Raw genomic sequence first — 144,179 nt, 5'->3', positions numbered from 1 at the left:
CAGAGCACAAACTTTCCCTGTTTGCTGACGATCTACTGGCCACAATAACACACCCGGTTTCCTCTCACCCCCACTTTATGCAGGAGCTTTCCCATTTTGGAACACTCTCCAACTTTAAGATCAACATGTCCAAATCATGCGCCCTGAACATTTCCACCCCCCCTGACACAATAGCTAAACTTAAGCGATCCTTCCCCTTTACCTGGAAAGCCTCCCACTTGTCCTACTTGGGAATACAGCTGCCAAACGACCTGTCTTGTCTATACACTTTAAACTTCGCCCCCCTCCTTCGAACACTCAGGGCGGACTATAGCAGATGGTATCTCAAACCACTCTCTTGGCTGGGGAGGGTGAATGTTGTAAAGATGAATACTCTCCCCAAACTACTCTACAAACTACAGGCCCTCCCCATACGAATCCCAGACTCCTGGTTCAGGTCCATCCAACTCTTGATACAACAATTTATTTGGTCCCGGAGACGACCAAGAATCAGCCGATCCATTATGATTCGCTCCACCCGAAGTGGTGGTTTCCAGTTACCTGATATCAGAGGCTACTATTGGGCAATAATGCTCAATAGGGTTTTGGATTGGACGAGGAGTCGAGACACAAAACAATGGGTGGCTATAGAGGGGCTATACATGCAACAATTCCCAGAGATCTTTCCCTGGCTCCCCACCCTACCCAAGCCCCCATCCCCTCACCCAACAATCACCTCGACCCTTTCCTTCTGGAAAAAAGCACGCCGCTGGCCCTCCCTCTCTTTTTGGCCCACTGACCTCTTTTCTAGCTAACCCCGACTTCCAACCCGGCCTAATACCCTCCCATTTTCGTGCCTGGGCCCTCGAGGGTCTCTTTAGGGTGGGTCAGCTGGCAGTCTCCTCAGGAGTTAAACAATTCTCGGAAATACGATCAAAATGGGAAATCCCACAACACGACTTCTGGAAATACCTACAGCTTAGACACTTCTTATACTCAGAACGTAGATATCTTCAAGCCTCACGAGAATTGACACAGTTCGAGAGGCTATGCGTTGCTACATGCCCCCCCCCAACATACAATCTCCTCACTTTACAGACTACTGCAGACTCCAGGAGCCCAGAAAACCACACCCTTCCAGCTGGCCTGGGAAAGGGATCTCGGGATTTCCCTAACAGACAAAGAGTGGCGGAAGATATTCCTTAAATCCCATAAAAGCTCAGTATGTATACAAGTTAGGGAAACTCAATATAAACTCTTAACGAGATGGTACAGACACCCCTCTCTCCTCCACTTCATGTATCCTGGAGTGTCGGACAGATGTTGGAGATGTCTTAACGCTACAGGCTCCCTAATGCACATCTGGTGGAACTGTCCCCTACTAAAAACATTCTGGGCTGACGTTGTATCCATCTCACAAGACATACTCCATACCCCCGTCCCAACAGACCCAGCCTTTTGGTTACTTTCCCACTCCTCAATCTCTTTGGCTCAGCACAAAACATCACTACTCCGCCACCTGTCTAATGCTGCGCGGGCAGTCATCCCCACACTATGGAGATCTCAACTCCCACCCACAAGGAAACTATGGTTTACCAGAATTAGTTATTATATGAATATGGAAAACATCCTCCTGGTCTCCAGAGACAAACTCTCAGAGTTCATGACCACATGGATGCCCTGGATAGATTACATGTCCTCCAAAGAGTACAAAGACTACACCTATGCTACCAAATGACTTAACAAAGCAGCTGATCGAATAGAGAGATCTCACCGCATCACCTCCCCAATTCGAAAGCCCCCCCCAGCTTGGTCACACTATGTTCATTCCCTCCCCTTTCTCTCATTTCATTCTTCTCTCTTTTCTATAACTTCTTTACAATGTTACTTAAGATACCACGATTACATTGTTGTATGGATAGTCAGCGAATGGACACCGGATGGATATTATAGAAACACCTACTAATGCCAGTACCTGTACCAACCCCCAGCGCTGGGGGCGATACGCTACCCTACTCTTTAAGGCTATGACGTAATAGTCCTTCATTGTATGTCCTGATGACTTCCTTATTTTTCTGTTAAAATGTGATGTAATCCTTACATTGTTCTAAATAAAAACAGATTATACAAAAAAAAAAAAAAAAAAAATTGGATACCTGGATTTCCAAAGTTACGGCTGGAAAATCCACGTTTCTCCCCTCTGGGGCACCGCCGGCGAGACGCTTCTATCTGGGGCTGTCTCTCTAGTCCTTTTGGTCTCACAGGTTTCGATCTAAGGCCAGAGGTGCCTCCAATGCGGCTAGAGGCACCAGAGGTAAGTCAAGAAAACCAGCAAGCACCAGTTCTCAGGAACAGTCCACTGGTTCTTCCTCCACTAAGGCCTCAGCATGATGGTGCCCACCCACCCCGAGGGAATCTCGGGGTGGGGGCTCTACTGCATCACTTCAGCCGCATCTGGGAGGCTTCCTGCCAGGATGCCTGGGTCAGAGATCTTGTTTCTCAGGGCTACAGTCTGGAGTTCGACAGTACTCCCTCTCAATGATTTTTCAAATCAGGCTTACCAGCTTTGGAGGATATGCAAGTTACGTTGCAAAAGGCTATCCGAAAGTTGGTCCAGTCCCACGTCATTGTTTCAGTACCACTACCGCAACACGGCAAGGGGTTTTACTCAAACCTATTTGGGGTGCCGAAGCCGGACGGTTCGGTCAGACCCATTCTGAATCTGAAATCCTTGAATCCTTATTTGAGGTTGTTCAAGTTCAAAATGGAATCCCTGCGATCAGTGATTGCGGTCCTGGAAGTACAGGAATTTAGGGTCTCCTTGGATATCAAGGACGCCTATCTCCATATTCCGATTTGGCCGCCTTATCAGGCGTACCTACGGTTTGCCCTGCTGGACGATCACTTCCAATTCCAAGCACTGCCCTTCGGCCTGTCTATAGCCCCAAAGGTATTCATGAAGGTGATGACGGAGATGAGGCTTCAACTCCGGGTCCAGGGGGTCAATGTGGTCCCTTATCTGGATGATCTTTTGATAAAGGCATGATCCAGGGAGCTTTTGTTGCTCCATATCGACCGCACCATCCATCTTCTGTCAGACCATGGGTGGATCCTCAACTTACAGAAGTCCCACCTGGAGCCAACTCAGAGGCTCCTGTTCCTGGGGATGTTGCTGGATACTGTGGCCCAGAAGGTGTTTCTGCAAGAGGACAGGGCGAAAACACTTCAGGAGTTGGTCCGCATGGTGCTCCGACACATTCGAGTGTCCCTACATCTTTGCATAAGATTGTTAGGCAAGATGGTTGCCTCATATGAGATGAGCCAGTATGGAAGGTTCCATGCCAGAACATTTTAGTTGGATCTACTGAGCAAGTGGTCTGACTCACATCTACAGATGCCCTGGATGATTCAGCTGTCACCTCAGGCCAGGATTTCCCTCCTGTGGTGGCTACAGTCCTCCAATCTCCTGGAAGGCCGAAGTTTTGGTATTCAGGATTGGACCCTCCTCACGACGGATGCGAGTCTGAGGGGATGGAGAGCTGTCACCCAAGGGGCACAGTTCCAGGGCAGGTGGTCAGCCCATGAAAGTCTCCTTCCGATCAACATTCTGGAACTTCGGGCGATCTACAATGCTCTGCTTCAGGCCTCTCCTTTGCTCAAGGATCATGCAATCCAGGTGCAGTCGGACAACGCCATGGCGGTGGCATATATCAATCGACAAGGAGGGACAAAAAGCAGAGCCTGCATGCGAGAGGTGTCACAGATACTCCTGTGGGCGGAAAGAAATGCAAGAGCCATGTCAGCAATCTTCATTCCGTGTGTGGACAACTGGGAGGCGGACTTCCTGAGTCATCACGATCTCCACGCAGGGGAGTGGGGATTCCACCATGTGGTGTTCCAGCAGATCATCCACCGGTGGGGCTGCCCACAAATAGACATAATGGCTTCTAGTCTCAACAAGAAACTTCCCTGGTATTGCTCACGGACCAGGGACCCTCATGCGAGGGCAGTAGATGTACTGACGATGCCTTGGCCTTACTGGCTGGTCTACCTGTTTCCTCCGATTCCGTTGCTCCCAAGGGTGCTCAAGCAAATCAGAAATCAGGGAGTCCAGGCAATTCTGATTGCCCCGGATTGGCATTGGAAGGCGTGGTACATGGATCTTCTGGACACGTCCGTCGAAGACCCTTGGCCTCTACCACTCAGAAGAGATCTTCTTCAACAAGGACCGTTCGTCTACCTGGACTTACGGCGACTTCGTTTGACGACCTGGAGGTTGAGCAGAACATCCTAGCTCACAAGGGTCTTTCCAAAAAGGTTATTGCTACCATGGATCAGGCCAGGAAACCTGTGACGTCAAAACACTATCATCATATCTGGAGCAAATATGTCTCTTGGTGCGAGGAACGCACATATCCGCCTGCTGAGTTTCACTTGGGATGTTGCTTATGTCTGGGTTCCATTAAGGTCCAGATTTCAGCCCTCTCCATTTTCTTCCAGAAGAAATTGGCAGTGTTGCCGAAAGTTCAGACCTTCTTGCAAGGGGTACTCCACATCCAACCACCTTTTGTGCCGCCTACGGCACCCTGGGATTTGTATGTTGTGTTAGAATTTCTACAGTCCTTCTGTTTTGAACCTCTGATGACGGTAGAAGACAAGTACCTCACGTGGAAGACGGTGATGTTACTGGCCCTGGCTTCTGCTAGACGTGTCTCAGAATTGGGGGCCTTATTGTGGTACCAGACACTTCTGCTTTTGAGCTACAGAATACACCTGGGAAGGCAGAAGTGTACTTTACCTCCATCAATACCAGAATAATTGGCGCATATACACTCTCTCATTGCTCATTTGATGGTAACAGATGGGCAAAAGCAGAAGTGTCTGGTACCTTTTCTCTCTCTTTTTTTTCTCTCTCTTTTTTCTGTCCTGATTAATATTTTTATATACTTCATTTCAGGCATACTCTATGTTTAAATTGTTGCTAGATGGTATTACGACCCATATATGAACTAATTACTACAGCACTCACGGATTGCTAGTTTGGGAGAAATAAATCCTTTTTTTTGCTCTCTTTAGGCACAACGAAATACAGTTTACACTTCCAATAAAAGAGAACAATACAATAGAAATTTTTGCTCTGAACATAGGGGGTAATTCCAAGTTGATCGCAGCAGGATTTTTGTTAGCAATTGGGCAAAACCATGTGCACTGCAGGGGAGGCAGATATAACATGTGCAGAGAGAGTTAGATTTGGGTGGGGTGTGTTCAATCTGCAATCTAATTTGCAGTGTAAAAATAAAGCAGCCAGTATTTACCCTGCACAAAAACAAAATAACCCACCCAAATCTAACTCTTTCTGCACATGTTATATCTATCCCCACCTGCAGTGCACATGGTTTTGCCCAATTGCTATCAAAAATCCTGCTGCGATCAACTTGGAATTACCCTTATAGTCATTTTTGACCATTATTCACTCCTAAGTAGTTTCTCTGTGAAAAACTAATTTTGATTGTTCTGAAATCTTAATTGATAATAATAAACATTAAGTTTTACCCTCTATATACATTCCTCAATTATATTTTTCATTCATATTATAGTAAAAGTGTGCCCCAGTTGGGCAAAACTGTCTTTTTGCCTCTCCGCAAAACCACAAGAAATACAGTTTTTTTCTGAACTATTTCTGGGAGCACCTTCAACCAAATATTAGCCTACAAGACCCAAAGCTCTATGTTAGCTGAAGTCATTATCATTTCATTTGCATTTAACTCCTTGATTTTATCTCTTCAATCCGATCCAAAACTCCCTATCCTACATTATAGTAAATAGTCCCAAAGTATCAGTACACATGCAGGGGTTAAGCGAAAAGACCGGGTAGGCTGCAAGGCACAGTTGCATCCCCCGGCTTGCTCAGTCCCACAGGCCCCTTTACTCACAGGGGTATATTTACTAAGGTCCCGATTTTGACCGAGATGCCGTTTTTTCTTCAAAGTGTCATCTCGGTCATTTACTAAACTCAAATCACGGCAGTGATGAGGCCATTCGTATTTTTTTGCAAGTCCAAGAATAAAAATACGAATGAATACACCATCGGTCAAAACGCGGCTGTTTAGATATGAATCTCGGTCATTTACTAACAATTCGTATTTGTAATGTCTACCGTGAAAATGCATTTGCGGCCGTGAAAAAATACAAATCGTAAAAAAGTCCTAAAAAAAACAGACCTGCTTTTGAGAAGCGTGTTTACATGTGTAGTCAATTATCCATTACTCACACCTGAATGTTTGGCCCTATAAAAGGGTCCCAGGCACAATTGGAAATTCTCTCACTCTGAAATGGCGGCTGTGGTGTGTGCTACTGATTTACTTGTTGCTGGGGGATACCTGAGACTGGTCCATGAGTCTGGAAGAAATCTGGGCCACGTAAGTGAACATGGTCAGCAGGTTGTACAGGTGCCGCGGAGGCTGCGCCAGCCACGTTTTTTTAGGGGTCGTTTAAACTTAAACGCATTGTCTGATGATAGGGTCATACAGATGTTTCGCCTAAATAGAAACAACATTTTCCGACTGTATGACCTTGTCAAACTGGGACTAGACCCTGAGACAGCACGCTCTCGCTCTGTCTCAGGCCTGCACAAACTCCTGGCTGTGTTACACTTTATGGCTACTGGGAGCTTCCAGGCTGTGACAGGCGAGGTTATTGGTATCTCCCAGCCCACCTTTTCTAAATATTTGAATCAGGTGAGTTGAAAAATACATACACGTCTGTCTAAGTGTTGCTTCTGTAAGGTCTTATAACACAGTATTGTATTGAATACAGATCATGACACTCACCTTAGATTTATTAATGTCCACTCAGGTTTTGGATGTCTTGGAACCACATATAAATGCCTCTATCTGCTTCCCTACCCAGGAGTCGCAGTGGCATGCTGTCAGGGTAGCTTTCTATGAGCTTGCTCACATGCCCAATGTGCTGGGGGCCATAGATTGCACACACGTTGAGCTGAGACCACCTAGGGGCCGACAATATATATATACTAATCGGCATTCTAGCCAATCAACTAATGTCCAGGTGGTTTGTGATGCAAATCTCAAAATTATGAGTGTGGTTGCAGGTTACCCTGGCGGCTGCCATGACTCCTTCATCCTCAGTCAGTCATCTCTCTTTGATAAATTTGAGGACGGACAAATGCCTGATGGCTGGCTGCTGGGTATGTTCAAAGTGTGTTGTGTGTATGTGTGTTAACTACAAACACCATTTTTGTTTGGGGTAATTATTCATCAGACACATGTACTAATGTTGCCTATATCTGTATTTCAGGTGATGGGGGTTATGGCTGCTACTCTTGGCTACTGACTCCATTGTCCCAACCTGATTCTCCTGCTGAACACAGTTACAATCATGCACATAAGGCTACGCGGAATGTGATAGAAAGATGTTTTGGGGTGCTGAAATCTAGGTTTCGGTGTCTGGATAAATCTGCAGGCCTTTTGTTGTATAGTCCCTCCAAGGTGACTAGGATTGTGTTCTGCTGCTGTTTTCTACATAATCTGTGTTTGAATCAACATCTGGCACATGATGATGAAGAAAACAGTCAGCAATCAGAGGAGTAAGAAACATCTGGTGACAGTGTGAGTACAGATGTAGGGAGGCAGGTAAGGCAAGAAGTGATTCAGCGGTATTTTACCGGTAAGTTTTTTTTGGATGTAATTAACCTTGACTAAACACTTTGCAATACATTTTTGTAAGTGTGAATGTGTGTTTTCTTACTTAGTGTTTGTTCTTTATAGTGGTATGTACATTTTAGTTAGTGATTGTTCAAAATACATTGTCATTCATTACCCCAGTAAATAATACACACATAGCGTGTTCTACAATGTTTGACACGGACACCGGAAGTTGTGTGATTTCAATAATCAAAGTTTTATTGTGTTACTAAAATTATATTTTGGTGTTATTTTTTTTTCTTGTGTGTGCTGGGTGCCGTGCTTTGTGCTGGCTCGCTGGCACGTGCTCGGGAGGATCGACGAACAGGGGAGGTTACTGGGGTTTGGCTAGGGGTCGTGGTTCCTGTGTTGTGCTGCCATCAAAGTGATGCTTTGGCTTAAATTGTGGATGCTGGCATTCAGTTGGTTGTTACTTGCAGTGTGGCTGGCCACAATCCTCGACAATGACTCATTCACCACCTGATTGTGTTGGACCAGTTGGATGAGTGCTTGCTGCTGGCGCTGTTGCTCATCAATGATGCGCATCAAATTTGCCAGCATTTGAGTGTTGTCGGTCCGGATTTGCTCCATAGAAGTGGCAATTCTGCCTACCTGGACAATCAGTCTGCCCGAGTTCCTACTAATGCGCGGCAGATGATGGGGCAGACTGGCAAGGTGTTGGGTGTGGGCGTTCAGGCAGGCAGTGTTTTGGCTCTGTTGGGTTGCCAAACTGGACCAAAAGTCAGCGGACATTTGTTGCTGGGGTGGAGCTTGGAGCAGTTGTGGACTAATGGAGGGTTGGGGGATATCCTGCGGCTGGGTTGCCTGGGTCGGAACAACGGGTGTTAGGTGCAGTGTATAGGTGGCCTGTTGGTCTGGTTCCTGCTGGTCAACGTCGGCCATGAAGGTTGGTTCTGTATGGGGTGGCCAACATGCACTGTTTAGTTTACATTTAATATATTTGGTAGTCCTAAACATTTCAAACTTAATAATACTCCGGACTTTTTTATATTTGAGTTGTGTATTTCTAAACGAGTAATCTTTTGTTTTGAAAAACATATGTCCCATCACAGGCGTGCACATAGACTGACTGGCGGGTTCCACACCTAACTACCTCCCCTCCACAGCATTATAGTGTTCTCTCACCTCCCCTGTCCAGGATATAGACTGCTCACCTGGATGGTCCAGAGGAGCGGATCAAGTAAGCAGTCTACATCCAGGACAGGGGAGGTGTGTGAACACTATAATGGTGTGGAGGGGGTGGTGGTGGATTTAGTTCGGTGAGTAAGTTGCTCTTCTTTTTCTGTGCACGTGTGTGGACTAAATTTAGTAAGATGGGTGGTCATTTTTAAATGTGATGTTGGCCATAGCAAACAATAAGACTTTGTTAATTTTTGCATTTGCACCTTCAAGATGTTAATACGTGAAATCAGATTGGTTGTTATGGCAAACATGTCATCTCAACTACAACTCACATCATAGTAAATGTACTGTGTCAAAATTTTTGAATGTGTTTATTGTATGTTTTTACTCACCAGATAACTGAGGTGATCGGGGGTCATCACTTTGGGGACTACCCAATAGTGCCTGTGGTGGCTGGGACAAGACTGCGGAGATGCGCCGCCTGGGTGGGGAAGATGGATCCGCTGATTCCAAATCCACACGGCGCGTCTTACTTGGCCTCCTGGGTAAGTTTACATAGCCCTGTGATGGGCGCCTTAGAGGGCGGCTTGCAGAAGAAGAACCTATGTGAATAGATAAACATTAATATTTTGTACTTCTATGTGTTTGCAGAATATGTGACTACAGTGAATTCTTACCTGCAATCCCAGCACCCACATCAGTTGGCAGTGGCCTGTCTGGAGCGCTGGTCTGGCGTACTGTTGAAAAAGTGTAAAAAACATTATGACCATACTTGGAAAACACATTGTTAACTGCAAAACCTTAGTGTACTGTAACCATTTTGTACGTAATGTAAAGTAAACTAATTTCTGCTTAAACTAATCTGGATTACTTAATTTGGTGTGTATTTAAAAATGAACATGGTGTTGCACTAAATAATCCAGAAACATTGATGAATTGTGTGCAATATATTGCAGAGATTGATTAATTGCTAATTGACCCAAACATCATAAAAAAATTTAGATATGCAAAAGAATTCAAAACACACGAACAAATCCAAAAAAACTGCAATTATATACAACAGCTATGGACAAGCAATATCTCAGATTAAGTATTGGAACTACACATACCAGCATGCACTGCACCTTATTTAACATTCACTAATCTAAAAACTCAGCCAAGGCATGATGGGAAATGTAGTTTAAAAACACAATTACAGCTTAAGGGTGCACAGTTCTGCACGACATGACCAACACAATGTATGCATACTTAAAAAAACATTTACATTTTGCAGCATGATCAGTTTGGAATGTTTAAAAAAAAAACAAAAAAAAAAACTCACCATCCTGCCTTGGACGGTCAGAATCCCGGACATGAGTTGCAGACACCACTTCTGCAGGAATCAGTGCCCGCACAGGCTCCTCCCAATCACGATATGTGGCCCGGAAAGGGGGGCCACCCCCGGTTTGGCGGGCTGATTTTGCCTCCTTGGCCATCTTGGCCTTGACACGGCGCTTGATGTCGTAAAACCTTTTGCGACACGTGTCCTCAGTCCGCCTCACCACACCCTCACTATTAACTGCCTGGATAACTTTCCCCCACAGGACAGACTTCCTGCGGGAGGACACCTTGGCAGCATCCTGCCCAAACAATTGGCGATGATGCCTCATCAGCTCCCGCACCAACGCCATGTTTTCAGCATAGCTGAACTTTACATTGCGCCCAGTCTTGGTAGTGGTGCGTGGCTGCGGAGCCACAGCACCATCGCTATCACTGGAGGACGCAGCAACAGGCACCCCCTCCTCCTCCTCACTAACCTCCTCCCTCTCACTAACCCCCTCCACCTCACTCACCTCCTCCACCTCACTCACCTCCTCCCTCTCACTAACCTCCTCCACCACACTGACCTCCTCCACCTCACTCACCTCCTCCCTCTCACTAACCTCCGCCACCACACTGACCTCTGAGTCAGACATAACCAGGACAAACTACACAAAACACAGAAAAATCAAAACAGAAAACACACTCCTCCACTACCGCTACACACCACACAGCCAACACACACACACACACACACACACACACACACACACACACACACACACACACACACACACACACACTCACTCACTCACTCACTCACTCACAAACAATGACAATAGACTTGGAAAAAAAAACAAGGACAAAAAAATTAACAAACTTAGAAAAAACACCACAACAAGTATGACAAGACTACTTACACACACAGTACAGCACTCAACAATCGCTAAACTCCTCACAAAAACCACCAAAAACTCCACCAAACTCACCAACTCCAAATACACCTTCCTCTCTCCTCTCCACTAGCTAAACCCACGAGGTGCGGTGTGTTTGGGGCGTTTTTAAAGTAATGTGCACAGACACTCCTCCATCACGAATACAACCAATCACGGACGAGTGACAAAAACGAAACTTAGGAAAAAAACGCGTCCGTGCACGGACAAACACTGCCGTAACAAACATGTGACGCAGTCGTAAAAAAACACGAAAACACGGCCGCAAAACTACCAAATCGGCCGCATTACACACCAGAAAATCACGAATGACATCGACATCGGAAAACACGAAAATGCAGAATACGACAGCTTAGTAAATTAGTCGTAATAAATTCAAAAAGTTGCAGTTTTACACTTTCGATGTCATTCGTGATTATTCTCCCACCAAATCGGGAGAATTACGAATGTTAGTAAATATACCCCACAGTTTATAATGGAGACAGCAGCAAAATAAGTAAGGGAGAGATAGGGCCCGTCCACTGTAGACAAGAAGCAAGGATTCCTTGCTTCTTGAGAAAGCCGCCCTTCAGTGTGGAGAAACCGGTTGAAGAGACAGGATTCCTTGATTGTTTGCCACTTGGTTACCATCATTTTGCCACAAGCACTGCACCAGCTGTTTATTACTTCTAGCTATTTATAACCAGCATCAAGTCCGGGATCACATTGCCCACGCTCACTAGCATCTGACGTGGAAAACCACAAGGAGTGCATCAGCGCCTGCGAGCAGATCAATGTATCAGCATTTACCATCTTGCTGTCAGTGAGGAGATTCTGGGTCAGCCGGGCCGCCTCATATCTACAGTGGACGGGCCCGATCTCTCCCTTACTTGTTTGTCTCTGTCTCCATTGTAAACTGTGAGTAAAGGGGCATGTGGGAGTGAGCAAGCTGGGGGATCCAACAGTGCATTGCAGCCTACCCAGTCTCTTCGCTGGGTGGTCTTCAGTTTGCCGGCTGTCGGGAACCCACTGCACAGTATACCGGCGCCGGAATCCCGACAGCCGGCATACTGACACCTTTTCTCCCTCTTTGGGGCCCACGACCCCCCTGGAGGGAGAATAGATAGCGTGGCTGCAGCGTGGCGAGCGCAGCGTGGCCGCAGCGAGCCCGCAAGGGGCTCATTAGCGCTTGCCCAGCTGTCGGTATGCCGGTGGTCGGGATTCCTGCGCCAGTATGCTGGCTGCCGGGAGCCCGGCCGCCAGCATACCCTACTACACCCTCTTCGCTTAACCCTCACATGTGTACTGATCCTTTGGGACTATTTACTGTGCAAGTATAATAGCATCATTATGTGGACATTAAATATCTAATATTTCTTACAAAGATACATGAAGATAATGATGGCAACATTGTGTGTTTTGCATTGACACATATTTTATCTGTTACAATTCTATTAAGTAACATTTAAACGGTTACAAGAGAAGCATAACATTTTTTTATACAGTCTATACTCTATAATATGTCTAAGTATCTCCAGAGATAAAATAGTTTCTATTGTGTTATCTTAATAAATTGCTTTGTATTATACATTTGTGTTAAAAAATTCCCGGTACCTAAAAGGCTCAGCTCCTTTTACCCTTACCCACAGAGGATTGTGAAAAGTGGGAGAACCCACCGACTGTGGATACTCATGTGACACACTCAAAAGTTCCATCCTGCCTATCCCAACTGCATCCTCACTTAAGGAACTGTCAGACAACTGGATGCGTGTCTGAAGTCAGTGTACTCGCTTACAGGAGCTACTGCCAGGTCAGCTACGGCCACAGCGTGGCTCGTCGCTAAGGCCATTGAAACATTGGGCCTAATTCAGACCTGATCGCTAGGCTGCGATTTCGTACAGCCTGCGATCAGGTCTAAACTGTGCATGTGTATGCATCGCAATGCGCAGGTGTGTCGCACAGGTACAAAGCGGATTGCCGCTCAGCGATGGGTTTGTGCGATGGATCCGTTCGCACGGCCGTTCGCAAGGAGATTGACAGGAAGAAGGTGCATGTGGGTGGCAACTGACCGTTTTCATGGAGTGGTTAGAAAAACGCAGGCGTTCCCAAGCGTTTGTAGGGAGGGCTCCTGACGTCAATTACGGCCCTGGACATGCTGAAGTGATCGCAGCGGCTGAATAAGTCCTGGACTGCGCAGAGACTGTACAAGATCTGTTTGTACAGCTCTGCTACACATGCAATTGCACTCATGCAAAGCTAAAATACACCCCCCCTGTAGGCAGTGACTATCTGATCGCAGCAGTGCAACAATCGCCTGCTAGCAATCAGCTCTGAATTAGGCCCATAGTCCGATGAACTGGAACGCAGTTTCACATCTGATCTGTCCATGGCGCAATTATTGCCAACATCAGAGATGCGTTCTATTACATAGGCGAAGCTGCTCTTGACGTTGCACTGTTATCCTCTAAGGCATCGGCTGTTTCCATTGCAGTGCACTGCATTGTGTGACTCCGCTCTTGGAAGGCGTATACGGATGCCAAGAAAGCCCTGGAAGCCCTCCCATACACGGGCGAGTTCCTCTTTGGTCCAGCACTGGACAAGAGTGTCGAGAAACTAGCGACATCTAAGATGGCTCATTTGCCTTAAGCTTTTTCAGGAAGTCCTCTGACTTTGTCCTTTCTCACTTTTCGTTCACAAGGAAAGCCCAAGCGTCAGTCGTTTCCTTGCTCCGATCACACAGGCAAAGCTTCGAAACACGGGGCCAAACAGGCTTGGGCCGCCAAATGTCCTCCTACCAAACCTGAGGAAAAACCCTCCATATGATGGGACGGGCCTCCCCTTGGGGAACCCAGTTTGCCCAGGCATGGAGTCTTATCACAACCGACACCTGGGTTCAAGAAGTGATCTGTCACGGGTACACTCTCTCCTCCTGGGGCATCCTCCCAGACAGTACTTCCCTACCACTCTCATCAATCCCGGCAAAGCACAAGCAGTGCAGGGAGTCATTCACTCCTTACTGCAGTCTGGAGTTATCATCCCTGTTCCACGCCATTAACAGGGTCAGGGTTTCCATTCTACACTCTTTTTGGTTCAGAAACCAAATGGGTCATACCGCCCAATTCTGAACCTCAAACTGTTGAACAAGTACCTCAAAGTACCCAAGTTCTGTATAGAAACTCTCCACTCCATAATCGACCTGGAGATTATATGGTTTTCCTGGACATCCAAGAAGCGTACCTGCATGTGCCTATAGTGCCCTGTCGCCAACTGATTCTCAGGTTTACTGTTCTCCAACAGCATTGCCAGTTTCAGGCCCTACCCTTTGGACTATTCACAGCTCCCAAGGTGTTCACCAAAATCATGGCAGTGATGGCGGCCCATCTCCGAGGTCAAGGGATTCGCATCCTCCCTTATTTTACGATCTCCTTCTCCTGGCACAATCTCCAGAGATATTGAACCATCATCTCCATTTGACGTCCTTTCTTCAGGCCCACGTTTAGATAATCAACTGGGCCAAATCCTTGCTCACCCCTTCTCAAAGGATGCTTCACCTCGGGGCTTTACTGGATGCCAGCCTCAGGAAAAGATTGCAACATTGTAGTTGCGCATCCAAAATCTGCTTTGCAGCCCCCGGGTCTCTGTACATGCTGCCATGCATACCCTGTGCTCCATGGTATTGGTATTCAACATGGTGGAATATGCTCAATTTCATTCCAGGCCCCTACAGCACCTGATACTGGCCAGATAGAATGGCCTACCAACACACCTCAAGTCTCAAGACTCTAATTCTGACGCAGGAGGTTCATAAGTCTCTTGCATCTTGGCTTCACATGCCCAACCTGGACAAGGGCCAACCACGGATGTCAGTCTCCAAGGGTGGGGAGCAGTCACTGGCACTCACTCCTTTCAGGGTCATTGGTCCCCAGCGGAAAGGACTCTCCTGATCAATGTGATAGAGCTCAGAGTGGTTTACAGGGCTCTTCAAATGGCTCAAGACCTCCTTCACAGTTCACCAGTGTAAGTCTAGTCAGACATCGCCACGGCAGTGGCCTACATAAAGTGGCAAGGCAGCACTCGAAGTGCGGCAGCCGTGCAGGAAGTGTCTCAAATTATATAGTCCATGCACACTATGCAATCTTACAAAAGATATCATCTGTTTTCCCCATCAGAAGTATGCTGCTGTTAATGATATTTACAAATTTTCCTACATGATCAAAAGATCAGAAGAAGCGACCAATGACCAGCGGGAACACGTATCGGCATCGTGTTAGAGTGTACACACTGGTCGATTTAAATGATTTGTCATTACCAATCCGTCTGAATTATCCAAATCGTTTAAAATGGTAGTCAATTTGCCACCTGTCGGAATCCCAGCGGTCAGGATAACGATGCTGGAAACGTGCCAGCCGGCAATGCCGCCAGCCAAAATACTGGCTCACAGGGGCTATTCCCACTAATGGGTGTCCATGACACCCATAGAGTGGGAATAGATCCTGTGGTGAGCGCAGCAAGCCACCGTGCCCGCAGTATGGCGGGTGCAGTGAGCCCTCAAGGGGACTCGTACCGCTCCCCCCACTGCCGGCATTCTGGCAGGCAGGATGCCACTGTCGGGATACTGACAGCCGGCATCCCGTCCGCCAGGAATACATATATATTCCTTTAAAATGTAGTCTAATGTGTACCCAGCTTTACTTTATGGCTTTTTTGGAAGAATGAAAGTAGATAATTTAAACATATTTTCTTAATGGGTCATCATGAGATTGTGTATGCCATACAGTAGCCAGTTATTGAGGCTGAGTCAGTAGTAATAGTGTTTTTTCTGTACACATTTTAGTTTAAGAGCATTTCCTAAAACTAGAATAGTGTGTTTTGTTCCGCTGTTGGCATTGCAAAAGAAATGCTGAAGATAGTTAAGCTGTATTTGTGCGATATTAAAAAAATATATCTTTGTTTTCACAGATGCCAAACTTTCAGTCATTGTAATCTTTCTCCCTATTTCTTGAATATATAAGTATCTTAAGTTGGTATATATCATTGTTTAGCTCATTTTCACAAAGGCATATTTTCTAATTACATGCTGTTAGAACATATCCGAAAACAGTTAAAGTTTTGGTCAAAAGTTAGAAGCAGCTAATGGGTTAGACAAACTTGTTTTCTGTATACAGTATACTGCCTATGTATGCCTTTTGCCTGCTTTTTTGTCCACATTTTAACCAACATACACGTTTTTTTGCATATGGCATGTTTAATTTGCTTTGTGTTAGAGATGCAGCTTATGTGTCCTTTGGGCAGTGTACATCGTTTGTGAGTAGTCTGTTTCTCCTTTTTTTCATACAAGAGAATAGAGTAAGTTTATACGTTACTTTTCAAATTGGTGGCTTTCCGAGATATACTGGAGTCAATGAGGAGCTTTCACTAATGATCACTGGGGCTGGGTTTGTAATAGAACACACAGAAAATATATGACGTGTTTCATAGAACTACTGGTACTTTACTAGTGCACACTAGAGATGTATACAACTTAGGGGTCTATTTACAATGTTTTAGATGGACATAAAGTAGACGGAGATAAAGTACCAGCCAACCAGCTCCTGTCATTTTTCAAACACAGCCTATGAAATGGGAGTTAGGAGCTGATTGGCCAGGACTTTATGTCCATCCACTTTATCTCCATCTAAGGCTTAGAAAATAGGCCCCTTAGAGAACAAGCAGGACAACAATGAATAATGTGAGAAGAACTCAGTAATGGTGTCTAGTGCTTGGAGTATCACAGGAACTCACTTATGATCACTGGTGCTGGGTATGTATTAGAACACACAGAAACTATAGGAAGTGTCTTATAGAACTACTGGTACTTGGAGTGTCACAAATTCACACTGGAGATGTATATGACCTAAGGCCTAATTCAGACCTGATCGCAGCAGCAAATTTGTTCTGTAATGGGCAAAGCCATGTGCACTGTAGGGAGGGGGCAGATATAACATGTGCAGAGAGAGTTAGATTTGGGTGGGTTATATTGTTTCTGTGCAGGGTAAATACTGGCTGCTTTATTTATACACTGCAATTTACATTTCAGTTTGCACACACCCCACCCAAATCTAACTCTCTCTGAAGATGTTATATCTGCCCTACCTGCAGTGCACATGGTTTTGCCCATTAAAGAACAAATTTGCTGCTACGATCAGGTCTGAATTAGGCCCTTAGAGCACAAGCAGGACCACACTGGAGAATGTCAGAAGCACCCAGTAAAGGTGACTAGTGCTTGGAGTATTACAGGAACACGCAGGAGACTGTGGATGAGTGTCCGGTAATTATGTGCAGGGACGTGCAGTCAGGGGAGGCAGGGGAGGCAGTGCCTCCCCTGTCATAATGATTATAATAATACACAGAAGATATTTATAATACATAATAAGAATTTACTTACCGATAATTCTATTTCTCGTAGTCCGTAGTGGATGCTGGGGACTCCGTCAGGACCATGGGGATTAGCGGGCTCCGCAGGAGACAGGGCACATCTAAAAAGCTTTTTAGGTCACATGGTGTGTACTGGCTCCTCCCCCTATGACCCTCCTCCAAGCCTCAGTTAGGTACTGTGCCCGGACGAGCGTACACAATAAGGAAGGATCTTGAATCCCGGGTAAGACTCATACCAGCCACACCAATCACACCGTACAACTTGTGATCTGAACCCAGTTAACAGTATGATAACAAAACGAAGTAGCCTCTGAAAAAATGGCTCACAACAATAGTAATAACCCGATTTTTGTAACAATAACTATGTACAAGCATTGCAGACAATCCGCACTTGGGATGGGCGCCCAGCATCCACTACGGACTACGAGAAATAGAATTATCGGTAAGTAAATTCTTATTTTCTCTAACGTCCTAGTGGATGCTGGGGACTCCGTCAGGACCATGGGGATTATACCAAAGCTCCCAAACGGGCGGGAGAGTGCGGATGACTCTGCAGCACCGAATGAGAGAACTCCAGGTCCTCTTTAGCCAGAGTATCAAATTTGTAAAATTTTACAAACGTGTTCTCCCCTGACCACGTAGCTGCTCGGCAAAGTTATAATGCCGAGACTCCTCGGGCAGCCGCCCAGGATGAGGCCACCTTCCTTGTGGAATGGGCATCTACATATTTCGGCTGTGGCAGGCCTGCCACAGAATGTGCAAGCTGAATTGTACTACAAATCTAGCGTGCAATAGACTGCTTAGAAGCAGGAGCACCCAGCTTGTTGGGTGCATACAATATAAACAGCAAGTCAGACTTTCTGACTCCAGCCGTCCTAACTATATATATATATATATATATATATATTTTTAGGGCCCTGACAACGTCTAGTAACTTGGAGTCCTCCAAGTCCCCAGTAGCCGCAGGCACCACAATAGGTTGTTTCAGGTGACAACGCTGACACCCCTTTAGGAAGAAACTGGAGACGAGTCCCAGTTCTGCCCTGTTCAAATGGAAAATTCTAATATGGGCTTTTGTAAAACAAAACCGCCCATTCTTTTTGACAATCGCCTGGCCGAGGCCAGGACTAACAACATGGTCACTTTCCATGTGAGATATTGGTCAACAGCATGGTCACTTTCCATTAGAGATGAGCGCCGGAAATTTTTCGGGTTTTGTGTTTTGGTTTTGGGTTCGGTTCCGCGGCCGTGTTTTGGGTTCGACCGCGTTTTGGCAAAACCTCACCGAATTTTTTTTGTCGGATTCGGGTGTGTTTTGGATTCGGGTGTTTTTTTCAAAAAACCCTAAAAAACAGCTTAAATCATAGAATTTGGGGGTAATTTTGATCCCAAAGTATTATTAACCTCAAAAAACATAATTTACACTCATTTTCAGCCTATTCTGAACACATCACACCTCACAATATTATTTTTAGTCCTAAAATTTGCACCGAGGTCGCTGTGTGAGTAAGATAAGCGACCCTAGTGGCCGACACAAACACCGGGCCCATCTAGGAGTGGCACTGCAGTGTCACGCAGGATGGCCCTTCCAAAAAACCCTCCCCAAACAGCACATGACGCAAAGAAAAAAAGAGGCGCAATGAGGTAGCTGACTGTGTGAGTAAGATTAGCGACCCTAGTGGCCGACACAAACACCGGGCACATCTAGGAGTGGCACTGCAGTGTCACGCAGGATGTCCCTTCCAAAAAACCCTCCCCAAACAGCACATGACGCAAAGAAAAAAAGAGGCGCAATGAGGTAGCTGACTGTGTGAGTAAGATTAGCGACCCTAGTGGCCGACACAAACACCGGGCCCATCTAGGAGTGGCACTGCAGTGTCACGCAGGATGTCCCTTCCAAAAAACCCTCCCCAAACAGCACATGACGCAAAGAAAAAAAGAGGCGCAATGAGGTAGCTGACTGTGTGAGTAAGATTAGCGACCCTAGTGGCCGACACAAACACCGGGCCCATCTAGGAGTGGCACTGCAGTGTCACGCAGGATGTCCCTTCCAAAAAACCCTCCCCAATCAGCACATGATGCAAAGAAAAAGAAAAGAAAAAAGAGGTGCAAGATGGAATTATCCTTGGGCCCTCCCACCCACCCTTATGTTGTATAAACAAAACAGGACATGCACACTTTAACCAACCCATCATTTCAGTGACAGGGTCTGCCACACGACTGTGACTGATATGACGGGTTGGTTTGGACCCCCCCCAAAAAAGAAGCAATTAATCTCTCCTTGCACAAACTGGCTCTACAGAGGCAAGATGTCCACCTCATCTTCACCCTCCGATATATCACCGTGTACATCCCCCTCCTCACAGATTATCAATTCGTCCCCACTGGAATCCACCATCTCAGCTCCCTGTGTACTTTGTGGAGGCAATTGCTGCTGGTCAATGTCTCCGCGGAGGAATTGATTATAATTCATTTTAATGAACATCATCTTCTCCACATTTTCTGGATGTAACCTCGTACGCCGATTGCTGACAAGGTGAGCGGCGGCACTAAACACTCTTTCGGAGTACACACTTGTGGGAGGGCAACTTAGGTAGAATAAAGCCAGTTTGTGCAAGGGCCTCCAAATTGCCTCTTTTTCCTGCCAGTATAAGTACGGACTGTGTGACGTGCCTACTTGGATGCGGTCACTCATATAATCCTCCACCATTCTATCAATGTTGAGAGAATCATATGCAGTGACAGTAGACGACATGTCCGTAATCGTTGTCAGGTCCTTCAGTCCGGACCAGATGTCAGCATCAGCAGTCGCTCCAGACTGCCCTGCATCACCGCCAGCGGGTGGGCTCGGAATTCTGAGCCTTTTCCTCGCACCCCCAGTTGCGGGAGAATGTGAAGGAGGAGATGTTGACAGGTCGCGTTCCGCTTGACTTGACAATTTTGTCACCAGCAGGTCTTTCAACCCCAGCAGACCTGTGTCTGCCGGAAAGAGAGATCCAAGGTAGGCTTTAAATCTAGGATCGAGCACGGTGGCCAAAATGTAGTGCTCTGATTTCAACAGATTGACCACCCGTGAATCCTTGTTAAGCGAATTAAGGGCTGCATCCACAAGTCCCACATGCCTAGCGGAATCGCTCCGTGTTAGCTCCTTCTTCAATGCCTCCAGCTTCTTCTGCAAAAGCCTGATGAGGGGAATGACCTGACTCAGGCTGGCAGTGTCTGAACTGACTTCACGTGTGGCAAGTTCAAAGGGCATCAGAACCTTGCACAACGTTGAAATCATTCTCCACTGCACTTGAGACAGGTGCATTCCATCTCCTATATCGTGCTCAATTGTATAGGCTTGAATGGCCTTTTGCTGCTCCTCCAACCTCTGAAGCATATAGAGGGTTGAATTCCACCTCGTTACCACTTCTTGCTTCAGATGATGGCAGGGCAGGTTCAGTAGTTTTTGGTGGTGCTCCAGTCTTCTGTACGTGGTGCCTGTACGCCGAAAGTGTCCCGCAATTTTTCTGGCCACCGACAGCATCTCTTGCACGCCCCTGTCGTTTTTTAAAAAATTCTGCACCACCAAATTCAAGGTATGTGCAAAACATGGGACGTGCTGGAATTTGCCCATATTTAATGCACACACAATATTGCTGGCGTTGTCCGATGCCACAAATCCACAGGAGAGTCCAATTGGGGTAAGCCATTCCGCGATGATCTTCCTCAGTTGCCGTAAGAGGTTTTCAGCTGTGTGCGTATTCTGGAAAGCGGTGATACAAAGCGTAGCCTGCCTAGGAAAGAGTTGGCGTTTGCGAGATGCTGCTACTGGTGCCGCTGCTGCTGTTCTTGCGGCGGGAGTCCATACATCTACCCAGTGGGCTGTCACAGTCATATAGTCCTGACCCTGCCCTGCTCCACTTGTCCACATGTCCGTGGTTAAGTGGACATTGGGTACAACTGCATTTTTTAGGACACTGGTGAGTCTTTTTCTGACGTCCGTGTACATTCTCGGTATCGCCTGCCTAGAGAAGTGGAACCTAGATGGTATTTGGTAACGGGGGCACACTGCCTCAATAAATTGTCTAGTTCCCTGTGAACTAACGGCGGATACCGGACGCACGTCTAACACCAACATAGTTGTCAAGGACTCAGTTATCCGCTTTGCAGTAGGATGACTGCTGTGATATTTCATCTTCCTCGCAAAGGACTGTTGAACAGTCAATTGCTTACTGGAAGTAGTACAAGTGGGCTTACGACTTCCCCTCTGGGATGACCATCGACTCCCAGCGGCAACAACAGCAGCGCCAGCAGCAGTAGGCGTTACACGCAAGGATGCATCGGAGGAATCCCAGGCAGGAAAGGACTCGTCAGACTTGCCAGTGACATGGCCTGCAGGACTATTGGCATTCCTGGGGAAGGAGGAAATTGACACTGAGGGAGTTGGTGGGGTGGTTTGCGTGAGCTTGGTTACAAGAGGAAGGGATTTACTGGTCAGTGGACTGCTTCCGCTGTCACCCAAAGTTTTTGAACTTGTCACTGACTTATTATGAATGCGCTGCAGGTGACGTATAAGGGAGGATGTTCCGAGGTGGTTAACGTCCTTACCCCTACTTATTACAGCTTGACAAAGGGAACACACGGCTTGACACCTGTTGTCCGCATTTCTGGTGAAATACCTCCACACCGAAGAGCTGATTTTTTTGGTATTTTCACCTGGCATGTCAACGGCCATATTCCTCCCACGGACAACAGGTGTCTCCCCGGGTGCCTGACTTAAACAAACCACCTCACCATCAGAATCCTCCTGGTCAATTTCCTCCCCAGCGCCAGCAACACCCATATCCTCCTCATCCTGGTGTACTTCAACACTGACATCTTCAATCTGACTATCAGGAACTGGACTGCGGGTGCTCCTTCCAGCACTTGCAGGGGGCATGCAAATAGTGGAAGGCGCATGCTCTTCACGTCCAGTGTTGGGAAGGTCAGGCATCGCAAACGACACAATTGGACTCTCCTTGTGGATTTGGGATTTCAAAGAACGCACAGTTCTTTGCGGTGCTTTTGCCAGCTTGAGTCTTTTCAGTTTTCTAGCGAAAGGCTGAGTGCTTCCATCCTCATGTGAAGCTGAACCACTAGCCATGAACATAGGCCAGGGCCTCAGCCGTTCCTTGCCACTCCGTGTGGTAAATGGCATATTGGCAAGTTTACGCTTCTCCTCCGACAATTTTATTTTAGGTTTTGGAGTCCTTTTTTTTCTGATATTTGGTGTTTTGGATTTGACATGCTCTGTACTATGACATTGGGCATCGGCCTTGGCAGACGACGTTGCTGGCATTTCATCGTCTCGGCCATGACTAGTGGCAGCAGCTTCAGCACGAGGTGGAAGTGGATCTTGATCTTTCCCTAATTTTGGAACCTCAACTTTTTTGTTCTCCATATTTTATAGGCAGAACTAAAAGGCACCTCAGGTAAACAATGGAGATGGATGGATTGGATACTAGTATACAATTATGGACGGACTGCCACGGTTAGGTGGTATAAAAAAACCACGGTTAGGTGGTATATATTATAATAATAATACAATTATGGATGGACGGACTGCCTGCCGACTGCCGACACAGAGGTAGCCACAGCCGTGAACTACCGCACTGTACACTGGTTGATAAAGAGATAGTAGTATACTCGTAACAACTAGTATGACACTATGACGACGGTATAAAGAATGGAAAAAAAACCACGGTTAGGTGGTATATATTATAATAATAATACAATTATGGATGGACGGACTGCCTGCCGACTGCCGACACAGAGGTAGCCACAGCCGTGAACTACCGCACTGTACACTGGTTGATAAAGAGATAGTAGTATACTCGTAACAACTAGTATGACACTATGACGACGGTATAAAGAATGAAAAAAAAACCACGGTTAGGTGGTATATATTATAATAATAATACAATTATGGATGGACGGACTGCCTGCCGACTGCCGACACAGAGGTAGCCACAGCCGTGAACTACCGCACTGTACACTGGTTGATAAAGAGATAGTAGTATACTCGTAACAATTAGGATGACACTATGACGGTATAAAGAATGAAAAAAAAAACCACGGTTAGGTGGTAGGTATATAATAATAAATAATACAATTCTGGTCGGACGGACTGCCTGCCGTGTGCCGACACAGAGGTAGCCACAGCCGTGAACTACCGCACTGTACACTGGTTGATAAAGAGATAGTAGTATACTCGTAACAATTAGGATGACACTATGACGGTATAAAGAATGAAAAAAAAAACCACGGTTAGGTGGTAGGTATATAATAATAAATAATACAATTCTGGTCGGACGGACTGCCTGCCGTGTGCCGACACAGAGGTAGCCACAGCCGTGAACTACCGCACTGTACACTGGTTGATAAAGAGATAGTAGTATACTCGTAACAATTAGGATGACACTATGACGGTATAAAGAATGAAAAAAAAAACCACGGTTAGGTGGTAGGTATATAATAATAAATAATACAATTCTGGTCGGACGGACTGCCTGCCGTGTGCCGACACAGAGGTAGCCACAGCCGTGAACTACCGCACTGTACACTGGTTGATAAAGAGATAGTAGTATACTCGTAACAATTAGGATGACACTATGACGGTATAAAGAATGAAAAAAAAAACCACGGTTAGGTGGTAGGTATATAATAATAAATAATACAATTCTGGTCGGACGGACTGCCTGCCGTGTGCCGACACAGAGGTAGCCACAGCCGTGAACTACCGCACTGTACACTGGTTGATAAAGAGATAGTAGTATACTCGTAACAATTAGGATGACACTATGACGGTATAAAGAATGAAAAAAAAACCACGGTTAGGTGGTAGGTATATAATAATAAATAATACAATTCTGGTCGGACGGACTGCCTGCCGTGTGCCGACACAGAGGTAGCCACAGCCGTGAACTACCGCACTGTACACTGGTTGATAAAGAGATAGTAGTATACTCGTAACAATTAGGATGACACTATGACGGTATAAAGAATGAAAAAAAAACCACGGTTAGGTGGTAGGTATATAATAATAAATAATACAATTCTGGTCGGACGGACTGCCTGCCGTGTGCCGACACAGAGGTAGCCACAGCCGTGAACTACCGCACTGTACACTGGTTGATAAAGAGATAGTAGTATACTCGTAACAATTAGGATGACACTATGACGGTATAAAGAATGAAAAAAAAAACCACGGTTAGGTGGTAGGTATATAATAATAAATAATACAATTCTGGTCGGACGGACTGCCTGCCGTGTGCCGACACAGAGGTAGCCACAGCCGTGAACTACCGCACTGTACACTGGTTGATAAAGAGATAGTAGTATACTCGTAACAATTAGGATGACACTATGACGGTATAAAGAATGAAAAAAAAAACCACGGTTAGGTGGTAGGTATATAATAATAAATAATACAATTCTGGTCGGACGGACTGCCTGCCGTGTGCCGACACAGAGGTAGCCACAGCCGTGAACTACCGCACTGTACACTGGTTGATAAAGAGATAGTAGTATACTCGTAACAATTAGGATGACACTATGACGGTATAAAGAATGAAAAAAAAACCACGGTTAGGTGGTAGGTATATAATAATAAATAATACAATTCTGGTCGGACGGACTGCCTGCCGTGTGCCGACACAGAGGTAGCCACAGCCGTGAACTACCGCACTGTACTGTGTCTGCTGCTAATATAGACTGGTTGATATTTAAAGAGATATTAGTAGTATACAACAATACTATACTGGTGGTCAGGCACTGGTCACCACTCCTGCAGCAAAAGTGTGCACTGTTAATTAATATAATTGTACTCCTGGCTCCTGCTAACAACCTGCAGTGCTCCCCAGTCTCCCCCACAATTAATTATAAGCTTTTAATTTATACATTGATGACTGTGCAGCACACTGGGCTGAGCTGAGTGCACACAGACTGAGTCACACTGTGTGACTGACTGTGCTGTGTATCGTTTTTTTTTTTCAGGCAGAGAACGGATATAGCAGAGAGAAGTGAACGGATATATTATATTAAATAAAAGTTAACTAGCAACTGCACTGGTCACTGACTGTGGTAAACTAACTCTGTCTGCGACTCTGCACAATCTCTCTCTCTCTATCTAATCTATCTCTATTCTAATGGAGAGGACGCCAGACACGTCCTCTCCCTATCAATCTCAATGCACGAGTGAAAATGGCGGCGACGCGCGGCTCCTTATATAGAATCCGAGTCTCGCGATAGAATCCGAGCCTCGCGAGAATCCGACAGCGTCATGATGACGTTCGGGCGCGCTCGGGTTAACCGAGCAAGGCGGGAAGATCCGAGTCGCTCGGACCCGTGAAAAAAAACATGAAGTTCGGGCGGGTTCGGATTCCGAGGAACCGAACCCGCTCATCTCTACTTTCCATGTGAGATATTTCAAATCCACAGATTTGAGCGGTTCAAACCAATATGATTTTAAGGAATCCCAACACTATGTTGAGATCTCACGGTGCCCCTAGAGGCACAAAAGAACTGTATATGGAATACACCCTTTACAATCTGGACTTCAGGAACTGAAGTCAATTTTTTCTGGAAGAAAATCTACAGGGCCGAAATTTAAATCTTAATGAACCCCAATTTGAGGCTCAAAACACTCCTGTTTTCAGGAAGTGCAGAATCGACCTAGTTGAATTTCCTTCGTGGAGCCTTCCTGGCCTTACCCACGCAACATATTTTCACCACATGTGGTGATGACGTTGTGCGGTCACCTCCTTCCTGGCTTTGACCAAGGTAGGTATGACCTCTTATGGAATGCCTTTTTCCCTTCAGAATCCGGTATTCAACCGCCATGCCGTCAAACGCAGCCGCGGTAATTCTTGGAAAAGACATGGTACTTGCTGAAGCAAGTCCCTTCTTAGCTCCCCAGGCCCTTAGTCCTCTGTGAGCATCTCTTGAAGCTCCGGGTACCAAGTCCCTCTTGGCCCATCCGGAGCCACTAGTATAGTTCATACTCCTCTATGTCTTATAATTCTCAATACCTTGGTTATGAGAAACAGAGGAGGGAACCCATACACTGACTGGTACACCCACGGTGTTACCAGAACATCCACAGCTATCGCCTGAAGGTCTCATGACCTGGCGGAATACCTGTCCCGTTTTTCGGGCGGGACGCTATCATGTCCACCTTTGGTCTTTGCCAACGGTCCACAATCATGCTGAAAAACTTCCCTATGAAGTTTCCACTCTCCCGGGTGGAGGTCATGCCTGCTGAGGAAGTCTGCTTCCCAGTCGTCCACTCCCGGAAAGAACACTGCTGACAGTGCTATCACATGATTTTCCGCCTAGCGAAAAATCCTTGCAGTTTTGTCACTGCCCTCCTGCTTCTTGTGCCGCCCTTTCTGTTTACGTGGGCGACTGCCGTGATGTTATCCCACTGGATCAATACCGGCTGACCTTGAAGCAGAGGTCTTGCTAAGTCTAGAGCCTTATAAATTTGCTCTAAGCTTATTTATGCAGAGAGAATTCTCCAGACTTAATCACACTTCCCTGGAAATTTTTTCCCTGTGTGACTGTTCTCCAGCCTCTCAGGCTGGCCTCCGTGGTCACCGGCATCCAATCCTGAATGCCAAATCTGCGGCCCTCTAGAAGATGAGCACTCTGTAATCACCACAGGAGAGACACCCTTGTCCTTGGATATAGGGTTATCCGCTGATGCATCTGAGGATGCGATCCGGACCATTTGTCCAGCAGATCCCACCGAAGAGTTCTTGCGGGAAATCTGCCGAATGGAATTGCTTCGTAATAAGCCACCATTTTTACCAGGACTCTTGTGCAATGATGCACTGACACTTTTCCTGGTTTTAGGAGGATCCCGATTAGCTCGGATAACTCCCTGGCTTTCTCCACTGGGAGAAACACGTTTTTCTGGACTGTGTCCAGAATCATCCCTATGAACAGTAGACGTGTCATCGGAAAAAGCTGCGATTTTGGAATATTTAGAATCCACTCGTGCTGACGTAGAACTACTTAAGATAGTGCTACTCCGACCTCCAACTGTTCTCTGGACCTTGCCCTTATCAGGAAAGCGTCCATGTTTCCTTTTAAGAAAAATCATCATTCCGGCCATTACCTTGGTAAAGACCCGGGGCGCCGTGGACAACCCAAACGGCAGCGTCTGAACTGATAGTGACAGTTCTGTACCAGGAACCTGAAGTACCCTTGGTGAGAAGGGCAAATTTGGACCTGTAGGTAAGCGTCCCTGATATCCAGTGACACCATATCGTCCCCTTCTTCCTGGTTCGCTATCACTGCTCTGAGTGACTCCATCTTGATTTGAACGCTTGTATGTAAATGTTCAAATATTTCAGATCTCACCGAGCCGGTTGGCTTCAGTACCACAATATAGTGTGGAATACTACCCCCTTCCATGTTGTAAGAGGGGTACTTTGATTATCACCTGCTGGGAATACAGCCTGTGAATTGTGTGAGGGGGAGATGTCTCGAATTTCCAATGTACACCTGGGATACTACATGTAGGATCCCGGAGTTCCCTTGCGAGTGAGCCCCCTGCGTACTGAAACTCTTGAGATGACCCCCTACCGCACCTGAGTCCGCTTGTACGGCCCCAGCGTTATGCTGCGGACTTGGCAGAAGCTGTGAGGGGCTTCTGTTCCTGGGAATGGGCTGCTTGCTGCAGTCTTCTTCCCTTTCCTCTACCCCTGGGCAGATATGACTGGCCTTTGCCCGCCTGCCCCTATGGGGACGAAAGGACTGAGACTGAAAAGACTGTGTCCTTTTTTGCCGATATGTGATTCGGGGTAACAAAAAGTGGATTTTTCAGCTGTTGCCATGGCCACCAGGTCCGATGGACCGCCCCTTTATACGGCAATACTTCCACATGCCGTCTGGAATCTGCCTCACCTGACCACTGTCGTGTCTTCGTCTGGCAGATATGTAAATCACATTTACTCTTGATGCCAGAATGCAAATATCCCTCTGCGCATCACGCATATATAGAAATGCATCCTTAAAATGCTCTATAGTCAATAAAATCTTGTCCCTGTCAAGGGTATCAAAATTTTCAGTCAGGAAATCCGACCAAGCCCCCTCAGCGCTGCACATCCAGGCTGAGGCGATTGCTGGTCGTAGTATAACACCAGTATGTGTGTATATACTGTCATGATATTTTTCAGCTTCCTATCAGCTGGCTTCTTGAGGGCGGCCGTATCTAGAGACGGTAACGCCATGTTTTTATAAGCGTGTGAGCGCCTTATCCACCCTAAGGTGTGTTTCCCAACTCGCCCTTACTTCGGGCGGGAAAGGGTATACCGCCCATAACTTTCTATCGGAGGAACCCCACGTATCATCACACACTTCATTTAATTTATCTGATTCAGGCAAAACTACAAGTAGTTTATTCACACCCTACAAAATACCCTTATTTGTGGTACTTGTAGTATCAGAAATATGTAACAGCTCCTTCATTGCCCTTAACATGTAACTCGTGGCCCTAAAGGAAAATTACGTATGTTTCTTCACCGTCGACACTGGGGTCAGTGTCCATGTCTGTGTCTGTCGACCGACTGAGGTAAATGGGCGTTTTTACAAGCCCCTGACGGTGTCTGAGACGCCTGGACCGGTACTAATTTGTCCGCCGGCCATCTCATGTCGTCAACCGTCTTGCAGCGTGTTGACATTATCACGTAATTCCATAAGTAGACCATCCATTCCGGTGTCGACTCCCTAGAGAGTGACATCAACATTACAGGCAATTTGCTCCGCCTCCTCACCAACATTTTCCTCATACATGTCGACACACACGTACCGACATACAGCACACACACAGGGAATGCTCTGATAGAGGACAGGACCCACTAGCCCTTTGGGGAGACAGAGGGAGAGTTTGCCAGCACACACCAAAAGCGCTATAATGTATATAACAACCCTAGAAGGTGTTGTTTCTATATATGCGCTCTTAATATATCATTATATCGCCAATTTATGCCCCCCTTCTCTTTTAACCCTGTTTCTGTAGTGCAGTGCAGGGGAGAGTGGGAGCCTTCCTCACCAGCGGAGCTGATCAGGAAAATGGCGCTGAGTGCTGAGGAGAATAAGCTCCGCCCCCTTTTCGGCGGGCTTTTCCTCCCGGTTTTTTAATAACTGGCCTGGGTTAAAATACATACATATAGCCTTAATGGCTATATGTGATGTATTTATTTGCCAAATAGGTATTTATATTGCTGCCCAGGGCGCCCCCAGCAGCGCCCTGCACCCTCCGTGACCGTGTCAGTGAGCCGTGTGACAACAATGGCGCACAGCTGCAGTGCTGTGCGCTACCTCTCTGAAGACTGTGAAGTCTTCTGCCGCCTGTTTCCGGACCTCCGTTCCGCCGTCTTTCTTCAGCGTCTGTAAGGGGGATCGGCGGCGCGGCTCCGGGACGAACCCCAGGCTGACCTGTGTTCCGACTCCCTCTGGAGCTCAGTGTCCAGTAGCCTAAGACTTCAATCCTCCTGCACGCAGGTGAGTTGCCAGTCTCTCCCCTAAGTCCCTCGTTGCAGTGATCCTGTCGCCAGCAGGAATCACTGATTAGAAACCTAAAAAAAAACTTTACTAAATAGCTCCTTAAGAGAGCCATCCAGTTTGCACCCTTCTCGGACGGGCACAAAAACCTAACTGAGGCTTGGAGGAGGGTCATAGGGGGAGGAGCCAGTACACACCATGTGACCTAAAAAGCTTTTTAGATGTGCCCTGTCTCCTGCGGAGCCCGCTAATCCCCATGGTCCTGACGGAGTCCCCAGCATCCACTAGGACGTTAGAGAAATAAAGTATCATAAATATCTGCTTTGTAGTATTCTAATCATTATTGCTTGAAAAATGCAGCCACATCTACATGGGAGGCAGCGAGAGCGCTGCCTCCCACTGACTATAATAAAGTGTATGAAGCGGGGGGCGGGCAGGGGGCGAGGCCAAGACTTGGGCACTAAAATACCATTGAAAATATGAGAAGCGGCACCTGTATATCTGCCTCACTGATGGGGCTGTGCCTTCAACCCACATCAAGGCACACCCCTGTCAGTGCGGCAGATGTTATTGGACAGCGCTGACAGGGGCGGACTGCCAGATGATCCCCGGGCCAGCCATGTTTTCTATGCTCTCCTTCCCTGGACCTTCACCCCGGAGCCTGTGACAGAGAGGTTCCAGGTGCCGCGTGACCTGTCTGATAACAAAGCTCAACCGCGTAGCTTCTGCAGCTCCGCAGCTCAGGACCAGCCGGACCTGCAGGTTCACCAGCCGCTGACCGCTCCAGCCAGATGTGGGTCGCCCGTTACTTGTTCTGCCCGTCTGAGGCACATCACTGCAGGTGAGAGCTGCTGCAGGGAGAGATAGGGGGGTTGCTAACTGCTGCGGGGGGGGGGGGGGGGGGGTAGTCAGCTGCTGCGGGGGGGGGGATAGAAAGGGGTTGTCAGCTGCTGCGGGGGGGGGGGGGAGACAGAGGGGTTGGCAGCTGCTGCGGGAGGGGGGAGAGAAAGGGGTTGTCAGCTGCTGCGGGGGGGGGGGAGAGAGTGAATGGGGTTGTCAGCTGCTGCGGGGGGGGGGGGGGAGGTTGTCACCTGCTGCAGAGGGGGGGGGTGAAGGTGTTATGTGTAGGGTGTGTTATGTGTGCTGTGCAATGTGGCAGGGGGTGGCTGTGCAGGTGGGCGCCGTGTGGCAGTGGGTGGCTGTGCAGGTGGGCGCAGTGTGGCAGAGGGTGGTCAGACCCACCTCCATGTATGCCTCCCCACACGCTGACCTCACTGCACGTCACTGATTATATGTACAGTCAAGAAATCTTTGTATAGCTTTTAAGGTAATTGGAAGGGACCAATTCAAGATGTACATTTTCTGGGTCCAGCTGTAACCCAGTGCTGGAGATTATGTGTCCAAGGAAGCATATGAATGGCACCTCAGAAATGCACTTTTCGAGTTTACAGTAAAGTCTGAATGCCAGGAGCCGTAGAAGTACCTTTTTAACATGTGTGCGATGGGACTTCAAGTCTGGTGAGAAAATAAAGATGTTGTCTAAGTAGACTACTACATGCACATACAATATATCTCAGAAAAATTAATTTACATAGTTTTGGACGACAGCAGGAGCATTACAGAGTACAAGTGGCATAACAAGGTATTTGTAATGGCAATTGCAGGTATAGAAAGTGGTCTTCCATTCATCTCTAGCCCATATACGAATGAGTTTAAAAGCTCCAGTGAGATCAAGCTTAGAGAAATTGATTGCTCCTTAACATGGTCAAACAACTTAAATATGAGAGGTAAGGGATATCAGTTTCGATGGCGATTTTATTTAGTCCCTATCAATACAAGTCTCAAACCTCCATCTTCTCTTTTTACGAAAAAGAAACCAGCCACTGCAGGTGAGGAAGATGGTTGGATGAACCCTCTCTGAAGTTTTCCTTGATATAATCTGACATCGCGTTGTTTTTTTTAAAGGACAAATGTTTGTCTCCTAGGAGGGGTCTTGCTGGGAATAAGGTCAATAGGACAGTCCTATTCTCAATGTCTCAGCAGCCTGTTTACTAAAAACATCAACAAAGTTTCTGCATGGAGCATGTAAAGCAGCTGCTTCAGGGGTACCACAAGACTAGAATTAAAGATTTGGGGATGGTGTCTTATAGCCATGAAAGGCTTAAGTCCTGGACATTAGAAGCTTTAGGAATGACAAAAATAATTCTAAGTTTCTGAATGTAATACTCCAACAAATTATTCCAGAAAAGAAATTTTGTGGGTGATGATACCTCCTGGTATCCATACCCATATGTATTATAAATGTTTTGTTACTATTCAATACAGTGCATCATATATTACCTCATATTAGGGATATACTGTATCAAACGAAGTATAAACAGATATTTTACTATGTTAAAATAAATACTTTTTAAATCCAATAATTTTTATTGAGTTTTTCAGTTATACATACATAAAAAACAGACAATTATACAGAAAAAAAAAAACAATAAACAGAAACTAAAAGAACATTTTGTGTAGATTCAGTCTGTCATCCATTGGATGCAGTGACGTGCGGTGAGGTCAGGGGCTGGGGGCTGGGGAGGCACTGCAGCTAAACCCCCCCCCCCCCCCCGGAAAAAAAAAGTGCAGTCCCCCCACACCACTGAAACCACCACCAGGCAGAACCAGCCAGGGGGGATAATGCCATAGCAGGGGAGACACTCAGTGTGGGGTCCCCCTGCCATGCCATTAAACACCCCCCAAACCAGTCAGCCCAGGGCTGGAATTTCTCGGAAAGTGGGGCCCCCAAAAAATCAAAATGGGGTCCCCCCTCCCGAGCAACAACCAGCACTGGGCTGATAGCCCAGTGCTATGCCCCGCACCCCTGGTGGCGGTGGGTGCGGGGTTCATTGTATGCTAATACTGTTCTTTACAGGTGGCCTACAGATCCCAGCAAGCCTGCCCCAGCACGCTGGCACTTGGAGAACCACAAGTGCCAGCATGCCCGGACATAAATGACCCACTGGCACCTGTAGTCCACCTGCAAAGAATAGTAATATTGTTCTTTACAGGTGGCCTACAGGTCCCAGCAAGCCTGCCCCAGCATGCTGGCACTTGGAGAACCACAAGTGCCAACATAAAGGGCCCGCTGGCACCTGTAATCCACCTGTAAAGAAAATATTTAAAAAAAAAACACTACACATTCTTTAAAAAAACCTTTATTAAACTGGGTCTTCACCTGGGGGCGGCGGCCTTTAAGCTCTTTTGCGTGGCCGCTGCCTTCCCAGGGCTTCCGGCATCTTCACCTGGGGGGGCGCCACCTCCCCAGGGCTTCTGGCGTTTTCCTCCGGCGTCTTCACCTGGTGGGCGGCGGCTGCTAAGCTCTTTTGCATAGCCGCCGCCCATCCAGGATTTCCAGCATCTTCACCTGGTGGGCGGCGGCTGCTAAGCTCTTTTGCATAGCCGCCGCCCATCCAGGACTTCCACGACGTCTTTGATCTTCAGGAGCTCCTCTCTGCTCCTCCTCCGCCGTTGGACTGACAGCCGCTGCCTCGCGCTGACTTATATAAGTCAGCGGGAGGGGGCGGGGCGATGACGCGGCGAGCCATCTTGAATTTCAAAAATGACGCTGAGGCGCCATTTTTGAAATGGGTACCGCTTCCGCTGCCAAACTCTGCTCAGTGCACAATGGGCCTGAATGCCGCGTCCCGCCGCCGCCCGCATCTCCGCCGCCAGCACCTCCGCCGCCAGCACCTCCGCCGCCCGGCCCGCCGCATCCCGCACCTCCGCCGCCCGCACCTCCGCCGCCTACACAGTGATTGACAGCGGATCCAGTGACGGATCCGCTGGCCAATCACTGTGGCCTCACTCACAGGGACGTGCTTTCAAAGGTTGAAAGCACGTCCCTGTAGGAAAGCGGCACCTCTAATGGTGCCGCTTTCCCATGTTATTTCAATGGGTTTTTCCTGCCCATTGCTAGGCCCCGCCCGCGCCCGCCCCCCGCTCCCATATCTTTTCCCAATCACTACGGATCGGTGCCTCCCAAACTGATTAGGAACACTTTAATGATGAGCAAAATAATAAAGAAGATACTTATGTGTCATAAGTATCTTCTTTGTATTATTTTACTCATTAATGACAGGGGAGGCACTGCCTCCCCTGACTGCACGTCCCTGATTGGATGAAAGAACAAACTGTTAGGTCAGATCCGGTAGAGTAGCACATAAAAATGTATCACATTATTTCCCAACATTTAGTAAATGTCATACTGAAAGACAAAGTCTGCAGGTTAGCAAGCATCGGAAAGAAGGACATAGATATACAGGGTAATCGAGTAATCACGTGAGTGGTCGGCCGATAGCCGTCAGCTATTCCCGGATAAAAACAGAAAATCTATCATAACAAACAATATACACACCATTCCCCTATCAAGAGTCAGTAGAAGACGTGTGAATACAAAGATCAGTCCCGGCGACTTGTCGAGTAAGGAGACTCAAGCCACCTACCCCAAATATCATAATATTTATTTTGCGCTTTCCTAGCCAGGTATACATACTTCTCATGTGTTGCCATTGCATTAACAAGTGTCATCCAAGACTGCAACACTGGGGCTTCACTGGCAAGGCACAGTCTAGCAATACACACCTTGGCCAACCTACACATATTAATAATATAACGTCTGCTAGAGGCGTCCAGAGTCTCCCCCTCCACAGCCGATAGGACACATACCGCAGGGATAAAGACAGATAATGGAAGGCCCGTTAATACCAGGGTATTAATAACACCAGTCCAGAATGCTGCTACAAGAGGACATAACCAGATTAAGTGCCACAAATCGGCATCTAAAGAGCCACATTTAGGGCATTTCATGTAGTGGGTAGGTACCCCCAAAATGAAACATTCTCACTGGTGTAATATATACTTGGTGAATTACAAACAATTGAATTTGTTGGTATCTGATGCTAGTATTAGAGGAGCGGGGGGAACCTAAGGCACACTCCCAGATCTCATCCATAAGAGCACCTAAATCTGATTCCCATTTAGTTCTAAGAGTGGATAGCGGGTCCGAGTGATGGGACTGGAGTATAGTCAAATAAATACCAGATATCAAATGCCCATTTCCTCGGTTCTGCAACAAAGACTTGACTGGGGAGTCAATAATCAGCGGTGGGGAGTCAGAAAACTGAACATTAACTGCATGTCTTAGTTGCAAAAACCGATAAAAATAGGAGGAGGGCATACAGTAGTCCTGCTGGAGTTGTTGAAAAGTTTTAAGTACACCTCCAGTATAAAGCTGCCCCAGAGAAGTTATACCCCACCTCCCCCACACCGCCCTGGTTAGTAAAGAGGTAATTTCTGTAAAACCAAAGGTATTATCCAAAGGAGTATCCGAGTCCACACTCCAACCCCGTAAAACATAGTGCACCGATTTCCAAATAAGAATAGCCTGTTTTATCAAGGGGACCTTAGACATTTTGGTCTGTCCGCACAGAAGCATTTGAAGGGGCGTGCCGCACGGGTATTCCTGCATTATCAGTTGAGAATGTAGAGCAAGAGGGTCAGAATCATTAACCCAGTCCCAGATATGCGCTAGCTGAGCTGCATAATAATAGAATTTAAAAACAGGAAGGGCCAAACCACCTGACAATATGGGCCTAGATAAAGTATCAAGTTTCAATCGTGCCCTCTTGTTAGCCCATATCAATGATGACAACAGACCGTCAATTTGTTTAAATATTTTTAGATTAATGTATACAGGAGAGTGCTGGAGAACATAGAGGAGCTTGGGCTGATATATCATTTTAACCAGGTTGACTCTGTCGGTGACAGTCAGGGGCAATTTCCCCCAGGCCTTAGCTTTAGAGCGAAGATAGGCTATCTGCGGTTCAATATTAAGGGGTATATGCAATTGCGGTCGAATTCCGGCTTTTTGGATTCGACACAATTCGACAGTCGAGACCCGAATTCGACATATTCAATAAAAAACGGATTCGACAGTCTCGCTGTCGAAAAAATGGACCAGTTGACGATAGTGTGCGTCCTGGATTCGACTTCATGGACGGCACAAAAGTGTTAAAAAAAAACCTGAAAAAAATTGTGTGGGGTCCCCCCTCCTAAGCATAACCAGCCTCGGGCTCTTTGAGCCGGTCCTGGTTGTAAAAATATGGGGGGAAAAAAGACATGGGATCCCCCGTATTTTAACAACCAGCACCGGGAGTGCCACGTCACATAACCTCGCGGTCAACCGCTGACCGCAAAGTTCCCACCATTGGATACAATGGAGCAACTATGTGCTACATTGTATCTCGAGTGCGCCGCCTGACAGCTCAGACGTGCACAGCCAATCAGGAGAGTGCCACGACGTGGCGCTCCCTGATTGGCTGAAGGGACCCTCTTTGACAGCAGTCACGGGGGGTCCCGGCAGTCGGGGAAAGGGGTCCAATGTGTAAACATGGGACCCCTTTCAGTGCGTGGTCCGTGGTTTCCGTTTTTTTATTTTTCCAAGTACGTGGATTACAAACTAAGAAGAGGACCGTTCTACCCCGGATTGTTGTGAGTATAATTTTATTTACAGGTTTACGTGGAGAAGGGGACCGACACTGCGTGTCAACATAGGTAAGTATGTGTGTATGTTGGTGTGCATGTATGTAATAAAGTTATACTGTCAAGGTGTGTGTGTACTGTTTTTATTTGGATATTTTTTTGTAGTAGAACTACAGGTATCAGCGGGCCCATTTCCCCCCGCATGCTGGTACTTGTGGTTCTCCAAGTACCAGCTTGCGGGGGAGGCTTTCTGGGACTTGTAGTACTGCTACAAAAAACAATATTCTTTTTTCTGACACATGGCTATCAGCCCCCCATCCGCCGCCCTTGAATAGGGGGGACAGCCTCTGGCTTCACCCCTGGCCCTTGGGTGAAGGTGGAGGGGACTAGTCACCCGGCCAGGGGTGACTAGTTAGTGATTTAATGCCAGGGCCGCAGGGACCTATATAAAAGTGTCCCCCGGCTGTGGCATTATCTCTCTGACTAGTGGAGCCCGGTGCTGGTGTTAAAAATACGGGGGACCCCTACGTGTTTTGTCCCCCATATTTTTGTCAGCAGGACCGGACGCAGAGCCTGGTGCTGGTTGTTAAAATACGGGGGATCCCATGTCATTTCCCCCCCGTATTTTTACAACCAGGACCGGCTCAAAGAGCCCGAGGCTGGTTATGCTTAGGAGGGGGGACCCCACGCATTTTCCCCCCAGAAATTTTAACCCATTCCCACCCCTTCCCACTGAAAAACATGCTCAGATCTCTCCATATTATTTTAGTTAGTAAAAAAATATATATATTCTTTTAAAAAATATATTAAATAATACTTGTGGCTCCTAAATAGACAAACCAAGTAGACAATCCCTTCTAATATAAATAGATATGCTATTAGCAATCAAAAAACACACACAAAAAACATGTTTTTAACATTTTTTATTAGTTCACGACAGCAAAATGAGGCGGACTGAAATTGACGAAATGACTGTTGTCGAATCGACATTCTTCAATTGAATATACTTTTGTCGAAAAGTCGCATTTTTACCATTGCAGACATGTCGAATTTGACAAATGTTGAATTGCAAAAAGTCGAATCTAAAACGGTAGTTTTTTTGTCGAAAAGTACTGTATTGCGTAAGTAAGAGAGTTATTCGACACCCACACCCCCAAATACTTAAAAGTATCCACCCACTTAAGTGGAAGAGAGAGTAAAGGAAACTCCGGGAGTCCACCCTTGAGCGGAGTGATGCAGGATTTATCCCAATTTATTTTAAGCAGAGTAGCTTCCAAATGTATTTATCAAATCCAGGATCCCGGGCATAGATGTGGCATAGTCATCCACAAATAACAGTAAATCGTCAGCATATAGTGCTATTCTATCCTCCCTATCTCCATCCTGATTCCTAAGATGTCATTGCTGGCTCGTATCAGGCAGGCCAATGGCTCAATAGCAATGGCAAATAAAGTGGGAGACAAGGGGCATCCCTGTCTCGTTCCCCTAAACAACAGAAAGGGCCGCGAAACATAACCATTCACGAAACTCTAGCCATATGCAAAGAATACAACAACTTCACATATTTTACTAAGTTAGGGCCGATGCCAAATCTGCTCATAGTTTCCCAGAGAAAAGCCCACTCCACTAAATTAAAGGCCTTAGCAGCATCTAATGAGACTATAACAGAGGAGTCGGTCTCCTCCCTGGGAACCTGAAAAGTGGGTGAACAGACGTCTTAGGTTAATAGAAGTGGATTTGCTAGGCATAAAGCCCATTTGATCGGGGTGAATGATCTGGATTATAACCCGATTGAGTATATTCACTAGAATCTTGGCCAATAATTTGATATCGGTGGGTAAAAGAGAGATTGGACGGCAGGACTCAACGTGTCTAGGGTCCTTGTCTGGTTTAGGGATAACAATAATTAACGCCTCCGCCATCAAGACAGGGAGCATATTTTGTTCAAAAATAGAATTGAATAAGTGGAGTAGCTGGGGTACAAAGAAAGCCAGGTGTTTCTTATATAATTCCGATGGGATACCGTCCATACCCGAAGCTTTACCACCAAGAGATGCTTTAATCGCAACCTCAGTCTCATCTGATGCTAAAGGAGCTTCGAGAAGATCACGGGCATCAGCAGACAAACATGGCAGTTGTATATCATGTACATAATGAGTCAGTTCTAACAAGGGACAATCCAGTTTCGAACTATAGAGTTGCTGGCAATAACAAATTCTGCTACAATTTGAGGCGTCCGATCTATACTGGCACCATCAGACCCAACAAGTGAAACAACTGTACAGGAGGAGCGATCACCCCGTGCAAGGTTAGTTAAATATGAACCCGGTCTATTCCCTGTGGCGTATATGAAGTGAAGAAAAAAAAGCTTATGCTGAGTTTTTTCCATCAGATAATCTTTCCATTCTTTTTGAGCAGACAGCCAAATCGTTTTGGAACCGTACAGCCTATCTTGCAGGTAGACCAGTTCAGAAGTGACAACCCGGGCTTCTAAGTCAGTTTCTTTCTTTTTGAAGAACGATTTCAGACCAGCCACCCGTTTGAAGTGGGAAGGCCTTAAACGCATACCATAACAAAGAGATAGTAACTGTCCCCTTATTTAGTTAAAAAAATTCCAACCAGGCAGCCTCCAATTCGGAACCCGCCCCCATATGCGTCAACCAAAAGGGATTAAATTTCCAAACCGCTTGACCCCGTTGGCAATTTAAATCTATATTAAGTGAGAGAGGAGAGTGATCCGAGATGCCCCTCGTCTCATATCTAATACCGTAGACCCTGGGAAGCAACTCTTTAGAAAAGAGGGCTATGTCTATTCGAGAAAAGGAGGAGTGTGAATGGTGAAAACACGAATACTGTCTCAGAGAGGGGTGCCTCAACCTCCAAGGATCGCTCAGGCCCAGCTCAGAGACAATATCCACAAACCGTGTATTCTCGTATTGAGAAAGAGGGCACACCGCAGACAGCCTATCCAATGCAGGATCAAGGACATTGTTAAAATCCCCTAGGCAGATAGTGGGCACACCCGGTGACAATGCCATAAAGCTTACTACCCTTTTAAGTATATCATGTGAATAGGGAGGTGGCACATAAACAGCTAGGAGAAGCAAAGGGATAGAATTAATTGTACAGTTTAAGAAAACGTATCTGCCCCAGGGATCTGTTTGAACACTGGCGAGGGAGAAAGGGACAGTCTTCTTTATAAGAACCGATACCCCACATGATGCTGAGGTATGCATGGAATGGAATGCCCAACCCACCCAAGGCTTTTTAAGGGACAGTATCTTACTACCCATTAAGTGGGTCTCCATGAGACAGGTAATGTCAGATGCATATTGCTTGACCCGTCTGAGCACAAGGGACCGCTTGATTTTATCATTAAGCCCACGCACATTCCAAGCCAGAACATTAACCGTAGCCATGAGAAACGGTCACAATAATAAAGCAGGCAGCCCACGGACAGCCGCGGCCAGGCCACACCCAAAAAAGCATAACCACTCTTGCTCGGATTACAAATATAGCAAAGTCCGACACACAATGCAACCAGTAGTACAATAACCATAAACAATTCGTAAACACCCCCCCCCCCCCACCCTGTACACCACCCCAAAACTGTAGCATACCTATCACCCGAACTAAACCAAATCTACCCTAACATAAGGTATACCAACTATGGTATAAGCTAAAACATACACACTATACTAACCCCAGTAGCTATGAAAAAAAGGGGGGGGAGCCAAGAATTTAATGACACCAAGATGGAAGAGACTCCCAGCTAAAGTCTAAACCCCCCTACAGCTACCGTGGGCCACAATATGAGTAAATAGAAAAATAGAAAAACATGGTGCATACAACAGCGTATAACAAACAGAGAGAAATGCAGTATAAATTTGAGCAAACAGCAACTCGTATGGCCCGTTAAACTAGTCACATATAGTTAAGCAGAAACAAGCAGAGCCGAGCGCCCCTGCAACGGCATTGCAGCAGTGGACACCATACGCCAACAAATGATACTTGCAGCGGGAGGCACACATTTCCAGTGTTCAGTCATCAGCAAGAGCTCTTCGTGCCGGAAAGTGTCTATCCAACCAGGCTGTTGCCTCTCTGGGAGTGGAGAAAAAGTGCGTTTCTCCATTGGCGACTACCTGTAATTTGGAAGGAAAAAGTATGGCGTAGGCCAAATTTAACTCACGAAGCCTCCGTTTGATCAGCATAAATTGTGCCCTGTCCTTCTGTATCCCAATGGCAAAGTCCGGGAAGACCGATATTTGGGTCCCATTCCACTTGAGGGGGCCGTTGGTGCGTGCTAATTTCAGTATAGCGTCCCGATCACGGTAATGAAGAAGCTTAGCAATGAATGTGCGGGGAGGCGCTCCAGGAGGTAATGGACGCATAGGGACCTTGTGGGGTCTCTCCACCGCAAAGTGTGACGTAAATTCCTCCGCACCAAACATATCCAACAACCATTTCTCAAGGAACTGTTCGGGGTGAGCTCCCTCTTCCTTTTCAGGCAAACTAATAAAGCGGACATTGTTTCAGCGTAAGCGTCCTTCTATATCCAATAATTTTTTTTGCACCTCAGTCATCTGGGATTCTAGGGTGGTAGTGCGCCTCCCAAGCAATGACACTGTATCCTCGAGCGTGGAGATGTGCGTCTCAACCTGACCAGTAACACGGAGAGAGGCAGTAGAGAGTACAGGATGTCCAAATAGGAGTCTAGAGATAATCCCAATAGAACTGTACATCCAAATGTACATGTATGTATATTCCAGACAACAGCATAGATGAAGTAGTAGAGGCTGCCAAAGACAGGGGAGACTTAGGTGCACTTTCCCACAGGCATAACAGAACAATGAGGCAGGAAACGTCAGGATCCCACTGGCTGCCAGTCACTCTCAGGCAGCCAAATATAATAGAAAATAGCAAAGCCCACTACAGTAAGCACCACTGCAGCATGAGGGCACTCAATTCAGGAGGTAATGTGGCCCCAGGAACACTGTGACACCAGCTAGCATTATCAGGGCTCTCAGCAGGAGGGAGAGAGAGAGGGAGCCGGAGAAGCGTGCCCAGCAGCAGCAGGAGCAGCACGTGACACGCCCGTAACTAGATCTCCCAAACAGCGGCAGTGGAAGGAACCAGCAAGCGGGTAGAAACCAGATCACTACCCGGCAGCGGGGTCAGTGGCTCGGGTCTCGTTCAGACAGAGGAAGCGGAAAGGGCCGAGGAAAGGGGTCTGGCAGGGCTCCCAGCACAGCAGTAAGCAGGGAACAGAGCGGCGTCCCATGTGGTGCAGCTTCCTCCCGGGCCGCACAGAAGAATCTTCCCAGAGCAGGGGCCGGATCGGCTCAGTAACGGGTACTAGGATGCAGCACCCAAATAGCCGGGGGTGGACCAACTTTGTAGCCCCAGGGGGGGCCTCAGGATGTAGTTAACGGATGATGAAGCTGGAGATCTACAAATCCTGTGCGCTACTCCATGCCCGTCATAGCCACGCCCCCTATTTTAAAATAGATTTAATAAAGTTTTATTTTAAAATATTATTTTGTGGAAGGGAATGAGTTCACCCATGTTTCAATTGATTCTCCTTTTCTCTTTATTGTCTTGATATATGTACTTAATCAGTGGGTAGCACCAATATTATGTTCCAGATATGGAAATACTATCCACATGAACAGGTAATATAAATTCCCTGGAGACCAATAGTATAATAAATATTCTTTGTGCGGGACTTTTGCTCTAGTTGAAAAATCCTCCTGGTATCTGACTGCCATCAACTGCACTAAAGTTAATAGGAGTGGGTAATGAATTAAGTGGAAGAGTCAATTCTTTAACTAGAGCTCAGGTGACAATGTTTCCAACTAGAGCTGACTCAGATTCTCGGACATATCTAAGAGTCACAAATATAGTAAAATCTTGTTCAGACTGAGAACTTTTTGCTACCCCCAACTTGGCTTCTCTGGTACTGGTTAGGCTTGGGATTTTCCTGAATGCATGGAGTTTCCCGGATGTTTGAAGCATGCTCCTACGAGATGAACGGGTTCAGCACAGTACAAACAAAGTCTTTCTTGGAGGCGTCTTGGAGCTCTTCTGGTTTTAGACAGGAGAGATTCATTTTCATTGGCTCCTCTTAAATTGGTGAGACTGGTCTTGTATGAGAAGTCTCTCATGACTGAAACCAATCAGTCCTCTCCTTTTCAAGAATATGAGGTATGCGGTTAACATACCGCCGCACTGGATCCTGACGATCTCAATGCCGACGCCTGGATCACGCACAGTGGTATAATGCTGGCGCCACATGCTTTTCTCCATCTACGGGTGTCCACGACACACATAGAGGAAGAATATAACCTGTGGCCGGCATCTCACACATCAGTAAGTCACACAGATCCTGTGCATGATAACGGATATTAGCGCACAAAGAAATCAAAGTAGTGAAGAAATACCATTCGAATCCATGGGCGCTCAAAGAAAACAAATGAAATAAACGGTCATAGTGTATAAAGCATAAACATATATCATCAAATCTGTGACAATCTCTTGGTGAGTCTTGTACCTAATCTGCTGGTCTACTTTTTCAGGAGTAGACAATCACGCTTTTTATAGGGGCTGGATTTCCACCAGTATCCGATATCAGGACCTTAAACTTCTCCTCCAAAAGTGGTGCCCGAAAAGAGAGAAATATAGCCTCCGATAGTGTAACACCTTTTAATCACAGCATGAACATATAACAAATACCATCAAAAAGCAGGGAATGGATGGTCTCTCACCCTTTGAAGTGGTCTACAGGTAACAGTAGACAAAACAGCAAGTTACAAGTTGTTATACTAGGGCGTCCCCAAACCAGCTGTACCACTCTCCGGATGATGTCCACACCGTCTCCCCACTGCAGATAAATCCTCCTGCCGACGCGTTTCGACACTCACAGTGTCTTTATCAAGGCATAAGGAGGATGTGAACTCATAACCTATTTATACCCTACCCACTTAAACCCCTAAACCAACCTATTTCCAGACATGGAATAACTATCATCTAATATTCCTATTCCTAACATTGTCCAGTATTCCAATCCAAATCCAGTCCTTGTGTTTACATAAATGACGTTTCCCGCCTTTACAGAGAGCCTATCATCTCTGTGCGTCGTTTAACGCTGACCGGAAGTAGTCACGGCCGCGACCGGAAGTGCGTCCTCAGTGGCGTCGCGGCCGGAAAGAATGTCACTTGCATCTCCGTTCGCTGGTTACACCCGGAAGCGGCAGATCCACAGCTTCATATATACTCCCGGAAGTGAGGCGTCCTTGCCCCTGACTTCTTCCTCTATTAAATCATTCATTATCGGTGGCGGCCATCTTGGAATTTTTTTATATACATCCATTTTTATATAGAAGTGAAAATGCCTCAGAGGAAGGGGAGAAAAGATGGAACCACATTACATTTCATAAAATTATGTATCAAACATCATAAAACATACTAAGACATATCATGGTGAATTAAATAATACAAGATAAATGAATAAAATGCTAATTATTAGAAAATTAAAAAATTAAAAATCAGTGATAACTAACCCCAAGGGTTCACAAAAACCACTTCAATTCGAAGTCTTTGTTAAGACCCTTCGGCGCAAGAGTACCACAATAAAAATCATCCTCATTTCAGTTTCAGCTAATATGGACCCCAGATATTTTCCCCTGTTATTACCCTTAATGTGTTTTAAACCATAAAAATTCTTAATCTGGGTTGTATCACAATTATGAACATTTTTAAAATGTAAGGAAAGGGCATGAGTCTCCATGCCTTTTGCAATGTTCCTCATGTGTTCCCCTAATCTTGTTTTTAGGGGTCTGCTCGTCCTTCCTATATAAAATTTGCAACAAGAACATTCGATACAATAAACCACATTTGAAGTGTGACACGTGATCAATTCCTTTATCTTAATTGTTTTATTATTTATCTTAACCTCTGTTACTTTCATACCAAAAGTGTTTTTCACTTTCTTGCAACTTGTGCATATTCCACACCTGAAAAAACCCGTGGAGGTAATTCTTGGGCCTTTAGGGGATGTGGGGCATAGACTCCTTACCAATTTAGATTTAAGGTTCGGGGCCCTCCTAAATATACACATCGGGTTTGTCGGTAACTCTTCCCCTATTATTGGGTCCTTCTTTAATACTGACCAATGTTTTCTAAAAATTCGTTGAACCTTGGTGTGTTGTGAGGAGAAGTTAGTAATAAAGGCCCACTTGAATCTTTCATCTTATTTCTCTTTCCTTTTGTCCTCTGACTTTTCTATAATTTTGTCCCTATCTAATTCTAAAACATCTTTATAAGCCTGTTCAGTTTTCTCCTTATCATATCCACATTGATTGAAATTATGAGCCATTTCTAAGGCTTGTTCTTGGAACACTTCTCTTTCGGAACAATTCTTCCTTAGTCTCCTAAATTGTCCCGATGGTATGGACTCCAACCATCTATCATGGTGACAACTGTCCCTAGCAATAAAAGATCTGGAATCAGTGGGTTTGATAACATTTTTTGTCTTTAAAATGCCATTCTCCACGTATATCGTTAAATCCTGAAAGTTCACACTTGTTTGACTTATATCAAAAGTCAAAACTATATTCCGATCATTGGTGTTCAGAAATCAACAAAAAAGATCAAGCTCTTCCTTCCCTCCCTTCCAAATAAAAAATATATCATCGATATATCTTCACCAATGATCGGAATATAGTTTTGACTTTTGATATAAGTCAAACAAGTGTGAACTTTCTTGATTTAACGATATATGTGGAGAATGGCATTTTAAAGACAAAATTTGTTATCAAACCCACTGATTCCAGATCTTTTATTGCTAGGGACAGTTGTCACCATGATAGATGGTTGGAGTCCATACCATCGGGACAATTTAGGAGACTAAGGAAGAATTGTTCCGAAAGAGAAGTGTTCCAAGAACAAGCCTTAGAAATGGCTCATAATTTCAATCAATGTGGATATGATAAGGAGAAAACTGAACAGGCTTATAAAGATGTTTTAGAATTAGATAGGGACAAAATTATAGAAAAGTCAGAGAACAAAAGGAAAGAGAAACAAGATGAAAGATTCAAGTGGGCCTTTATTACTAACTTCTCACAACACACCAAGGTTCAACGAATTTTTAGAAAACATTGGTCAGTATTAAAGAAGGACCCAATAATAGGGGAAGAGTTACCGACAAACCCGATGTGTATATTTAGGAGGGCCCCGAACCTTAAATCTAAATTGGTAAGGAGTCTATGCCCCACATCCCCTAAAGGCCCAAGAATTACCTCCACGGGTTTTTTCAGGTGTGGAATATGCACAAGTTGCAAGAAAGTGAAAAACACTTTTTGGTATGAAAGTAACAGAGGTTAAGATAAATAATAAAACAATTAAGATAAAGGAATTGATCACGTGCCACACTTCAAATGTGGTTTATTGTATCGAATGTTCTTGTTGCAAATTTTATATAGGAAGGACGAGCAGACCCCTAAAAACAAGATTAGGGGAACACATGAGGAACATTGCAAAAGGCATGGAGACTCATGCCCTTTCCTTACATTTTAAAAATGTTCATAATTGTGATACAACCCAGATTAAGAATTTTTATGGTTTAAAACACATTAAGGGTAATAACAGGGGAAAAGATCTGGGGTCCATATTAGCTGAAACTGAAATGAGGATGATTTTTAATTGTGGTACTCTTGCGCCGAAGGGTCTTAACAAAGACTTCGAATTGAAGTGGTTTTTGTGAACCCTTGGGGTTAGTTATCACTGATTTTTCATTTTTTAATTTTCTAATAATTAGCATTTTATTCATTTATCTTGTATTATTTAATTCACCATGATATGTCTTAGTATGTTTTATGATGTTTGATACATAATTTTATGAAATGTAATGTGGTTCCATCTTTTCTCCCCTTCCTCTGAGGCATTTTCACTTCTATATAAAAATGGATGTATATAAAAAAATTCCAAGATGGCCGCCGCCGATAATGAATGATTTAATAGAGGAAGAAGTCAGGGGCAAGGACGCCTCACTTCCGGGAGTATATATGAAGCTATGGATCTGCCGCTTCCGGGTGTAACCAGCGAACGGAGATGCAAGTGACATTCTTTCCGGCCGCGACGCCACTGAGGACGCACTTCCGGTCGCGGCCGTGACTACTTCCGGTCAGCGGTAAACGACGCACAGAGATGATAGGCTCTCTGTAAAGGCGGGAAACGTCATTTATGTAAACACAAGGACTGGATTTGGATTGGAATACTGGACAATGTTAGGAATAGGAATATTAGATGATAGTTATTCCATGTCTGAAATAGGTTGGTTTAGGGGTTTAAGTGGGTAGGGTATAAATAGGTTATGAGTTCACATCCTCCTTATGCCTTGATAAAGACACTGTGAGTGTCGAAACGCGTCGGCAGGAGGATTTATCTGCAGTGGGGAGACGGTGTGGACATCATCCGGAGAGTGGTACAGCTGGTTTGGGGACGCCCTAGTATAACAACTTGTAACTTGCTGTTTTGTCTAATGTTACCTGTAGACCACTTCAAAGGGTGAGAGACCATCCATTCCCTACTTTTTGATGGTATTTGTTATATGTTCATGCTGTGATTAAAAGGTGTTACACTATCGGAGGCTATATTTCTCTCTTTTCGGGCACCACTTTTGGAGGAGAAGTTTAAGGTCCTGATATCGGATACTGGTGGAAATCCAGCCCCTATAAAAAGCGTGATTGTCTACTCCTGAAAAAGTAGACCAGCAGATTAGGTACAAGACTCACCAAGAGATTGTCACAGATTTGATGATATATGTTTATGCTTTATACACTATGAGCGTTTATTTCATTTGTTTTCTTTGAGCGCCCATGGATTCGAATGGTATTTCTTCACTATCTCGTTAACTGAAGTGTTGGGTGACACTTTTCCATCCATTCTAAGTTCAAGGGCAGCTAGTATTGGCGCACAGTATTTTATCAAATTTTACCTTTCTGAAAGAAATCAAAGTGTTGAGTTTGGTAGGTAACACTCAAGTGGACAACTCGTCCTTGATTTGGTCAGATAGGCTTCTCCACAAAGCAGCGTATAAAGCTTTATTATTCAATTTAAGTTCAGATGCAAGTGTATGAAGCTGAACAACATATTGCCCTATAGTACGAGAACATTGTCTGAGATGCATAATCTTTGTTGCTACGAAGGCTGTCTTTCCCGGCTCATCAAAAAATTCTGAATGTTCAAATGAAACTAGAGTAGTTACTTGATATGGGATCAGATCCCTCCCATAAGGGTGAAGCATTGGCTAAGGCTTGTCTGAATAGCAATGAAATAAAATAAACTACTTTAGTTCTGGCAGAAGGGAAATTTCCAGGTAATAACTCAAAATTAATCTCGCATTGATTAATAAACCCTCTGTGCTTCTTTATATCCCCATCAGATTTTTCTGGAGTAGCTAGGTGAGGATGAGAACCTGAAGATGGCTGTATAGGGTTTATCTGAGACTGAGTAGTAACTGGACCCAGCTGCATTTTGTCACAATCTAAAAGACTAGAAAGTGCACGGAGAAACTGTAATAATTGCCTCTGAGTATTTTCCTTGTTCTCCAACCAACTCACCAAATGTTGAAGGGAGCTGGATCCTTGGGTTTGTATGCCTGTTGAATACATATGGACAGAACAAACTAGGGCTTGACAAATTTTTCTAAAATCTAGGAGCCAAGCCACCATCCACATACAAAAACAACCCCACCCCCCTCCAATACATCCCCCCACCACCCAGGCAAACCAACCCCCATGGCCGCACAACAAAAGGAGTACCCCCAGGCAAACCAGACATCCACAGCCACATTGCTGTGCAGCTACCCCCCGGCCAAATAACTCCCCATGGCCACATTAATGAGCAGTTAAACACCCTGGACAACCAAGCCCTATTGGCCATACAATTAAGGGGGTGCTTCCAGGCAAACCACCCTTCTGCAGTCACCCCCTGGGCAAACAATTTCCCCCGTGATCACATCACTACCCCCTCCGAAGCTGGCATTCCCGGCCACACGCATAGACCCTCTTACTGGAGAACTCTATGCAGCCGGAATTTTACAACAGCAGGCAGCGCATGCCGGGATGGACACTCAGCACATGCAATCCTGTACATGAAATGGCCGTCGCAATACAGACACGCCCACAAATCTATGCTGGGGCTGACAAGGTTCTACTTCCTCCCTCTCTGCATAACCTGGTCGCCAGGCAGAACAATCTAGCATGGCAACCTGGCACCCGGGATTATTCGAGCCCTGGACCAAACTGCCAGTGTCTGTGAATTATTTGGACTTGGATGACTGGAGGCCAAATGATGACAACTAGGAGGTCTAATACGCATTCTCTTCATAGATGAGAATGGAACTTGTTTATTGAACTGGCATGGCAGACAGATATCTAATAGGGGACAAAGAACAGTCACTGGTTACCAGAAAAGGCTGACGAATATGATCTTCATTTCATATGTCCTATAAACTAATGTGATTGCATTAGGTCTTTACAATTTTCCTTCTTCTGTTTCTCCTATGTGTACAATTGTGCAAAATTGTGGAATACTTTTTTTTTGTTATTGCTAACATTTATTCAAAGATTAGATTAACAGTTATTGACGAAATTAATATTTAAACATTGGTAAACATATCATCTTTCACATATAGGCAAACATGAGTAAGAGTAATAATTTCTAATGAGAAGTGCATGCCATCTTCATGTTATCTTTTGATCGTAATGGACTCTTCAGCTGAAATATTGTAATGTGTCACAAATACATCTAGTCCACAGCAAAATATCAGTAAACACCGAGAGCCTGGGCTCTACTTACTGACATTTATAATGCGCTTTAAAATATTCTGCTTCCTAAAAGTTAAAACCATTCATTTCACGCTACAGAACACCTTAATATAATAAAGCTTCTTAATATGAAACCTGCAGCAGTTTCATCTTAATGTTAGGACAATATGTAAATGTGAAGTATTATTTGTTCCTCATTATGTACAGCTTGTGAATACTGATGTAATTATAATTTTTACTTTAAGTATTACAAAAATACAATGTGTAACTAGAAAAAAAATCTCAGTGTGTTTATTATTATTTATAGAATGCTCTTAAGCATTCCTAAATATTTAAAATATTGTTTTAAGCTACAGTAATATATGAAAGTTTTGTATATATAAAAAGAAAATTGTGTCTGCACTCACATAATCAATTTCAACAACTATTAACAGATCAGGATGTACCGTGGTATCAAATATGCAAAGCAAAGTGATACTTACCAACTATATTTTTTTTACAGGCAAAATAGGATACAAGATTGTTGAACCAAGCTTCGTGTCTTCAGGAAATCATTTTTAGACCCTTTCCCCAGGTACTTTGCTCAATCCAAATGCACGTTGCACAGTATCATCTATCTGAAACAGGACTAAAATATTTGACCTATATGCTTATAGGCTTATGGTTACCTTCTTCTGTTTTATATTAATCTAAGGCAGTGGTTCCCAAACTCGGTGCTGTGGCACCCTGGGGTGCCTCGGGGCACTTGCAGGAGTGCCCTGGTTTGGTGGTCCAGGACCAATTAAAATTATTAATGTAAAGTAATAAGCAAAACCAGTGCTTTTGGCTTCCCATCATAAAATATGTGGACAAACAGAAGCAAATTGTGTTCCTCACCACTTAATGGAACCTAAGGATGACACATAAACACAATTTATTTAATGTAATATTTTTTTCTGAATTTCTCAGAAGGAAACTTTTAGCCTAGGGCTGTGAAAAAAGTTCTGATACTATAGAGCACCATGATTCAAAATAAAATAAAATTGGGAAGCATTGGGCTAAGGTCTCGAAACTGACATCACAGTTTCACGTTGTATGGTTCATGCGGTTTTGCCTTTAACACATTGCATGGTTGGCAAGCCAGACATCAAATTACATGTAAAATGTCAGTATCACAAAAACACATTTTGCTAGAAGTCAGACTTAATGTGATGAAAGTATATAATAGGCACTGCATTGAGAGGTGTGGACAGCGTCATGCCAAAAGCACTTTAGAGGGAACACTTACTCCCAATTTTTACTTAACCCCTTTTCCCCTCCCTCATCATTATTTCTATTCATTACTTATCTCAGTAAATTATTTAATTAATTATTATTTTTAACTATATAGTTATTTTTAACTAGCAGTTTGTCGCAGCACAGTGATCGGGTCAGAACTGCGCATACGCCTGCGCCGCAGTGCGCTGGCGCATGGCAGTCATCGTTACCTAGCGATCGCCTCTGAGGCAGAGGCGGTCGCTGGGTGGGAGGGGGCTGGACGGTGGTGTTAATCCGCCGTTTAGGGGGGAGCGGTCCAGACAATGCAGGCGTGGCCAGACCATTGGGGGAGGGGTGGGCCGTGGCGGCTGCGTGACGACACATGCAGCCGCTGCGGGCAGCGGCAGCGACGAACAACAGCGACGAACAACTCCCGGCCAGCCGCAGGAGCTGCTCTGGCCGGGAGTAACTTCAGAAATACAAAAGCATCGCCGCTGTGCGATGCTTTTGTATGTGTCCAGGGGGAAGGGGGGGGTCCGGACTGACATGCGGGGCGGACTAACACAGCTGCGGTCAACTCGGACTGACCCCAACCTAATAAGAAACAGGAAGCTATTGCTGCTGCTGATCATCATCATCATCATTAATGCACAATCCCTACAGGACCTACATGAAATATGTCTTCTTACAGTTATTGTATGTATGTGTATTTCTGCAGCGGGGTACACTGGTATTCCACAGGGAATAACATTGGGGTGTAGAGTTGAATCTTGATCCGAGGCACCAACAGGCTAAAGCTTTGACTGTTCCCGGTATGCACTGCACCGCCTCCTCTATAGCCACGCCTCCAGGTACTGGAGCTCAGTTTGTAAGTTGGTACCTGCAGTGCAGGCAGCTAACAGGATGCAGCCCTAAAAAGAACTTTTCTGAAAAGAAAGAAGACTTCAAGTGCTGCAGCACAGGCACTAGTTGCTATATGTCATACTGACATATTGTGCTGCGGCTCCCTCACCTCCCCCAGCGGCGCTGTATACTCCCGCGCCCTGGTTGCCGGGTACTTACAGGGGAGGCGCTCCGGTTTCATCAGGCACACACATACCGCCGCTGCTCTCCTAGATCGCGTGGCCGCAAATCTAGGGAGGAGGTAAGAGGGTCCCCCGGGCGGGACCCGCCGAAATCGCGATCCAGACGCGGTCTCCGGAGACGGACCGCGCAGCTGGCATGGACACTGTGGCCGTGCATGGACTTCACTATATCACTATATCCACCAGGGCAAGGAGCACAGGTCGGATTTACGAAAATCCATTTCACATAGGCTCCATAGTACCCGGTGGTGAAGCCCAGCAGTGGGGATAAGGCGCTGACTTATAGCCCTTCCCCCAGCTCCAGGCGCCATCTACTGCAGGTGTTCCCGCCCTGGAGCTGCATCTCTCTCTCTCTCCCTCACTCCCTGTCAGCGTTTGGGTGCCATTACACAGAGCTACGCTGATACTGGGACTGTTGGGCACTGTCTCCTCTGTAAAGCCACCTGTCTCATCAGCGCTGTGCTTTTGCAGGACACTTAAGTATTCTACGTAACAAAGGGAAAGGAAAGGATCTGTCTTAGGTGCACAAAATTTAAAATATAACTTTTAATTGTTGTCGTTAAAATTTTGATTCAGTACTATATTGTAGCGTATTCTACTGAGTAGCTAATATGCGAAATATTAAAACCACAAATAACAAATGTGTGAGAGTATAACAACACTGTGAATTACAAAAAGAAGAAAATAAACATAGATTTAAAAAACTGAGCGTCTGTTTAGTGTCTGTTCTGTTAGATCCCTGTTTTTATTTATTTGTATTAATGATATTACATGTTTGTGTTTCACATAGATATGTTAGTGTTCAAATAGTAGTCTCAATGTTTAGAAGAATGTTTGTAACACTTCAATAGTTGGATGAGTATTTCTGGTACAGAGCCCGGGTTCTATGACTAGAGCATATGTTGCAATCTTGAAGGGTGTAATGAATTATGCCTATATTTGTTGATCTGTTGCTAGTCACTTGCACTTCCAGGGTCAGTTACACATGTATTTGTATGCCGTCACTCTCATTAATCTAAGGGAACGTTATGAACACACAGTGCATCCTATAATTCTAATCATAGATCCCCATATAGATTTCACTAATATTTGAATCTCAGTATAATAGTGTGACATCCCCTTTCAAAAATTGTCGGATTCCTAATCATTTTATTTAAGATGACGAAGCTATTGTGAAACGTACGTAGGACCTGAGCGTCCTACGCGTCTGCTTCTCCTGTTTACAAATACAAATTAATAGAAATGTAATTAGATAATGCATTGTGTTTAGCATAGATGAATGTATTCTTAGGTCTCAGAATCCAGAGTGAACGAGATACGGAACATATTTAGTATAGATACGGGGTTCAATAGGCAATCCATGTGCGGGATGTGAAATACCATACCAGTCCTAGCATAATAGAGATCGTTTAGAACAATTATCAGCTAGGTCTCCTAACACTGTGACTACAAATGCCTATCAGAATAACAGTTAGCTCTTAGAACACCACCACTAATATTGGCAACGACTAAGTGATATAAGAGCCGAATAGCACATCCATTCCCGCACGAGCGAGACCGTACAGCATGTGTAACCTATCACAGGCATTCACATGCGGGATGTGAAATAACACAATAGTTGGAGTATAATAGATACCGCCTACAGATGTCAGTATCAGTTATCACTGAAATACAGATTCACTTTATAAGAAGTATCAGATACTTGCATATATATTGACAATAAATGATACTTTACCTAAGGGATTTGTACAGGCAATAGGTGATTATACGGGTATCTTACCAGACCCTAAGTAAAGGATTACTGACAATTACGACTAATTAATAGATCATAGCAACTAACCTAGCCACAGAGTGCCGGCTGTATATCTGATCTAGAGTCACACATATGGATGAAAAGTTAATGAACTAATCAATTATGATAAATTACAGTGGACGACTGAATTTAGTCTAACCGTAGAATGCCTATTGTATATCTGATTGCAATCTAATATCTATCTATACACACTCATTATGCTGTGAATCTCTCTTATATAAGACCACTATACAACTGTTGTAAACAACGAAGTGTCATCCATAAATTATATCCCCTCCCCCTCCCCCTCTTTTTGATTAATATATTAGTGTATCATCATCAGAATAAATCTCTAGAGATATACAGTATATAGTTTGACATCCATGAACAACTAATTCTAGATAGTACTTAACACCTGACACTACGAGTGAGAGGTGTATCAATATACAATTTCCTATACGAAATATACAACAGGATCACTCCCTCAATACACAATACGCCTGACACTATAAGTGAGAGGCGAACCAGTATATATTCTCGCATATGAAAAATATTACAGGGTTACTTCCCGACATTTAACGCACCTGACACTATACGTGAGAGGTGATGTGATACTATATAATATCAATAATACAAGGGAGATGTGAATGTGAGATCCTATGGTATAAGATAAACACCTGACACTATAAGTGAGAGGTGAACCAACAGTGGAATGTTACATCTTAAATAAAATGATTAGGAATCCGACAATTTTTGAAAGGGGATGTCACACTATTATACTGAGATTCAAATATTAGTGAAATCTATATGGGGATCTATGATTAGAATTATAGGATGCACTGTGTGTTCATAACGTTCCCTTAGATTAATGAGAGTGACGGCATACAAATACATGTGTAACTGACCCTGGAAGTGCAAGTGACTAGCAACAGATCAACAAATATAGGCATAATTCATTACACCCTTCAAGATTGCAACATATGCTCTAGTCATAGAACCCGGGCTCTGTACCAGAAATACTCATCCAACTATTGAAGTGTTACAAACATTCTTCTAAACATTGAGACTACTATTTGAACACTAACATATCTATGTGAAACACAAACATGTAATATCATTAATACAAATAAATAAAAACAGGGATCTAACAGAACAGACACTAAACAGACGCTCAGTTTTTTAAATCTATGTTTATTTTCTTCTTTTTGTAATTCACAGTGTTGTTATACTCTCACACATTTGTTATTTGTGGTTTTAATATTTCGCATATTAGCTACTCAGTAGAATACGCTACAATATAGTACTGAATCAAAATTTTAACGACAACAATTAAAAGTTATATTTTAAATTTTGTGCACCTAAGACAGATCCTTTCCTTTCCCTTTGTTACGTATCTATGATATGATCTGTGGTAGCACCCCCTTGTAAATATGAACAAATGATGAGATATACAAATTAGGGGTCTTCTTTACAATTCCTTATCCTGTGCAACTGACTTTACCTCTCCCCTTCCCTTCCCATCCCTCATTCCAGTTTCTTTCCCTTTTTTGATGACACTTAAGTATTCTACATGTCGTTTAGACAGTGTTACTTATGAACAAGTGCATACTGTATGAATATTTAGTACAAGTATTCTGTGACATACATCCAGTGTTTACTGTGCATTGTTATATCTGTATACATACATAGCTTTATGTAGTATTACTAGTCCAGTGTAGTTTTATTGTTGTATGTAATAATTTCTGCATTGTACATGTGACTGTGTGTGCCAATAGCTGCTGTGCGGTTTCCTTTCAGTGTATCTCACACGTATTGCTATCCCTATATTCTGTACCCTGAGGGGGGCTAAGTGCGTCAGGGTCATATATACTGTATAGTGTTTCACAGGATGTAGTATTTTGTATATTTCTCTGTGTATTTTCAGTCACCCTATACCGCTTAAATCCTCTGTTTTGTGCTCTGCATTTGCAGTCACATTACACAGGGTTTTTTTTGTCCGGTACTGTGTTTGTCTGGCTACATTGTACTACTACTAAGGTTACATTTCCAAATAATGTCTGCTACACAGGGCGGGAATTCCATGGACGCTCCTGCCTCATGCAGTGCTGACAGCACGGTTTTACCTGTGGAAAATATTTCAACTGAGGGTCCAGGTACTGGGTGTTCTGCACCCCCTAGTCAGCCTGCAGCACCGGTGGCACATCACGACCCACCTTGGGCTGCTTTCTCCAATATGCTGCTTTGTCCCTGTAGTTAATCCGCCATGGGCGGATACTCTGTCAATTTAGTTACAGCAATTAAATCAGTCCTTGGTTACACAAACACCTAAACCTCACCCTCCTAGGACCAAACAGTCATCTAAGCGGGCCATTTCTTCCTCACAGTCCACTCATGTTTTGGATACTTCATCCGATGAAGATGGGGAATATACTGATCCATCAGACACTGATACAGCTGCTTCTGATGGGGAATCTACAACACGTGTTGGTGCACCTGACCTAGTGGAGGCTATCACACTGATTCTTCAGATTGATGATGAGACTGACCCTCCAGATACGTCTCAGAAACCTTATAAGTTTAAACATCAGAAGGTTACTAAATTAGTCTTATCACATTCTGACCATTTAATTGACATACGTCAGGAATCCTGGGAGTCTCCAGGAAATAAATTTTCCCTGTCCAAAAATATGCTAGCTCATTATCCTATAGCTGCAGAGGTAAGTACCAAGTGGGAAACCCCACCACCAGTGGACTCACATGTAGCCCGTCTTGTGGTGTCATCTACTCTGCCTGTCACCACCGACACCTCTCTGAAGGTACTGACGGATATGCGTGTAGAGGACTGCTTGAAGTCCATTTACACTCTCGCAGGTGCTGTACATAGACCCTCTTAGGCTGCAAAAGGTATTGTTGCCTGGGTTCAAGCTGTTGAGGCAGAGCTACCTCTGAATTTTCCTGATAATGCCAGACAGTGTTTATCATATATTAGCACAGCCTCCCATTACATTCAAGAGGCGGCCTCTGATGCCGGTGTTATGGCGGCCAAAGCGTTTACTACGTCCATTCTGGCTTGCTGGATTCTGTGGTTGCAGTCCTGGTTGGTGGACCTGGACTCTAAAAGACCTTGGAGGTGCTCCCTTTTAAGGGAGATATACTATTTGGGGAAGATCGGAACAAGATTGTGACTGACTTTGCATCTGCCAAGACTGCATGTCTCCCAAGTACTAATCCTTTGGCTCCGAAGGCTAAGAGTACCACCTTTTGTTCCTTTCGACCTCCAGGTAAAGCAAAGGGTCAGGCGTACCTGAGACAAGCTCGTGCTTCCAAAACCTCTAAGCCCAAACCTAAACTTTCTTGGGCCGCCCGTCAGCCTGCTTCCAAATCAGACAAGCCTACTGCATGATGGGGCGGGCCTGCCCCGGGGGACCCCAGGGCAGTAGGCCGACTTCTGCAGTTCACCCAGGTATGGTTACAGACCACTTCAGACGCCTGGGTGCGGGAAGTCGTCTCTCAAGGATACGCCATCTCTTTCAACACATGTCCCACTCGCCAGTTGTGCTGGACGGTTATTCCTTTGGATCCTTTAACAGCAAAAACTCTACATTTGGTTGTACAATCCCTCCTGGACACAGGAGTGATAGTGCCGGTGCCTCAGTCTCAGAGAGGCAGGGGGTACTATTCAACGCTATTCCTAGTTCCAAAAAGCTGAATGGATCCTCCCAGCCCATTCTCAACCTCAAATGTTTGAACAAATTTGTGAAGGTATCCAAATTCCGCATGGAGACTCTTCGCTCTATTGTTCTAGCTTTGGAGCCCAAGGACTATATGGTATCCCTGGACATACAGGGTGCTTACCTACACATACCTATTGCCATGTCGCATCAGCAATATCTGCGGTTTGCTATTGGCAACCTACAATATCAATTCCAAGCCTTGCCTTTTGGACTGACTACAGCTCCTTGGATCTTCACCAAGTCATGGCGGTCATGACAGCCATTCTCCGTCATCAAGACATCAGGATCCTGCCGTATCGGGACGACTTGCTGATCCTGGTGAATTCCCCTGAAGGTTCTCATCCGTCATCTGGAACTGATGTCCAATTCCTACAAGCCCAAGGGTGGCTCACCAATTGGAAGAAATCCTCGCTGGTCCCTGCTCAGAGCATGGTGCACCTGGGGGCACTACTGGACACACAACCAATGTTTGTTCTTGTCTCCAGAGAAGGTCCTGAAGATTCAGGACAGGATAAGATGCTTCCTTTCTCACCCACGAGTGTCGATACACTCGGCGATGCATGTACTAGGCCTCATGGTAGAACATGGTTCAACATGGTAGAGTACGCTCAATTTCACTCTCGCCCTCTGCAGAAGCTAATCCTTGCCAAGTGGGATGGTCTGCCTCATCGGATCAGATCTCACATGATCTCCTTGACTCCGGAGGTTCATCTGTCACTGAGCTGGTGGCTACAGGACCACCAATTGAGCAGAGGTCGTCCCTTCTGGATCTCCAATTAGGTCCTCTTAATGATGGATACCAGTCTGCAGGCTTGGGGCGCGGTATTGGAGCAACACTCTCTTCAGGGTCGGTGGACCAGAGAGGAATCTCTCCTCCCGATAAATATTCTGGAGTTGCTCTGAAACTTGCTCTGCCTCTGGTACAGAACAGGCCTGTTCTAGTACAGTCAGACAATGCCACCATGGTAGCGTCCATAAATCATCAAGGTGGCATGCGAAGCCGCATGGCAATGTTGTTAGTGTCGAGGATTCTTCAATGGGCGGACCGCCATCTGCCAGCCATATTGGCAGTGTTCATTCCGGGGGTCCACAACTGGGAAGCGGACTTCCTTAGTCATCAGGTAGTACACGCCGGAGAGTGGAGCCTTCATCCAGAAGTCTTTCAACTCCTAGTGGACAAGTGGGGCCTACCAGATGTAGACCTGATGGCATCTCGACACAATCACAAGGTTCCAGTCTTAGGAGCAAGGACGAGGGATCCTCAAGCAACGTTCGTGGACGCACTGGCAATTCCGTGGAACTTTCGGCTGCCATACGTGTTCCTTCCGGTGTCACTTCTGCCCAGGGAAATAAGGAAGTTCAAGCAAGAAGGAGGAATACTACTTCTAATCGCTCCAGCGTGTCCCAGACGGCATTGGTTCTCAGACCTGCAGTGTCTCTCGATAGAGCGTCCTCTTCTGCTTCCACAACGCCCAGACCTCCTCGTTCAGGGCCCTCGTGTCCACCAGGATCTGGCCCGACTGGCTTTGATGGCGTGGCTCTTGAAGCTTCACTCCTGGTGGCCAACGGATTTTCTGAGGCGGTCATTCAAACTATGTTGAAAGCCCGTAAACCAGTTTCGGCTCGGATTTATTATAGGGTCTGGAATTCTTACTTCACCTGGTGTGCGGCTAGGAATTACGATGCATACAAGTTCAGTACTGCCAAACTTTTGGCTTTTCTGCAACAGGGCCTGGATTTAGGCCTTCGTCATTCCTCCCTCAAGGTTCATATATCTGCTTTGTCGGTGTGGTTTCAGAGAAAGATTGAATCTCTTCCTGACGTTCACACTTTCACTCAGGGTGTTTTACAGATTAAACCTCCCTATGTCCCTGCTGTGGCTCCATGGGATTTGTCTGTTGTTCTGAATGCCCTACAAGAGTCTCCATTTGAGCCTCTTGAGTCTGTGGACCTTAAATGGCTTACGCTTAAGGTCTTATTTTTGCTGGCTATTGCCTCTGCTCGACGGGTTTCAGACTTGGGTACCTTATCATGTCGGTCACCCTTTCTGATTTTTCACCGTGATCGTGCGGTTCTTAGAACTCGCCCTGGTTATCTACCTAAAGTGGTGTCGTCTTTCCACTTTAACCAAGAGATTGTGGTTCCGGCCTTTATCTCTCCTGGTTTGTCCTCCAAATAGCAGTCTTTGGATGTGGTATGGGCTCTCTGTATCTATGTGAAGAGAACCGCCTCCCTTAGGAGATCTGATTCTCTCTTTGTCCTTTTTGGTTTTCACAAACGTGGCTGGCCTGCAAATAAGCAAACTTTGGCCAGATGGATTAGAATGGTGATTGCACAAGCTTATGCGCAGACTGGAATTCCAGCTCCTGCTGCTATCAAGGCCCATTCTACTCGGTCTGTTGGACCTTCTTGGGCGGCCCGATGTGGCGCATCCCTAGTACAATTGTGCAAGGCGGCTACGTGGTCCTCAGTGAACACGTTCATCAGGTTCTATGCCTTTGATACCTCCGCCTCCCAGGATGCCTCCTTTGGATGCCGGGTTCTTGTGCCCACTACAGTGCCTCTCCTCCCACGAGGAACTGCTTTAGGACATCCCCGATGTTATTCCCTGTGGAATACCAGTGTACCCCACTGCAGAAAAGGAGATTTATGGTAAGACTTACCACTGTTAAATCTCTTTCTGCGGGGTACACTGGATTCCACAGGGCGCCCACCCTGACGCACTTAGCTTCTTTGGGTTTGTATGGCATTAGCCGCTGGTACCCTCTCCTGTCGTGAGAATGTGGATCTCTGTGGCTACTAACTACTATCGTCTCTTTTACCTGCTACTGCATTGGACTGGTTAACGAAACTGAGCTTCCTGGGAACAGTCAAAGCTTTAGCCTTTTGGTGCCTCAGATCAAGATATAACTCTACACCCCGATGTTATTCCCTGTGGAATCCAGTGTACCTCGCAAAAAGAGATTTAACAATGGTAAGTCCTATCATAAATCTCCTTTTATCCAGGTCTGTCTCAGTCGCAGTTATGTGAACATACCATTACTGCACTTGGGGCACGCCTTCCCAACTCCTGTTTTTTTCAGAAAATAACAGACTTTAATTTGATATACCACATGACTAGGTTTAAAGGAGTCAACATTTCAAGGTAATATGGTTGTATTCTATTAGCCCTGATGCCACTTTGGCCGATCAAAACAGCCGGATATCGTGATGTATGACCGATGGTCATTATCACGGTATCTAATTAGAGGCCATTTTGATTGCCCAAAATTGGACCAGCGATTGCACAAAAACACATAAGATTGGGGATAAGTCCCTGATCGCATGTGTTATCGTGGCTCTGGTGGTAGCTTATTGCGGATTGCTGGCTCAGACACCCGAAGCATAATCGCCAGTAAGTGCTGGCATTGGTATAAAACTATGCTGGCACTGGGGCTAATAGGATTGCCCCTAGAGCTCCTATTAGATGCAGTAAAGTACCACTGCTAAAAGGATACCGCCCATAGACTCAAACATTTTAAAAAAGGTTTCCCTTGCTAACAGGCTGAACCCCTGATCCCATATCTCATTAATCAAGATCAGGTTGACTTTGTTCAGTATGCTCTCTTTTACCCTTCAGATCACTAATGGTACCCACCAGGGATGCCCCTTAACCCCCTAGTATTTGTATTGGCCATAGAACCCCTGGCTGAATCCATTAGGACTAACTTCAAGGTGCAGGGCCCGACTCTATTTGGCCGTACTTATAAGGTATGTCTCTTTGCAGATGACGTCCTCCTTTAGGGTTTGCAGGAAATTTTACAAAATTATTCTTGCGTATCATTTTATAAATTGAATAGCTCCAAAACGGAGGCCCTCCCAAGTAAATTTATCTTCTCAACTACTTGACGCTCTAAAAGCTATATATGATTATGCCTGGCTAACGAGTAGCCTGAAGTATTTGGGTGTCCAAATCCCCACAAAAGTGTCTGCTCTTGTTTCATGTAATTATCCTTCTCTGCTCTATAGATTTTCTCTCCTAACAAATGACTGGATGCTACAGAATGTTTCATGGTTAGGCCGTATAGCGGCCATGAAGATAGCTCTTCTCCCCAAATTGATTTATTTATTTAGTACTATCCCTATCCTTTTGCCAAATTCTTTTACTAGCCAAATTTAACTCAGTCCTAATAAAATATATTTGGAAAGGTAGGAAACCTAAGCTGGCTCAGCGAATAATATCCCTGCCGCGATCCTTGGGTGGCTTGGCATTTCCAGACCTATTCCTTTACCAGGTGGCATGTATACTTGCCCCACTGGGTGCGTGGTTTGTAGATGACAACCCCAAACCCTGGGTCTTACTGGAGAGGGGCCTCCTTTCCCCCTTTCCTCTATCGAATTTATTGTGGTTGCCTGTAGCAGAAGGATTCCACATAGCCTCAAGATCCTTGGTAGTGTAATCCACACAGAAGGCCTAGTTAGTTTTGGTATCTCAGATGTCTCTCCCTTCCTTAGAACTCTTGCTGCATGGAGTTGCGTGTCTAATCCCTGATCTATCATTTACACTGTTGTCCTCCCAGGGCGCTGGGACCTTAAAAGAGGTTACTGAAGCAGGTGTCCTAATGCCTTACACCAGGCTTTTTCAACCAGTGTGCCATGGCACACTAGTGTGCCGCGACCAGTTGCAAGGTGTGCCACGGAGCCAGAGCAGCTTCTTGCACCTTCAAAGTGCACTGTTGGCCCGGGCTCTTCTTAGAGGATCAGTCATGCTCTGGCCGTGACCTATGCCTTGATGACACGGCGGTGTGATATCATAGGTCACAGCCGCCGCATCTCACCACCCTGCCAGCCCATCCACCTGCATACACATCTTTCAGTTCCCGCCTGCATCCACAGCTTTCCTTGCCCACCCACATCCACACCTGCCCGACCTCCTGCTGCTCAGTATTCGCAGCACTACACTATGAACAACCCCCGCCACTGAGGGACAGGGAGGATGACAGCTGACCGGTAGGGGCTAATATTTGTTATGTTATCTCTCCTGTGGGGAGCAATAGGATTTATGGATTTATGGGGGGAACAATCTGAATAATTCATGTGGGGAGCAATAGGATTTATGTGAGGAGAAATGTGATTGATTTATGTGTGAGCAACATGATTTATGTGGGGAGCAATGTGATTGATTTATGTGGGGAGCAATAGGATTTATGTGGGGAGCAATGTGAATGTTTTTTCTGTGTAGGCCAATGTACAGTATGGGGTAAATTTACTAAGGTGGGAGATTTTTAGAACTGGTGATGTTGCCCATAGCAACCAATCAGATTGTATCTATTATCTTCTAGAAGCAGCTAGACAAATGTTAAGTAGAATCTGATTGGTTGCTATGGGCAACATCATCAGTTCTAAAAAACTCCCACCTTAGTAAATTTACCCCTATGTGTAGATTTTTTTTTTCACTGTGAGGGCCAATGTGTGTTTTTTGTTTTTTTGTCTGTCGGGAACTGATAGTGTGCCTTGGCAATTTTGAAATATTGTTCGGTGTGCCGCGAGTAAAAAAAATAAGAATTTACTCACCGGTAATTCTATTTCTCGTAGTCCGTAGTGGATGCTGGGTACTCCGTAAGGACCATGGGGTATAGACGGGCTCCGCAGGAGACTGGGCACTCTTAAAAGAAAGATTAGGTTCTATATCTGGTGTGCACTGGCTCCTCCCTCTATGCCCCTCCTCCAGACCTCAGTTAGGGAAACTGTGCCCGGAAGAGCTGACATTACTAGGAAAGGATTTGGAATCCAGGGTAAGACTCATACCAGCCACACCAATCACACTGTACAACTCGTGATAACTATACCCAGTTAACAGTATGAACAATAACTGAGCCTCTCTCAACAGATGGCTCATACAATAACCCTTTAGTTAAGCAATAACTATATACATGTATTGCAGAGAGTCCGCACTTGGGATGGGCTCCCAGCATCCACTACGGACTACGAGAAATAGAATTACCGGTGATTAAATTCTTATTTTCTCTGACGTCCTAGTGGATGCTGGGTACTCCGTAAGGACCATGGGGATTATACCAAAGCTCCCAAACGAGCGGGAGAGTGCGGATGACTCTGCAGCACCGAATGAGCAAACTCAAGGTCCTCCTCAGCCAGGGTATCAAACTTGTAGAATTTTGCAAAAGTGTTTGAACCCGACCAAGTAGCAGCTCGGCAAAGTTGTAAAGCCGAGACCCCTCGGGCAGCCGCCCAAGAAGAGCCCACCTTCCTCGTGGAATGGGCTTTTACTGATTTAGGATGCGGCAGTCCAGCCGCAGAATGTGCAAGCTGAATGGTGCTACAGATCCAGCGAGCAATAGTCTGCTTTGAAGCAGGAGCACCCAGCTTGTTGGGTGCATGCAGGATAAATAGCGAGTCAGTTTTTCTGACTCTAGCCGTCCTGGAAACATAAAGTTTCAGGGCCCGGACTACGTCCAGCAACTTGGAATCCTCCAAGTCCCTAGTAGCCGCAGGCACCACAATAGGTTGGTTCAAATGAAACGATGATACCACCTTAGGGAGAAATTGGGGACGAGTCCTCCATTCTGCCCTTTCCATATGGAAGATCAGATATGGGCTTTTACATGACAAAGCCGCCAATTCTGACACACGCCTAGTCCAAGCTAAGGCCAAAAGCATGACCACTTTCCACGAGAGATATTTTAGCTCCACGGTATTAAGTGGCTCAAACCAGTGGGATTTTAGGAATCCAACACACGTTAAGATCCCAAGGTGCCACTGGAGGCACAAAAGGGGCTGAATATGCAGCACCCCTGTAACAATGTCCGAACTTCAGGCAGTGAAGCCAGTTATTTTTGAGAGAAAAAGGGATAGGGCCGAAATCTTGGCCTTTATGGATCCTAATTTTAGGCCCATAGTCACTCCTGACTGTAGGAAGTGCAGGAATCGACCCCCCTGGAATTCCTCTGTAGGGCCTTCCCGGCCACACACCAAGCAACCTATTTTCGCCATATACAGTGAAAAAGTCTTGCTGTCACGTCTTTCCTAGCCTTTATCAGCGTAGGAATAACTGCATCCGGAATGCCCTTTTCCGCTAGGATCCGGCGTTCAACCGCCATGCCGTCCAACGCAGCCGCGGTAAGTCTTGGATCAGACAGGGTCCCTGTTGCAACATGTTCTGACTGAGAGGCAGAGGCCATGGGTCCTCTGAGAGCATTTCTTGCAGTTCCGGGTACCGAGTCCTTCTTGGCCAATCCGGAGCAAAGAATATTGTTCACACTCCTCCGTTTATTACAATTCTCAGCCCTTGGGTCTGAGAGGAAGAGGAGGGAATTTATAGACCGACTGGAACACCCACGGTGTTACTAGTGCGACCACAGTTATCGCCTGAGAGTCCCTTGACCCAGCGTAAAACCTTTTTTATCTTTTTATTGAGGTGGGACGCCATGTAGTCCACCTGAGGCAGTTTCCATCAATTTGCAAAACTGCGTGAAGACTTCCTGATGAAGTCACCACTTTCCCGGGTGGAGGTCGTGTCCACTCCCGGAATGAACACTGCTGACAGTGCGCTTACTTGATTCTCCGCCCAGCGAAAAATTCTGGTGGCTTCTACCCTCGCCACCCTGCTCCTTGTGCCGCCCTGGCGGTTTACATGAGCCCCTGCGGTCTGACTGGATCAGAACCGGTTGGTCGCGAAGCAGGAACTCTGCTTGACTTAGGGCGTTGTATATGGCCCTTAGTTCCAGGATATTGATGTGAAGGCAAGTCTGTTGGCTTGACCACAAACCTTGGAATTTTCTTCCCTGTGTAACTGCCCCCCACCCTCGGAGGCTTGCATCCGTGGTCACCAGGACCCAGTCCTGAATGCCGAATCTGCGGCCCTCGAGAAGGTGAGCACTCCGCAGCCACCACAGGAGAGACACCCTGGCCCTGGGGGATAGGGTGATTAACCGATGCATCTGAAGATGTGATCCGGACCACTTGTCCAGTAAGTTCCATTGTCCTTGCATGGAACCAGCCGAAGGGGATGGCCTCGTATGATGCCATCATCCTTCCCAGGACTCGAGTGCAGTGATGCACTGACACCTGTTTTGGTTTTCAATGGATTCCTGACCAGTGTCATGAGCTCCTGAGCTCTCTCTATCGGGAGATAAACCCTCTTCTGGTCTGTGTCTAGGATCATGCCTAGGCGAGGCAGATGAACTGTAGGAACCAACTGCGACTTTGAAATATATAGAATCCAGTTGTGTTGCCGTTTCACTTCCAGAGAAGGTGATACGTTGTCCAGCAACTGCTCTCTTGATCTCGCTTTTATGAGGAGATCATCCAAGTATGTGATAATAGTGACACCTTGCTTCCGCAGGAGCACCATCATATCCGCCATTACCTTGGTGAAATTGGTAATGACAATCCCGTACCGCAATTCTGAGGTACGCCTGATGAGGTGGATAAATGGGGACACGAAGGTATGCATCCCTTATGTCCCGATTCATTTCAGGCATGCAATGACCGCTCTTAGCGATTCCATCTTGAACCTGAACCTTTTCAGGTATATGTTCAGGGATTTTAATTCAATATGGGTCTAACCGAACCGTCTGGTTTCGGGATTATAACATGGTCGAATAATAACACCCTCTTGTTGAAGGAGGGGACCCTTGACCACCACCTGTTGAAGATACAATTTACGAATTGCAGTTAACACTGGCTCTCTCTCTTGGGGGGAAGCCCGCCGGGTCCTCGGTGAGGGGGCATCTTCTCACAGTCCAGCCTGTATCCCTGCCATACAATTTCTATTGCCCAGGGATCTAACAGGGAGTGAACCCACTTGTGGCTGAACTTACGAAGGCGTGTCCCCACCGGGCCTAGCTCCGCCTGTGGAGCCCCAGCGACATGCGGTGGATTTTTGTAGAGGCCGGGGAGGACTTCTGTTCCTGGGGACTAGCTGTGTTGTACAGCTTCTTTCCTCTGCCCCCGGCTCTGACAAGAAAGGACGCACCTCAGACTTTCTTGTTTCTTTATTCGAAAAGCTGCATTTAATAATGTCGTGCTTTCCTAGGCTGTGCAGGAATATAAAGCAAAATATCAGAATTACCAGCTATAACTGTGGAGACCAGGCCCGAGAACCTTTCTCCACACAATCCTCAGCCTTCCATATGCCTCTTAAGTCGGCATCATCTGTCCAATGTATATTCTACAGGACACGTCAAGCAGAAATCGACATAGCTTTTGTCTCTAGGACCCAGTATACTCATGTCCCTTTGGGCATGCTTTATAATTATATATCTATCACTTAAGACAGCATCTTAAAATATTTATATGCATACTAGGGTCTCAATCTCTGCTGATAAGGTACCTGTCCACGCTGCCACAGCGCTATAAACCCATGCCGACACAATCGCCGGTCTGGGTAGTATACTAGAATGTGCACGCTATCTGCAGGATCCCTGAGAATAGCTAGTGCAAACAGGACACCCAAGGGGAAGATTCTCAACACATCCTGGCCCTAGTGAGGAAAGGATACAGCCTGAGAATTCTCTTGTGGGAAGCTGCCGTCTCTTGTCTGGAGATTCCCGCTCCTTTTCCTCATGAGAGGAGGGAAATTTACCTCAGCATTCTTCCCCTTAACATGTGTACTCTCGTGTCAGGGACAGATGAGTCATCAGTGATATGCAAATCATCTTTTATTCCAATAATCATATATTGAATATCTTTTAGCCCTCTTAGCTGTAACTTTGCATTATCGTAGTCGACAGTGGAGTTAAACTCTGTGTCGATACTTTGTTATTTTGGATAGTGAACATAGAGAGACTCTGAAGGACTCTGTGACATAGGGACAGACCAGGGTAGATTTCCTTTCTGTTCCCTAACCTTTTGTGCAATAATTTTACCTCAGCACTTACACATATCCAAACAGGTGTCGGCGTTGTTGACGGAGACACCCTCCCACACACTTATCCGCTCTATCACCTCCTTAGAGGAGCCTTTTACCTCAGACATGTCGACACACGCGTACCGACACACCACACACACAGGGGATGCTCTATTTGAAGACAGTTCCCCCACCAGGCCCTTTGGAGAGACAGAGAGAGTATGCCAGCACACACCACAGCGCTATATAATACAGGGATGTACACTATACTGAGTGATTTTTCCCCTATAGCAGCTTATATACACAGTTTTGCGCCTAAATTTATGTCCCCCCCCTCTCTTTTTTACCCTATGTGTACCAGGATACTGCAGGGGAGAGCCTGGGGAGCTTCTTTCCAGCTGAGCTGTGAAGAGAAAATGGCGCCGCTGTGCTGAGGAAGAAGGCCCAGCCCCCTCAGCGGCGGGCTTCTGTCCTTTTATGTACTTTAATGGCGGGGGTTAATGCACATATACAGTTTATCAGACTGTATTATGTGCTTTTCACCAAGGTAATCTAATTTGCTGCCCAGGGCGCCCCCCCCCCAGCGCCCTGCCCCCATCAGTGACCAGAGTGTGTGGTGTGCTAAGGGAGCAATGGCGCACAGCTGCAGTGCTGTGCGCTACCTTAATGAAGACCGGAGTCTTCAGCCGCCGATTTTCAACTTCTCTTCGTTCTTCTGGCTCTGCAAGGGGGACGGCGGCGCGGCTCCGGGACCGGACGACCGAGGACTGGGCCTGTGTTCGATCCCTCTGGAGCTAATGGTGTCCAGTAGCCTTAGAAGCCCAAGCTAGCTGCAAGCAAGTAGGTTCGCTTCTCTCCCCTCAGTCCCACGTAGCAGTGAGTCTGTTGCCAGCAGATCTCACTGAAAATAAAAAACAAATACTAACAAATACTTTCTTTTCTAGGAAGCTCAGGAGAGCCCACTAGGTGCATCCAGCTCTGGCCGGGCACAGATACTCACTGAGGTTTGGAGGAGGGGCATAGAGGGAGGAGCCAGTGCACACCAGATATAGTACCTAATCTTTCTTTTAAGAGTGCCCAGTCTCCTGCGGAGCCCGTCTATACCCCATGGTCCTTACGGAGTACCCAGCATCCACTAGGACGTCAGAGAAAGGTTGAAAATCACTGCCTTACACTCATATTAAAGCCTTGTTTTCCCTCTCATATAGGGATTTTTATAAATACTTGCAGCTAAGACACTGGTTACATAGTGTACTCCAGCCCCCCCCCCCCCCCCCCCCCCCGCAGAGTAGCGCAGACACCTAATTTTGTGTATGCTTTGGTTACAAAAGTGGGGGGCAAAGGTGCAGTATCAGGATGGTACACGCTTCTGATTCACCCCCAAAACACTGCTAAACTTAAAACTCAACTGAAATGGGAATCCGATCTGCAGTGCTCCTTGATGGAGGTGGAGTGGAAATCTATATTTCAATCCTGCTTTTGAATCTCGAAATGCATGTCTCATATAGAACATCATTACAAGCTTCTACAATGTCAATACCTGACCCCGGCTTTATTGCACTCCATTTGGCCGACTACGCATAACGATTTTTGGCAACTATGCAGTAGAGTAGAAACGCTTATTCACATTTTTTGGTCGTGTCCTCTGATCGCTACACTTTGGAATCAGGTATTCCATCTTATCTCCAAAATTGTGGGTTTTACGGTTCTACCTCAACCTTCATTGGCATTACTTCATTTGTTTCCGGGATACATACCAGGGATGTGCAGTCAGGAGAGGCAGGGTAAGCAGAGCCTCTCCTGTCATGCTCCCTATAATACTCAGAGTTCTCATTATAAAAATGATTGGAAGAACACAAAGAAGATATTTATAACTTACAGTATAAGTATCTTCTTTGTATTAATGCAATCATCTTTATAGATAAAACTTACCAGAGTGGCAGGGCTCCTTCAATTGCAGGGAAAGATAGAGATGAGGCAGCAGCAGCTCAGCCTCATCTCTCACACTGTCAGACACTGCCTCTACAGATGGGCGGGGCTACACAGCTGCCAATCAGACCGCATAGAACAGAGAAATGTTAAGCATGCTTGAGCTCTAATGGACAGCTCAGATTGGTCATGTGACCAATGGGGGACACCTCACCGCACCAGTTTACGCACAACACTATGGTGAAGACTGTGACCTGGCTATTACTTTATGGAGGTCATTCCGAGTTGTTCGCTCGCAAGGCGATTTTAGCAGAGTTGCTCACGCTAAGCCGCCGCCTACTGGGAGTGAATCTTAGCATCTTAAAAATGCGAACGATGTATTCGCAATATTGCGATTACACACCTCGTAGCAGTTTCTGAGTAGCTCCAGACTTACTCGGCATCTGCGATCAGTTCAGTGCTTGTCGTTCCTGGTTTGACGTCACAAACACACCCAGCGTTCGCCCAGACACTCCTCCGTTTCTCCGGCCACTCCTGCGTTTTTTCCGGAAACGGTAGCGTTTTTTCCCACACGCCCATAAAACGGCCTGTTTCCGCCCAGTAACACCCATTTCCTGTCAATCACATTACGATCGCCAGAACGATGAAAAAGCCGTGAGTAAAATTACTAAGTGCATAGCAAATTTACTTGGCGCAGTCGCAGTGCGAACATTGCGCATGCGCATTAAGAGGAAAATCGCTGCGATGCGAAGATTTTTACCGAGCGAACAACTCGGAATGAGGGCCTATGTACTGAATGTTCTCCCTGTGTTTGCATGGATGTAGTGCAGGGACATAAGAGCTAAATTGTGTACGCGGTGAGACAGGCTCCTGGCACTGAGAGCCTCCACCATTTGTGCCTCCCCAGCCTCTGACCTCATCGCACATCACTGATACATACCCCCTGATGCCCACTATGTTTTAGGTCACATTTTAGTTTCCACAAAATTGTTATTGGCACAAAAAGGGCGTACATCCATAATCCCCACGATTTCCGCTGTTGAAACCGCAGTGCAATCACACTTTGAGTTTGAGATGGCAGGTGTGCCCTTTGCCTCTCTGACAACTGTCTCACCCCCTACACAATTTAACTCTTATGTCCCTGCACTACATCCATGCAAACACAGGGAGCTAAATGGGCAGTGTGGAGCAGGTATAAGATGGCTCACCCTTTGTGTGGCAGTAACATCTCACCTATAGTATAACTTCCAATTGAATCCCTAAGTATTTCCGGATTTCGTCTAGAGTTTCAATATGTAATCCCTCGATTTTGGTGCTTATTTCTTGGTTAGGCCTGACTCTTCTGATTCTGTGATGTTTTCTTAATATTGGATAGAATGCTCAATTCTGTATTTGAGGTACTATATTTTTATTTTTGCTTGCCTCTGATGCTCATTATTAGGGACTGTCTGTTAAGTCTGCAACTATGGTGGTCATTCCGAGTTGATCGCTAGCTGCATTCGGTCGCTGTGCAGCGATGAGGCAAAAATATGGTACTTCTGCGCATGCGTATGTGGCGCAATGCGCACATGCGGCGTACTATTACAACGAACGATGTAGTTTCACACAGGGTCTAGTGATGCTTTTCAGTCGCACTGGCTGCCGCAGAGTGATTGACATGAAGCGGGCATTTCTGGGTGTCAACTGTCCGTTTTCAGGAAGTGTTCGGAAAAACGCAGGTGTGCCAGGAAAAACGCAGGCGTGGCTGGGCGAATGCAGGACGTGTTTGTGACCTCAAAACAGAAACTGAACAGTCTGAAGTGATCGCAAGCGCTGAGTAGGTTTGAGCTACTCTGAAACTGCACAAAAAAACTTTGTCGCTGCTCTGCGATCCTTTCGTTTGCAATTCTGCTAAGCTAAAATACACTCCCAGTGGGCGGCGGCATAGCGTTTGCACGGCTGCTAAAAACTGCTAGCGGACGATCAACTCGGAATGACCACCAATGTTCCATACATGTATGACACCTGAAAACTTTGTACTTGTTTACCCATTTCCCCTTCCCTCCCCCTTTTCTTCTTTCTGTACTCTTTCCCTTTATAGTTTTTGGACTGTTAAAATTCAATAAAAATTGAATCTTATAAAAAAAAAAAAAGGTTTCCCCCCCAAAAATATGGTTTAACATTTTCAAAATCTTTGTGTTTATTCCCTGGTGTATTAAGATTGTCTATACCAAATTTAAATTTCGGATGTCAAAGGTACACAGTATTCTGAAGCATAGTCTACAATAAGCACCTTATAAAAAAGGGCTCATCTCCACCAGAATGTGCTATAAACAAACTCTCATAGTGGAATCTTTCTTACACACAGTGTCGCACCTGCTGGCGATTGAAGGGACGTGTGCGTTCCACTGAATCAGGCTGCGTTCCAAATGGCAGCCATCTTGTGCATGCGCTCCAGTGTGTTTGCCAGATAGGATGCTGTACTGAGGTTTATAAACTACAACCTAATACAATATTTATACACTGCAATATGGTGTTCTGGACTTTGCTGATGGATAGATAGATAGATAGATAGATAGATAGATAGATAGATAGATAGATAGATAGATAGATAGATGATAGATAGATAGATAGATAGATGGATAAGCCACCCAGAAAAGTGTGCAACTATCCCAAGCCAGCTGCTATCCTCACATAGCCGTCCACTTACACAGCAAAAGTGGGTGGTCTGATTGCTAGATGACGCAAATCACGTCATACTGACCCTGCATCCACTTCACATTGTCGGCAATGATCACATTGTGTAGTGGGTGCTGAAGCCATGATGATACGATTACCTGATACCGCCCACTTTCCAGTGACATATGCCCCTGCTGAGCTGACCTGGCTGCCCCCTCCCAGAGGGGACATCCAGGAAGTTGGTAAGTATGAATTGTTCTTGACCTGCTCCATCCATCACAATTGTAATTACTTTGTGCAGCATTTACAATTAAAGTGGAACAAAAAGGTCAAGCGCACCAGTCTTAATTAGTCTTCTCCCTCTGTATGTAGTGGATATGAATGGGAGAGGTGCTCCCACTAGCACTAATAGATCAGAGCATTGAGGGAAAGATTGAAAATGTGCTACACTGAATGGTAAAGAACATTTCACTCTTTGGTTGATACTCTAAACGTACAATTGCATTACTCTTTTCAATAAAACATTAACAGAATTTGCAGTAGCTTTCTTTTGGGCTTGCATTCAAACAGCAGTTGACAGCGCAGTTTATCTGTATTGAGCATAGGGATTGTTTATTTATAATTTTAATTTATTCACTAGCAAAGAATTAAACATTTTGTAAATTGTGATGTAAGAATAAGCTCTAATAGTTAATTGTAGTATAACCAGTCTTGTACTTCACTGGCAGAGGTACCCATTCATCTTCTACTGCAATTCTGGCCACATTGCAGATATTACCAAATTGCCCTTACCATTATTGTTTATTTTATTCCAAAATGTAAATTCTAAACAAAACAAACAATTAAAATCAAGTTTGGAACAAATGGAGCAAAATTAGTTATAAGTCTGGCCTAGAAAGTATAAAGTCAATTTTGAAAGTCCTAGTATTATAAAATGAGAAGAAAATGATTTTGTTTATTTTAATGCCATAATTTTAATAGGACATTTTTAAAAAGTATCGCTACACAATTTAAAATATAAAAATTCAGTCACATAACGTCACAGCATGGAAACAGCTTATGCACTGCAATACTCATTGCTTGCTTTATACACGGAGCCCTAAAAAGGTAACTTCCGTCTTTCCTTCATTTTTTGGGGTGTGTGTGTGTGTGGGGGGGGGGGGGATGAGAGAGGGGTTATTCTTAGTGTTCCATATATTTTAAATTTAACTTGCCATATCTTCAGCAGTAGGTATGCAGTACAGCATCTCCAGCCTTGGCAAGTGTTACAATAAGTATCCATGTTTGCGTTGTGCAGTAAAGACAGTGAATTAGCACGTATGCACAGAGCCATAACTAGGTGTGTACAGAAGGTGCATTGCCCACAGCACATTTGCCCTGTGGGCGCACCTTCTACATACACCCCGAGTGGCCGCACATTCCCCCCACCGACGGATGCTTCCCCCGCTCCTGCAGCTACTTGCAGCCCCAATCACCTGGTCTCCGCCTCCGCTCCGCACAGGGGGAGGCCAGTCACTGCACTCTAGTACAACCTGGGACCACCTCTCAGCATGGGCCGCCTGTCATCCCTGACCTCCGGCGTTCTCCACCGCGGCTGCCGCTTCCCCGCTGGATCCGCCTCCGTCAGGAGCAGGAGGTAAACACTGGGGAGGCACGAGTAGCTGGAGCCTGTCAGCGCTGCAGTAACCCGCAGTGCGGCTCCTTCTTTTTCAACAGATCACCTCAGCGGCAGCGCTAGCTTCGCTCACACTGCCACCAATGTCTCCGAGCCTAGGGCAGCAGTAGAACTGCATATTATAAACATTAAATGAATGTCTCTTTCTGTTTAACCCCCTCCTCTCCTGGATTAGGGTAAATGGGGCTGTTTAGGGGTAATTATAACACTGGGGCACCACATCTCCTTTTCAGTAATCACCTGGAGGGAAGGCAGAACATGCATACACACTACATTACTCTACACTATTCTACACTACACTACACTATGCTACACTACACTTCACTTCAGTACTCCACACTATGCTACAGTACACTTTACTACAGTACACTACACTACACCATAAGAGTAGGGAGGGTGATGTAAGGTGCTCTACCTGGCTGCCGTAATGTGTAAAAGGGGACGCTGTCTGCCGTAATGTGTAAAAAGGGGGACGCTGTCTGCCGTAATGTGTAAAAAGGGGACTGTCTGCCGTAATGTGTAAAAAGGTGACGCTGTCTGCCGTAATGTGTAAAAAGGGGGACTATCTGTCGTAATGTGTAATAAGGGGACTCTGCCTGCCATAATGTGTAAAAAGGGAATTCAACCTGGTGTAATGTGTAAAACGGGCTCTACCTGGTGTAGTGGCGCTACTGTGCGGCGTAATTTGAATAATGGAGACTAATGTGCAGCGTAATATGAATCTGTATTATTTTGTGGCCACGCCCCTCCCCTATGAAGCCATGCCCAATATATTTTGGGGCATGCCTACGTGCCCAGAGGCCATATTTTAAATAAGGGGGGGGGGCGCCGATGCTGTTTCTTGCACACAGCACTTAAATGTCTAGTTATGGCACTGCATATGCATGTACCATACTCAGAGACGTTTTAACAAAGCACACCTAATACCTGTCTGCCACCGTCTAGGAAAAGATGGCACATGCGCAGATGGTAGCCAGAGGCTTTCCTATCCCCATCTTTACAAAGTATTGCCTGAAAGATGGTGTACCAAGCAGCCCAGTAACAATGGAAGAGTGTGTACTGGGTGCATTGCACAGTGTATAGTGGGGTGTCCCTTGTGCCATGGGCCTGTGTACATATCCCATTATACATAAGTCACAGACCATACTCGCCAACAGGTGGAGTTTCTGGAGAATCGGCCTTTAATTAAAGGGGGAGATGTACTAGGCCTTCAAGAGTGATAAAGTGGGGAGGGATAAAGTAGCAGCCAGTCAGCGCCAAACTGCCATGTGTTTGAAAAATGACAGAAGCTGATTGGGTGGTAGTTTATCACTCTCCATTTTATCTCATTACAAGGCTTCGTACATCTGCTCCATAGTTTCTCAGAAAACTCCTTCCAAGGCATGATTATTACCTATAACCACCTGGTTTACTTGTAGCTGATTCAAAATTTGCAGTGTTCCCATTGGTTCTGCTTTTGGGCTCGTTATGGCACCCCAGCGGTCGGGATGCTGGCGGTCACATGACCTACAGCAGCATCCCAACATCGGAATGGGGAAGTATTTTTACTCTCCCCAGTCACCTACCATAACCCTCCAGGGGTGGCTGCTAGGGCTAACCCCCAGTGCCTAACCCTAACCCCCCTCTGGCCCTAACCATAAGGGAAACACAGATACTTACCTTCGGACTGTCGATGTTCTGGCTGAACGCATCCCCTGCTTTCCACTTGCTCTGAATAATTTAAACTCATGAACTAAGGAAGACCTTTAATTAGGAAGTGTTAAATGTATTTTTTATCACAATTTTTGAATGTGTATTAGATATTAATAGATTGCATTAATACAGAGAGTAATGTTATACGTTTTGTGCAAATAATGTCTTTTATTAATTTGTTCACTAAGAACACTGTAAAATGGCAGAAAATTATACATGCTTAAGGTGAGAATTACTACTTCAACATTATGAAATGAACTCTAAATTTTGAATGAAAACACTCTCATTTTCATTAGGATTTTCTTTTTATTTGTAAAGAATAGCCTTTGGAATGTCGGAAACAAGTTCAGTATCTCAGGCACAAGTATGTATGTATATATATATATATATATATATATACACACATATATAATGTATATTACAGGGAAATAAATATCTTCTTTACTTCTGGGACATTTTAAAATACTGCTCCAGAATTTTCCTTAGTATCCGCTGTAAAATAAAAGGAAAATAATTATTAGGGTAAAATAATCTAATCTGGGAACATTTCATTTAAACTGTTTTGTTTGACTCTCCTGCTCCCAAACTCATGACCTGTTCTGTTATTTTCCAAAGCACTTTGGCTCTTGGCTGGCGCTGTTTATTGAGGATTTACTTTTTATACATAATTAACATTGCTAATATAGTTACTCATTTGGACTTTAATAGTATAATATAATATACATTAATATATAATGATGATGATGATGATGCCACTATGAAATATAGAAAGTCTGGTTTACAGTACTAACCATTATAGCTTTGAGCTAATAATAACAATACTTGATACATAGTAATACAGGCCGAACTCCCTACTTTTAATAAATTACCAATAAAATTGTGATTTTATCAGCTATTAGTATTTGAACTTGCAAGCCCCTCTCAAGTGGAGTGATGTCCAACAAGAGTCTTCTGTCGCTTACTCGTTTTGCGTAGGAAACTGATGTATCAAGCAGTGAAAAGAGTGGAGAATTGGACCAGTAGAGAAGTTGCCCATAGCAACCAATCAGCTTTGAGGAAGCATTTTACATTCTATAAAATGGTAGGTAGAAGCTGGTTCTCCTCTGGTCCACTTCTCCACTCTTTTTCACTGCTTGATACATCAACTCCCGAGTGATAGTCATTACAACAACAAAATAACCCCTCTTAATTAAGGGAGACATTTCAGGCAATATTTTGACAGATCTTTACTGGGACAATGAGTAATTTGTGAAGAATTTTAGAAACAACATAAAATCAACGGGTTTTGTCGCAATTTTACATTGCTACTGAAGAAAATGCTAACTTCCCCACAGAAAATATTTACAATTACAGGAGTTCTTTGTATTTATTTAATTTTTTTAAATAAGCTCTAACCCTATTTCTCTATTTTTATTGCCTTTATGTTTGTATAATGTGACTATATAATAAAAATCCTGCTATAGGTGTTGCCAGCATGTTATGGTGGTAAAAGCAAGTCTACTTGCAGACATCATTAGTCAGTTGAAATACTGTACATTATGGTTATATCTCCTTCAGAGCTCTGAACTCATTATATAATTGTGATAATCCTCTCATAGTACAACAATTTGGGACATGGCACCCGGCAAAGCAAATACTTTAGTAATTGGTAAATGATGCATTGGGGTAAAACCAGCTTGAGAAAGAATAAAAAATAAGAACCCCCAAAGCCTGCTTTCTGTCATAACTGTGTACAGGCGGGGAAATCCACAATGCATGACCTGTTGAGAGGACCTTAGGAGAAAGTGCAGAATCTCTTGAATCTATGTAGTTTAAGAAGAATGTAACAATTGGAAGTCCTATTCAGTTAAAAATGTGTAAAGAGTTATAGATTACGTAAGAGATACATGATTGTTTATCTCTAGCATCCCTTTCTGCAGTAGTTATAGCTTATACACTAATTCATTAAAAGTCCTCTAGCTAACCATTTTCATTTTATAAGGAATCCATTCTTAAAATAGTTGAGATTGATTATGATTTAATTAAAAATAAAATGTTTAAGAATGATTATGAATAAATAAAATGTAAATGTAATGTAATTTTACGCATATATCCAAATAATGTTACATTATTATTATTATTATTATTATTAATAAATACAAATTGTTTTGGCATATTTTTTTTTTTCTTCTTCAGTATTTCATTTTCTTATTTTATGGATGCCAAGAGTCCCTATCTTTTTATGTGGATTCAGGTAAAAGATGATGTTAAGAGTGCCCACACACATTAATAAATCACCTGGTCCTGATGGACTTCACCCGAGGGTTCTTATGGAGCTTAGTTCACAACTAGCACAACCCCTATACTTGATTTTCAATAGTTCAATTAGATCAGGCATGGTATTGAAGGATTGGCATATAGCTGAAGTAGTGGCATTATTTAAAAAGGGATCCAAAAATCATCCGGGTAACTATAGACTGGTTAGTTTGACGTCTACAGTGGGGAAAATATTGGAAGGAATTCTAAGGGACAGCATACAGGAGTATCTACAGACCACTATGATTATTAGCAAGAACCAGCATGGGTTTGTGAGGGACAGGTCTTGTCAAACTAACTTAATTCGCTTCTACGAGGAAGTGAGCAATAATCTTGATCAGGGAAAAGCAGTGAATGTGGTCTACCTAGATTTTGCAAAAGCCTTCGAACCAGTGACTCATAGGAGACTGATCATCAAATTAAAGGAGCTTGGCCTAGGAAAAACTATTTGCACATAGATAAGTAACTGGCTTGATAGCAGGGTACAGCGAGTAGTGGTCAACGGGAAGTACTCAACCTGGTCCCCAGTAGTCAGCGGAATACCACAAGGGTCCATACACGGGCCACTACTGTTCAACATATTTATCAATGACCTAGAAATAGGCCTGGAAAGCACAGTGTCAATCTTTGCAGATGATACTAAACTGTATAAGGTAATTAATTCGGAATTAGATGTGGAGTCCATGCAGAATGATTTATCTAAACTTGAATTCTGGGCGTCTAAATGGAAAACGAGGTTCAAAACAGACAAATGCAAGGTTATGCATTTCGGGACTAAAAACAAACTTGCAGCCTACATATTAAATGGGAAAAGTCTAGGGGTAACAGTATTGGAAAAAGATTTGGGGGTACTCATTGATAATAGGCTTAATAACCATACCCAATGTCAAAGCACAGTAAAGAAGGCAAGTAAGGTGCTAGCTTGCATAAAATGGGGAATTGAGACAAGGGACGAGGATGTAATCCTGCCGCTGTATAAATCATTGGTATGTCCGCACCTGGAATATTGTGTTCAGTTTTGGGCACCACTGTATAAAAAAGATATCAGTGAACTCGAAAAGGGTTCAAAGGCGAGCTACTAAATTGATTAAAGGCCTAGCGGGACTGGATTACGAGGAAAGGCTTACTAGGTTGAATATGTATACACTAGAAAAGAAGCGCCTAAGAGGAGATATTATTAATATCTTCCAATATCTAAAGGGACATCACAAAGAGTTATCAGAGGAATTATTTATTAAAATAACACAGTTTAGGACACGTGGGCACTCGCTGCGGCTGGAGGAGAGAAAGTTCCGAACGCAATGGAGGAAAGGGTTCTTCACTGTTAGGGCAATAAGGATTTGGAATTCCTTGCCAGGGAAGGTGGTAATGGCGGACTCTGTAAATGGATTTAAAAAAGGATTGGATAAATTTCTGAATGAAAATGATATCCAAGGTTATAATATTTCAAGTATTAACGTGGTTAATCCGGGGGTAATATGAGTTAAAGTAGTTAACTAGTCATAAAACATTATTCAGCGGGTATGTAGAATCAACACAACTTAATACAGGTTGAACACGATGGGCAATTTGCCTCTATTCAACCTCAATTACTATGTTACTATTCAGTACAGTCATGTGGACCCCATGAACGACTGAATCTGTGGACATATACTGTATGTAAATATCAAAATTAACTTCAGTGCAGTCCTGTAACAGAGCGCAAATGCGCCCTGTGCTTCACCCACTCCACCCCTCTGGATGGCACCAGTATCATCATAATGAATCAACTGGGATGGCGGGCAGGTGGTTACATTAGCTCAGCTCAATAGATGTTGCTGAAAGCATCTTACAGCGCTCCATGCAGCACAGCAGCTCCCATGGCACTAGGGGAAAAGACACAGTGCTTCTCTATCCACACGGTGCGGGACTAGAGCTATGAGCAGGAGCAGGTACAGCTGGTACCACCACCAGCCAGCCACACACCCCTTCTTACGACCCTGCTTCAGTGTTTATTCAAATATCTGCATGGTAAAGTACAAGCGCCACATACCATGACTATGACCAATTTTACATTCTGAGTGATCTGATATTAATCTTTCTGAATGATCATAGTGGACCCTCACTTGATGCAGAAAAATATACATTAAGGGGGGAATTCAATTAGTTGTGGTAATTTACCATGGGCTAACTGATCTCCCGGGGCTGTTTAATTGTCTCTGAAGTCAGCCCACATGCTGCACGTAAAGTAAAATAGCTGTTTTCGATAGCCGCAGAAGTGTTAACACAGATGATTTAAGAAGTGAAAAAAGGGCTGTAATTGACTAGCCTGAAGCAAAAAAGCTTGAGGCTACCCCCATTTTTTGCCCACGTTCAATTATCAGAGCTAACTGAACTCCCACCTAAGGCTAACGTGTGTGCATAAAGTATTTATTTAGTATTTTAATACATACCTAAATGTACTTGGAGAAAAATAATAGTAAGTATTTATTGATGATATAATATGTTCTTTCATGGGGAACATGTATGAAAACAGCTGTACCCTTAACTAAAGAAAATGTGGTGTTACCCATAATAGCCAATACTTTCTTTCATTTTCTACATTGTAATCTTCTTAATTGTAGTACATTGACAGCTAAACTCTGTTTTTATATATGGTATCACTTTTCTTCAAACTGGGAACACGATGGCGGCTCTTATAGTTATTTGCTCAATTTTTATGTTTTTTACGTTTTTTTACTGTGTGATGCTGATTCAAACAGAAAAAATGCTTAAAAAGAGACTTCATAACTTATGTTCTAAAAAAGTTTTGTTTTATTGTGTTGTCAACTTTTTTTTTTAACATAACTCATGTTAAGGCTGAATTTCCTTTCCTCCTCTTTCATTCAAGATCCAAGCAGAGAAGCTTGCAGAATGTTATTTGAAAATAGGTGATATGTCCCTTTATCATTAGCTATAAATAAGACGGTTGTTTCTGGTTGTGATGAGAGTCACTCAGTCCAGTCAGGGCTGTCTTTTTGTATGGGCTCTTGCCCAAGGCCCCAGGAGTATAAGGGCCCTAGACTGATAGCTGAGGGTCCAGTCTTGCCAGGGGTACCAGATTTTTGAAAATCGGCCCTGGGGAACTGGAGATATCCAGCTTGAAATCAGTGGCCCCCATCCAAGCTTGTTAATTGCTCTTCCCAGCCAGATATCTCGGGTTCTGTCTGACTTAGAGTTTTTCTGAGTGTACACTCCAAAAGTTGTGACTCTCCCCTTTTGGTGAACACTGGCAGCTTGTCTCTACTATGCCCAGAACCAGAGATATCAGCCTTTCAGCAGCTGGTCCCTGCTCCAGCTCCACACGCCTAATATGCAGTTTTAGATTTTCGTTGGTGGATTGCTCTGGCTCCTGAACTCTGATCCCCAAGTCCCCAGCACCTTCTGAAAGGTGGGACTAGATTTTTATCGCATCCAAAGCTAAGAAATCTATTTTCAGGAACTTGAGATATCTGCAGTCAAGCAAGCTGCCCTCCCACTGGAAAATTATAAATATTAAGCCCACTCCACTATCCACCCCTCCCCTACTTATTAAACACCCCCTACCACCCTGGAAGTCATGTACCAGGGCTTCTTCATTCAGTCCAATGCCCCCTTTTACAGTTTAGTGTTCTCCCTCCCACCTCTTTCTGCAGATTAGTCCCATCTGTACAGTAAAGGAGTAATTAGCAGAAATTACTGCTCCAGATCCTACATGCTGAGCGGAAGATAGAACACCCCCTACCGCCCGCGGGACATCAAAGCTGCCGCTGATAGCACCCACCCACCCCTACTGCTGGAGGATGGGTAGGGGGCCCAGTGCATTGCTGTGCCCAGGGGCCTACACTGCTGTTAAGACAGCCCTGAGTCCAGTCTCATAAAAATTTGGGGATTTTTTTTAAGTCATCATTATTGCATTTATTTTAGTGCCTTGGGTAACTAATAACAGTGATAATATACATTATTGAATATACATGGGACACATCTTCTCTGGTGTGACACTTACTCTTGAACATTTAGATTGCATTATACTGTATAAGCACAGCTTAGTTTGCCCTATTTACCTGTGCACCCTGCAGTTGGTTGGGTGACAATGCTCTGTGCTGCTCCTGTAAGAGGGTGGCTCTCCGGCTTTCCATAGTGCGTGGAGGAAAGATAGCTGATTCCTCCAGATCTTGTTCACTCAACCTGTATGTGTCCTCAAGGCTCTTCTTACCCATGAAGTGTCCTGGCAAGGTAAGAGATGTGACACTCAATGAGGACATTAAAGCGAGTTATTTTTGTATTTTAATTTCACAATTACAGTGCTTTCAGACTATTCCACCTTTTTATACCTGTATTTATTTAGAAACATCCCCCAAGATGTTTGGGTGACTACTCATCCGGAAGGTTAATGGTGAAGAGTTGCAGCCAGCAAATAAGAAGCTAATCAACAGAGAACTGGAATATGGGGGATAATTCAGACCTGATCGTAGCAGAAAATTTGTTAGCAGTTGGGCAAAACCATGTGCACTGCAGGGGGGCGGGGGAGCAGATATAACATGTGCAGAGAGAGTTAGATTTGGGTGTGTTCAAACTGAAATCTAAATTGCAGTGTAAAAATAAAGCAGCCAGTATTTACCCTGCACAGAAACAAAATAACCCACCCAAATCTAAATCTCTCTGCAAATGTTATATCTGCCCCCCACCCCCACCCCGCAGTACACATGGTTTTGCCCAACTGCTAACAGATTTGCTGCTACGATCAGGTCTGAATTACCCCCATAGTACATAGAGAAATTTAAGTAATCAGTCACCCCAATACCTTTAAATAACATATTTCTTGTGTCCTGTATGATCCCAATTAAAAGATGTCCTTCAATATGCCAAGAAAAGAAGAAAAAAAGTGTATAGTGCATATAGACAATTATGTTTCTATAGTCATGCGGGTTTGGTATATGTGGCAAACAATATAAATTCCGACATTCATCATGTTGACATGGTCATATAGTCATGTCAATATTACCCATGTCGATATTCATTTATGTCGACACTGCTATGTTCATATTGTTAGAATGCTGACATGCTGTTTTTTGTTCTTATTCTGTCCCTAACAACAACCCTAACCCTAAGTCTCCTGGAAAGAGCAACATTATGACAATGTGGCTAATGCCGACATTTTGTCAATGTCAACATTTTTCAGGTGTTGACATTAATGTTGTTGACATTATCAACGTTGACCTGCTTTCGACATTGTGAAAGTCACTCTAGTAATCGGCGACATCCTGACTGCATACCAGTCATGCAGTAGTTGCACTGATTCTTATTCCCCCATTAAAATGATATATGCCAGCATACTGTATATTGAAGTTTTTAAACATGTTATTTATGTTCATCAAACAACACAGGACCTTGTGATTTCTATTTTATGGTAGTTTTTTTTATCTTCAAATAACTTTTTTTATCTGCATTAACTTAACTAATTATTTTGTTAGCTTTATCTTACCCAGAATTAAAAGTAGCTTGTTCTATTAGGTTTAATTGTCCTCTTTATTATCTTATCTCATATTTCATTTGCTAATAATACTTAAATGCTAGTGTGTACTGCTCATCATATCATTACACCGATGTGAGCTGAAATAAATGTCCAAAGTGCACATCACTCTATCACAGGGTGAATCAAACAAGAAGATAGGAAACCCTCCTTAACATAACTGGTTTACTCCTTTGTTTACAATGTCTTTTGTTTTCCTGGGTATCTGTACTCACCAGGGAGAATCAGACGGTGATAGTAGTGCATACCGACAGTGAAGATAATGATTCGTGGCTATATACTTGTTTAAGTGAGGAATTAGTCCTGGAGAGACTAAGCAACATAAAGATTAATAAATCACCGGGCCCAGATGGCTTTCAGCCGAGGGTTATTATGGAGCTTAGGGCTCAGCTAGCAAAACCCTTATACTTGATTTTCTATAGTTCAATTAGATCACGCACGGTACCGAGGGATTGGCGTATAGCTGAGGTAGTGCCATTAATTAAAAAGAGATCTAAAAATCATCCTGGGAACTATCCACCAGTTATTATAACCTCTATAGTGGGTAAAATATTGGAAGGAATTTTGATGGATCGCATAGAAGATTATCTGCGGAATTCTAAGTTTATTAGCAATAGTCAGCATGGGTTTGTGAGGAACAGATCATGTCAAACTAACTTAATTAGCGTCTATGAGGCAGTGAGCAATAATCTCGACCAGGGTAAAGCAGTGGATGTGGTCTTTTTAGATTTTGCAAAAGCCTTCAATACAGTGCCTCACAGGAGACTGATCATCAAATTAAGGGAATTTGGACTAGGAAATACTATTTGTACATGGATAGGAAATTGTCTGGATAACAGGGAACAACGCGTAGTGGTTAATGGGATGTTCTCCAGCTGGGCACCAGTAGTCAGCGGAATACCACAAGGGTCCGTAATTGGCCCGCTACTGTTCAATATATTTATTAATGATCTAGGAACAGGCCTGGGAAGCACAGTGTCAATCTTTGCAGATGATTGACACTGTGTACTGGGGCGGTACACCCGTCAAACCGTAACGCAGGTGTCCTAAGGCGAGCTCATGGAGGACAGAATCCTCCCGTGGAGCAGAAGGGCTTACACTAAACTGTGTAAGGTAATTTATTCAGAAATCGATGCGGAGTCTCTACAGAATGACTTACTTAAACTTGGGCGTCTAAATGGGGAATGAGATTCAATATTGAAAAATGCACAGTTATGCACTTTGGGATTAGAAACAAACTTGCATCCTATACTCTTAATAGGGAAAATATAGGGATAGCAGTAGTGGAAAAATATTTGGGGGTGCTCATAGATAATAGGCTTAATAACAGTACACAATGTCAAAATGCAGCAAAGAAGGCAAGTAAAGTCCTAAACGGGGTATTTAGTCAAGGGATGAGGATGTAATCCTGCCTCTGTATAAATCATTGGTACGTCCGCACCTGGAATATTGTGTTAAATTTTGGGCACCATATTATAAATAAGATATTGGGGAGCTCGAAAGAGTTCAAAAATGCGAGCTACTAAACTGATTAAAGGGTTAGAGACACTGGAGTATGAGGAAAGGCTTACTAGTTTAAATTCTGCGAGGCTAATCTTCCTTGCCAGACGTTCATCGTCTGCAGATCCGCTCGGTCAGTCCCTCCATTGGTTACCGGTATTCTACCGTATTAAATATAAAATACTTTTACTCACATACAAGGCTATTAACCAAACTGCACCAACATACATCTCTTCACTCATCTCAAAATATCTCCCTACCCGACCTCTCCGCTCTGCACAAGATCTACGTCTCTCATCCACACGCATTACTTGTTCACACTCAAAATTACAGGACTTTATCCGGGCTTCACCCACTCTGTGGAATGCCCTTCCATGCACAGTAAGACTCGCCTCTAGTCTCCAAACCTTTAAATGTTCCCTGAAAACTCACCTCTTCAGACTAGCCTATCAAATTCCAGACCCACCCACATAACCTTCAGTGCTTCCCTATCTAATTACATCCTCTGTAGAGTATTCATAACATCACATATCTTGTATTTCTTTAGTCTCACACCCTCCTGACACTTGGCCAACTTTGTGGGGTATCATCATACAACCCATTAAGAACCTAGCAATCTGGTGGACCATTATGCAATAGGTAGCATCAATCCTTGTGTATCTATGCCTATTTCCCTATAGATTGTAAGCTTGTGAGCAGGGCCTTCCTACCTCTATGTCTGTCTGTTTTTACCCAGTTTTGTTCTATTACTGTTGTTCTAATTGCAAAAAGCGCAACGGAATATGCTGCGCTAGATAAGAAACTGTTAATAAATAAATAAATAAATTTGTATTCCCTTGAAAAGAGGAGACTAAGAGAAGATATTATTAATATCTTAAAATATGTAAAGGGTCAATACGAAGAGTTAGCAGTGGATCTGTTTATTAATAAAACTCTGTATAGGACACGTGGGCACTCACTGAGGATAGAGGAGAGAAAATTCCATACACAACATAGGAAAGGGTTCTTCACCATTAGGGCAATAAGGATTTGGAACTCCCTACCAGAGAAGATAATAATGGCGGGCTCTTTAAATGCATTTAGAAATGGATTGGACAGTTTTCTAGCTGAAAAAGGTATCCAAGGCTATAGGATTTAATATATTGACATTATGTATATGGGTGTGATACAAAATATAGTTGTCAATAGGTACGATACCATTATTTTGGCTGATGCATTATAATATGCACTGCTTAATACGGAGACAGGTTGTACCCGATGGGCTTTTTGCCTCTTTTCAACCTCACTAACTATGTAACTATGAAAGAAAACATTTTTATTTTGTTTTCCTGGGTATCTGTGATCACTGAGATACCAGTGAAAGAAAACATTTTTGAAAGATATCACAGTGTGCATTGGAAACCACTGGCAGACAACACTGAAATATTGTCCAAGGCAAATTCTTGGAAAAGGCGAGTGCTACTATGGTATGGCTAGAGAAACTTAATTGTCTATATGCAGTATACATTATGCACTTATTTCTTCTTTTCTTGGCACACAGAAGGAAATATCTTAGTTGAGGTCATACTGCACACAAGTAGAATCTTATAAAGGTTCAGAGAGCACCAAATTACTTCCATTTCTCCATACACAATGGATTACAAGGACAAGGTAAAGTTTGGGCTGCCGATATTCTATCTTTATCAGTGGTAGCTCCAGTCTGCATGTGGGGACTGTGATTCTGGTCAGATTTCATGAAATATATTTATATTAAAATGTCTGACTTCTAATTTTCATAGCTATGTGCCTAATAAATCACTAGAGGGATTACAAAAGGTGCGAGACAAACAAGAGTTGGCATATTCAGAGGTGTTTTGGTCCATGTCACTTTTCCCAACTGTGGCATTTGCTAAATAGGTGCCCAATTTAGCTGCAGAAAATGAAGTCACACAGTCACCCATGACCTTTACATGTCCAACTCCCTGAACCTCATAGCCATCACTGTATCTTGGATCTCTTCATATGACACCACTTCTTCCTCTGGTGCCCTTTCATTTTCTGCCTCTTATTACCCCTCATTCGGGGGGGGGGGGGGGGGGGGCAAGTTATCAGTGTGGGATCCTTTTCTCACCCAACTGTTCCTTTCAATTCATACCCCCAGAACCTTCTCTCTCATTCTCTTCTTTTGAAGTTCATGCTTTTTCTCTTTGAGGTGATTCACCATATTAACTTCTTCTCCCTGCTCACCTTACTTCTCTCCACATTGTCACTCTATCCTGCTCTGATCGAGCTATTTCCCTGAACAATAGCACACTTCTGTTCTGTACTGTGTTGCACTGGATGTCACTACCAACCTTTCAGATCCATGTCTTAAGCCTGGCATTCCAATTGAACCCTATGCCTACAAGCATTATCAAATCGCAGAGCCACACTGGGGGAAACCACTTTCCTTTGTGGATTCATTAATTTCAAATATATGGTCTCCCCCTGTCCTTTCCTTCTCCAAACAGTCTCATATTAAAACCTTTATCTCCTAGCAAGCCTCAGTCCCGTTTTCTCTAACTTTAATTCCCTCCTCTACCCCTTCCCCTCCTTGCCTCCCTTACTCGCCACCCTTCATATCCAACTTCAAATCTATTATTATTATCATCCTTTATTTATATGGCGCAACAAGGGTTCCGCAGCGCCCAATTACAGAGTATATAAACAAATAATCAAGCAGGAAAACAGCAACTTACAGTTGACAATATAGGACAATTAAAGGGTAAATAAAAATAGCTACATCAGCAGATGACACTGGAATAAGTATCAGGTGGCAGAAGACTGCTGGATTTGGTGCAGTTGAATATTATTAAAGTAAGAAAAGGATAAGCACATGAGGGAAGAGAGCCCTGCTCATGAGAGCTTACATTCTAAAGGGGTGGGTAGACAGACAGGGGTGAGACAGATGGGGTACATAGAGAGCGTGGAACAGAGGTTTAGGATGAGATTTGGCTGGGTTTGGTGAAGAAGTGGGTCTTGAGTGCCCGTTTGAAGTTTTGTAGAGAGGTGGAGAGTCTGAGGGGGAGAGGTAGGGAATTCCAGAGAAGTGGTGCAGCACGTGAAAAATCTTGGAGGTAGGAGTGGGAGGAAGTAATCCGTAGGCAGGAGAGTCGACGTGCATTAGCAGAGCGAAGAGGACGGGTGGGAGTGTAAAGGGAGATAAGGTCAGAGATGTAGATGGGAGAGGGCTTTATAAGCAAGTGTGAGAAGCTTGAAATGGATTCTGAAAGGGAAGGGGAACCAGTGAAGGTCTACTAAGAGAGGAGAGGTGGACGTAGTGTGTTTGGTGAGGAAGATGAGCCGGGCAGCAGCACTGAGTATAGATTGGAGTGGAGAGAGGTATTTGTCAGGAATGCCAGTTAGGAGGAGATTACAGTAGTCCAGTCTGGAGATGACCAGTGAGTGGATAAGAGTCTTAATAGCATCCTGGGTCAGAAAGGGTCTGATCCTGGAAATATTTTTTAGATTAAAACGGCAGGTTTGTGAGAGGTGCTGAATGTGTGGTTTGAAAGAGAGGGAGGAGTCAAGGATTACTCCAAGACAGCGCACTTGGGGGCTAGAGGAGATAGTAGTGCCATCAATAGATAATGAGATTGTAGGAGGTGAGGTTATGCGGGAGGGAGGGAAGATGATCAGCTCGGTCTTAGACATGTTAAGTTTAAGAAAGCGATGGGACATCCAGGAAGAGGTAGCAGAGAGACAGTAGGAGATACGAGTGAGGAGAGCAGGGGAGAGGTCTTGAGAGGAAAGATAGATTTGAGTGTCATCAGCATAGAGATGATATTGGAAACCAAAAGAACTAATGAGCTTACCTAGTGAGGACGTGTAGAGAGAGAAGAGTAGAGGACCAAGGACAGAACCTTGGGGTACCCCTACAGTTAGTGGAAGTGAGTGGGAGGTAGAGTCATAAGAGGAGACAGAGAAGGAATGGTCAGAAAGGTAGGAGGACAGCCAAGAAAGGGCAGTGTCACGCAGACCAATGGAGTGAAGGATTTGCAGTAGGAGAGGATGGTCCACAGTGTCAAAAGCAGCATAGAGATCCAGTAGAATAAGTAGAGAGTAGTGTCCCTTAGATTTAGCAGCATGGAGGTCATTGCATACTTTTGTAAGGGCAGTTTCAGTGGAGTGGAGAGGACGGAAGCCAGACTGGAATCTGTCAAGCAGTGAGTGTGAGGAAAGAAAGGAAGTAAAGCGGTTGTAGACAATACGCTCAAGGAGTTTGGAGGCAAAAGGGAGGAGAGAGATGGGTCGGTAGTTGGAGAGAGTGTTTGGATCAAGGGTAGGTTTTTTAAGAATAGGAGAGATGAGTGCATGCTTGAAGGCAGAGGGGACAGTGCCTGATGAGAGGGAGAGATTGAGAAGGTGGGAAAGATGGGAACAAGCAAAAGGAGAGAGGTAGCGGAGGAGGCGGGAGGGGATAGGGCCAAGTAGGGAGGTGGTGAGGGGACAGGAATGAATGAGGGCCATGACTTCCTCTCCAGATGCATGGGAGAAAGATGTCAGAGTTGGTGCGAGGGAAGGGGAGGGTTGGTAAGGGATGGGAGAAGGCTGGTTACTGATGGTCTGGTGTGATGTGATGTCCTGACGTATGGAGTCAATTTTGGATGTGAAGTAAGTGGCAAAGTCAAGAGCAGAGAGTGAGGAAGGGAGACGAGGTGGAGGTGGGCACAGGAGTGAGTTGAGAGTAGTAAAGAGGCGCCGGGGGTTGGAAGACTGGGAGGAGATGAGGTTCTTGAAGTATGACTGTTTAGCAAGAGAAAGGGCAGCACTGAAGGATGAGAGCATAAGTTTGAAATGGAGAAAGTCTGCCTTAGAGCGTGATTTCCTCCAGTGTCGCTCAGCAGTACGTGAGCATTTTTGCAGATATCTGGTGCATTTGGTGTGCCAGGGTTGAGGTGTTAATTTGCGAGGGTGAATAGTGGTTAGTGGAGCAACAGAGTCAAGAGCAGAAGTAAGGGATGCATTGTATGTGGAAGTGGCTTGTTCAGGGCATGAGAGAGAGAGAATAGGAGAGAGAAGTGAGTCAAACAAGGAGGAAAGGAAGGTGGTGTCAATAGCTTCAATGTTACGCTTAGTGATGGTAGCCTTAGGAGGTAGAGATGGGGAAGTCGAGAGAGATAGGTTAAAGGAAAGCAAGTGGTGGTCAGAGAGGGGAAATGGGGAGTTGGAAAAATCAGAAATATCACAGCGGTGAGTGAAGACCAGATCCAGTGAGCTCCCATTCACATGGGAGGGTGAGGAGGTCCACTGGGAGAGACCAAGTGAAGAGGTGAGGTTAAGGAGTTTAGAGGTAGGGGATTGTGTGGGGATGTCAATAGGGATGTTGAAATCACCTAGGATAATGGAGGGAATGTCAGAAGAGAGGAAGTGAGGAAGCCAGGAAGCAAAGTTGTCGATGAATTTGGAAGCAGTTCCAGGGGGGCAGTAAATGACAGCTACTCTAAGATGTACTGGTTGGAAGAGGCGTATAGTATGGACCTCAAATGTAGAGAATGTAAGGGATGGTTCTGGTGGTATGAGTTGGTAGGAGTAACTAGAAGGTAAAAGGACCCCAACACCACCCCCATGGCGACCCCCAGGTAGGGTGTGTGTGTGAATGTGAGGCCCCCAGCAGATAGAGCAGCAGGAGAAGTAGTGTCAGAGGGCGTAATCCAAGTTTCAGTAATGGCTAGTATGTGTAGGGAGTTGGAAATGAAAAGGTCATGAGTGGGGACCAGTTTGTTACAAACAGATCTGGCATTCCAGAGGGCACAGGATAGGGGGTATGAGTTTGTGGGAGAGATGTGAATGAGATTATCAGGGTTGCTGTAGCGATGAGGTGAGATTAACTTTGAGGGAAGGGATGATGAGAGAGTAGTGATGGTGCGGTTGCCTGAGCTAGGAGGGGAAACTGCAGGAGGTGGGCAGGGAGGGAGGTCAGTGTGATGTGGATGGGGGTGTGGGGAGGTGACAGGGAAGGGAGAGAGGGAGCAGGGCTGAGTTGTGGGGTAGCAGGACCATGGGGCAGAGGTGAATGAAAGTGGGGTAACAGGAAAGGAGGGGGAAGGAAACAGAGGGATGGAGGGGAGACAGAGGAGAGGAGAGAGGAGGAGGTGTAGGAGACTGGGGGGGGAAGGATAAAGATACATTATTAGGTAGACACTGAGTGATGTGGGGAGTATAAGAAAGCCTTGACATAGTGTTAAGTAGGTAAATAGGTTGTGGGAAAGTGGAAGTAGGAGAGGAGAGTGTAAGGGAATCCGAGCAGAAGAATTGCAGAAATGCAGGTGAGAAAAGCAGTGTAGGCTCAAGGGGTGTAGATTAAGTATGAAATGAGTCAAAAGCGTAGATAAAGTGGGTGCAGAAATGTATCTGGAGTGTAAGAAATTAAAGGATTGTGAGAGGTTTAAGAAGCGATGGTAATTATGTTAGATGTTTTAAGTGTTTGCAGGTAAAATTGCATTGGTGCAGCTGTGCTTAAAAAACAAAATTACAATAATACAGATACAAGCATTTGTAGGTGAAATGGATGGTTTTTGAATTGTCCAAGTAATGTAGTTCTGGGCTATTTAATCAGATGGAACAATCAGGAGGTGAGTGATCTGAGAAGTGACTCACATTTGTTATTAGTTCTTCAGTTTTCTTTGTTTTGTTAGATTGGTGTCCTTCTGTTTTCCATTTTTTTCACTTCGATTGAACGCTGATAGAACGCTCCTGTTATGTGGCAATTTTATCACGCTTTGATACAATGCACGCTTAGATAGTAAATGCACAGCCAAACGGCTTTGCACAGCCTACACCATTGAACTTAACTAGAGGACTACTACAAGTGAAACCAATAATTGAAATCTGTAGCCACACCCCACACCCTCAAATGCCAAGCAGTAAATTACCTTACAAAAACAACAATGCATTCCACAAACATTAAACTGGGTCTATATCATTCATACCTAGAAGAATTAGCTTTGCATATACACATATAGTGCAGCAGAATATGTTGGTGGTTGTAGTCAATTGTAATTACCTAGAAGAATTAGCTTTGCATATACACATATAGTGCAGCAGAATATGTAAAATGTAATCCATCTACAGTATCATTACATTGCCTCCCACCAGGCTCCAAGTACCCCTTTCCATCTAGTTTCTTCCTTTCCAACCTCTCCCCATCCACCTCTCCAATCTACCAACCTTGACTTCCTTCTCTCCAGTCTATGGAAATGAAATCATGACCCTTATTGACACCCTTCCCCCCACCTTCCCCCATTGATACTATCCCATCTCCTGATCAGACCCTTTCTCTCTCTGGATGTAACATTGACCAGTTTCACTCACTGGTAATCTCTCAAGTAGGTTGTTGCAACTTCCAGATGAGGAAGTTGCAACAACCTTGCTGGTAACTCCTCACTCCTCTCCAATCCATCAATGTTGCTGCTCAGTTCATCTTTCCCGCACTGCTTCTGCCTCCCCTCTCTGCCAGGCTGTAAACTAGCTCCCCTCCCCCTACAGTTTGCAATTGAATCTCCGCAAACTCACCTATAAAGCTCAATCCTCTCCCTCTGACATCTCTAACCTCATCTTCCGTCACACTCTTGCCAACTTTGCTCTACCAATGACTGCTGCATTTCTTCTTAAATGATCACTTCTTACTCCCATATTTGGGTTTTTGCCCATGCATGTGATTATTAGACTGAAGGGCAGACCTACTGTACTAAGCCTTGGAGAGTGATAAACTACAGTACCAACCAATCAGTTCCTAACCGTCATTTTTCAAACACAGCCTGTAACATGGCAGTTAGGAGCTGATTGGCTGGTACTTTATCTCCGTCCACTTTATCTGTCTCCAAGGCTTAGTACATCTCCCCCTGTATGTGTACAATCACTTCAAGTATATTCAATCTGATCTATTTGTTTGAAAATGTTATACTTTATCCTAATGAATTACTGATTGATTTGGCCAATTAAATTTGGTTTGATTTTGTCACTCACATACTTGCTGATGTTTCAGCAACAGGACAAATTAGCGATCAGATTGATTGGTTGGGTTGTAATGTTTGTGACCAACTTTTACAGAAGAAGAACACATTATGGTAATCAGCGAGCAGATAGCTAGAAAACTGACCTTCCTTAGGAGTGGAGTCACCCCCCTACTAAGTATTTGTGGCTCATCCAAGAATCCAGATCTATTTTATTTTTAAAATAATTAGCAATAAAAAAAGTAAGAGCATGGGATTGTACTTGTGTTTACTTCGGTGCAGCTATCATCTATCGCCCCCATGGTCCTTCCTCCAAGCTCCGGCTGGTGCAAGGTGCCACAATGCCCTAGGCTAAATTTTAGCCTACCACCATTCAAATACCCTCACAAGTGACTGTATATATATACAGAGAGGTAAGAGGGTGGGCATTGGCATATCTATAATGGGTGCACTGCAAGGTGTGCATTGCTTTCTGGCCCCTGGCCCATACCGCACACCCTGCACCCATATAAAAATACTTACCTCTCTGAATTCCTGCAGCTGCTAGAGGTACAGATGGGAATCCTTTGGGAAATGGTGCTGTGGTCATTTTTCCAGTGACTTCAGAATGCACAGTAGAGCTGTCCCCAGGGAACAAGGCGTCGGCACCAAGCTCCTGGAAACCTGTGCATGCACATTAGAATACTGTATGGCACAAAACTAGAATCTCCTACGATGCCAGAGAGGAGCAGCCTAATAAGATCCTTCACATGGGCCCTCTTCTCTCTTAAACCTCCGCTGGGGGTGGGCATTGATTATTGCTGCTGCTGACATGTCTGCACATCAGTCTCAGACAGACAGCAGCTGATAAGTGCAGGGGCGGCAGCCACAGCTTGTAGGGACCATCACCACAACCAGTGTTAATTAAAATAAGGATGTCTTTTTACACACACACACACACTTCCTCTCTTTTGTCCTTTCTTCTCTCAACTTAGGTAACATCAATATTCCTAGTGATACCTCCACTGACCTATCTGCCTCTAATTTTCTATCAGTCAGATAATTTTTTGGTCTCCATCAAAGGACATTCTCGCCCTCCTACTCGAGCAGGCACACCATTGATCTGGTCTCCACTCACCATTACCATATTTCATTTTAGAGCTAGAACTCCTTTAAACATACAAAATATGATTACATCTTTATCAGTAGATGTTGTACTGGGCAATGGGGATTATGTTTTATGGTTGGAAATCTGGAGATTACATGGAGAAACATTAGCACATTTAACAGAAACACTGCTTCGTGAACGGCATAGAGTTGGCTTTGTACTTGTCACATGACAGCCCCTCCTCACTGATGTGATGCTAATGATGGCCTCTGTGGAGTAGAGTAAATGACAGGTTACTAGCCACATGGGTACAGATGTGTAGTGTTTGTTTCTTCTTTTTTAAATTCATTTGCATTATTGATGCTGTCTAACTAATGAATGTCATGTACTGTTCTTTTACCTTTAACTCTTATTTCTAATGGGCATTAGAAGATTCTGAATGTCATTAGCAAACACTTAGCAGATGAGTGGGGATTTCTTTGTGCGACAAAGTGTTGACAAAGCGGGAGATGTACTAAGCCTCAAAAAGTGATAAAGTGGAGATTGATAAATATAAATGGCAAAAATCGTGGTACAATGGAAATATCACATCAGAAACTTCTTAAGCAAATCATAGCATCAATTTCATAAGCAGGTCTTTGTTTCTTGTGTGGTGTTCTCAACTGATATAGGGGGTAATTCCAAGTTGATCGCAGCAGGAATTCTGTTAGCAATTGGGCAAAACCATTTGCACTGCAGGGGAGGCAGATATAACATGTGCAGAGAGAGTTAGATTTGGGTGTGGTGTGTTCAATCTGCAATCTAATTTGCAGTGTAAAAATAAAGCAGCTAGTATTTACCCTGCACAGAAATAAAATAACCCACCCAAATCTAACTCTCTCTGCAAATGTTATATCTGCCTCCCCTGCAGTGCACATGGTTTTGCCCAACTGCTAAAAAATGTCCTGCTGCGATCAACTTGGAATTACCCCCATAGTGCAAATATTTTGCCTGTAAGTCTTCCTCGTTTTTTGAATGTTGATACATAACACATCTTCTTACATACCAGTTTTCCCCAAATGAACGCACTCAGCAGGATAATGTTATGAGCCTACTTTCCTCTTACATGATATTAAGTGGTTTGACAGAATTGTAGACATAGGCTCTCTTCCATCATTCTATTCCGGAGTCTATGGACAGCACGGATGGTGTAATGATTATTGCCTCACAGCACTGAGGTCATGGGTTCATTTCCCACCATGGCCCTAACTGTGTGGAGTTTGTATATTCTCCCCGTACTTGTGTGGATTTCCTCCCACAATCCAAAACTATACTGGTAGGTTAATTGGCTCCCAACAAAAATTAACCCTAGTGTATATGTGTGTTCGTGTACATATGATAGGGAATATAGATTATAAGCTCCACTGGGTCAGGGACTGATGTAAATGGACAAATATTCTCTGTAAACTGCTGTGTATTATGTGTGCACTATGTAAATAACTGGTAATAAATTATATTATGGAGGTGCATTCTGCAGACAATGTAAGCCAGCCCACAATATGCCTATGCTTTTGTAGTCAGATACAATCCCCAAACCTAAAGGGTTCATCTAGCTCAGGCATGTCCAAACTGCGGCCCTCCAGCTGTTGTGAAACTACATATTCCAGCATGCCCTGACACAGTTTTGCTGTCAGAGAGTGCTAAAGCTGTGTCAGGGCATGCTGGGATGTGTAGTTTCTCAACAGCTGGAGGGCCGCAGTTTGGACATGCCTGATCTAGCTAAAGGGTATAACTAATAGTACATTTGGCAGTACCCAGCTCTGTGCCCACCATAGTCTATCAATAAGGCTTTTTGTTGTCTAGTGTAGGGGATGGGTTCTGTAACACGGAAAGGACTTACATTACCTGCTTGCGACATTTGCTCTTGTTTAGCTGGGTTTTTACAATTATTTTGATAAATTATTAGAAAATGCTCTTATTTATAACAGAATAGTTTATGGGACAGTAAGACAGACCAAACATAGGGTGGGCCAGCATAGTGTAATGGGACAATGCATTATCGGGTGTGGTATGTTAGGTCAACAGGTCTCATATTGACATGCATCAGATCATCATGGTCAAAAGGTCGACATGCAGCATGTTGGCATGCTTAAAATGTCAACAGTGACCATGTTGACATTCACCATGTCTGAACAGATGACATGTCAACATGATAGAATGCCGACCTAACGTTCCAGGTTCTCTAATGGTCACTATCCAATTTCCGGCAGCAGCAGCACCTTCCAGGTCTTGATAGTGATGTATGCAGTCTGGCATAGACCTATGACTAGCGGCGGTTCAAGTTAATTTGCTGTCCCGATCCCCATCCCTAACCCTGATCCCCCCCTCCCTCTAACTCTCCCCCTAGTGCCTAACCCTAATGCCACCAACACCTTTCAGCCTAACCTTAACCTCCTCCAGCAGCCTAACCCTTGTAGCAGCGCCTAACCCTAGCTGTCAGCATTATGAGAATGTCGGCGTTTCACATGGAGATATTACAGATGGTGACATTATGGATGTGAGTGTTCAATCATTGAGTACTCAGGACTAGAGAGTAGCTGCCAGAAAGAAGAGACAGGTGCCTTACCATGAGGTCTGTACTAGGTTCTTCTACTGCTCCACGAGACTCCTGCACTTGCTCCAATGCTGCACAGAGCAGGAGATTGTGGATTGCATTTGGAAACTCCACTCTACAATTCCTGCGTTTTTTGCCCCTGGTCACTGTCAACCCTGCATTACTACACAGCTAATAGAACTGAGTCAGATGATGGAACAACAGGATGTCTCGGGTTACTGTAAATGTATTAATATATGGCATGTGTGAATATTTAGAATGGTAGTAGTTACGCTTGTAATCCTGATAGTTGATCAGAAAAATGTAATGTTGAGGGTGCCTCACTTACTCTATCCCAGGGGTTCTCAATTGTTTCTACGTGGGTACCCCCTGGAAGCCCATTTGCATTATTTGAACCACCAACTTTGTAAGGTAATACATTTGTAATTAATATAATTGCTATTAGATAAAATGTTTAGGCACCTCTCTATATACTGTAAAAGCAATAAATGTGAATTATATCAATTTCTCACATACAGTATTACAAAATGTAAAATTGACAATAAAACTCTAGTCCACATATGCATTTTTTACAGGGATAGACTTTTTTCCACACAGTGTGTTACTGTGATGCATGAGGCTAAAGATACCTAGGACACTGTTTCCTTATGTGGCACATGCGTGTCACATGGGTACCCCCTGTCATTACAGAAATGTTTTCATGTACCCCTGAATGTCAAAGTGAGTCTATTTGGGGGGTTCTGGATGATAGATAGTCAGTAGGTCGACACCATATTGTCAACATGCATTAGGTCGACAGATACAAAAGGTCAACATATGAAAGGTAGACTACAAAAGGCTGACAGGTTCAAAAGGTTGACATGCCACTTGGTGACACAAGTTTTTTTGTGTTTTTTATTCAACTTTTTCATTATTTACCATCCATGTGGACTATGATTGGGATTAGTAACCTGTGCCAAGCGCAGAGTGCTAGTAGAGCGAGGCATCTTGCCCGAACCATGGCGAGCGAAGCAAAGCTGCAAGGGCAAAAGTTTCCACTAATTTGTTTTAGATATGGTGAAGCATACAAAATGACACAAAAAAAACTTGTGTCCATTTTTGTGTCAACCATTTCCATGTCGACCTTTTGACACTGTCGACCTAATTCTTGTCGACCATATGGTGCCAACCTATTGACTGTCGACATATTCACTGTCAATGTTTTAATCTACACCTCTCTTTGGAATACTAGTATCCCAGGGTGAGACCCACTGCTCTAGCCAAACAGGGTGGAATGATGCACTGTGTGTTTTTTCAGTGAAGAGCTTATATCAAGTAAATCATTTTCCAACTAATAAAGCCAAAGAATGGTCCCAGTGCACCTCCAAAGTCATAGCACTCAATACACTCTTATGTAATGTAGGTGTCATAAGAACAGTATAACAAACATAAATATATGATTTTCCTAGTTGTAATAATTGCATTGAACCCCTTGAACCATTGCTGCAAAGTCTTATAAAATTGTACAATAAAGTAACCACATTAGTCACGCTATAGTATTGCCATTATATTCTCAGATTGCAGTAGGCCTATACACTTTTTGCACACATTAGGCCTAATTCAAGGTTGATCGAAAAAGCAAAATCTTCCTCTAATGGGCTAAACCATGTGCACTGCAGGGGGGGCAGATATAATATGTGCAGAGAGAGTAGGGGGGGGGCAGTGACGGGGGGAGTGAAGTTTCTTCATTCCCCCAGTCACCCGGCTCCATTAAAGTGCAGGCAAATATGGACGAGATCGTCCATATTGGCCTGCATGCACAGCCGATGGGGCACCAGCGATGAACGAGCGCGGGGCCGCGCATCGTTCATCGCTGGTGCCTCCACACTCAAAGATATGAACGTTATCTGGTTCAAGAATGAACAAGATCGTTCATATCTTTGAGGAAAATCGGCCAGTGTGTAGGGCCTATAACAGTTCAGGTTTTAGTGATATACAGGCTTGAGCACAGATGGTTAAAGCAAAATAACTGAGGTACTAATTAAGCCACCTATGCTCAAGTATGGCTATCCTTAAAACCTGAACTGTTAAGTTAGGCATACATGTTCAGATAAAATGCATGTCAGACTGACAGACATTTTATATGACAGCATAACAACAACCAGATATCATGGACACACACTATGAATATCTCACAGTGTATATGGCCACACAATATATACGTTTCTCCCATGGGGGGAGATATTTCTCTGTTCCGCCGCAGTGAAGGAACAGGGTAAGTGTCCATCATGTGGCCGCAGCAGTGCATACACTGCCCAATACATCCGACTTGCAACATCAAAATATTGAATCAGACGTAATGCAGAACAATTGATATTTCTGGATTGGTCACATACACTGTACAATTATATAGGCGATCCGCAGATATTGTGTGGATCGGCCAGATTGTATAGTGTATGCCCAGCATTAGTGTTATTGAGAACTGTGCTTGGATACCCCTGTTCTAGAGGATTGTAAAGGGGGGTTCAGCGAATACTGTGCAATGCTTGTTGCAGGTGTTGCTGTTTTCTAAAATGTAATGGATATTGTGATCTAAGGTGATGTAAAGTCATGAGCAGTGATTATACAGTATTGTAACAATTGCCTACCTCCCAACATGACCCATTCCAGGAGGGACACAATGCTCTCTACCTGGTCGTCCATCTCAATGTATGATTGCAAATTTGCAATCACCTGTGTTGAAATACCTTTCTTATCAATTAACTAGTTCAACACAGGTGACGCCTGTGCAATTGGCTTTTTCTGTTGCAATTTTTATTTAATGTTTTAAATAGTTAATATTATTGTTGCTCAACATTGTAGATGATGTGGATAATTCTTTAGGTATTAATCAAAACATTTATTAGACTTTAGTTGCCTATGGTAAGGGAAAGGCGGAACACGATTACATAGTTCTGTGTGAAATTCAATTTGCACTGTGATGTAAGATGCTGTGAGTGCTAATAACAAATCACCTGAACAAGATTATTGTTATTTCTCCTTCGTCCTACTTTAATATGTTCCTACTGGTTTGGGAACAGATGAGGCAACATCATTGCAGCCTCAGTAATAGTAATTTAAGTATATGCTGTATCCATGGTATCTGTAATTGTAAAAATCAAACTTCATGTAGTTGTCTAACAGTTCAGCTGTCAGATACATCTTGTGCAAACTTCCTCTTTTTCTTCTCTTACCTATTAATTGTGGAGCTTGATTTTATGAAAAACAGTTGAGAAAAAATACAATTGGATTCATACTAAAGGGGGGTACTGATGGGAGAGATGTGTGCTGAGCGATCTTAACACCGACCGCTCAGCACACATCTCTCCCCCCGCTCAGCACAGCGTGATGTGTGCTGAACGAGGGGGGTGGACAGGGGGATGCTCACTTCACACAGTGCTGAAGTGAGCGACCCGCTAGATTGAACCTACATGCAGGCCAATCTAGCACCAGCGATAGCGATGTGCGGCCCTATCGCTGGGGGGCATACACGCGACAGATCCGTGCTTAAAATCTAAGCAATCTAGTCAGATTAGCTACTGCAGAAGAAGAGCACAATAAAGGGGGGTACTCACGGAGAGATCCATGCTTAAAATCTAAGCAATCTGACTAGATTGCTTAGATTTTAAGCACAGATCACTCGTGTGTACCCCCCTCAGCGATAGCGATGCACGGCCCCATGCATCGCTATCGCCGGTGCTAGATTGAGCCTGCATGCAGGCCAATCTAGCACGTCGCTCATTTCACCTGCTGGGTTAAATGAGCGGCCCCCCGTCCTCCCCCGCATCGCTCAGCACACATCGTGCTGTGCTGAGCGGCGGGAGAGATGTGTGCTGAGCGGTTCGCTCAGCACACATCTCTCCCGTGTATATGGCCTTAAACTGTTATTAACAAGGTATATTAGGCTTACTGAACAAACTGAAGAAGGCATTGATTCTAATGGTGCTGCAACAATTATTTTCAAGAACAGCTGCGGCAATAAAAGGAGTAGTCTGTATGTACGCAGTTATTGTGCAGTTCTAAGGTTATTCTACTGCTAGATCAAAGAATCATACCTATAGTGGCACTGTTGATCGATGAAAACACGAATGAGGCCAGTTCAAGACCAAGTGGAGGCCAGTTCAAAATTTCCTTTGGTGACCCCCTCCCCCCATACAAAAAAATTAGCATATGTCAGTTTAAGCATAATGATATGTGATATGAGGCATGGCACAAGTCACTAGTATCAGACCTCTGACATTTGCCTTTTTTACCCAGATGGTATACATTTTCTTACATTTTGCATCTTAATTCAGTGATACTGTATGAAGTACTTGGGATTAATAATTTTACTATATACCCCAGTCAACATAATTGACCCCTTCATACCCTACTTTACATTGTTGACCCCCCCATAATCAACACTACATCAGAGAGAAAGAAACAATGAAAAAAATAATAAGATTTTTCCAAAATGTCCACAGAACCTCTCCCCGGCAATACATTCTCCACCTGCTCCTTTATAAATGGTCCAAGTATCTCTATCACATGACCCCACCCCCTCCCCTACCAGCAGGTTTTTCACATGCCCCAAATGGTCCCCACATCTCTATGACATGATCACCCCAGCAGCTTGTTCCCCACATGCCCCCTGTGCCCAAATACCTCAAGCATTTCCCTAACATGCACTCCCTGTGTGCCCTAAAGGCCCCCAGTGTCTGCCCATCCATGCAGCTTGTTTCCCAAATGCACCCAACGACCCACTGGACGTGGCTCTTTCACATCAGCTTTCCCCTACATGCCCATTTGTGTCTAAAATTCCCACAGCATCTGCCTCCCAGCGGTGTGTTCTCCACATACCCCCCTGCATACCACAAATGCCACCAGTGTATCTGTGACATGCCGCCCTCCCCCACAGCATATTCCTCACAAATGTGCCACAAATGCCCCCAGTGGCTCTGTTACATGCCCTCTCTGTCTAAAAGCTTCTGAGCTTTGTCTCATCCAATGTGGTTCAAGCAGCAGGCTGAGCCTGTGAAAACTATGCTGCAGCCTGCAGGACCCTGGAACTCTCTGTGTGTGTAATATGAGCGTGTGTTGTCTAATCACATGATATGATAACTTATGATGACGCCAAAGGGTACATTTACTGAAGTAGATCTCTCCACTACTTTGCATGGACCAGGAGGACAGGCGGGATGGACCAGGGTTTAGGATGGAGCAGAGGGGAGGCTGTACGAACCAGGAGGGGAGGTGGAACAATCGGGAGACTGAGGGGCCTAGCTAACTGTGACTGTACCCTTCCAGGCTACATTGCTCCAGTCCAGACGACAGCCCTGTCAGCCCACCCATTGAGCCATCCTTGGTTAGATTCAATGACAGCAGCTTAGATCTGTGGTTGCAAATCCCTAGTTGCATCCATGCTAGTAAAGCAATGGTTCTGGTTCCCTGGTTGGTGAACAGAGGCAGATGAGATAATTCTACTATTAGCACAACCAACTGAGCATTGATTCTAAGGGATAGTTCTGGTGGGCATAGACAACTTGTGAGCAGTTGAATTCCTGTCTTTGGGGTCTATGTATTGTACTAAGACTTGGAGAGAGATAAAGTGGACGGAGATAACTTACCAGCCAGTCAGCTCCATGTTGCAGGCTGTGTTTAAAAAATGACATCCAATTAGGCGCAAGGTTTAGTGAGGTAAAAAAACATGCATACCTTGCACCCAATTTTGGATTGCCATGGGTATGCGCACTCCCGAAATCCGTGGTTTCCCATTCTTAAAAAAATGGTTGCAGGGTTTTAAGCACTGAAAACCCAGCGGCGCATGAAAAAAAAAAAAAAAAAAAAAAAAAGCATACTCCTCACCTAGCCAGTGGCCTCCTGGACTCCTGGTGTTCTCCCCTCCATATTGCCACTGAGGAGGGGGCTGGTGAAAGGCTAAAATTAGTGTTCGTCTACCCTAAACTGAAAGGTGCTCCTTATACATTACAGTAGATGGTTACTTTAAGAAGGAAGAAAAAATATTTAGTCTAAGCGCAAAGGAGTTTTCGTCTTAAGTGAAGGCATTCTTTCTCTTCCAGGACTGTGTTACTTCACTTCCAAAGTGTTCATTTACATCTAACTGAATATGTCACTACTAATTCACTGGTCCCCTTCACGGTATCCATTCAGAAGGTCGACAGGCACCACGTCGACACTCATGTCAAAACTACATGTTGACATTATAATGTTGACGTGGTTCATACCGTTGATAGGCATCATGTCGACATTCTCAGACTGTCACCATAATCACAATGTCAATATCTGAACTGTCACCATGTGAAATGTCGACAGTCTTAAGAAGCCGACGGTTAGGGTTTGGTTGCAGGTGAGGTTAGGGTTAGGCTGCAAGGGGGTTGAGGAGTTTAGGGTTAGGCACTAGGTGGATGATTAGGGTCACGGATTAGGATTAGTGATAGTAGGGAAAATACTTTTGCGAATGCTGCTGCTAAGACATCACAGCTGGAACTGATCCTCAAGTGAAGCTGGGACCTGGTAGAAACTCTGGAGACGCTGCAGCCGCCGGAGCAGGTAAGATACTGCTAGTCCATCAAGGACCGTTTGTTAACAGTTCATCATATAGACATATCCTCCACGTATACATGATGAATGTTGACATAATCACTGTTGAACAATCGTTCCCAAACCATCTTCACTTATTTTGCAAAGTTCTCTAGAGCTGGAACAGAGAGTACTTCACTCCCCTTTCTATGGTGTTCATCTGGGCTTAAAGGAAATTCTCCATGTTAATATTTATGTAAATTGGAAGGCGTATTGTCTCGCAGGGTGCTCTTATAAATTGGAAGAAGTACTTTACTTAATCTGGAAAGAATCATTTGTTTTCCTTGCAATTTTTGTAAACTGCAATGCATTCTTATAAAATAGACTTGTACCTCACTTCCATTCCAGGATGTTATACTAAACTGTGTATGTTATTTATTTGCAGAGTATTCATCAAAGCAATTAATACTTCACTTTTTATAGTGTTTCTCCTAACTTTTAGAACTACTTCATATCCTTCATTTCTAATATATAGGAAATAACCTACATGATTATAGAATATCCCTTTAAGATGGAAGGGTTGCTTTCTTACTTTTTTGGAAAGAGTACTCATTTAGACCTTCAGCATTAATCTAAGTTGGAAGGATCACTTCCCCCACAGTATGTTCATTTAAGAAAAAAGTAGTACTATCAAAATCTTAATCATCTGTCAGTATTCCTCTTAGATTGTAGAAGTTAGAAAAATGACTTCACTTTCCTCTTATAATGTTTTCCTAAGCTGAAAGAAGATTTAGTTAGTTCACTACCCCTGCAGCGTTCCTCTTAGATGGATGTATTATTTATTATTATTATTTATTACCAGTTATTTATATAGCGCACACATATTCTGTAGGGCTTTACAGAGAATATTTCCCCATTCACATCAGTACCTGCCCCAGTGGAGCTTACAGTCTATATTCCCTATCACATGCACACACATTCACGCTAGGGTTAATTTTGTTGGGAGCCAATTAACCTACCAGAATATTTTTGGATTGTGGGAGGAAACCGGAGTACCCGGAGGAAACCCACGCAAGTACAGGGAGAATATACAAACTCCCCACAGTTAGGGCCATGGTGGGAATCAAACCCATGACCTCAGTGCTGTGAGGCAGTAATGCTAGCCATTACACCATCCATACTGCCTGTAATGTATTAATCCACATAGTTTGAAAAATCCTCTAAAATGGAAATAGAACTCCTCTCTCCTTTCCACGTTCCTTTAAGATGAAAAGAAGTATTTCATTTTACTTGTAGAGTGTCTCTCTAATATGAAAGTTGTTCACATTCCTAACTGTATTCCAACTTGAAGAAATGCTTTACGTGACTCTAAACTGAATGTTGGCAAGATATCTCCTTCTAGTGCTCTTCTAAGCTGGGGAAGGAAGTATTTTCTTTTTCCTTGCAATGTTACTTTAATATGGTAGCATTTCATTTGTATAGTGTTCCTCTAAACTCGAGAACATTTGCCTTGTAGAGTCTTCCTATGTATAGAAAAGAAAGCACTTAATTTCTCTTGCAGGGTATTCCTCGATTGAAACATTACTTCACTCAATTTGCATTGCTCTTCTAAGCTGGTAAGAGTGCTTAATTTGCTTTACAGTGTCCCTCTAGGCATGAGTAAATTTCTGATTACCTGAAAGAAGTACCTAACTTTCTTCCCAGTGTTCCATTTCCTTTATCTTCCTTGGTGTTCTTCGGAGCTGGAAATAATACTTCAATCCCCTTGATGTGTTCTACTAAGAGCACATAACAAACTTTGCGATGTTGCCCTAAGCTAAAAGGAGCACTAAATCAGCCTTGCAGGCTTTTCCTCTAAGTTGGATTCAATAGGTCCTTTTGTCCCCCAGTACCTACATCACCAAACAGCAGCAGTTGTGTTGTGGGTAGCAAGGGTAGCAGCTATTGTGGAGCATATATAGTTGCCACCTGTGCTGCACTTCTCTGCCATCTCAGAGGATAATGGAGGCTTAATGAGCTCCTTGCTATATGACCATCAACATGGAAAATAATTTGTAGCCATAGAATAATGCAAGACAGCTGTGTGGTCTATCACTGACATTGCCTTCCTCTTTTAGCAGTAGGTGTAGAGCAGCACCGACCAGAGCAGAGACTCACAAGGAAAGTGAGGAAGAAAGAGGACTGGATGGTAAGATCCCTTGCCTTGAAAACTTTGTGAGTCCCTTTGAAATTGTCCCGTATGTCTCACAATTTTCTAGTTGCAACCCTGGTAGAAATCGGGCATATGTAAATAACTGTTATTTCCTTTAATATTTATTAAATTGCAACATTTTTTTCTGTTTAGTGTGTTTGATGCATTACTCACTTATGGACATTTATGAACATAGTTCTTTATTACATTTTTCATTTATAGTATGCATAGTCTTCTGATTACTAGAACCTACTGAGCACCCATAAGAAAAGTGGGGAATAGTGAGGGATGGAGAGGCTCTGCAGCCACCCTTGTAACAAACACAATTCCCTTGTGCATTCTTCACCGATTTAAGATGATTAAAGATGGAAACATCTATATAGTATGGGTGCAGTTTGTGACACCTGTTTAGGTAGGAAAGTCCTCATCTGCCCATCTTCTCTGGTTAGAAGATGTATATCCTTGCAGTTGCTGACATCCTAATGTGCCAAGCCATTGACTTGCTTTAAAATTGGCACATTTTCACATTTTGTAAAAAGTACACTCCCCATGTCCCAGAAATATACTGTGATGCTAGAGGATCTTAAATAACCCTTAATTCATGGCGTGCTTAGCTGCACCGCCCCTCTGGTGTACCTATTCCCTGGTAAGAAAGGACTATACAAATAATCTCTTAAAGCTTCCAATCCTCTCCATCTCAGAAAACCTACAGCACAGTCATTACGTCGCACAGCAATTTGAATTAACTAATTTTTTTTATTTGTTAAAATAAGTGATGCCCCGCTAATAAAATGTCACATCCTTCCATGTAATTAATAACAATGAGTGATGGATCTATTTGTCTTCTGTCCAGAGAGATAGGGTGTAAAGTATGGCTCTCTGCAGCTATGACAGGCGATAACTGACACTTCAACTTCGCCGTTTCTTTGCTGTTCAATACAAATTGCCAACAGCATATTTTCCTGGCACCTTATGTAATATTGAAAAATAGAACTGTATGATGGCAGACTAATGTAAATACTGATTGTGTTACTGACTATAAGTTAGCAGCCATGTGACCCAATCAGGCTGAAAAAAGTGAACGTTTTAGTTACAATTGTCTAACAAACGAGTGTTACTGAGCCGTGGTGCTGATCTGCACAAGTAGAACAAGCTACAGTATAACAGCTCTACAAAGTAACCTAAGATAATAGTTTCATTATAATGTGACACAGAAAATTAAGAACTTATTTGCCAATATTTAATGTGTACGTTTGTGTTAGTCTATCTTTTTGTAGTAAGTACTTACTCTATGTTAATATATATATATATATATATATATATATATATTCTTGCACATACGTAACAGTGTGAATGTTATAAGAAACAGAAACAACACACATTCTCCATCAGATAATGTCATTTTGCGTTCGTTTCAGCAATAAATATATCAGTATATAATTTCTGGGACTGCTGCACTTCACTTTCCACATATCACGTACCTGTTACTCTACCAACCTGCCATTGTAAAAACATCAGAGCCATTACTGTATGTCCAATTAATACCAGATTCTTAAACAGTCATTGATGCCAAGTCTGCATGTCTATCAGTCTGACCTCTCAGCGTAACTCCCAAATCAGTTCCTGCCGAACACTGATTCTTACAGCAAACAAGTCATCACTGTCATACCAGTCTTCTCCGCCTGGTACTGACCCCATAACCTAATAAACACCGAATAGCGTCCTAACTGAAGGCTCTACTCACCGATTGCCCACTGGTTCCCTCCTCTCTGAAGAACATTGATTTTGCCCAGTTTGCCAGTATCTTCAGTGAACGCCACACAAACAGAGCGGGAAAGAAAAGAGAAGAGCAGCAGGTGAGCAAGGAACCCGATGGGCAGGATTCTGGAGATAGGAACTGCAGCCATGCCTGCTGTGTGCTCAGCTGAGATGTGTGAGTCTGGGGGTATGCCTGTGCTGATAACTCCTCTCTGTCCTCAGTCACTTTATATAGTAGGTGCTCAGGGAGGGGGCAGCAGCAGCAGCAGGCTTGTGATGAAGAACACACGTGTTTGCTCTGTGTGCAAGGCTTAACCCTGCACTGTCCTAGGTGGCAGTGTGTTTATAGTGTGCAGGTGTATGCAAAATATCTAATGTGCATGAAGGAAGCAGCATATCATGCTACAGGAGCAGCTGATGAAAACCAAGCAGACATCAAAGGTAAATACAATGTATCCCATGTACCACCAGCTGGCCAGTAACTCACAATTAGTCAGGGACCCATATGAATGGACAAAATAATCTCTGTAAAGGGCTGCAGAATATGTGTGCACTATATAAATAGCTGGTAATAAATAAGTAAGACTTTATATAATGTCTTATTTATTTAGTCAAAAGGTCAACAATGACAATGTCAATGTTCATAATATCGACACCACAATGTCGACTGTCAAAAAAACAACAGGCAACATGATAACATTGTCAGAATGTTGACGGGTGAAATATCGACATTGTCCAATGTTGAAATTAAGGTTAGGGAGGTTAAGGTTAGGTTGTGTTGGGAGGTTAAGGTTAGGCTTCATTGGGAGGTTAAGGTTAGGCTATCGGTGGGAGGTTAGGGTTAGGTTGCATTGGGAGGTTAAGGTTAGGCTTCATTGCGAGGTTAAGGTTAGGCTATCGGTGGGAGGTTAGGGTTAGACCTAGAGGGTCGATTAGGGGTTAGGGATAACGGGGAAATAACCGAACGTCAGCAGATCGTTGGACTGACCCAGTCACATGACTCCCGGGACCTGTATGAGGTCACTGGAGCTGCTGCATCCTCCAGGAGCAGATAAGTCACTGCTGGGCCACCAGGGACCATATGTCAACATTCTAAAATGTTTGAATGTCGACTTTATGACTGTCAATATATACCCAACCCATGTCTGTCAACCTGGTAATAAAACACAAGCTACTACACACGTTGCTATGAACTATAGTAAATATGTCTATCAGTCTGCATTAAGGGGCTAATTCAGGTTGGATCGCAAATCGTGAGCCAAACAGAATTTTTACGATGGTCCTGCGCATACACCCGCACTTTCTGCGGGGGGGGGGTTGCAGAAAAAGTGATCGCCTCTGCCTGTCAAACAGGCAGAGACGGTCACGGGGCAGAGGGGGGAAGCAAGTGATCGCAATTTCTGCTTGTCGAAGGGGGGAGGCACCGGTCAGTATACTGGGCGGCCTTGCCCAGTGCTGGGCGGCACCCAGCATGCGAGCAAAAGGATAGCAAATTCTGCTAATTAACAGAGTTTGCTTTCTTTACTAAATTAGCCCCTAACTTCCAAAATAACTTGCACATAGTGAGATTGCAGGCTATAGCATCATGATGCACAAATAACAAAATACAATCTTGTTTGGGGAACAAGGCATTGTAAAGAACTATACATTTTTTAATGTGTTCCCTTTTTATTGGGTGTCCTAGAACCATTTAGTTGCTTGAAATGACCTGATTTTTTGCAACACAATGAGTTTGTGAATAATCAGACCTCAGCTTCTGTCTTCAGTGTGTCACCTTTCACCTTAGTAGGTACTACATTCCAGCGTTGAAGCAGGCTAATGTTTGTACATATTCCAGTTTAAATAAAACATCAATATACATAGTTATGACATGTTAAATAAATGTGTCCATTATGTGCCTTTACAGTTATTATTTATTTAAGACCTGATAGACGTATTAGGGGACGGGCCACATGTCATTGAGGTGATGTCCCTGTTGCTGACGTGTGTATTTCTGTCATAGACGTCTTATACAAAGTGTCTGTAGAGGAACAGCAAAAGGCAGGATGAAGGCATGCTCCAGTGTATGTGTCTGGCAGACAAATGGGTGACTGTGCACTGCGACTCTACATTGTTCTACCATTGCATCATCAATCTAATAAATATTCCATAGATCAGATGTAAGGATCTGCATAATTGTTTTCTACTTAGAAACATTCTGTTATTCACTTTTATGATAAGTAGTTTGGTTGCTGACAGGCAGAATGTCGACATACATTATTGGGACCGCAGAATGCAGATAGACACCATACGCTTGTCATGGTTTTACTGTGCAATATTATGACTCTGTCTATTTCATGTAAAATTCTTTCCACCAGGATTCGTTTTAAGGCAAACTATATTGAAATTTACTGATTTAGCTGCACTAATTCAAATGTTCTAATTGTCCACTATTTAACAACAACAACAATATACCTAATTTATAAATTGTAATAACATTATTTAAAGCAAATATTTTATTAATTCTTAGCACAGTCATGGCATATAACAAGATTACCACTCTAAATAAGTCCCATTCTAGAACCTCCATCTCTTTAAAGTAATGTGCAAATTGATGATCTCCCTAGTCCCTGATATACTGTAAAGAGCTAATACCTATAGTATTTAGGTTTGTGGATTAAAATATATAGATTTCTGTTTGTAGAGGATTGCTATTCTAAACACGAACAGTCAGGGCCATGCGTACTGAATATCATTTCATTCTGAATCAAGTCTAGAATAAAATATGCATGTTAACTAACTGCTCATCATAGCATCAGTGCTTCCATCATAGTGCATCAGTGCTAATGACATTGCGCAGGAGTTATTACGTACATGCCCAACCGAGCATTAGTCTAGGAGAAAACTGAAGTGTTTAAGTAGTAATTATGCCAAATTTGACCGTTTGAAGCCTTCCTTGATGTTACAGTGAAGAAGCCAATCAGACTCCAAAGAAAACAAGTCATTGTTGACTTTTTGTAGAGTGAAGCCTTGTTGCCGTTGACCGGTTGCAAGATTAGCTGCTCACTAATGTATCTATTCCCTTTGATAGGGTTGATGATATGTTACAAGTTTATGATATAATGTTTAAAGGCATTAAGTATATATTCACCTTTACTATTACTCCCATTAGCGTTTTCGGCAAAAAAGACGTCCGACACTAGCAGAGAGGGGCTGTTTGGAGCTACTGCAGCAATGATGTATGAGAACACGTCTCTATACCCAAACAAATTATATTAGTATGCTCTAGGCCATGTGAGTACTGAATTTATATATGTGAACATAGGACCTCATTCAGTAAGGATTGCAAATTTTGCAATTCGCAATCCGGCCGATTATCGAATGACTGCACATGCGTAGCAGTCGCATTGCACATGCATGAGTAAAAATAGCTACAGAAATTGCATCCACATTGTTATAGCAATGCAGCCGCTGTTTGGCTGACAGGAAGCCTGCGTTTCTAGGTGGAAATCAGACATTTTCTGGGTGTGTCTGAAAAAATGCAGGCGTGCCCAGGCATTTTTAATTAGGGCCTCTGACATCAGCGATGGCCACTTCCAGCCTCTTGTGTCGCAAGAATTGTGGATGACCTTGCCTGGCGCAGATAGGAAAAATCTTTGATGTTCCGGGAATTGCGTATGGTTTTGTGATCAGCCCGCATACTCGATTCATTCGCAATTTCTGCAATGGGCATTTTTTCACTATTTCTGGGCAGCAACTATTGGATCGTAGTAACTGCTTTTTAGCAGAAATTGCAATCCTTGCTGAATAGGTCCAAAATCAGGTGGCAGTAGGATTCCATTGTTATAGGTGAAAAGTGTCTCTACTTTCATGTGTCTTGGAATGGGGTTTTGCAATATGATTTTTCTAAACTAGGGGCATGATTTTGATTCGGAAGTAAAGCAAAAAAAAAACGCAAGTAACTGTACACCTGGGCAAAACCAAGTTGCACTGCAGGTGGGGCAGATGTAACGTGCAGAGAGAGTTAGATCTGGGTGGAGCGTGTCCAAACTGAAATCTAAATGACAGTTTCAAAATAGGATTTTAATTACCTACCGGTAAATCCTTTTCTCGTAGTCTGTAGAGGATACTGGGGTTCCATTTAGTACCATGGAGTATAGACGGGTCCACTAGGAGCCATGGGCACTTTAAGAATTTGATAGTGTGGGCTGGCTCCTCCCTCTATGCCCCTCCTACCAAACTCAGTCTAGGAAACTGTGTCCGAGGAGACGGACATACTTTGAGAGAAGGATAGATAAGGATAGTAGTGAGATTCCGAACCAGCACACACAAATCAAAGGAAAGCTATGCTAACCCAACTTTAAACAGGAACAGCAACAGCTGAATCAACAATACTTAACCAAGTAACAGTGCAGGAAGAACGAAGCACTGGGCGGGTGCCCAGTATCCTCTACAGCAGTGTTTTTCAACCGCTGTGCCGCGGCACACTAGTGTGCCGCGAGCGGTTGCCAGGTGTGCCGCCGTCTGCCAGAGATGCCGCTGCCCTCCGCCAGAGATTCCGCTGCCGCCCGCCAGAGAGAGACCTGCGCCGCCGACAGAGAGAGACCTGCTTCCGCCCGCCAGAGAGAGACCTGCTTCCGCCCGCCAGAGAGACCTGCTTCCACCCGCCAGAGAGACCTGCTTCCGCCCGCCAGAGAGACCTGCTGCCGCCCGCCAGAGAGAGACCTGCTGCCGCCCGCCAGAGATGCCAGCACAGCTGCCGCTGCAATCAGTAGCCGGTTCGGCAGTGCTGTGCACTTCCGCTACCCACCCATGACCTATGGCGAGACATAGGTCACGCACGGCCCACCCACTGCTGCTCCGTGCTGCTGCTGCGCCGTGCTGTTGCTGCCACTGCCTGGTCCATCCACTCAATGCTCCTCACTTCTGCCAGATCAGGTTATTTATATATATTTTTTTCCATTATGTATGTGTGGAATTACTGTGGGGTGGGGGCAGATATTGTATGGAATTACTATTGGGGGGCAGTGTGTGGAATTACTGGGGGGGGGGGGGCAGTGAGTGGAATTTCTATTTGGGGGGCAATGTGACATTACTGTGGGGACAATGTTTATGCAATATGGAGCTGTGCATATACGAAGTGGCAATTTTGTACTGCTGGTGGGGAATTTTAGACGTGGTCCTGATGACTCCTTCTGCATTATACAGTTATAAATAAGGAGTAAATAGTGGCCAGGTTAAGTTGCAGGTGAAATTAGTTGGGGAGGCAGTGTGTGGTTGAATTACTCTAGGGGACAGTGTGTGGCATTATTATAAATTAGTTTTAGTACTGTGGGGGCCAATGTGTTTGCACTTCTGTGGGGGCCTGTGTTTTTGTTTAATTGCCATGGGGGCCAATGTGTGTATATGCGGTTTTTATCCCGTGGGGCACTGATGGTGTGCCTTGGCAATTTTAAAGTCTTGTAGGTGTGCCGCGAGTGGAAAAAGGTTGAAAATCACTGCTCTACAGACTACAAGAAATTTACCGGTAGGTAATTAAAATCCTATCTTCTCTTAGGATACTGGGGTTCCATTTAGTACCATGGAGATGTACCAAAGCTTCCAAACCGGGTGGGAGAGTGCTGAGGTTCCTGCAGAACTGACTGACCAAACTGAAGGTCCACAGTGGCCAAAGTATCAAACTTGTAGAACTTGGCAAACTTGTAGAACTTAGCAAACCTGACTAAGTAGCCGCTCGGCCGAGCTGTAAAGCCAAGACACCCTGGGCAGCCGCCCAGGAAGAACCCCCCGATATAGTAGAGTGGGCCTGTACAGATTTTGGAACCGGTAAACCTGCCGTGGAATAAGCATGCTGGATAGTGAGCCTGATCCAGCGTGCAATTGTCTGCTTTGAAGCAGGACACCCAATTTTATTGGGATCATAGAGAATGAACAGCGAGTCGGATTTCCTGTGATGAGCTGTCCTCTTTACGTATACCTTTAAAGCCCTCACAACATCCAAAGACTTAGAAGTAGCAGAGGTGTCGGTGACAACCGGAACCACAATAGGTTGGTTGATGTGAAACGCAGACACCACTTTAGGAAAAAATTGCTGACGAGTTTTGAGTTCATCTCTGTCCTCATGAAAAATTAAATAGGGGCTTTTGTGAGACAAAGCCCCCAGCTCCGACACACATCTTGCTGTAGCCAAGGCCAACAGTGTGACGGTCTTCCACGTAAGATATTTTACGTCCACCTCCTGTAACTGTCCAAACCAGTCCGATTGGTGGAACTGCAGCACCAAATTCAGATCCCAAGGTGCCGTGGGAGGCACAAAGGTTGGTTGGATGTGCAGAACACTTTCAAGAACATCTGGACCTCAGGGAGAGAAGCCAATTGTTTTTGAAAGAAAATGGACATGACCGAAATCTGGACTTTTATGGAGCCCAGATGTAGGCCCACATCCACACCTGCCTGCAGAAAAAAGCAGGAAACATCCCAGATGAAATTCCACCGCAGAATAATTTCTGCTCTCACAGAGAGACGTATTTCTTCCAAATACGGTGGTAATGTTTAGAGCAGCGTTTTTCAACCGCTGTGCCGCGGCACACTAGTGTGCCGCCAGCGGTTGTCAGGTGTGCCGCAGCCTGCTGCTCACCGGCCACCAGAGATGCCCTGCACAGTGCTCCACCTAGTGGCGGAACTACTAGCTTCATTACTAATGAGACGCTGCCGGCGACCTCCGGGCCAGAAAGGAAGCAGTTCTGGAATGTAAGGGGAGGGGGAGCCCGCTCCCCGCTCCGTAGTCAATTCTGTCCCCTGAGCAGTGTCGCGCAGACGTCATACCACGACGCTGATGCCTAATGTTTGCCGCCGTGCTGTCACAGAAGAGAAGAGACCCGCGCGTCTGGTGAGTTTAAGTGTGAAGTAGGGTACAGGCTGTCAAGACAGAGCAGAACAAGGTAAGTTACCTGGGGTAGGCAGGAAGTTTGAAGGGCCGGAGAAGCACATTAATGGCCGTACATGGGGAGGGGGGGAGACACAGAACTGGGAAAATGGAGGTGGAGAAGGAGCATTCACTAATGTAAATACAACAGGGGGACCACACTATTGAGAGTACAGTGGGGAGCTGGCACATCACTGCACCAATATTAAGGGGCACATCACTAGCAATACAGAGGGAGGGGGGTTTCAGGCACATAATACTGGACATACTGTATAGATGGGGGTGGAAACATGATACAGATTATAATGCAGAACATACAGACAACTATAGTGCAAAACACTTTTTGCAAAACCTACAGATATGAGTGGGTGAAAACAAATACAGAACATGCAGACATTAAGCAGAACATTCACATATATGGGTATGAGTTCAGATAGTGATGGTGAGCGAGGGGTATGTCTGGGTAATGTATGGGGTGGCAGTGTGTTTGATTTATACCTGTGGGGGCCAATGTGCTTGATAAATGTCGAGGCCAATGTATTTGATATCTGTGGTGGCCAATGTGTTTTTTTCCCCCGTGGGTAACTGATAGCGTGCCTTGGGAATTTAAAGTCTTGTTAGGCGTGCCGCGAGTTGAGAAAGGTTGAAAATCACTGGTTTAGAGGTTTCCCCTTCCTGGTTTGGATCATAGTCAGGATAACTTTGTTAGGGATCCCTCTTCTGGCTATAATCAGCAGTTCAACTTCCATGCCATCAAACGTAGCCGTGGTAAGTCTTGATAGACGAACAGGCCCTGTTGCAGAAGATCCTCACAAAGAGGTAGAGGCCACGGATCTTTGAGGAGCATCTCCAGAAGGTCCGCGTACCAGGCCCTTCTTGGCTAATCCGGAGCAATGAGTATTGTTTGAACCTTTTCCCTTTTTATTCTTTTTAGAATTCTTGGGATGAGAGGAAGAGGAGGAAACATGTACACCATCTGATAGACCCATGGCGTCGTCAGAGCGTCTACCGCCACTGCCTGTGGGTCTCTCGACCTGGAACAATACCGCTTGAGCTTCTTGTTGAGACAAGAGGCCATCATGTCGATATGTTGATATCCCCGTCGACGTGTCAAGCACTTGAACAGTGAAGGTGAAGGGTGAAGAGGGGTGAAGGCCCCACTCCCCCGGGTGCAGGTCATGTCTGCTGAGGAAGTCTTCCCAGATGTCTACTCCCGGAATGAAGAAAGCGGACAACGCCACAGCATTATTTTCTGCGCAGAGGAGAATTCTTGACACCTCAGACATTGCTGCTCTGCTTTTCGTTCCGCCCTGTCGATTTATTACGTCACTACCGTCACATTGTCTGACTGGACCTGAATGGCCCGATCTTGAAGAAGATATGAGCCCTGCAGAAGGGTGTTGTATATGGCCCTCAGTTCCGAAATGTTGATTGGAAGGATGACTTCCTGACTTGACCATCTTCCTTGAAACTGCATCCCCTGGGTGACTCTGAGGCATGCGTCCATAGTTAATAGGATCCAGTTCTGAATTCCGAAACTCCGACCCTCGTCGAGGTGAGAAGTCTGTAGCCACCACAGAAGGGAGATCCTGGCTTTTGGCGACATACGGATCCTCTGGTGCATGTGAAGATGCGATCCAGACCATTTGTCCAACAGATCTAGCTGGAAGGGTATTTCGTGAAACCTTCCGTATTGAAGCGACTCGTAAGAGGCTACCATTTTCCCCAGAAGGTGAATGCATAGATGCACCGATATCCGGGTTGGCTTCAGGACATCCCGAACCATCGACTGGATTACCAATGCCTTTTCCAACAGAAGGAACACTTTCTGCGACTCCGTGTCCAGTATCATTCCCAGGAATGGAAGCCTCCATGTTGGCTCTAGGTGAGATTTCAGAAGGTTCAGAATCCACCCGTGATCCTGGAGAAGTTTGGTTGAGACACCAATGCTGTCCAGCAGCCTCTCCCTGGACGGCACCTTTATCAAAAGATCCTCCAGGTACGGAATTATATTCACTCCCTGTTTGCGGAGTATAAACATCATCTATGCCATCACTTTGGTGAATACCCCGGTGGCATGGAGAGACCAAATGACAGGGCCTGGAACTAGTAGTGACAGTCCTGCAGTGCATACCGTAGATAAGCCTGATGAGGCGGCCAGATCGAAATGTGAAGGTAGCATCCCTGATTTCCAGAGACACTAGGAATTCCCCTTCCTCCAGACCTGAGATCACCACTCTCAGAGACTCCATCTTGAACTTAAACACTCTTAAAAACGGGTTCAAGGACTTGAGGTTCAGAATCGGCCATACCAAACCATCCGGTATCGGTACTACAAACAAGTTGGAATAGTACCACTTGTTGTGCAGATGAGATGGTACTCGAACAATGACTTGAGTCTGTACCAGTTTTTGGATGGCCTGCTGTAAAGTTATACTTGCCTCTTGTGAAACTGGTTAGCCTGATTTGAAGAATCTGTGAGGTGGGAGCTCTTGGAACTCCAGTCTGTAGCCCTGAGAAATAAGATCTATGACCCAGGGATCCTGGCACGAACTTGACCAGATGTGACTGAAGTATTTTAGTCAACCTCCCACCTGACAGCCTTCCAGGCATCGCGGTCCACCGTCATGCTGAAGGCTTTGCGGAAGCAGAGCCTGAGCTCTGTTCCTGAGCACCTGCAGTTGCTAGGTTGCGTGGTTTACCTCTTGCGCCTCTGGAGGCCATAGAAGAACCTCTGGATTTGCCTTTAAACTTGGCATTCCGAAAGGACTGTAAATTTGAAGCTGAATAAACTTTACTGGCTGGGGGAGCTGCGGAAGGAAGATATGTAGACTTACCCGCAGTAGCTTTGGAGATCCATTTGTCTAGTTCATCTCCAAACAAGGCCTGTCCTGTGAATGGTAGGCCTTCCACGCCTTTCCTGGAGTCCGCATCAGCAGTCCACTGACATAGCCACAAGCCCCTGCGTGCTGACACTGCCATAGCGGTGGTGCGTGCATTAAGCAAGCCTATCTCTTTTATGGCTTCCACCATAAAGTTTGCAGAGTCCTGTATATGCTACAGAAGTAAAACAACATCCCCCCTAGACGGGTGTAGTACGGCTGACCGGCGGTCTCCTGACCGCCGGTCAGCTTACCGACGCCGGGATTCCGGCAGTATACCGACGCCGGGATCCCGGCGGGGAGGGGCGAGTGCAGCAAGCCCCTTGCGGGCTCGCTGCGCTCGCCACGCTGCGGGCTCGGTGGCGACCTGCGGTCGCCACGGGTTCTATTCCCACTCTATGGGTGTCGTGGACACCCACGAGTGGAAATAGTCCCTGTTGGTCGGCATGCCGACCATCGGGACAGTGACCCGTCGGGCTGGTGGAGGAGGTCATGTGACTGTCGGTCAGCTGACCGGCGGTCACATGAATACCACCCCCCCTTGACAAGTAATCTAACCCTTCAATTAGGTTACCTGACCATTTAGCAATGGCTTTTGTGATCCACGCACATGCAATAGTGTGTCTCTGGGCCACCCCAGCAGCTGTGAACAATGATTTCAGCCATGTCTTTTAGGGAGGCTGCATCAGGGACAGGCAATACAATTTTTCGTGACAGCCTAGAGACTGATGCGTCCACTATCGGTAGATTTTCCTATTTTTTCCTATCCTTCAGAGGAAAAGGAAAAGATGAGAGTAACCTTTTAGGGATTTTAAATTTCTTATCAGGATTAACCCACTGTTCTTTAAACAGGGTATTTAATTCCTTTGACACAGGAAAAGTGACTGAGGATTTATTTTTTACATTAAAATAAGATTCCTCACACTCCTCTGACACCTTATCAGGAATTTGCAGAACATCTCTGATAGCCTCTATTCCCTGTGACAGAGTAGCATACCCCCTCTCCTCCAAATCCACCTCCCCCTCCTCCATGTCTGACCCGTCAGCGTCAGACTGCAGGATATGGGCCAGAGATCATTTTTGCGGACAAATGGGAGGGGATGGAGATGCTGGTTTGGGGACTGAGTCTGTTCATAAACTCATTCACAGTCTGTATTAAGTATTGCATCTTTTTCTCATTGTGGGATAATTTCGAAGAAATATTGGAGATCATTCCTGTCAGAGAATGAACCCACTCTGGTTCAGCCCTGAGTACCCAGTAGTGAGCCCCCCTGGTGAAGAGGAACACTCTGCTGTACAAGAAACACATTCTTTGCCTGACATAATGTAAATGTGACAGCACACACACACACACACACACACACACACACACACACACACACACACACACAAAAAGGTTAAGCACAATTAACCCACAAAGAGCCCTTCAGGGAGACACAGAGTTATTTGGAGCCAACTCCCACCGCGCCCTTATCGCTAATGCCAAGCTTAGCCGGGTTGCAGACTAAGTACCCTAATAGGGGTCTTAGTACACTAATAATTGGTTCACCCTGCAACATACCCTCCAACTGTACCTTTTTAATAGGTACAGTACCTTTTTTTCATGGTCTGTACCGATTTTTGGCTCTCCAAACTTCCATTAAAAGTATAGGAAAAGGGGCGTGACCACGCCCCCTTTACCCGCGGCCACGCCCCTTTTTCGAATTTGTACCGATTTTCCTGTGTAAAATGTTGGAGGGTATGCTGCAATGACCCCCTGGTACCGCTGAGGTAATCTGGAGTCTCTCCGGAGGAGCTGCGCGTCCCTGTCAGTTAGCGTCTGTGTCCACTGCAGAGGGAAAATGGCGCTGATGAGCTGCTGGACCCTCTCATAGTGAAGCCCCGTCCCTTCAATGGCACGCAGTCTTCCCGCTTTTTTATACTGGCTGAGGTAATCTAGTGCTTTAAATGGAGAGAAAACCGTTTTAAGGCTGTTTTTGCCAGTGTGGGTACTGTGTATGGTGTACTGAGATGCAGTTGCGTACTGTGTCTGGAGATGCATTCAGCACCGGTTAGAAGCCGTGCGTCTCCGTACCATCATGCCACCATAATGGCCGGCACCCCACTAGTCAGGACGCCGGCTTAGTACTTCCCACTCTTCATTCTTCTGGCTCTGTTAAGGGTGGTGGCGTGCTGCGGGAATGTACGCTCGCCATAGTGGGGCTTGCAAATAGTTCCCTCAGGAGCTCAGTGTCCTGTCAGCGTGGTACGGGACCATTAACCCTTCAAGAGGTTGGGCCGTTCCCCACCCTAAGTCCCACGAAGTAGGCAGGCTGGTGCGACCCAGCCCTGCCTGAAAATAACAAACATATAAAATAAATGCAGAAAACTCTTTAGGAGCTTCCTTCAGCGTGACCGGCTCCTCCGGGCACATTTTCTAAACCGAGTCTGGTAGGAGGGGCATAGAGGGAGGAGCCAGCCCACACTATCAAATTCTTAAAGTGCCCATGTCTCCTACTGGACCCGTCTATACCCCATGGTACTAAATGGAACCCCTGTATCCTCTAGGACATAAGATAAATAAAGCTGTCTGATATTTGCGGGCCACATTCAAAAGCAGCCAGTATTTACCCTGCACAGGAAAAATATAAATGAAATTTGCTCCACTTGCATGGCAACATAGGGGGTGATTCAGACCTGATCACTACTGTGCGTTTTCGCACAGTGGGCGATTAGTGATTAACTGCGCAAAATTCTCATCGCGCAGCCATTTGCATGCTGATTGACAGGAAGAGGCCGTTTGTGGGTGATAACTGACCGTTTTCTGCGAGTGTCCGGAAAGATGCAGGCATGTCGAAGCGTTTTCAGGGAGGGTGTGTGACGTCAGCTCTGGACCCGATCAGCCTGTTCTCATCGCACTGTAGGAGTAAGTCCTGGACTGCGCACAGACTGCACACAGTGGTAAAAACCATTCACTGGTGAATGTGGTGCGAATGGATTTGCAGCTGTCCGCTGACTGAGGTTTTTTTTAGCAGTTCGGCATACACATGCGATTGCACACTTGCACGGTGAATATACACTCCCCTTGACTATCTGATTGCAGGACAACAATTTTAGCAACACAGCGATCAGTTCTGAATCACCCCCTAAGTTTGTTCCACATACAAAGCTACTTGCTTTTTTTGCTTTACTTTTAAATCAGGCCCTAGTAGGTTTCCTGGTTATTATTTTCCGATTCTATTGGTTTGCTATAAATATTGGAGGAATTCCTCCTTATCAGATCTAAGCGACTTCTGTATTTGTTATTGGTGTTTATAACGCCAGTCCTTTAGTTTGTAAGCTCTCATGAGCAGGGCCCTCTTCCCTCATGTGCTTTTCCTCACTTAAACCATCATCACCTTCCCACTGCAATCAACAGTAGCACCCAACCTTTGGGTTCTGCTGTCCTGCTGCTTATTTGGGCATTGTGGGTGCTGATGCGGCAATATTTATACACCTTGCCCATGTCCTGGAATGTTCTTCTTCTGTTCATTCTGTCTCTTTTTATGTACTCTGTAAGGCTCTGTGGACCCTTTGTGGCACCACAAAAACAATAATAAGATCAATAACATAAAACTATCTTTTTCAGTCATTTTTATAGAACATTCTGAAACGATAATAGATTAGCATGATAAGGAACACAAGTGTCACCGATACTACTACCCATCAGGTGAAGGACACTATTTTACATGTGGCAACTAATACTTTAATACTCTGCATGCTCTAACACTGTAATTCAGTGTTTTTCAACCGCTGTGCCGCGGCACACTAGTGTGCCGCGAGCGGTTGCCAGGTGTGCCGCCGTCTGCCAGAGATGCCGCTGCCCTCCGCCAGAGATTCCGCTGCCGCCCGCCAGAGAGAGACCTGCGCCGCCGACAGAGAGAGACCTGCTTCCGCCCGCCAGAGAGAGACCTGCTTCCGCCCGCCAGAGAGACCTGCTTCCACCCGCCAGAGAGACCTGCTTCCGCCCGCCAGAGAGACCTGCTGCCGCCCGCCAGAGAGAGACCTGCTGCCGCCCGCCAGAGATGCCAGCACAGCTGCCGCTGCAATCAGTAGCCGGTTCGGCAGTGCTGTGCACTTCCGCTACCCACCCATGACCTATGGCGAGACATAGGTCACGCACGGCCCACCCACTGCTGCTCCGTGCTGCTGCTGCGCCGTGCTGTTGCTGCCACTGCCTGGTCCATCCACTCAATGCTCCTCACTTCTGCCAGATCAGGTTATTTATATATATTTTTTTCCATTATGTATGTGTGGAATTACTGTGGGGTGGGGGCAGATATTGTATGGAATCACTATTGGGGGGCAGTGTGTGGAATTACTGGGGGGGGGGGCAGTGAGTGGAATTTCTATTTGGGGGGAAATGTGACATTACTGTGGGGACAATGTTTATGCAATATGGAGCTGTGCATATACGAAGTGGCAATTTTGTACTGCTGGTGGGGAATTTTAGACGTGGTCCTGATGACTCCTTCTGCATTATACAGTTATAAATAAGGAGTAAATAGTGGCCAGGTTAAGTTGCAGGTGAAATTAGTTGGGGAGGCAGTGTGTGGTTGAATTACTCTGGGGGACAGTGTGTGGCATTATTATAAATTAGTTTTAGTACTGTGGGGGCCAATGTGTTTGCACTTCTGTGGGGGCCTGTGTTTTTGTTTAATTGCCATGGGGGCCAATGTGTGTATATGCGGTTTTTATCCCGTGGGGCACTGATGGTGTGCCTTGGCAATTTTAAAGTCTTGTAGGTGTGCCGCGAGTGGAAAAAGGTTGAAAATCACTGCTGTAATTGAACAGATTTTATATTTTTGCTAAACTAGTTTTAGTTAATTTACAGTCACAGAACCTTTTCATTTAAGGTCATGTGCTCTGTAATATTGCTTTGGGCCTGTAAATGTCGCCATATGGGAGTGTACATTGTAACTAATATACAAGGATGAGAACATGCATACTGTTTAGGCTGGGTACACACTAGGCGATATGTCGCCCGATCCGCGGTGTCACCTGATCCCCAAGATCAGACCGACATATCGTGCACATCAGGTAGTGTGTACCCGCTCCAGCCTGCCAATGTGTAGGTCATCGAGTCTGCTGCGCTGCATGGCAGATGGCACAGCCCGTAATGCTGCTGAATGTGGCCATGAACAATATAATGCACAACATCTCGTTCCGACGATCATGCCATGGAGCCGGGATATACATCTTTCTAATGTGTACCTGGCCTTAGAGTTTGTCAGTCAATGATCTAGCACCACAATGTAGTGACAATTGCAGGCAGTGAAGAATCACATTTCTAGTTGGTAATCACACACATGAGCATAGATGCAGCTCAGAAGGGTGTGTCACCTTGTACTAAGTGTAATGCAGCATCTTTTCCATGATTGATAACCTGCAATAGCGCTATCCTTTGACAATACATGGAGCGGAGTTTACTGTATACTGAGCTGATATGGGCCAAGGTCCGTGTAGCAGGTGTTGAACACATAGTAGAGTAAGACCCTGAATTAGGTGGCTGGGTGATAGAAATAGTGGTAAGAGTGGGAGGGAATAGCTTAGTTCTGATCTCACACACCCTAACATGCCAGATAATGGGGATCTCAGTACAGGAGCAGCATTGCACTAAAGGAATTTTTCCTTTCTGCCAATGTAATGGCTGCTGCAGTAATAATGACAACAGACAGGCAGTAAACCCAGACAGGTGCTGGTGGTAGGGGATTCAATTGTCAGTAAGATTGATAGGGTAATGTCACCAGAGGGAAAATTTTACTAAGCGCCAAGTTTAAAATCCTGGTGGTTTACTGATGGGATTGCATCCTGCAAATTTGCTAAGCTCTACTTGCTTGCGGTACAAAGCGCAGTAACACTGCAGAAAAAACTCTTTAGAAAACAATTGTATATATATTGAACAGCATATTTTTTTTTAGCCATTGTAAGTTTGTAAGTAGAGAACCCCCCTCAAAAGAATCCTTAAAATCTGTGCAGGCTTGTATACTTTTTTTAAATGTGAAAACCGGCCCTAGGCTCTTGAGCCTAGACAGGTAGGAAAAATAAAATGGGGGGGGGGGGGGGGGGGGGGGGGGCTTTAGCTGGGGCATGCTCATTGTAGGGTCCCCATACCATAATGTGAACCAGCCGTAGACTGATCATCCCAGGGCTGGAATACCTAGAGAGGTGGGGTTCCAAAGAAGTGTGTGTGTGTGGGGGGGGGGGGGGGGGGGTCTCTCCCCAATGACAGCCATCCTTGTGTTGAAAGTGGGTGTTGAGTTAATAAATTCTAATTAATAGTAAATAATATTGTTCTTTACACTAGTCCCCAGCAAGCTTGCCAGAGCATGTTGGCACTTCAAGTACCAGCATGTCCAGGCATTCAAGGCTAGCTGGCACCTGTAAATACATTCTATAAAAAAAGAAGACAGTACAAACACCTAATTGAAAAGTCTTTTATTAAAACAAAGCTCCCAGTCACCCCGGTGTCACTCCTCCCGCTCACCAATCAGAGCAGTCTTATTTATTATACCATACACCTTTCCATTTGTACTTTTTACAGATGCCAGTGGGCCCTGGATGTCCTGGCATGCTGACTTGTGTGGGTCTCCAAGTGCAGTCATACCATGGCAGGCTTGCTGAGACCAATAGTGTGTATGTAAAGAACTACTGGTTGTTTTTCAAGAGGGGGCTCACATTTGTTTTTACAGGGGACACTTAACTAGGGGTTCTACCCCTGGGCCGATCAGTCTATGGATGGTTTAAATTATGACAGTGGGATCCCTCGCTGAGAGTTTCTCTGCTGTAGTGTCACCTGCCCTTGTTGGTTCAGCCTAGTGACGGTTAGTAAAAAACACGTGAGTACCCTAGGACTTCGTTTTATCCCCCAATAGGCTTAAAGACCTAGGGCTGATTATGAACTTACAGTAAATCTCTATGCTTCAATGCAATACACCCTCAAGAACTGAAATATGCATCGGGCAAGTGCACCAACATTTAACAATTTATATAATATCCCATTATCAACTCTGCTATAAAAAAACTGGCATAGCTGCAGTAAAATGGGAAATTGACAAACATCTTAATATTAGAAACACCTATAAATAAAACAAATGTACAGCTGTATGGTAAATAATATCTATAGTAAAATCATACATATAACAAAGGTCAGCTTGCACAGATATATCTGTAAAAACTGGATAATATAATTGTAGATTTGCTTATATAATCTATAATAAGTGAGATTGATATAAAAAGATTACCTGTATATGATGATATCAGATTTTAACAATATGAGATTACAAAAATAGCTTTAGCCTCAGAGTGCCATATGGGTCATGGAGCTGATAGTCTGCCTGTATGATATTAAATGAGCAAAACTGGCGACAGACTTTCAGAAGCAGCTATGTTCTTGTGATATATTATGAAAAGATAAGTTGTAACAATGAGATCTCAGAAATATCCTCAATGAATAGCTGTAATGTATTGTTCCCATGACGCTCACACTAGTGGATCAAACATGGGAATGTTGTTGTTGTTGTTGTTGTTGTTGTTGTTTATATGGCGCCACAAGGTGTCCACAGCGCCTCACAACGTACATAAACAAGAAAAGTATAAACACAAATAAACCCTAAAATGTGACTTACAGAACAAAACATTGCAGAACAAGGGCAATGTTTATTAATATTGCTGCATCAGAGGTCACAATACCTACATCTGTAGTGGGACGGCCTGACGCAAAGGTTTGGTACCGCTATTGGTAGTGAGATGATGGTATATGTGAGGGAAGGAAAAGCACCACAGAGAAAAGGGCCCTGCTCTTGAGAGTTTACAATCTAAAGGGAGTTCAAACAGACTGTTCAGGGGCAGAAATTAAACAGATGATTATACAAAAAAAAAAAGTGTTGAAGCTAGAGTGCAATTTATGAGGGGAAAGTGACAGTGCAGAAATAAGTATGGAGGTGGGAGGAAAGTAGAAAAGGTAGATGGATGGCAGAAGGAAAGGTGTAAAGTGATTGATGAGAATAGGGTGGGATAGAAGAGCAGGGGTGTTATGGTGAGGAAATAGTGTAAGGGGGTAATTCTATTGACAAGTGTTATAGGCAGGTAATGCAAAGCAAAACCAGTCACAGCTGGTAGAAATAGGAGAACACACTTAAACAAATCAGGGAAATACTGTTTAATTAATAATTAATACGTGGTTGCAGATCCCAGAGAGATTAGTAGGGGCCTGGGGGTGGTTGAAACATGTAAGTAGTAAAAGTTAAAGCAGGGACGTAATTCAGGTAATGGCTGGAATGGTAGTGGAGAAGTACAGGAACTGGTCTGCAGGTCCAAAGATGGGCAAGAGGTGACCATAGCAGATTATTGTACCAGATCCCAGGAAAGAGGGAGGATAGAATTTGAGGTACTGTAGCAGATGGAGCTTGCCAGCAGAGAAGAGCAATGGAGATCACAACTGATAATAGTGGTACTGGAGGAGGCCTTGAAGCAGAAGTGAGCTGGTTAGTGAAAAGAAAGGAGCAGGCACTGGGATAGATAAAGAGGTAGTAGTTGATTACAGTCTCAAATGAAGAGGGATACCAACGTTAGAAAGTTGAGTAGGTTCAGCAGCCAGCAGCAGGTGGGACATAGTGGAGGCAAGACATACAGGGAAATATGATGCAGAGAAACTTGGAAGAAGCTTCTGACTAAATTAGTGAAGAACAGCATATCCTCATTCTTAACTAGAGAGTTGAGGAGGTGGCCAGGATGTATGCAGATGAGCATATGCGGTTGAAGAGAAACCACACAGCACTGAATGCAGGGTTGTTGAAGCAGGAAGTAGCCTGGATAGGAAGTAGGCCAGACCAGCAGTGTACAAAGCAATAGCAGCTGTGTGCAGGGTAAGAAGACCTCCCCAGGCGGATATTACAAAAATTCACCTGGAGGCAGCATTGGTAGGAGAGATGGCTACAAAGTGGACTCCTTCAAGTTTCTGTGTTTCTGAGTTGTCTTACGAGTAGCGGGGGAGATACAGCTCCTGCTCACATTTTACATATGGGCTGCGTGGCTCCACCATGATGTCACCTATTGTCCATGGTCATAGGGAATGAAACTTTCCTGTACATCCAGTACAGCTAATTTCTGATGGTGTCTGTTTAAACCTACAGAGCTATACACTGTTATACTGTCGTATCAAGTGAATACTGGACAGCACATGGATTTGTGTGTTAAAATAGCAGTATCTGGGTACAAATGTTTGAACCATCTGATAGAAGAAGGTAAGAGGATTGTGGGCATTATTCATTTATATTTTTGCTTTATTCATTTACATTTTTCCTCTTTTAATACAGTTTGCTCCAACAGATGTCACACCTTTTAAGGTGCATATGCACGGTGAGATATTGACTATGTGATTTCCTTTGAACTCCCCCAGAGCTCAGATAGCACAGAGAGTACAGATTTTGACTATCTGTACTTTTGATTTTGTCTATGTACGATTTTGACTAAGTACCAATTTTGACTATACTTTGTACTAGATAGTACACTATATAGTCAAGATTGACTTGCCTGCACAGTCTATCTAGCCTTGTTATACTGACCCCGCGTGAGTGCGCATCGGGATCGAATCGGGATCGCAAGGTGGCTAACACTTTGCAATTTGCCAAAATCGAAAGCAAAGATCTCACCATGTGTACACACCTTTAGATCACAAATCCAAGAGCTTCCCTATTAATATGTGTGTGCCTATTTCTAAAAAGAAAATGTTGGCTTGGGTCAAAGAGCATTTGCGTTAAATGTTTGCACTCTGATACGAAACTCATTGAAACACAAGTACTGCTCAGAAACCTATTTTCTCTATCGTCCTAGTGGATGCTGGGGTTCCTGAAAGGACCATGGGGAATAGCGGCTCCGCAGGAGACAGGGCACAAAAGTAAAGCTTTCCGATCAGGTGGTGTGCACTGGCTCCTCCCCCTATGACCCTCCTCCAAGCCAGTTAGATTTTTGTGCCCGGCCGAGAAGGGTGCAATCTAGGTGGCTCTCCTAAAGAGCTGCTTAGAAAAGTTTAGCTTAGGTTTTTTATTTTACAGTGAGTCCTGCTGGCAACAGGATCACTGCAACGAGGGACTTAGGGGAGAAGAAGTGAACTCACCTGCGTGCAGGATGGATTGGCTTCTTGGCTACTGGACATCAGCTCCAGAGGGACGATCACAGGTACAGCCTGGATGGTCACCGGAGCCTTGCCGCCGCCCCCCTTGCAGATGCTGAAGTAAGAAGAGGTCCAGAATCGGCGGCAGAAGACTCCTCAGTCTTCTAAAGGTAGCGCACAGCACTGCAGCTGTGCGCCATTTTCCTCTCAGCACACTTCACACGGCAGTCACTGAGGGTGCAGGGCGCTGGGAGGGGGGCGCCCTGGGAGGCAAATGAATACCTATTTTGGCTAAAAATACCTCACATATAGCCTCCGGAGGCTATATGGAGATATTTAACCCCTGCCAGAATCCGTTAAGAGCGGGAGACGAGGCCGCCGAAAAAGGGGCGGGGCCTATCTCCTCAGCACACAGCGCCATTTTCCCTCACAGAAAGGCTGGAGGGAAGGCTCCCAGGCTCTCCCCTGCACTGCACTACAGAAACAGGGTTAAAACAGAGAGGGGGGGCACTAATTTGGCGTTAGAAATATATAAAAAAGATGCTATAAGGGAAAACACTTATAGAAGGTTGTCCCTATATAATTATAGCGTTTTTGGTGTGTGCTGGTAAACTCTCCCTCTGTCTCTCCAAAGGGCTAGTGGGTCCTGTCCTCTATCAGAGCATTCCCTGTGTGTGTGCTGTGTGTCGGTACGTGTGTGTCGACATGTATGAGGACGATGTTGGTGAGGAGGCGGAGCAATTGCCTGTAATGGTGATGTCACTCTCTAGGGAGTCGACACCGGAATGGATGGCTTATTTAGGGAATTACGTGATAATGTCAACACGCTGCAAGGTCGGTTGACGACATGAGACGGCCGACAAACAATTAGTACCGGTCCAGACGTCTCAAAAACACCGTCAGGGGTTTTAAAACGCCCGTTTACTTTAGTCGGTCGACACAGACACAGACAGGGACACTGAATCCAGTGTCGACGGTGAATAAACAAACGTATTCCTTATTAGGGCCACACGTTAAAGGCAATGAAGGAGGTGTTACATATTTCTGATACTACAAGTACCACAAAAGAGGGTATTATGTGGGATGTGAAAAAACTACCGTAGTTTTTCCTGAATCAGATAAATTAAATAAAGTGTGTGATGATGCGTGGGTTCCCCCCGATAGAAAATTATGGGCGGTATACCCTTTCCCGCCAGAAGTTAGGGCGCGTTGGGAAACACCCCTTAGGGTGGATAAGGCGCTCACACGCTTATCAAAACAAGTGGCGGTACCGTCTATAGATAGGGCCGTCCTCAAGGACCAGCTGACAGGAGGCTGGAAAATATCATAAAAAGTATATACACACATACTGGTGTTATACTGCGACCAGCGATCGCCTCAGCCTGGATGTGCAGAGCTGGGGTGGCTTGGTCGGATTCCCTGACTAAAAATATTGATACCCTTGACAGGGACAGTATTTTATTGACTATAGAGCATTTAAAGGATGCATTTCTATATATGCGAGATGCACAGAGGGATATTTGCACTCTGGCATCAAGAGTAAATGCGATGTCCATATCTGCCAGAAGATGTTATGGACACGACAGTGGTCAGGTGATGCAGATTCCAAACGGCACAAAGGTGTATTGCCGTATAAAGGAAGAGGAGTTATTTGGGGTCGGTCCATCGGACCTGGTGGCCACGGCAACTGCTGGAAAATCCGCCGTTTTTACCCTAAGTCACATCTCTGCAGAAAATGACACCGTCTTTTCAGCCTCAGTCCTTTCGTCCCTATAAGATCATATCTGCCCAGGGATAGAGGAAAGGGAAGAAGACTGCAGCAGGCAGCCCATTCCCAGGAACAGAAGCGTTCCACCGCTTCTGACAAGTTCTCAGCATGGCGCTGAGACCGTACAGGACCCCTGGATCCTACAAGTAGTATCCCAGGGGTACAGATTGGAATGTCGAGACGTTTCCCCTTCGCAGGCTCCTGAAGTCTGTTTTACCAAGGTCTCCCTCCGACAAGGAGGCAGTATGGGAAAAAATTCACAAGCTGTATTCCCAGCAGGTGATAATTAAATTACCCCTCCTACTACAAGAAAAGGGGTATTATTCCACGCTATATTGTGGTACTGAAGCCAGAAGGCTAGGTGAGACTTATTCTAAAAAATTTTTTGAACACTTACAAAGGTTCAAATCAAGATGGAGTCACTCAGAGCAGTGATAACGAACCAGGAAGAAGGGGACTATATAGTGTCCCGGGACATCAGGGATGCTTACCTCTATGTCCCAAATTTGCCCTTCTCACTAAGGGTACCTCAGGTTCGTGGTGCAGAACTGTCACTATCAGTTTCAGACGCTGCCGTTTGGATTGTCCACGGCACCCCGGGTCTTTACCAAGGTAATGGCCGAAATGATGATTCTTCTTCGAAGAAAAGGCGTCTTAATTATCCCTTACTTGGACGATCTCCTGATAAGGGCATAGTCCAGGGAACAGTTGGAGGTCGGAGTAGCACTATCTCGGATACTGCTACAACAGCACGGGTGGATTCTAAATATTCCAAAATCGCAGCTGATCCCGACGACACGTCTGCTGTGCCTAGGGATGATTCTGGACACAGTCCAGAAAAAGGTGTTTCTCCCGGAAGAGAAAGCCAGGGAGTTATCCGAGCTAGTCAGGAACCTCCTAAAAACAGTGCATCATTGCACAAGGGTCCTGGTAAAAATGGTGGCTTCCTACGAAGCAATTCCATTCGGCAGATTTCACGCAAGAACTTTTCAGTGGGATCTGCTGGACAATTGGTCCGGATCGCATCTTCAGATGCATCAGCGGATAACCGTATATCCAAGGACAAGGGTGTCTCTCCTGTGGTGGTTATAGAGTGCTCATCTTCTAGAGGGCCGCAGATTCGGCATTCAGGATTGGATGCTGGTGACCACGGAGCCCAGCCCGAGAGGCTGGGGAGCAGTCACACAAGGAAAAAATTTCCAGGGAGTGTGATCAAGTCTGGAGACTTTTCTCCACATAAATATACTGGAGCTAAGGGTAAATTTATAATGCTCTAAGCTTAGCAAGACCTCTGCTTCAAGGTCAGCCGGTATTGATCCAGTGGGAAAAACATCACGGCAGTCGCCCACGTAAACAGACAGGGCGACACAAGAAGCAGGAGGGCAATGGCAAAAACTGCAAGGACTTTTCGCTGGGCGGAAAATCATGTGATAGCACTGTCAGCAGTGTTTCATCCCGGGAATGGAAACTGGGAAGCAGACTTCCTCAGCAGGCACGACCTCCACCCGGGAGAGTGGAAACTTCATCGGGAAGTTTTTTCCACATGATTGTAAACCGTTGGGAAATACCAAAGGTGGACATGATGGCGTCCCGTCTGAACAAAAAACGGGACAGGTATTGCGCCAGGTCAAGAGACCCTCAGGCAATAGCTGTGGACGTTCTGGTAACACCGTGGGTGTACCAGTCGGTGTATGTGTTCCCTCCTCTGCTTCTCATACCTAAGGTGCTGAGAATTATAAGACGTAGAGGAGTAAGAACTATACTCATGGCTCCGGATTGGCCAAGAAGGACTTGGTACCCGGAACTTCAAGAGATGCTTACAGAGGTCTTATGGCCTCTGCCGCTAAGAAGGGACTTGCTTCAGCAAGTACCATGTCTGTTCCAAGACTTACCGCAGCTGCGTTTGTCGGCATGGCGGTGGAAAGCCGGATCCTAAGGGAAAAAGGCATTCCGGAAGAGGTCATTCCTACCCTGGTCAAAGCCAGAAAGGAGGTGACCGCACAACATTATCACCACATGTGGCGAAAATATGTTGCGTGGTGTGAGGCCAGGAAGGCCCCACAAAGAAATTTCAACTCGGTCGTTTCCTGCATTTCCTGCAAACAGGAGTGTCTATGGGCCTCAAATTGGGGTCCATTAAGGTTCAAATTTCGGCCCTGTCGATTTTCTTCCAGAAAGAATTGGCTTCAGTTCCTGAAGTCCAGAAGTTTGTCAAGGGAGTATTGCATATACAACCCCCTTTTGTGCCTCCAGTGGCACTGTGGGATCTCAACGTAGTTCTGGGATTCCTCAAATCACATTGGTTTAAAACCAGTCAAATCTGTGGATTTGAAGCATCTCACATGAAAAGTGACCATGCTCTTGGCCCTGGCCTGGACCAGGCGAGTGTCAAATTGGTGGTTTTTTCTCAAAAAAGCCCATATCTGTTTGTCCATTCGGACAGGGCAGAGCTGCGGACTCGTCCCCAGTTCTCTCCCTAAGGTGGTGTCAGTGTTTCACCTGAACCAGCTTATTGTGGTGCCTTGCACCTACTAGGGACTTGGAGGACTCCAAGTTGCTAGATGTTGTCAGGGCCCTGAAAATATGTTCCAGGACGGCTGGAGTCAGGAAAACTGACTTGCTGTTATCCTGTATGCACCCAACAAACTGGGTGCTCTTGCTTCTAAGCAGACTATTGCTAGTTGGATGTGTAATACAATTCAGCTTGCACATTCTGTGGCAGGCCTGCCACAGCCAAAATATGTAACTGCCCATTCCACAAGGAAGGTGGGCTCATCTTGGGCGGCTGCCCGAGGGGTCTCGGCTTTACAACCTTGCCGAGCAGCTACTTGGTCAGGGGCAAACACGTTTGCTAAATTCTACAAATTTGATACCCTGGCTAAGGAGGACCTGGAGTTCTCTCATTCGGTGCTGCAGAGTCATCCGCACTCTCCCGCCCGTTTGGGAGCTTTGGTATAATCCCCATGGTCCTTTCAGGAACCCCAGCATCCACTAGGACGATAGAGAAAATAAGAATTTACTTACCGATAATTCTATTTCTCGGAGTCCGTAGTGGATGCTGGGTGCCCATCCCAAGTGCGGATTATCTGCAATACTTGTACATAGTTACAAAAATCGGGTTATTATTGTTGTGAGCCATCTTTTCAGAGGCTCCGCTGTTATCATACTGTTAACTGGGTTTAGATCACAAGTTGTACGGTGTGATTGGTGTGGCTGGTATGAGTCTTACCCGGGATTCAAAATTCCTCCCTTATTGTGTACGCTCGTCCGGGCACAGTACCTAACTGGCTTGGAGGAGGGTCATAGGGGGAGGAGCCAGTGCACACCACCTGATCGGAAAGCTTTACTTTTGTGCCCTGTCTCCTGCGGAGACGCTATTCCCCATGGTCCTTTCAGGAACCCCAGCATCCACTACGGACTCCGAGAAATAGAATTATCGGTAAGTAAATTCTTATTTTTAATGATTTATGGATTTAGCTGTGTAAATTGCAAATGTGTGAAGCCTTGAGTTGGAATTTGTCAGACGTTGTAGAGCACATGCTCTCATCCGTATTGCCTGGCAGTACTCACTCCTCTGGTTGCTGTGGTCTTCAGCTGACTCTTGAAATAATACACTGTCAACAATCATTCTTTAAATTGAAATAATGACTATGATCAAGAGTTAAAAATGTAAAATTTTATTTTAATTAAACAGACATGGCTATAGTACATATTCCAGTGCTTTACTGGTAGATAAAAGAGAAGTAAGATAAAAAAAAGTGCAACCAAATGTATGATATATGCTAGGAGGACATTAAAATTGACAATAAATATTAAAGACTACGGAGGCCAAAAGAAGAGCTGGAACTGCGTTGCTGTGCCTTCCAGCGTAAATAAAGCTCTGGTTCAGGTACTCTGGATCTACATTTAGAGCACATTTGAAAAGAAAATATTTAACTGGTATATAAAATTCCTATTAGGTTTCATACCAAGAGGAGTTAAATGTAATTTGCATTAACCAATAAGTTCAGTAAGTCAACTGGATGTCATGCTGCAGGATAACTAATTGGATTCTCTTACATCAAGGTTAGCACTGACCACCAGTCTGAACATCCAGTATTCAATAAGATAAAATGTTTGGGCTTTGCTGAGGAAAGGCCATCTATAGGCAACTGCCTAGGGTGCCGAGATGTGGTGGTACCACTGAGTCTGACTTTCACAAAATTAACTTAGACTTAATGCTGGTGGCAGCTGTGGAACTATAATATGCAGTCTCCTCACTTTCACCCTAGGTGCTGGGAAGTTGGTATTGGAGATGGTTGGAGGTGACAGACTCAATTTTTGAGTAGGGTGCAGAGAAACCTTGCACCACCACTGGGAAGGTCCATAGGTCACAGCCCTCTGATCTGCCACTTGACCGGGAACTGGAGTACAATGGAAGGTACGAAGAAGGAAACCAAAGAAAAAAAGAGTCAAGACATGCCAGACTCAGGAACCAGAAGTCATGGAGTGCAGCACCAAGTCAGGAATTGGAATTGTAGGCAGACACAAGAAAGTTGCAGAACATAGGAACCCTATAGTTAAGGTACCAAACACTCTAGGAATGATCAGTGCACAGCTAGTCATGATGGTAACAACAATCAGCTGACTACATTCACAGAAAACCAGGAAGCTGCTCAGTCTTGCTACAGTACAGAAGGAAAGGAGTGGAAGAAGACTGGTCACCAGGAATGTAAGTACTGTACATGCGGATTCTTGTACCAGCTTGTTACACTAGAGAATTTACCTAATTATACTTGGCTGCATTTTCAGAAACACAGAGGTGTAAAAGTGGCAGTCTGCACTGGCTATGCTATATCTGGGAGATCCACAGGGCATGCCTGCTCCATGTTGTATATTCCTGGAGCTCTTGCTGGCACCCCTTGGTAAATAGGTACAGAGTAATAGAATACACTACATGTTCTAGCAAACCCTGGCATTTAATGTTTGTATGGTTTATAAGATAACAATACCATTTCCTCCATATAATCGTGGTAAGTCTTTCTGAAGTTGTTCAGTTGGATTAAAAATGAAAACTATAGGAGAATAAACTGATTATGAAGACTAATAAAGAAGTAAACCAGGAATTTTTTAGAGCGTTTATTTGAATCTAAAGGTCTTTTAAAATTGATGTATGGTTTCCCCATAGATTGTGAGTTTCTTGGAGCAGGGCCCTCTTCCCTCCTGTTCTCACAACCCTCTTCTCTCACAATTACAGCTCTCTCCTATGTATTGAATGTCTATACCTGCATCTCTTCTCGCTCAGTACTGATTATCTCTTCCAGTGGCTGCCTGCCCCTAGTAGTATGCCGACTACTCCTTTGCTTCCTTTCATCTCAGCTGTAGTGTGTACTGAGAACTGTGGTGCTAATTGTTACCTGTGCTCTGTTTTAGTTTTTCTTTTACTGTAATGTTAAGTTCTGTGTACCCTGTATTGTTCTAATGTCGGCTGTATGTACGGTGCTGCGAAACACTTGTGGCGCCATATAAATAAAATGTAATAATAATAATAATAATATTTACTATTTGGTACTTTTGTAGAACAAATGCTGGCAAGTGTAGGGCCTAATTCAGATCTGATCGCAGCAGCAAACTTGTTAGCAGTTGGGCAAAACCATGTGCACTGCAGGGGGGGGGGGGCAGATATAACATGTGCAGAGAGAGTTAGATTTGGGTGTGTTCAAACTGAAATCTAAATTGCAGTGTAAAAATAAAGCAGCCAGTATTTACCCTGCACAGAATCAAAATAACCCACCCAAATCTAACTCTCTCTGCACATGTTATATCTGCCTCCCCTGCAGTGCACATGGTTATGCCCAACTGGTAACAAATTTGCAATCAGATCTGAATTACCCCCATATGTAGTTCCATAAGTTTTTTTATTTTTTACTGTACACTATTAACGCAGGCATGTACCACCCAAGGCATGCTAGAAGATGCTCCATCGGTATTCTACATAGAGTTGATTTCTCTGGGTTGGGTGTGCATATACTTTGCTGCCTGGGCTGGGTCTGGTTTAATTATAGGGAACCTACTACTGTTATAGTGTGTCTAGTTGAGCCTGGCATAGCTTGCTGCTGCTTTTATAGTGGTACCACACGCTTTTTTCCAGTTGCTTTAGCAGTAACTTCCAAGATTATAGCACTGGTGCTGATTCCTTATTATGGCCCTCATTCACCTTCACACGTCTGCTCATGCGCTGGGGCCGCACAGTGTGTGCGCGTACTTTCATATTGCAATTGCATCCCGGGTGCAACTTGATAGACAGCGGCAGGCAGTGATGCAGCATTAGAGGGGAGTGGTCTGGACAATGCAGGCGTGTCTGGACCATTTTAGGGGTAGGTGCGTGACATCATACATGGCTGCTGCAAGTGAAAACATGCACCGGTGCACCTGAATATGCAGCCATATTCAGCTGTGTATACAGGGGGGCTACCGGTAATCCTGGCGGTCATGCTGCCTGCATTACAGACACATTTTTAAATGCGATTGCAGAGCTGGGCAGTGCTTGTCATGCTAGATGGCCTTGCCCTGTGCGGTATCCGTTCACATGGTCGACCATGTTATGGTCGACAGTCATTAGGTCGACCACTATTGGTCGACATTGACATGGTCGACATGTACACATGGTCGACACATGAAAGGTCGACACATGAAAAGGTCGACATGAGTTTTTTAACTTTTTTTTCTTTTGGGGAACTTTTCCATACTTTACGATCCACGTGGACTACGATTGGAACGGTAATCTGTGCCGAGCGAAGCGAAGGCACCATGCCCGAAGCATGGCGAGCGAAGCGAGCCATGCGAGGGGACGCGGTGCACTAATTGGGGTTCCCAGTCACTTTACGCAAAAAACGACACAAAAAAGTAAAAAAACTCATGTCGACCTTTTCATGTGTCGACCATGTGTCCATGTCGACGTCGACCAATAGTGGTCGACCTAATGACTGTCGACCATACCATGGTCGACCATTCATACCGGAACCGCCCTGTGCTGGGCAGCCTTCAGCATGAGATTTTATCAGTAGCAGAATTTGCGATTTAGCAGAATCTGCTGCTGAGGCTGAATGACGGCATTTATTCCATTTGCTCAATCTGTTTTTAACTGTTAAAGGCAGTGCTGTTATTTTCATCACGTTAATAATGATGACTGCCATATTTTGAGTTTTAAGATTTGCTTGACTGGAAATATTTATGTGAGGCCCCATATATTGAGGCCGTAAGTTATACTTATGTCTGGGCTAAGTATGGGGTAAGTATACTATATAGGTGCAGTGTGTGCGGTGTGGGCCCCCCTCCGGACCTAGGGACCTGTCTGCACCCATTATAAAAACGCCTATGGCAGTGGCTTCCTTGCACTGCTACTTATGGAGAAGGAGGAAGAAGAATAGCTGCAGCATGTGTTATGGAGGTTTTGAAAGTCCAGCATTTTAGAGAGATAAGAATTCCTGAGAGACCAGGTGGTCAGTCATATTTTTACACTGAACACAAGAGTCCTACTGAATCTTTATGAGCAGATGAGAGAAGACTTAGGGGCCCTTTTATCAAGGATCTCCTTTTACCGCCTAGGGATCCTATCTGCAGCATGTCCCTGCGATGTGCCATGGGGGGTGTCCGGGCCTCTGCACATGCGCAGTTATAGTGACAGCCGTGCACAGGGGCCATTTCTGGCGGAGGGTTCCTGTGGAACCCTGCCGGAACTACATCCTATGTTGGACAGGATGCGGGCGGCAATGGAGGGCAGGTTGCATGCAGAAATGGAGGGATCGCAGCAGGTATCTCTGATACCTGCTGCGATCCCTCCATTTATACATTCAGGGGGTACCTAGTATTTGCAGTTAGCCCCCGAAATGGGTGTTTTCGGGGACATAGCCGCAAATACTTTTTGATAAATTGGCCCCTTGGAGCCTTTTAAGCTGTGCACACACCTGTACAATTACCCTGCTGACTGGGTTAACGCTCCCTATAAGCAGAGCTATGTCCCCGTCTTGACCTCCTGCTGACACCCGTACACACATATACAATACTGATGTGAACTGTAAATGTGTATACAGGCTTCCATGGGATCGGGAGCTTGGCCTGACAAATATTAAACAGCACATAAGATGCGACCTCCCTATCCTGACCGTTGCAGAAGCGTTATAAGCTGTTTATTGGCTAACACTCCTAGATTGGCACTGCATACACATCTATACAAAAAAAAAACAGATGTTCTCCCGATATCAGGAGAATGAGCTGGTGATTTTATAGGTGTGTATCCAGCTTATCTGAATGCTTCAATGCAACACACACACACACACACACACACACACACACACACACACACACACACACACACACACACACAGTATATATCACTGGGGCCTTATTCTCGGTGTCACTTTACCTCTGTCCCCTAAGACACTTGCCTGTAATGTGGCTGGCATCTTCCTTTTGGTGTTTTCCAAGATTTCGGACTGTGGGCGCTGCCGTGTTGGAATGACATCACCTGGATGCCCGGCCAAACAGCATTCAGCAGGTTCAGGTCACATGTACAGTTCAGCCAATCAGCTTACAAGGCACCCTATGTAAACCAGGAAGTGCTGACAAAACATTTTCAGTACAACGTCTCATCCAGAGGGCCTAGTACCTTGGCTCCTTGTTCTGTATTGCGTTACAGCATTCTGTTCCAGTTTGTTCCAGCATTGCAGCATACGGGCAAATCCTGGAAACTTGAGCTTGCCTAGTACTCCAGCATACAGACAAACCCTGTAAAAGTACACCTGCCTAGTACACCAGCATATGAGCTATCCTGAAAATCTGTATCTAGCTTCTTTGTCATTTCGGTGGCCAAACCATCAGACATGATTTGGCGTGGAGTGTCTGATAGTTTTCTGTGAATTGCGCCTGCTCTTACATTACTTGTTGGTGATGTCTCCTGCTTGTCCACAGGCTTGATACACAGCATGAAGTGTACTACTGATATGCAGATATTTTTACAAATTATTGTATGTATTATGTTACATTTTGTTTCAAAAATTTCCTTTGGCGTTTTCTTGCATTCTCCAATAGAGTATATATTTATAACTAGCATTTGCCCGTGGCTTCGCTCATGTGAATATCTGTTATTGCTCAGCAGAACTTATTTTACAAAGACCATCTAATATTAATAGTAGACCATCTAATAGTAGTGCCATCTAATATTGTGATTGATATTTCATATTATAGACATTGATCACAAAGGGGTATATTCAATTAGGGGCGCATCCATTCCGACATGCATTTGTCGGAATGGATCCGACGAGGGCTATTCAAAGCCCATCTCAATTCGACTTTAAAAAAGTTGAATTGAGATGAGGGGGGGGGGGGGGAGAGGGGAGAGAGCCGCGGGCAGACGGGGGACAGCAGAGCTGCAGGAGGAAGTGGCACAGCCGCCAGACCTCACGGCAGCATCCACCTGGCTCCAGCAAGCGGGACCTCACTTGCTGGAGCCGGGTGGACGCTGCCGTGAGTGGCGGCTATTACACATCCTACTGCAGCTGTAGTGCTGTTGTCCCCTGTCTCGCCGCTGCTCTCCCCCCGTCTGCCCGCGGCTCTCCCCCCTCTCCTCCTCTCAGGTCCCACATCTCAGTCCGACTTTTTTTTAAGTCAAACTGAGATGGTCGGTATCGGGGCCAAAACCTGTCGAATTTTGCCCGGTTTCCCGTAGTAATACGCGAATCGGCAGATATACCGCCGATTCATGTACTATTCGACAAGTCAAATTCCCTGACTTGTCGAATAAAAATGCTCAGGTCTGAATAGGTCAGAACCCCTTCCGACCTGAAAAAGTCAAAAAAACGCCATCTTTTTGACAAGACGGCAGTTTCGACCTTAATTGAATATACCCCAAAATGTCTTTGTAAACAATATTTGCAGTTTTTCTTTCAGGGATTAGCACAAAAATATGCTTGGGGCTACTAACTCGTGAGCAAGCCACGTAAAGCTGCCCATGGGAAAAGCAGCTGGTCCTGAGATCTACACCTGCAGCCCAGAGCATTTGTCCCTGCAACAGTACACCAATAAGCAATAATCCAGTTTTCTATTTTTCTATGTAAACCATAAAATAGAAATTCAAGGGGCAATCATTCACACAGTCCAGTCTATGTTCACTTTAGTCAAACAAATATTATCTTATAGAGGGATCAGTATGTATTACAGACGGATGGGATGCCGGCTGTCAGTATACAGACAGCAGCATCCCGGCCGTCAGTATGCCGGAAGTGGGGCGAGCGCCAGAAATCCCCTTGCAGGCTGGCTGTGCTTGCCACGCTGCGTGCTGAGTCACCCATGAGTGGGAATAACCCCTGTGAGCCGAGATTCTGGGTGGCGGCATTGTCAGCAGTCGGGATTCCGGTGTCAGTATCCTGACCGCCAGGATCCTGATAACTGGCAATGTAACTGCATCCCCATGTAGATCCCAAATCCGTTCTTACTTAATCTACAGTAACACTGAAAAGTTTCAAGTAACATGACCAGCGGCAATAGAATATGTAGTATTTGTCTTGACGCACCATCTACCGGATTGACATTTATACTGCAACTTCATGAGTCAAGATAAGCTAATTAGTTCTTAATCTATAGAATAGCAGAGACCAAGGCGCTCTGGTACTGACGTGATGAGTGTTGTAACAACCAAGCTTTCAATCTAAACCACAAGTTATGGTAGATAATATATGGTGAACACTCCTCAAAAAATGTGTGAGTGGCAGCTCTTTGTACAATAGGTGTTGTGATGGTAAACACATCTAGATAAAAGTAATAGAGAACAGTAGAGCGCCTAAAAGTGTATAAAAGAAGGTACTTGGAAAGAAATTACAATAATGTAAACCAAAAAAGTATCTGGTTTCATAAATTCTTCAATCAATCGGTCCTAATTGAGAACATAATATATGAAAAAAGAAAAACAAAAAAGCAACATAGTGTGTACCAATTATGAACACTGCATGGTGTTAGATGCACATATATGCCAGGCTTCTTAGGGAACAAGCTATTCCCATTAACATAGACAGCGTCAATGACAGAAAATTTTAAAATACAACGGTTTAATAACACACTGACATACAAGGGCTGGAAAACACACGTACAAGATTAAAAACATAAAAAGGCTGATCTGTCTATAAAAAGAGATATCAGGAGGCAGACTGCGTGAGTTTGTATAAGACAGTTTCGTGTCACAGGTCAAACACCGTGGCAAGACTGAACACAGCAACAAGACACAAGGTAGTTATACTGCATCAGCAAGGTCTCTCCCAGGCAAACCGGGGCTTCGAGATGTGCTGGTCAAGCTCTTTTGAAGAAGCATAAAGAAATGGGATGGATGACCACATAACTGCTCAGACCTTCAGTTGCATAGACTGTTTCAATGAGCACACAAATCTGTGAATTAGCAGCTCCACCATTGTGAGTGACATCAATCTCACTCTGAGAGTGCGGAATCTGCACTTACCCACAGGGTGAGATGGCATACCATATCTATATTGCGCAAGGAACACGTCCATTAAGGCGTCAGCCTTAATGATCGGAATTTCATTGCTTTTTGGAGTTTGAGTGGAAGAGTTACAACAGGTTTCTGAAATGCCAGATCATGTGTAAGAAGCCTTAATGGGACATGTGAAACCGTAAGGTTTTTGTCTATGGAATTTCATCGCTTTTTTCATTTTATTCTTTTAAATTCAGAAACGTAAAATTTCACTGTAAGAATAAACATTTGATTTTTTTAAATGTTTAATGAAAATGTTCGTAATACACACCTGGCAACGAGCATTACCCCTGGCCACAAGCATTACATACCCCTGACAACGACTATGACATCCATCCCAGAGCATGAAACCCCTGGCAGCGAGCAAGACACTCAGCATGTAGAAACTTTACTGTAGGGCATAATGTATCATGGGCATTGCAGTGTGTGGCATATGGTGCAGGAGGCATTACTGTGTGGGGCTTAATATGGTGACATTTCCCCCCCCCCTGTGGTGGCTGAGGTCTGTTGGTGCAGGGTCAAAAACTGGGGTGGAAAGTAGTCTTTACCTGCAAGGCCACACCCATTTTAATGAGACCACGCCCATTGTCTGGGGCAGAGCATTCTGCAGCTTTTACATTTCCCCAATGACTGCTGAGAGGAACATCCGATGGGAATACACTGGAGGTGGTTCATTGTGTATTTGCATTTCCCAGGTGGCTGCTCCTCTTTTCGACCGCAGAAGAGTGTTGGAAGATTGACTTCCAGCAGCAGTACAGTTTTCTGGTTTAAGTGATATTCATTTTCTGAAATCGGACATGTGCATCCATTATATATATATATACGCCAAGACAGGGGCGTAACTATGGTCTTTGGTGCCCAGGGCAAGTTGAAGAATGCACCCCCTCCCCCCCACCCAAAAAAAATAAAGAATCGTGCACTTCCGAAAAGTAGGCATGGTCAACTGGGGCGGGGCATTATCACTGTTTTGGTGAGTAACTGAAAGAGCCACATGGGGCAGAGAGAGAGAGGGAGACATTGGAAAGAGAATGAGAAATCAGGGGCAGACAGAGATGGAGACATATGAGAGAGAGAGAGAGAGAGAGAGAGGGGATAAGGAGCAGAGAGAGAGACCAGGGATAGTGAGAGGGACACTTGGAAGAGAGGGAGTCAGAGACCAGGGCCAGATAGAGAGGGGGAGACATGGGGGGAGAGAGAGGGAGACATAGCGGGACCCATGGGGCAGAGATAGAGAGAGAGACATGGGGCAGATACAGAGAGAGGGACATGGGGCAGATACTGAGAGAGACATGGGGCAGAGACAGAGAGAGACACAGAGACCAGAGAGAGACACAGAGACCAGAGAGAGACTGGGAAGACATGGAAGAGAGCAGAGGTGGAGAAGACAGAGACAGACCAGGGGCAGAGAGAGAGGGAGACAGAGTCCATGGGTAGAGAGAGAGACAGACAGAGACCAGGGCCAGAGAGAGACTGGGAGACATGGGAGAGAAAGAGGTGGAGGAGACAGAGAGAGACCAGGGCCAGAGAGTAAGACTGGGAGATATGGGGGAACAGAGAGATGGGGAGACAGAGAAAGACCAGGAACAGAGAGAGACCAGGGGCAGAGAGACCGGGAGATATGGGGGAGAGAGGGGGAGACAGATAGAGACCAGGGGCAGAGAGAGACAGACAGATGGAGCAGAGAGAGAGACCAGAGACAGACAGGAAGAGAGAGAGAGGGTTAAGTATCTGTTTTTTCCTTTATTGCTCCGCTCCCTGATGTCACATTGCGATCATACTGTACATACCTCAGTTTCTTTCTAGGTGACTAAGCTATACAACAGTGAAAACGCAATCCAAAGTCATCCCCTTAGTTTCTCTGTGATCCTGGAATGAACAGACAAACAAAAAAACGTTGTTTTTTTTTTGTCTCCATAGTTCATACAAAGGGGGTCATTCCGACCTGATCGCATGCTAGGATTTTTCGCTGCGCTGCGATCAGGTCAGAACTGTGCATGCGTATGCACCGCAATCAGGCCCGGTGACAGGGGGGGTCAAAGGGGACACCCATCCCAGGCCCCAGTGTTGTGAGGGGCCCCAAAGTCCGACGGCAGCTGCAACATTACAGAGGGAGAGAGAGGAGAGAGAGAGACAGAGGGAGAGACAGAGACAGACCAGGGACAATGAGAGAGAGAGAGACAGACCAGGGGCAGCGTGAGAGACAGACCGGGGCAGCGCGAGAGACAGACCAGGGGCAGCACAAGAGACAGACCAGGGGCAGCGTGAGAGACAGACCAGGGGCAGCGAGAGAGACAGACCAGGGGCAGCGAGAGAGACAGACCAGGGGCAGCGAGAGAGACAGACCAGGGGCAGCGAGAGAGACAGACAGACCAGGGGCAGCGAGAGAGACAGACAGACCAGGGGCAGCGAGAGAGACAGACAGACCAGGGGCAGCGAGAGAGACCAGGGGCAGCAAGAGACAGAGAGACCAGGGGCAGAGAGAGAGAGAGAGAGAGACAGACAAGGGCAGTGGCGAAACTGTAGAATGGTGGACCCAGGTGCAACAATATGCATTGGGCCCCTCTCCTTTATTAAAAATAGGGATAGCACGTGCCACAAAAAAACTGTAAGTGGGGGACTGAGGCAGGGGTAACAGGGAGATAGTGGGTGACTGGGGCAGGTGTGACAGGGACATAGGTGGTGACTGAGGCAGGGGTGCCAAGTAGAGAGTAGATGACTGAGGCAGGGGTGACAAGTAGAGAGTAGATGACTGAGAGAGGGGTGACAGGTAGAGTTGGTGACTGAGGCAGGGGTGACAGGGAGTGGGTGACTGAAGCAGGGGTGACAGGGAGATAGTGGGTCACTGTAGCAGGGGTGACCGGGAGATAGTCGGTGACTAAGGCAGGGGTGACAGAGAGATAGTGGGTGACTAAGGCAGGGGTGACAGAGAGATAGTGGATGAATGAGGCAGGGGTGACAGGTAGAGTTGGTGACTGAGGCAGGGGTGACAGAGTTGGTGACTGAGGCAGGGTGACAGAGAGTTGGTGACTGAGGCAGGAGTAACAGGGAGATAGTGGGTAACTGAGACAGGGGTGACAGAGAAATAGTGAATGACTGAGGCAGGGTTGACAGGGAGATAGTGGGTGACAGGGAGATAGTTGGTGACAAGTAGAGAGTGGGTGACTGAGGCAGAGGGGACAGAGAAAAAGTGTGCTTGCAGAAAGATGGCGGCCACAGTGTGCGACCCTGTCCCAGTGGTTTCCCTCCCTGGCTCCCCACTCACCTCACCCTGTGGTCCGGGCTCTCTATGGGGGCAGTGCAGCAGAGGTGCGAGCACACCTCAGGAAGTGGCAGTCAGGATGAGAAGGCAGTGGCAGCACCCTCCACATATTGCATTCTCCTCAATGTAACGGTAAGGTCGCCCTGTATATACACACACACAGTAAAATACACACACCAAGCAAAACACACATACACATGTATGACAAAACACACAAACAGCTAAGCAACATAGCAAAACAATTGTACACACACACACAGCAAAATATGCACACATCTAAACACACACACTCTGGTACTTACATACTTGACCACTCCTGGCTGGCTCTTTGGCTCCGGGAAGGCTGACTTTCCCTCCTGCTTCTCCCAGCATGCAGTGTGGGCCATCAGCAGGAACTGACAGCAGCTTCTCCCTTGCTGCCGCTGGGGACCGCATCCAGGCTTCCTCCATTGAGGGCATGCGGCACAGCGGTGGGCAGCGTGTAATGAGTCTGTCTGACTCATTATACTGCTGCCTGTTGCGGGCACCTGTGTCATACTGGGCCTCGGTGCAATGCACCACATGCATCGGTGCTAGTTCAGGCGCTGGACAAGGAGCAGTGAGAGACAGAGAGACAGACCAGGAGCAGCGAGAGAGACAGACCAGGGGCAGCGAGAGAGAGAGTGAGACAGACCAGGGGCAGAGAGAGAGACAGACCGACCAGGGGCAGCAAGAGACAGACAGACCGACCAGGGGCTGCGAGAGACAGACAGACCGACCAGGGGCAGCGAGAGAGACAGACCGACCAGGGGCAGCAAGAAGGAGAGAGTGAGACATGGGAAAGAGACAGACAGAGAGACCAGGGGCAGCGAGAGAGGGAGACATGGGGGCGACAGGCTGTTTTAGAAGGGCACAGCTAAAGGGTTAGGAGGCATATTGCCCTTAAAGAGCCTAGTGTGAAGACTATACACACGAACACTACACATACAGTGAATACACACACTGCACACATACAATGTATGTACACATACAAACACTGCACACATACACTGTACGTACACACGTTTACCTGACAATCAGCAGGGGATTTGCAGCAGCTTCATCTCTCTCTCCCTTCCTGACAGTACAGAAGCCCCTCTGAGTCCCATATAGCTCTGTTCCCCTGCTCACAGTTCACTCGGCCTCTCCTGCTTAAAAAGAAATTAAGAGTCTAACCTAGGGGACAGGGATGGGCAGTAGGTCCTCTGTGAGTGAACTACATAGTCAAAA

At 45.0% G+C, this 144,179-nt stretch overlaps 1 protein-coding gene and 1 long non-coding RNA gene across 2 annotated transcripts; one reads left to right on the top strand and one right to left on the bottom strand.

The window, feature by feature from the left end:
• Positions 1-30,497: 30,497 nt before the first annotated feature.
• LOC134935271 (uncharacterized) lies at positions 30,498-104,794 on the top strand. The gene is made up of 3 exons (XR_010180027.1): positions 30,498-30,845; positions 49,859-49,930; positions 104,637-104,794. It is a non-coding gene; the product is annotated as an uncharacterized LOC134935271 (long non-coding RNA).
• Positions 72,641-106,686, bottom strand: LOC134935270 (bombesin-like). The gene is made up of 3 exons (XM_063930434.1): positions 106,455-106,686; positions 81,361-81,524; positions 72,641-75,496 (listed from the first exon to the last, which is right to left on the bottom strand). Exons 1-3 carry the CDS (start codon positions 106,615-106,617, stop codon positions 75,446-75,448), a joined length of 378 nt encoding a protein of 125 aa, XP_063786504.1. The 5' UTR covers positions 106,618-106,686; the 3' UTR covers positions 72,641-75,445.
• Positions 106,687-144,179: the final 37,493 nt, after the last annotated feature.

This window comes from Pseudophryne corroboree, chromosome 6 (genome assembly GCF_028390025.1).
Source record: "Pseudophryne corroboree isolate aPseCor3 chromosome 6, aPseCor3.hap2, whole genome shotgun sequence".
NCBI classification, from domain to species: Eukaryota; Metazoa; Chordata; class Amphibia; order Anura; family Myobatrachidae; genus Pseudophryne; species Pseudophryne corroboree.
The sequence above is the reverse complement of the archived record's forward strand: the minus strand, read 5'-3'. Positions and strand labels throughout refer to the sequence as shown.

What these genes read in the sequence shown, in the direction of transcription:
- LOC134935270 (XM_063930434.1), bottom strand. Translation starts at nt 106,617, where the DNA reads ATGGCTGCAGTTCCTATCTCCAGAATCCTGCCCATCGGGTTCCTTGCT. An exon ending in AGGGAACCAGTGGGCAATCG is followed by an intron (nt 81,525 to 106,454) that starts GTGAGTAGAGCC and finishes TTACCTTGCCAG; the next exon opens with GACACTTCATGGGTAAGAAG. An exon ending in ACCAACTGCAGGGTGCACAG is followed by an intron (nt 75,497 to 81,360) that starts GTAAATAGGGCA and finishes TTTATTTTACAG; the next exon opens with CGGATACTAAGGAAAATTCT.